Below are 139,666 nucleotides of genomic sequence, written 5' to 3'. Positions count from 1 at the left end.
GGTTGTGATCAAATTTCTCTTCTTTTTCCTTCTTTTCTGAAAATATGCATAGAGAGGTGGCCATTTGCCCAGTGCCATTTTTTGAAAACACTCTCTTTTCCCTACTGGTTTGCCAGTCAACCTGAGACATAAATCAAGTTCCTGCATGTGAAGGGGACTGTTTGGGGGCTCTTTATTCTAATTGGTTTGTGTGAGCTTCGAATTTATTGCTTCTCAGCTCCAAATCTATCCTTGATTGCTGGCTTGTAATATGGGAACATTCTCCCTTGTTAGCCAACATGAGGGCTTCCCTGGTAACTCAGCTGGTTACCAGAATCCGCCTGCAATGCAGGAGACCCTGGTTTGATTCCTGGGCCAGGAAGATCCCCTGGAGAAGGGATAGGCTACCCACTCCAGTATTCTTGGGCTTCCCTGGTGGCTCAGCAGTAAAGAAACTGCCTGCAATTAGGGGAACTTGGATTTGATCCCTGGGTTGGGAAGATCCCCTGGAGGAGGGCATGGCAACCAACTCCAGTATTCTGGCCTGGAAAATCCCCATGGACAGAGGAGCCTGGTGGGCTACAGTCCATGGGGTCGCAGAGAGTTGGATACGACTGAGCAACTAAGCACAGCACAGCTGACGTGATGTTAATCTTTATCAGTAGTGGGCGCAGGACAGACACAGGAGGGAGGAGAAAGGGGCTCCTTTTCCTGATTCTGATGTGCATTCCTTTTTCTTGCTCTGGTACCACTACCCTGGTGTGTGATGCCCACCAGTGGAGCTCACCCAGCAGGTATGTTCAGTGGAACCCCGCCTAGCCAGCTCCCAGAAGAGTTCCCAGGACAATCCAGCAGGCTGCTGCTTCCTGGTCGAGGTTTCCCAGTTAGTTCAATAGCACCCCCAGCAGGCAGCTGCCGGGAGCATCCCTCCCGCTCCCCCAGCCGGCCTCTGCCCTCGGACTGTGGACCAGCTCTGGTTTGGGAAAACTCAGCCAACCAACTTCTCTGCCAACCAATGGACTGCCACCACATCCTCTCTGATAAGTCTGAATCTTAACCTTGGAGAGGATTCACTCTCCAGCAAGTTTGTTCTTTCCTTGACTACTTACTCTCCCTCAGTCCTAGAGATTTCTTTTTTCCCTTTTTAGTTGTAAGTTTCATATTAAACCTGCCTGGCTCACATTGCTGAGTTTTTGTCTGTTGTATACTGTTGGTCTGTGAGTCTATCCTTTGCCAATATCACAATATTTTATTTACTTCAATTTATGCTAAATTGTAATAATTTGTAGAATAAGTTTTACTGCTTTCTTCCTTTTTTTAATGGCCACACTGCATGGCATGTGGGATCTTTGTTCCCTGAACAGAGATCAAACTGAAGTCCCCTGCTTTGGAAGGCAAATTCTTAACCACTGGACCACCAGAGATGTCCCGGTCTTGTTCTTATATTCTTCATTTAGGTTTTTGTTATTCTTGTCTCTTTGCTTTTCCAAATACATTTCTTCAATAGCTTCTGCAAGATACACACACATGTAAACAAACAAAGCAACAATAACCTATGGGAATTTTTATTCATGATGGTACTGAATCTATAAATATATCAGGGGAAAGTACATCTTTATGATATTCAGTTCAGTTCAGTTCAGTCGCTCAGTCGTGTCCGACTATTTGTGACCCCATGAATTGCAGCACACCAGGCCTCCCTGTCCATCACCAACTCCCAGAGTTTACTCAAACTCATGTCCGTCGAGTCGGTGATACCATCCAGCCATCTCATCCTCTGTTGTCCCCTTCTCCTCCTGCCCCCAATCCCTCCCAGCATCAGGGTCTTTTCCAGTGAGTCAACTCTTTGCATGAGATGGCCAAAGTACTGGAGTTTCAGCTTCAGCATCATTCCTTCCAAAAAACACCCAGGGATGATCTCCTTTAGAATGGACTGGTTGGATCTCCTTGCAGTCCAAGGGACTCTCAAGAGTCTTCTCAAACACCACAGTTCAAAAGCACCAATTCTTTGGTGCTCAGCTTTCTTCACAGTCCAACTCTCACATCCATACATGACCACAGGAAAAACCATAGCCTTGACTAGATGGACCTTTGTTGGCAAAGTAATGTCTCTGCTTTTGAATATGCTATCTAGGTTGGTCATAACTTTCCTTCCAAGGAGTAAGCGTCTTTTAATTTCATGGCTGCAATCACCATCTGCAGTGATTTTGGAGCCCCCCAAAAATAAAGTCTGACACTGTTTCCACTGTTTCCCCATCTATTTCCCATGAAGTGATGGGACCAGATGCCATAATCTTTGTTTCCTGAATGTTGAGCTTTAGGCCAACTTTTTCACTCTCCTCTTTCACTTTCATCAAGAGGCTCTTTAGTTCCTCTTCACTTTCTACCATAAGGGTGGTGTCATCTGCATATCTGAGGTTATTGGTATTTCTCCCAGCAATCTTGATTCCAGCTTGTGCTTCCTCCAGCCCAGAGTTTCTCATGATGTACTCTGCATATAAGTTAAATAAGCAGGGTGACAATATACAGCTTTGACATACTCCTTTTCCTATTTGGGACCAGTCTGTTGTTCCATGTCCAGTTCTAACTGTTGCTTCCTGACCTGCATATAGGTTTCTCAAGAGGCAGGTCAGGTGGTCTGGTATTCCCATCTCTTTCAGAATTTTCCAGTTTATTGTGATCCACACAGTCAAAGGCTTTGGCATAATCCTTAAGGTTTACAATTTATGAATATGGTATCTCTTTCTTTCTTTTTAGGTATTCTTTAATTACTCTTGAAAAATGTAATCGTTTTCTCCATAAAGATTTTGCACATCTTTTCTTAATCTTTGTTGATTTTTTATGTGACTGTAAAAAGTTCATCTTTAATTGTTTCTGGGATATAGAAATATAATTAGTTGTTTACTGCTGAGTGCTGATCTGCCAGAATCAGAGACCAACATCCATGCCCAGTACAGAACCATTCCCTGGGGTGATGGGCCAGCTACCTGGTGGCAGGTTGATTACATTGGGTCACTTGCATCATGGAAGGGACATCAGGGAATAGACACTCTGGATATGAATTTGCCTGCCCTGTATGCAATGTTCCCCTGTATGCAAAACTACCAGACATGTACTTACAGAATGCCTAATCCACCTTGCCTCACAATAACGCTCTGATCAAAGAACTCACTTCACAGCAAAAGAAGTATGGCAATGGGCCCATGCTCATGGAATTCAGCATCATTCTAAAACAACTGACTTTTTAGAACACTGAAACAGCCTTTTGAAGACTCAGCTGGAGTGCCAGCCAGATGACAATACCTTGCAGGGCTGGGGCAAAGTTCTCTCGAAGTCTGTCCATGCTCTCAATCAGTGTCCGATATATCTTGCTGTTTCTTCCATAATTAGGATTCATGGGTTCAGAAATCAAGAGGTAGAGATGGAGGGGCACCTCCCACTATGACCACTAGGGAGCCACTAGCAAACCTTACCTTTTCGACCCCTTGACTTTGTGTACTGTTGGCCTGGAGGTGTTGGTTCTGGAGGGAGGAACGTTTCCACTAGGTGACACAGCAGTGATCCCATTGAACTGAAAAAAGCAAAAATAAACATGGGACCTAATTAAAATTAAAAGCTTCTGCACAACAAAGGAAACTGTAAGCAAGGTGAAAAAACAGCCTTCAGAATGGGAGAAAATAATAGCAAATGAAGCAACTGACAAAGAACTAATCTCAAAAATATACAAGCAACTCCTACAGCTCAATTCCAGAAAAATAAACAACCCAATCAAAAAATGGGCCAAAGAACTAAACAGACATTTCTCCAAAGAAGACATACAGATGGCTAACAAACACATGAAAAGATGCTCAACATCACTCATTATCAGAGAAATGCAAATCAAAACCACAATGAGGTACCATTTCACGCCAGTCAGAATGGCTGCTATCCAAAAGTCTACAAGCAATAAATGCTGGAGAGGATGTGGAGAAAAGGGAAACCTCTTACACTGTTGGTGGGAATGCAAACTAGTACAGCCACTATGGAGAATAGTGTGGAGATTCCTTAAAAAACTGAAAATAGAACTGCCTTATGACCCAGCAATCCCACTACTGGGCATACACACCGAGGAAACCAGAATTGAGAGAGACACGTGTACCTGTGTTCATCACAGCACTGTTTATAATAGCCAGGACATGGAAGCAACCTAGATGTCCATCAGCAGATGAATGGATAAGAAAGCTGTGGTACATATACACAATGGAGTATTCAGTTCAGTTTAGTTCAGTCACTCAGTCGTGTCCGACTCTTTGCGACCCCATGAATTGCAGCACACCAGGCCTCCCTGTCCATCACCAACTCCCAGAGTTCACTCAGACCCACGTCCATCGAGTCAGTGATGCCATCCAGCCATCTCATCCTCTGTTATCCCCTTCTCCTCCTGCCCCCAATCCCTCCCAGCATCAGAGTCTTTTCCAATGAGTCAACTCTTCGCATGAGGTGGCCAAAGTACTGGAGTTTCAGCTTTAGCATTGTTCCTTCCAAAGAAATCCCAGGGCTGATCTCCTTCAGAATGGACTGGTTGGATCTCCTCAGCCATTAAAAAGAATACATTTGAATCAGTTCTAATGAGGTGGATGAAACTGGAGCCTATTATACAGAGTGAAGTAAGCCAGAAAGAAAAACACCAATACAGTACACTAACGCATATATATGGAATTTAGAAAGATGGTAACGATAACCCTGTATGCGAGACAGCAAAAGAAACACAAATGTATAGGACAGTCTTTTGGACTCTGTAGGAGAGGGAGAGGATGGGATGATTTGGGAGAATGGGAGTGAAACATGTATAATATCATATGTGAAACGAATCGCCAGTCCAGGTTCGATGCATGATACAGGAAGCTTGGGGCTGGTGCACTGGGATGACCCAGAGGGATGGTATGGGGAGGGAGGTGGGAGGGGGGTTCAGGATGGGGAACACGTGTACACCCGTGGCAGATTCATGTTGATGTATGGCAAAACCAATACAATATTGTAAAGTAATTAGCCTCCAATTAAAATAAATAAATTTATATTAAAAAATAAAGTTTCATTTTATACTGGAAAAAAAAAAAACAAAATAAAACTACCATCCGGGTGCAGCCAAAATAAATAAATAAAATAGGACTTCCCTGGTGGTGCAGTGGTTAAGAATCCCCCTGCCGGTGTAGGGGATATGGGTTTGATTCCCGGGCTGGGAGGATTCCACATGCTGCAGAGCAACTAAGCCCATGTACTGCAACTACTGAGTCCACACTCCAGAGCGTGAGATGCAGCTACTGGAGCCCCTGGCCCAGAGCCTGTGCTCCGCAACAAGAGAAGCCAGCGCAATGAGAAGCCCATGTACCGCAATGAAGAGTAGCCCCAGCTCGCTGCAACCAGGGAAAGGCCTGACAACAATGAAGACCCAGTGCAACCAAAAATTTAAAAAATAATAATAAATAAAATAAAACTACCATCTGACTACTTTGGGTTTCTCATGTCTCTAAAACAACAGGTAAAGAAGAGGGTTATGGTGTTGGCTGGAGTGGCTGGTCATGACTATCAGGGAAAATTGGACTACTGCTCCACATTAAAGGTGTGGAAGCATATGTCTGGAATACAGGAGATCCCATGGAGACTTGGTAGTAGTATATATTTCACTCTGCAATTAAGTCATTGATTTATGAAGACAAAGGGCTACAGAAGGACAGTGGAAGAAAGTACCTGTAAATACAGGCTCCAACGATGTGAACAGTTACAGGTGTGAGGCCTGTCATAGTCTTGACATTTCCTCCTTATTTCGCTATGAACCCATGTGTGCATATTTTCTTTCTTTTCTTTTTTTTGTCTCTTGTTACCTTATCATGTAACATAAGATGACTTGATGGTAGTATTTATGTATTGTTAATTTTAACATCAGAGTGTTTAAGTTACTGGATATGAAGGAGGAAAGTAAATATCACTCAAGGGCTTTACTTCCTCTTTTGGGAATGGAGTTAATGTGTTTTGGGTTCTATACAGGATAATTGTATCCTCTCTGGCAGGATTATGACCCTGTCATTATTTTACTTGAAGATTAAGTATGGTTTAAGGAGATCTGTTTGGATGCTCAGTCGACTTGTAATGGTTAATTTTATGTGTCGACTTGACTGGCCATGAATGCACAGGTTAAGTATTATTTCTAGGTGTGTCTGCGGGGTTGTATCCAGATGAGATTGGCATTTACATCTGTGCACTCAGTAAAGTGAATTGCTCTCCTCAGTGTGTGTGGGGCCTCATCCAAACTTTTGAGGGTCCAGTAGGACAAAAGGTGAAGGGAGGAGGAATTTATACCTTTTTCCTGCCTCTCTGCATGAGATGGGAGAAGGCAATGGCACCCCACTCCAGTACTCTTGCCTGGAAAATCCCATGGATGGAGGAGCCTGGTGGGCTGCAGCCCACGGGGTCGCTAAGAGTTGGACACGACTGAGTGACTTCACTTTCACTTTTCACTTTCATGCATTGGAGAAGGAAATGCATGGGGAGCATGGACAGGGGAGCCTGGTGGGCTGCCGTCTATGCGGTCGCACAGAGTCCGACACGACTGAGGTGACTTAGCAGCAGCAGCAGCTGCATGAGATGGGACATCTCACCTCTTTGTCTCCTGCCCTTGGAGTAAAATTTACACCATCAGCTCTTAGGTCTTCAGACCTAAACTGCATTATACCACTGATTTTCTTGGGTCTTCATTTTACAGATGGCAGATTATGGGACTTAGCCTCCATAACTGCATGAGCTAACTTGTCATAACAATAAATAAATACACACACACATATTGCTATAAAAAAAAATATATATATATATTTATTTATCTCCTATTGGTCCTACCTGTTCTATTTCTCTTAGGGTAGAATCCTAATGTTGTTTAGTTGTGCAGTCATGTCCAACTCTTTTGTGACCCCGTGAACTGTAACCTTCCAGGCTCCTTTCTCCAGGTGGATTCTTTACCACTGAGCCACCTGGGAAGCTAGAAGCCTAATACTCTATGTTAAAAATTACTATTAAACCCTGTGAAAGTTGTCAGTGTGAACTTAAAAACAAAAATTGGTACTGATGAATCTCTTTGCAGGACAGCAATGGAAACACAGGCATAAACAACAGACTTGTGGACACAGAGAGGGAAAGAGAAGGAGGGAGGAATTGAGAGAGTAACGTTGAAACCTATACATTCAGTTCAGTTCAGTCGCTCAGTCACGTCCGACTCTTTGCGACCCCATGAACCGCAGCATGCCAGGCCTCCCTGTCCATCACCAACTACCGGAGTCCACCCAAACTCATGTCCATTGAGTCGGTGATGCCATCCAACCATTTCATCCTCTGTTGTCCCCTTCTCCTCCTGCCCTCAATCTTTCCCAGCATCAGGGTCTTTTCCAATGAGTTGGTTCTTTGCATCAGGTGGCCAAAGTATTGGAGTTTCAGCTTCAGTATCAGTCCTTGCAGTGAACACCCAGGACTGATCTCGTTAAGAATGGACTGGTTGGATCTCCTTGCAGTCCAAGGGACTCTCAAGAGTCTTCTCCAACACCACAGTTCAAAAGCATCAGTTCTTCAGCACTCAGCTTTCTTCACAGTCCAACTCTCGCATCCATACATGACTACTGGAAAAACCATAGCCTTGACTAGACAAACGTTTGTTGACAAAGTAATGTCTCTGCTTTTTAATATGCTGTCTAGGTTGTTCATAACTTTCCTTCCAAGGAGTAAGTGTCTTTTACTTTCATGGTTGCAGCATCTTTTAATTTCACCATCTGCAGTGATTTTGGAGCCCCCCAAAATAAAGTTAGTCACTGTTTCCACTGTTTCCCCATCTATTTGCCATGAAGTGATGGGATCGAATGCCTATACATTACGAACTATGCCTATACATAACTAATATGTACAATTACTAGCTATGCCTATACATAACTAACCTGTACATTACTGTGTGTAAAATATATAGCCAGTGGGAATTTGCTGTATGAGGCAGGGAACTCAAACATGGTGGTCTGTGACAACCTAGAGGGGTGGGATGTGGTGGGAGGTTCACGAGGGAGGGGTAATAATATTTTGATATGTGGTATGGCTATCCTCCATTCTTGTACTTTTTAAAAAGTTCTTGGCTCTTCTGCAACCTTTATACTAATATGTGAACTGTAGGATAACTTTGCCAAGTTGTTTTTAAAGATCATATTGGGGTTTTTATTGCAGTTTTATTGAATTTGTAAATGCATTTTTAAAGAGTTGCAATCTTTACCTGATTGAGTCTTTCCAAACACAAACATTAATTCTCCATTTATTCAGTTCTTATTTTAGACCTTCAAATAAAATTCTTTTTTTTTCTTTTTAATCCATGATATTCTGACATAATTTGTAGATTTGTTCCTAGGATTATTGTAGAGTTTGCTTCTTGGGATTATTTATGTCTACTTTTATTATTTCTGACTGCTTTTGGGTAATGTGGAGAAATGCCATAGAATTTTGTATAAACTTTATACCCCACAATTCCAGTGAAATTAAACTTCATCCATTATATTGAAAGTCTTAAATTGTTATGTAGGAAATGATACTGTCTGCCAATAATAACAATAAGCTTCTCTCATCCTTACCCATTTTATTCCTTTATCTCATTGCATATTTTTGTATATCTCATACACTGTTGAAAAATAGTGGTGACTCATTCTATTTATGACTTTAATGACAATACCTCTGAAAATTCAACTTAATGTAGGTTTTGTTTCAAAGTTTTGTTTTTTCCTTTTTTTGGATTAATTTCTATCCTTTCCTTTTTTTTTTTTTAAATATTTTGACTGTGCCATGCAGCATGTGGGATCTTAGTTACTCGACCAGGGATTGAGCCTATGCCCCTTACACTGGAAGCTCAGTCTTAACCACTGGACCGCCAAGGGGAATCCCCATTTCCATTCTTAATTTTATTGAAGAATTCACATTTCAGTTTTAGGAGAGCTGTTTAAAACTTACTGAATTTTGTTAAGCATTTTGTTTAAGATGTTTCCATCTTTGTTCAGAGCAGACAAAATTGGCATATAATTATTTTTTCTTCTACAGGTCAGAGTATTTGGTTGTAGTATCAAATTTTTACTAACCTCAGCAAATTTGTCATTTATAACTACATAACAAATTGTCCCAAAACAGCATCTTAAAACCATTAACATCATCTCACAGTCTGAGAATTAAGGTTTATTGAAATCCTCATGTGTTTTCTTGAAAGCAATAGATAGAAGTCATGAATATATGCTGACATGGTTGAAATTAAGAAATCTTCATAGATAGCCAAGGAAAGTATGTGTAACCCTTCCCTAAAAGGTCATATAATTAAGGTACATCCATCCATTTTGTAAACCATAAATAATTAGTCTGTTTTGTAAACTATAAAAATCACATTTCTCAGATCATATTATCAAAAGAACAAGAAAGTCTGAATTCTTGTAATTCGTATTTTGATCAAGGATTATACAGTGGATTTTTGGAAGGCTTTATTTAGACTTTGTGTGTTTTAATAAATTAATGTTTTAATAAAACCGACTGGTTATGTGTAAGTGATGAAGTGTTATCCCACCACCAACATTAACATAAACCAGCACTGTCGTCTCCCACCTTGTTTAATGTTGTGGATAACCGATGATAACAATAAAACATTTAGTAACAGAAAAAAAAATCCAGGAACAGCTTGGCCGGATGGTTCTGATCTGGGGTCTCTCACAGGTTATAATCAAGATGTTTGCTGGGACAAGACTAGACGGAGACTGAAAAATCCACTTCCAAGTCGCTCACATGGTGGTGGACCTTGGTTCCACAGAGGCTGTTGACCAGAGACATTAGTTCTACTGGGGCCACTCCACAGATGGCTGAATGTCTTCACGGCGTGCCAGCTGAGTTCTGCCTGAGTAGATGACTGAGGAGAGCACAGCCTCCCCAAATGGAAACTAATCTCTTTTAATGATCTAATCTCATAAGGACAAAATGATCTATCACTCTGCAATGCTTTATTGGTCACACAGACCAACTGTGCAAAAATGTGGGAGGGGACCACATTAGGGTGTGAATACCAAGAGGTGAGGATCATTGGAAGTCAACTTGGAGGGTGGCTAAAATGAATAAAATGAAATATATGAAATTAACATGAAATGAATGACTCATAAAATATGAATTCAGTGCCTCTTCTCCTTTCCCCTCATCTCTGAAATGGTGAATTTAATACATGCAATTGTTGCTCTTAGCATATTGGTTCAAGTTGTATGGACTATTTTCTTCGACCTGTGACATTTTTCAGGAGAGGATTGAATTACAATTTTGTTTTGTCTTTTTAAAAAAATCATTATCTAATTAAGTTCTCTGTTTACTTTAGAATTCATAGAGCACAGAAAAATATGGAGCAAATTTCCTTACTTGGCCCTAGCTCTAGGAATTTCAGCTCTTATTACTTTCCGCTCCACTGAGTGGAGAACAATATCACCCTCCTGTGTTTCTGGCCAAGAACATATCCTCCAAGTGACCTACCGTGACAATATTCCTATTATTGGGAAAGGCAGTCTCAAGCATGCATCCCCCACTGCAGAAGAAGGGGTCTTCGACCTGAAATATGATACTTGCTTACCAAGAGATAGAGTCCACACAGCCTGTGCCAGACTTACTGCATGTGTAGAAGTACCTTCCCCTGGTTCAACCTCAACACATGCTCCTTCATTTTGTGTGTGTGTGCCCTTGGGCATCTGGTCAACGCCACAGCTGCATCTGTCCTCAGCAAGTAAAGAACGGGGTGGAGTCCCTTTACCATTACATGAGAGGAGGGCATGTAGGTAAATTGCCCAGCGTCAGCTGCCAGGAAAGACTCCCTGGCCATGGGAGATCAAAGCCCACTGTGGATGTATCTTATGGGGTTGAAGCATTGTTTCACCCAATGCTTGATTATGTTTTTGCTTTCCTTGGAGATTCTGATATCAATATATTGGGTTGGCAAAAAAAATTTGGGTTTTGTCTTGCAGGATGTTATGGAAAGATGCGAACAAAATGTTTTGGTCAACCCAATACAATGGACAGACAGAAGTGTTTGGAGTCCTCCCGCAGGACTGATAATCAGTTCATGTTGTTCTGCTCAACACTTATTTTAAGACAGAAGCAGCCGTGTCTTGGGAGAGAGAAGAAATGAAAGAGGCTCAAGATCACCGCAGAAGGCAAGTATCCACCATTTTTTGAGAGCCTGCAGTGGCCCCTTAACATTGCTATTCATTTTGCATTGCATATACCAGTGCTCCATACACAGTGAGAAACTGATTTTTATCACCACTTTGCAAGTTAAGAGATTAAGATGTTAGAGATAAAGTTGTTTGTCCCAAATCACAGAGCTGAGTCTTTTCAGAACTATGATGTGAACTATGATGTGACTAGCTCCTAAGCCTCTTTTGTCCGCTCCATATCTGTAGGAGGGAAGCCTCTTATCCAGATATTTCCTTATCACTACCCACCCACCTTATCCTCCCCAATGTATCACAGAAGCAGTATGTACAGAGAGAAACATGCTCATTTTTTTATTGATAAGTCAACAGGCATTTGTTGGCTTCTTCTGCAAAGAAGATATTGGTGTTAGAACCAAGTCTTGCCAAGGAGTGATCCAAGACTGGGCGTAGAAATGGAATTCCCACACCACACAGAGTAGGAATCCAGAGACTCTCCCAAATGGCAGCAATCAGGCTGGGAGAGAAAATGAGATCAGGGCTTCAATATCGGAACCACCCGAGTCATCTTCACATTCTCCCCTCCAAGAAATCCCTTGAGATAGAGAAAATAGCAAGATGCTGATAGATTGGAATGAGTCTTGGTGTCAGGAGGCTGAGTACAAGCCTCTATTTTACTAGAAAACTCTATAAATCAGAGCCTTGAGCTGGATTATCCTCAAAATCCACTGATCCCTTGGGCTTTGACCCTAAACAACATCCTGGAAATAACCTTAATAACACATACTGAACAGTACTTTTGACAATGCACTTTCAAGTTCATTATATCCATTTTACATATAAGGAAGCTGAGACTGAGAGTTACTTGCCCAGGACCCTTACTCAGAAGGGCTGGGATAGAATCAAAGCCATGAGCCATCCTATGGAAATTCTTGCCCTGAAGCCTGGGAGAGAGGGCTCTTGAAGACCACGGAGTCTGGCAGAAACTCTGCTTGGGGTTGGGATCAGGAGTCCCCTGTTCATATGCTGGGAACTTCAGAGGGGTGAGACAGAGAGAGTTGGAGGGAGGGAGGTCAGTCTGCCCCAGCCCCTCCTTACCTTTCACAGGGGAAATGCAGACTTTCCCACACAAAGCCTTGCAGCACTTTAATGTACCTACGCACTGGTTGTCTGTCTCACAGTGATTGAGGGGTTTAAGCATCAGACATTGGCCATGGACCAATGGACACGTCCCAGGCTTCTTCTTAACTGGAGAGAGTAGAGTCATGGGTTAGAAGGCTTAGGCCTTCCACATCACCCCCCCCCCACTTCTGGGCCGCAGCCCCTGCCCTAGCCTGAGCAGAGAGAATCCCCCTGTGTCCATGACCTCCACGTCCGTCCTGAGGCCAGGAAGTACCCCCTGAACACAGGATCTGTTTCTCCTCTGACATCAAACCCTCAGTCAACGCAGGAGGCCAGTTGTCCAGTGCTGAGTGGTGGGGTGGCTGCCTACTGCCTGGCTATCTGAATGACCAGATGACCATTACCTGCAAAACTGACCTTTTGGCAGACTAGCTGCTTTACCAGCCAAGTGAGTAACTTCCTGTCTGGGGCTGGATGACTTCCTGACAAACTTGGCTCAACAATTCTTGGCAAGGAGGAGGCCTGGCAGGACCCACCCCCGTCTCCCCAAGGCTGTGTCCTTCGTTCCACTCCTCCCCACCAGCTCTTCAACCTTCTCACCTGGGTTTGTGACATTGACAGGGTCCAGGCATTCGGTTCCGCAAGTGTCAAGGCAACATTTCTTCTTGTGTGGACACTGCCAGTCACTACTGCACTTGGGTTTCTCATCTCCAAAGCACTGGGTAGTTTTTCTAGGAGGGCAGGCCCCAGCTTTCAAAGCTTTTGAAGAGAAGTTCAAGAGTTTGGAGGGGGCTGGGTGTTGAGTAGGCCATCACAGCTCCTGGACAAAGCACTGCTCTCCAGCAGTGATCCTCGCCCAGGTGACTGTCCACAAAGTCCGAAGGGAAGCCCCGTCTGGACAAGCTTGATGAAATCACACACATGGTCAGGAGAAAGGCACAGGGCTCCCAGCCAAGGTTTCTGGCCTCAGACAAAAGCAAAGGCTACACATAGGGAGTAAGCAAGGCTGAGGATAATGGAGATGGAGGGAACTAAACAGAGATAAATGGAACTGACTGGGCAGGAGGAGAGCTAGAGCCTGAGGCAGGAAAACAGATTAATGGAAAGAATCAGCAAGAGTCAGACTGATGCCTGGAGTACCAGAGACTAGGAAATAAGGCAGGGAGAGAGAGGAATAAGAACAGCAATGGAGTGAGACCTGGGCTGACAAATGGCAGAGTAAAAGAAGAATTTTCAGATGCTCAGAAGCCCTCACAGAGACCCTGGAGCCCAGGTGGACATGAATACACTCCCAGGGACATCTCCTGAAGCTAAGCTCAGAGTTCACAGTCTAGAGAAGGGTACCTTCCCACACCACCTCTGACGTTGCAGCCAAGATGGTACCAAGGTATCTCCAACTCACCATTTTCAGCACCTTCCACAGCCCAAAGTGCCAGAGTTCCCAGGGCAAGAAGCATAAAGGGGAAGAGGCCACTGAGCTTCATGGTGAGGGCAGGGGTGATGCTGATGGCCAGACCTCCCAATTTATACCTTCACTAGTGGGTGTGGCCTCACCAGCATTTCTTTGGCCCCTCCCAGCTTCCATGGCATAAACAGGAAGTCAGAGACCAGGAAGCTTGATACTAGAGAGGCAGTGGCTCATTCCTATCCCGGGCAAGATGGCAAGGTCACTGAAATAACTGCCAGGGAAAAAACAGAGGAGAGGCTGGCCTGGGATATGTCTGCAGGCTTATGAGAAAACTATCTCAGGTGTCCATCTGAACCCTGAACATTGTGGGGGCGCCACGTCCCTTAGCCTTGTTAGTGGAGATGGGGTTAAAAGGTCAACTGCAAGGATGCTATTTAGTCCTGGATTCTTAGGTAAGATGTTGGGAAATGCACCGCTAGTTCTCCCACTCTTGGACTCCCAGGGAATTGTGAAACTCTCTACTGATTGCCTTCTCAAATTTCAGATAACAATGAGACAAGCTGGGATCTGGGAACTGGGACCCGTTTCTCAGGGCTTGCACCTGGACTAACGGCTCCTAGAGCAACAGAATACAAAGTATCCATAAGGTACTAAAAATAACTGTCCACATGAGCAGTTGGGGCAAATTATGAACAATAAGATACAAAAAGCCCAAAAACCCAACTGCCACTTCTGAGATGTGAAGTGGAGCAAAAACAGGGTACTACACATGTACTCTGCACACAGCAGGGCCAAGGAGGTGGGCAGATCACTCAAGCCACCCCTCCAGCCCCCTGGACTCATCCCCAACCTCACTCCACACAAAGGACCAGCTCACCAGTCCCCCAAGCAAGTGAGCAAGAAAAACCGTTACTTGTTTTCGCTCTCTGATGTCCCAATAAAGACTTGCCTGAATTAAGAAATCTTACCGGACCTCTTCTCGATTTCCATCAATTAAAAGATTCCAAGAAGCCAGGTGGGTCACAACAAATCCTTCAGCTAACAGATATTGATCTCTGCGCCCCTCCCCCTGCCCCAGTATTTATACCCTTATGTCTCCAGTGCCTATTCCATGTCTGGACATGGAAGGTGCTCATAAATAGTGGTCACATAAAAGATACAGAAGAAAGAGCTCTGCCTTCAACAAATCTCTTTGGAGCTCAGTTTTCCTGACTGAAATGGGACAATTCTAACAAATCAGGCTTCTCAGAGAGCTGTGAGGTTATGGGTGTGGAAGGACTCTGAAAAGAATAAATGAATTGTTTCCCTTATGACTGAACAGAACTGAATCTGAGCTAAAGAGGCAAAGCAGCTCACCAGTCACTATAATCAACATTTAGTTAAAGTGTGTAATTTGAGATGTTAGAGGAATGCTTCCTACCCCTACAAATTTCATGCCATAACAAAAAATGGGCTTTTCTCTAGTTGCAGCAAGTGCGTGCTACTGTCTGTGGTGGATGGGCTTCTCATTGCAGTGACTTCTCTTGCTGTGGAGCACCAGCTCTGGGGTGCACGGCCTTCGGTAGCTGAGGTACGTGGGCTCAGGAGTTTTGGCTGCTGGGCTCTAGAGCACAGGCTCAGTAGCTGCGGTGCATGGGCTTAGTTGCTCTATTGCATGTGGGAAAATCCCTGATCTGGGAAAATCCCTGATCATTGACATCATGGAACCCATCAGACATCAGACATCATTGAACCCATGTCTCCTGCATTGGTAGGTAGATTCTTTAGCACTGAGCCACCAAGGAAGCCCTGAATAGATGACTTCTAATTATCAAAGGAGTGATCATTCTCTCTAGAACCCAAGCCAAATTTGTCTCACTGCAAAATCCAAACTCTCGCCCCATTATCATGCAACTTCTTGATGCTTGGAAGTTCCCCATTCACTCTTCAAAGTAGAGGTTTATGGAAATTCAGAGACACAAGAGTCTTGCATTGCCAAGCTCCACATGAACTAATTTGTAAAATATCCTCCAGCTAGACAGGCAGTTGATCCCTGTATGCAGAAGTCACTCAATGATTTAAATTTTGGGGGACTTCCCTGGTAGTCCAGTGGTTAAGAATCCATCTTCCAATGCAGGGGATGAAGACCCAGTGCAGTTTAAAGAAAAATGGTGGGAAAAGAAAAAAGAAAATAAAAATGCCCCAGAGAACTACTATGTGGGGGCTTTCACTCCTAGCTGGCGCACTCAGTAGGGCAAGTGAGAGATAGAATGTCTGACTTCCATCAGTGGGTGATACCACAGTCGGGTCAAACAGCCTGGCTTAGGTTCAGGACTCTGGTTCTCACTTACACCACCCTGGGGACGATTTGATTCTTCTTACTCCGGGATAAGAATGACAGAATTGGCCAGACTTCCCACTCTCTGTTTCTTCCTATTTTCCTCAATGTCACACTCAAGAGAGTATCTGCCGTTTTCTAAATATTTGCCTCATAAAGCGTGAAAGAGAGGAACTTCCCTGGTGGTCCAGGGGTTAAGAAAATGAGCTGCTACTGCAACGGGCGAGGGTTCGATTCCTTATGAATTAAGACTCATAAGATGCACAGCATGGCCAAAAAGAAAGAGTGAAAGAGGAAATGCTCCAGCTCGAGTTCTCTATCTGTGATTGGTTATAAAAAGCCAACTCCATTCTCATCAGAAGAGCTCTGTGATCAATTAGCAACGTCTGCATGGACACTATATGAGGATTACGGCATTGTCTGATCATTTCTGTCCTTTGTACGTGTGGTTCTAAGTTTTAAAATCATAGAGTGTTGGGAATTCCCTGGTGGTTTGGTGGTTATGACTCTGTGCTCTTGCTGCAGGGACTGAGGGTTTGATTACGGTTTGCGGAAATAAGATTCTGGAAACCATACAGAATGGCATATATATATACATATATATATATATATATATATATATATATATATATATATATAATGGACTGTTAAGATTAAAAGGGATTCAAAGGTCAGGTCAGCAAGCTGTAGCCTAGAGACTCAATCCAGACAACTGCTTATTTTTCTCAATGAATTTTTGTTGGAACACAGACACACATTCATCTATGCATTGACTGAGGATACTTTCTCACTACAGTGGGAGGGTTGTATAGTTGTGGCAGAGACTCAAATTCGTCTTTAGACAAAGCCCATATTTACTCTCAGTCCTTCACAGAAGATGTTTGCTGCCTCCTGATCCGGACCCAACCTCCCACTGGGAGCAGGAGACTGAGGCCCTCAAGAGAAGGTACAAGCCTGGAGCTGCATAATGAGTGAATTACATGACACCAGATTGAGCATTTCTAAAACTGGTTACTCCCATACTGGTCCCCAGAACCTATTTGGTAATGATAATGGGTGGACACTCGTCCTTCCAAGCCTGATCTCAACCCAAGATTGATTCACTGAGCCTACCTCTCACACCCTCTATAGTCTTCTATAAATACTGTAGACTCATTCATTCATTCAGTTCATTCACACAAAAATCATTTAATGAATTCTTACTGTGTGCCAGGCTCTCAGGCTGCAATCAAGAAGATACACACAGTCGATACCATGTGGTTGCTAAGAACTTAAACTTCACGACATTATAAATCAATTATACTTCAAGAAAATAAATATTTAAAAGTATAAATCAACTATACTTCAATAGAATAAATAAATTAAAAAATTATAAATCAACTATACTTCAATAAAATATAAAATTTTAAAAAAAGAACCTTGGGACTTCCTTGGTGGTCTAGTGGTAAAGATGCCACTCTTCCAGTGCAGGGGGCACAGGTTCAATCCTTGGTTGGGGAACTAAGATCTGACATGCCACAGATTAAAAAAAAAATTAAGTTAAAAAAAAAAGAGCCTAAGCTTAAGGTCTGAGATATCTAGTTAGGAAGAAAATCATTGACCCTCTCTGAGGCTGTTTCCTCTGCTCTGAGATGGGAGTGTTTGTTTCTCCTGTCGTGTAATTGTGGTAAGGAATATTTGACAAGCACTCAGCACAGAGTCCAGTTCACTCAGCGTGGTGGACATTTTTCTTATGACATTCAGGTACACTGGATGTGAGGTCCTTGGGTCCTTCGGTCTTGGGTGCTTCTTGCTCAGCCCCATTAAATGCCTGACTGAGCCTTTGAAACAGAGTTGTTCTTAGGATGTGTGTGCAGGCGGGGGGTGCCCTCTATCTTTGTAAACAATTTGCTTTTTAAATATATTACAAAATTCACAGGCCCATGTGAGGTATCATGGTTTATCCACGAAGGTTTGAAATAATTGTAAAGAGGGAATTCCTTGGTGGCCAGTTGTTAAGACTCCATGCTTCCAATGTAAGGGGTGCAGGTTCGATCCCTGGTCAGGGAACTAAGATCCCACAAGCCATACAGTATGGCCTAAATAAATAAATAAAAATACTTAACAAAACAAAACAGAGGTTTCTTGAAGGAGAAGGATGAAATTTAGAAACGTAAGCCTGAAATTTAGAAACTCTGCCTGACTTTTCAACCTGCTGTCCTGCAGAATTCAAGCGCAAGAATGCAACATTCTTACCCAAAATTTCAGCCTGCCCTATGAATTTCATACTTAACAAAAGCCAGGAATGCAAGAGCCAATATTAAAAACAAAGATACTGTCTTGTTTTCTCTCACTCTTTAATCCTCTCACTGTTTATCCATCTATCTATGTATCTATCATATAGGTATCATGTATATATATGTGTATGAAAGTGAAAGTGTCAGTCGCTCAGTCGTGTCGGACCCTGTGACCCCATGGACTGTAGCCCCCCAGGCTCCTCTGTCCATGAAATTCTCCAGGCAAGAATACTGGAATGGGTAGCCATTTCCTTTTCCAGAGGATCTTCCTGATCCAGGGATAGAACCCAGGTCTCCTGTATTACAGGTGGACTTTTTACTGCCTGAGCCACCAGGGAAGCCCATATATATATATAGATATATATATATAGAAGCCCATATATAAATATAGATACCTGGTGGCTCAGATGGTAAAGAATCTACCTGCTATGTGGGAGACCTGGGTTCGATCCCTGAGTTTAGAAGATCGCCGGCAGGAGGGCATGACAACCCACCCCAGTATTCTTGCCTGGAGAATCCCCATGGACAGAGGAGCCTGGCAGGCTACAGTCCAAGGGGTCCCAAAGAGTCGGGCACGACTGAGCGACTAAGCACATCTCAGCACATGGGCATAGATACAGATATATAGATATATAGGTATCATATAGAAAGGTTCTCTTTCTCTCAAGAACCTTAATCAATATACCTTTCCATCCTCTGCAGTTCCCAATACTATTTATTTACTTATTGCCCATGAGGCTGTATCATCCACTACGCCAGCCCTCAATACGAGTGTCCAATGACTGTCTCAAAGGTGGTTCCTTTTTGATCACAAATGCAGCTGGCAGGAAGGTGGTCTGGCAGCTGGTGGCTACTGTCCATGCTGAATAGTGGGACGGGACCCAGAGCACCCATGGGACTCTGCACTCTCCCTGTGAGTATCCTCATGCCTATGGGAAGCAAAATCAAATGACAAGTTAAAAATATCAACGGAATTCCCTGGTGGTCCAGTGGTTAGGATTCCGTGCTTTCCCTGCTGGGACCCAGGGTTCAAACCCTGATTGGAGAACTACTATCCTGTAGAGCGCATAGTGTGGCCAAAAAAAAAAAAAAAACCCCAAAACCCAAACCTTGACAGATTGCAAAAGAAGGGGAAGAAGTTTGCTTGGGTTTTTGTTTTTTAGTATCTTTAACAGCACTTTTTTCCTGACTTTTCTTTTTTTTTTTTTGCCACATGGCACGTGGGATCTTAGTTCCTTGACCAGGGATCGAACATCACCCCTCAGTACTGGAAGCTCAGAGTCTTAACTCCTGAACCACCAGGGAAGTCTTACTTTTTTCCTGGTTTTGAAGAGAGGCCCCCACACTTCCACTTTGCCTGGAGCCCTCTAACACTGCGTGCCCTTGGGGTCAGGACACTGCAGCTCTGTGAGCCTCAGTCTCCCCAGCTGTATAATGAGAAGGTTGAACTAGGAGGTGAAGGACTTGTCTAGAATTGATGTTGCCATGACCCTACATCCTGGCACAGACTGAGGACACAGCTGGTGGGCTCTCCTGTTCTCAGAGGCACTCTTGGCCATGCTCACAGGCTGGCCTCTTAAGACCTAGGGTAGGAAGAGGGGCCAGGAGGGACCAGTGACTGTTCCTTCTTAAGACTGTGAGACTCACGGCCATACCTGTCTGACTATCTCTCCCTCTTTCTCTCTCAAACACCATCTGCCCTGCCATTCACTGGTGTTGGGGGAGAGGAGAGCAGCGGGTCTCTGACATCCTTTATGTTAGATGCTCTTCTCTGTGCCTCAGTTTACCTACCTCTTTGCCAATTGATTTGTTTGTCTCCACACTACACTATGTCTTCCCTGGTGGCTCAGCTGGTAAAGAATCTGCCTGCAATTTGGGAGTCCTGGGTTCAATCCCTGGGTTGGGAAGATCCCCTGGAGAAGGGAATGGCTACTCACTCCAGTATTCTTGCCTGGAGAATTCCATGGATAGAGCCTGGCAGGCTATAGTCCTTGGGGTCGCAAAGAGTCAGACATGACTGAGCGACTAACACACACTACACTATGGTTTCTTTGAGAGAGAAAAACGTGTCATTGAAAGATCACAGACTTTGGAATTACATGGACCTGGTTTCAAATCCTGACTCTCCCACTTAATAAATGCCCCTTTGCATAATTATAGTTAATCAGGACTGAGCATTTGCCATGTTCCAGACTCAGTGCTGAGCCCACTGCATGATTTATCACTTTTAAACATCATGACAATATGTGAAGTAGGTGTAACAATCATCCAATTTTCTAAATAGGCTCAGAGTCCGCCTTGAATACAAGGTACAGAAAGAGGGAGTACTCCAGGTGCAGCTGATCGGGGAATGCCTGACCCGATGCTACTTGCCCAGATCTGAAAGCACCCAAGTGGCACCCTGAGTCCAAAGCTGAGGTCAGAGGAGAGAACCCCTGTGAGGATCACCTCTATAGCTTGTGCAATTCGTGTGCCCAATGTACAGACGGTAAATGAGCCCCAGAGAGAAATATCAATTAGCACGAGCTCTGTTTGATGTCATCTTTTAAAAAGCATAGGGAAATCCCTGGCAGTCCAGTGGTTAGTACTCAGTGCTTTTTACAGCTGTGGCCCAGGTTCAATTCAGAACTAAAGTGCTAAGACCCTGCAATCCATGAATGCGACCAAAAAAAAAAAAAAAAAAAAATAAGGAAATAATATATATATTTTAATTTTGATGGAGTCAGTTTTACCCATCTCTGCCTCTATGGATTGTACCATTTATGTCAAATTCTCCTTACACAATCCCTTCCATTTTCTTTAAATCTTTTTATGAATTTTATCTTCCACATTTAAGTCATTAATTCATTTGGAATTTATTTTTCATGGAAAGTTTGAAGTAGGGATCTTGTTTCCGTTTTTTCCTAATATGGAATGCATATCATTGATCCCCTATTAATTTATAAACTACATCTATTTTGTCCCAAGTTTTCATATATAGATAGATATATTTCTGGGCTCTAGTTTTACTCAATTTGTCTATTATCAAATCCGTCTTCCTTAATGCTCTTTTAAAATATATATATATATTTTTGGCTGTGCCAAGTCTTACTTGCGGCATGCAGCATCTTTGATCTTCCTTGAGGGATGTAGGTTCTTTTTAGTTGCAGCACATGTGATCTAGTTCCCAGACCAGAGACCCAACCCAGGGCCCCTGCATTGGGAGTGCGAGTTTTAGCCACTGGACCACCAGGGAAGTCCCTGGTGCTCTGTTAATGAACATCTATGTTTTAAAAATCTTGGTGCTTTGTTTCCCACAGAAACACCTGTGTTTTCTGTTTTACTTACTCAGAATTGTTTTGGCTATTATTGCCTTTTTACTCTACCACATACATTTTAGGGTCAATTTCTCAAGATCTTAAAAAAATGGCATCACAGCTATATATTACTGAGAGGAGCCAAAATATTTACCATGTTATGTCTTTATATATATATATATATAAAATGAGCATCACTCTATTCAAGTCCTCTTCAAATCAATAAAGATTGTTTTTCATAAAACTCTTACAAACTTTTCCTTGATTTATTTTTAGTAATAAATTTCATGACTACTGTGAATAGGATTTTCCCTCTTTTTAATTCATTTGATAGTTTTTGGTATGTAAGCATGCAATTAGTCTTTTGTATATTGACTTTCGTCATTGCAAACTCAATATGTTTTCTCATGAATTTTAATAGTTTACCCATGACTCTCTAGGATTTCATCTGAAGACATTCATATCATCTGTAAGCACTGATCATTCTATCTTTTCCTTTCCCACTCCTGTACCTCTTTATTTTTATGTCCAATTCTACTGCATTGGCCTACAGTCAGTAGTTTGATATTGAATCAGAGTAGTGGTTGAGGGAAAGTGAGTGAAGGTGGCTTAGTCGTGCTTCACTCTGGCAACTCCAGGCCAGGATACTGGAGTGGGCAGCCTTTCCCTTCTCCAGGAGATCTTCCCAACCCGGGGGTTGAACCCAGGTCCAGATAGATAGAGGGAACCAGGGTTCGATCCCTGGGTTGGGAAGATTTTCTGAGAAGGGAATAGCAATCCACTCCAGTATTCTTGCCTGGAGAATCCCATGGACAGAGAAGCCTGGTGGGCTACAGTTCATGGGGTCGCAAAGAGTCGGACACGACTGAGCGACTAATACACACAGTGATAGAGGGAATCCTGGCCTTTACCGTCTTTAAGGGTGCTGCTTTTAGAGTTTCATCATTGAGTAAAATACTTGCTGTAAGTATTTGTAAATAATCTTTATCAGGTGAAGAATGTTCACTTTGGTTGCTAGTATACTGTGTGTCTTTTTTTATCATTAATGATCATAGAAAAATATGGAATAATTTTAATGAATCAATTTAAAGATTCATTTGGACTTTTTTCTGTAAACTTTTAATTTATTTAATCACATTGATAATTTCCTGTTCTTGAACTGACCTTAAACTCCTGGGATGTACCCTAATTATTTACAGTTTTAGCATACTGAGAAATTCTATACCCTAACATGTATTATACTTGTCACTTTGAAATAATGTCAGGTGTATAGAAAAAAATTGGGAGAATAATACAAAGAGCTGTCATTTTTCTTTCACCCAGATCCACTAAATGTTCACCTTTTGCCACATTTACCATTCTCTTTCTTCCATGTGTGAGAGAGATAATGCTTTATTCTGACCATTGAGAGTACGTTGTACACATCACGCTCCTTTATACACGAGTACTTCATTTATATTTCCTATAAATAGCTTGATTACATTTTTAGAGCAGCCTAATGGAACATTTAAATACTGGGGTACATACTATTCTGCTATAGATTTTACTTTACATAACATTTCTATAACTTTTCTATAACATTTCTATAACTATAGTTAGATGTGATGTTTTTGATTTCATATGTGTAGCAAAGTTATATTAGATATTAATTTCATTTCAGATTAGTAAAGGGGTTATAACAAAAGATTTGTTACAAAAAAAAACAAACAAACCGGACACCAGAATCTATAGGATTGAAAACCACTTATCCATATAATCGCCACAGGGCCTCTGACTGTGATGCAAGTTTGGACTTGACTTTAGGCAACAGTACATCCATTTCCAGCCCTCCCAGAGGTCCAGCAAACTGGGAGAATCCCAGCAAACCGTGTCAGAGATGGAGAGCAGAGGCTAGAGCAGAATCTATGGATTGACTCCCTCAACATCCATTTCACCCTTGTTCCTGTATCTCTCTTATTGCCACGAGGCCAGAAGTTTAAAAGGTATATTTCTTTTTTTTTAAGATTTTTTTGACGTGGACCATTTTAAAAGTTTTTATTGAATTTGTTACAATGTTGCTTCTGCTTTTTCCTGTTCTTGGTTTTATGTCCACTTGGCATGTGGGATCTTAATTCCCCAACAAGGGATCAAACCCACAATCTCTGAATTGGAAGGTGAAGTCAACCACTGGACCACCAGGGAAGTCCCAAAAGTTACACTTCTGAGCCCAACCCTCCACCCCCAAAGCTGGGGTTCTGGGTGTAATTTGAGTTTCACAATCTGATGCGCTCTCTAAAGTTTCCAACCAGAGCTTCGGAGGGAAGCAGGACACACGGCACAGATCATGGCAGAACTGCGGCCAAGGCAACGTGACTTGAGGGAGAAAATTCATCCAGAAACTCAGTGTATAGCCTCCTTCTCCAGACTGTCAAGGGCTTCCCTGGCGGCTCAGATGGCGAAGAGTCTGCTTGCAATGCGGGAGACGTGGGTTCGATCCCTGGGTGAGGAAGATCCCCTGGAGAAGGAAATGGGTACCCATTCCAGTATTCTTGCCTGGCGAATTCCATGAACAGCGGACCCTGGTGGGCTACAGTCCACGGGGTCACAAAGAGCTGGATGTGACTGAGCGACTAACATTTTCATTTTCACTTTTCTTTAACTAGAAGACCTTATCAGTGGGAGCAGAGTGGAGAGGGGACCCTGAGGTTAGGACATTGCTGGTCTCCTCCTATCTTACCATATATCAATGCACCATATTGGCTTAATTTGAAATGTTGCGGCACAGTTTCCTTGCACAAAATTGTTAAAATGATGGAAGAAAGTGTTGAAGTTGGAAATGCCAGGTAGATGTTCCCCCTAAGGGGTGAATGGGCAGGTGATCTCTTACCCATGGCCCAGGGCGCCAGAGGTTGTGTTCACAGTGGGTTTTGCATAAGTTCAGCCTCCTCTGATCGTCTGCAATGGGGTTATATGGGAAATGCACACCGTTGCAATTGTGTGGGAGTCTGAGCATCTCATACTGGCCTCCAGATACATCTAAGCTTTCATCAGAACAGGGAAGCACAGGCCATAGGTCATCTTCATCATTATGCTTCTCCCCAGCTACTCCTGGAGGTGCAGTTGAGCCCGAGGATTGCCTTCAGGGATGAGCAATCCAGCTGTTGGCCAGTATTGGATTTCCCCTGTCAATACAGCCTGTAACTTAGCTTCTGGTCTGTTGCTGTTGTTCAGTCGCTCAGTTGTGTCTGACTCTTTGCGACCCCATGGACTGCAGCACACCAGGCTTCCCTGTCCATCATCTCCCAGAGCTTGCTCAAAGTCACATCCATTGAGTCAGGATGCCATCCAGTCATCTCGTCCTCTGTCATCCCCTTCTCCTCCTGCCTTCAATCTTTCCCAACATCAGGGTCTTTTCTAACATTTCCAGTAAATGTGGTGCACTTGTAACCTTCTGGAAGGCAGCTGAATTGCCAGTGAAAGGGCTCCCCAGCACTCTTCCCAACCCTTCACCAATCCCTCTTTCCTCCAAGACCTCTGCCTTTGGGCAGCTGGTACTAGGTCAAGGGATAGCCTCCCACTTTCACCCCAAACTTTCTCCCCATTACTGATAGAGTGGAAAGAGCCCCCGACATAGACATGCTCCTGGAATGGTTTTGGGAACATCTCTTCCCATCTCTGGCCTCAGTTGCCTTATTTGTGAAATGGAACTGGTGATACCAGCCTCAGAGTGTTGCCACAGGAATTACATGGGGTTGTATAGGATAAAGAACCCATCATCATCCCTGGAACACATGACAGTCTCTGTACAGATGTGTGACCTTGGCTGTCTGAAATCCCACCATGAATGGCATTCCCTTTGGGTCAACCTTGCTCCCTTCCTTCCGGGCTTCTTTTGAAGTGCGGGTGGCTCTGGGAGGGGGACATAAAAGGCACTGGCCCCTCAAAGCATCAGAGGCTGTGCAGGTATTTCCTCCCTCACAGAACTCCAGTCCAACACTGGGAAAGGAGGGGTCTGGGCATGAGGGGTCCTGGCTGGCTGCCCAAACGCACCCACCTTCCCAAAATCATCTGCCATTTCCTCCCTAGCCCACTGAGCTCTTTCTCTGTTATCCTCGATGTTTGGCCAATCCTCCCTGGATCAAGGTGGCTCCGTGGTAAAGAATCCGCCAGCCAATGCAAGACACTTAAGAGATGGGGGTTCAATCCCTGGGCTGGGAAGGACTCCTGGAGAAAGAAATGGCAACCCACTCCATTATTCTTGCCTAGAGAACCCCATGGACAGAGGAGCCTGGTGGGTTACAGTCCACGGGGTCACAAAGAGTGGAACACAGCTGAGCGACTGAGCACGCATGCACGCACGTCCTTGATCAAGCAGGCAAAGGATCACACCTGCCGCAGTGTGGGACTGTGGATAAGGCCACTCTCTACCTATGGGGGTGGGGAGAGTTGGAGATGAGGTTATAAGGACTGGAAAATAGGTTCTAAGAAGCACGCTATTGTGTCTGTCTATGGAATGTAAAATAGCTGTAAATTGCCCAGATAACATCCACTAAAGGGTGCGGAAATGAAACATGAGACATACATAGAGTGGAACACAATGCAGCCCTTACAAAGAACGGACCAATACAGTATACTAACGCATATATATGGAATTTAGAAAGGTGGTAACAATAACCCTGTGTACGAGACAGCAAAAGAGACACTGATGTATAGAACAGTCTTATGGACTCTGTGAGAGAGGGAGAGGGTGGGAAGATTTGGGAGAATGGCATTGAAACATGTAAAATATCATGTATGAAACGAGTTGCCAGTCCAGGTTCGATGCACAATACTGGATGCTTGGGGCTGGTGCACTGGGACGACCCAGAGGGATGGAATGGGGAGGGAGGAGGGAGGAGGGTTCAGGATGGGGAACACGTATATACCTGTGGCGGATTCATTTTGATATTTGGCCAAACTAATACAATTATGTAAAGTTTAAAAATAAAATAAAATTTAAAAAATAATAAAATTAAAACAAACAAACAAACAAACAAAAACGGACCAGGGCATGCACAAAGGTCTTGGATGCAAGCAACAGATACACCAAGTCTGGATCACTAAGCCGGAAGGGCTTTATTGGAAGGATTTGGGGAAGACCTTTTCACAACGCTAGTGGGGGCACTATTTGCACTATGTTCCCTGTATATGCCTCCCTCCCACCAAGACTTGAAATTGTGCAACTTGGAGGCCTTGCCAGGATATCAGGTAGTTCACTGAAATGAAAATCAGAAATCAGGCTCCTCTGTCCCTGGAATTCTCCAGGCAAGGATACCGGAGAGGGTTGCCATTTCTTTCTCCAGGGGATCTTTCTGACCGGGTATCCAACCCTTGTCTCCTGCATTGGCAGGCAGGTTCTTTTCCACTGAGCCACCTGGAAGTCCAAGGGCTCTGGGACCCAACTCAGAATCAGAGCTCCAGGCACCATCTAGTGGCCACTGCAGAGACTGCATGAGAAATACAGGCGAGAAGGAAAAAACAACCCACAGAAGGCGGTCCTGGCCAGCGCCAAGGAGGGGGCTGAGGCTTTGCCTCATTGCCACCTCCATCCTTGACGTCTCCATTCCAATCAGGACACACAACCCCGCCGCCTAGGTTACTCCCTGGCTCAGCTGCGGTTCTCTCACTGTGATCTTGGGCAGACAGACAACTCAGCCTTCTAGGCCCAGATTCAGTTCAGTTCAGTCGCTCAGTCGTGTCCGACTCTATGCGACCCCATGGACTGTAGTAGGCCAGGCTTCCCTGTCCATCACCAACTCCCGGAGTTTACTCAAACTCATGTCTATTGCGTCGGTGATGCCATCCAGCCATCTCATCCTCTGTTGTCCCCTTCTCCTCCCACCTTCAATCTTTCCCAGCATCAGGGTCTTTTCCAATGAGTCAGTTCTTCTCATCAGGTGGCCCAAGTATTGGAGTTTCAGCTTCAGCATCAGTCCTTCCAATGAACACTCGGGACTGATTTCCTTCAGGATGGACTGGTTGGATTTCCTTGCAGTCCAAGGGACTCTCAAGAGTCTTCTCCAACACCACAGTTCAAAAGCATCAATTCTTTGGTGCTTAGCTTTCTTTATAGTCCAGCTCTCACATGCATACAGGACTACTGGAAAAACCACAGCTTTGACTAACGTACCTTTATTGGTAAAGTAATGTCTCTGCTTTTTAATATGCTTCTAGGTTGGTCATAGCTTTTCTTCCAAGGAGCAAGCGTCTTTTAATTTCATGGCTGCAGTCACCATCTGCAGTGATTTTGGAGTCCAAAAAAATAAAGTCTCACTGTTTCCACTGTTTCCCCACCTATTTGTTGAGAAGTGATGGGACCAGATGCCATGACTTAGTTTTCTGCATGTTGAGCTTTAAGCCAACTTTTTCACTCTCCTCTTTCACTTTCCTCAAGAGGCTCTTTAGTTCCTTTTTGCTTTCTGCCATAAGGGTGGTGTCATTTGTGTATCTGAGGTTATTGATATTTCTCCCGGCATTCTTGATTGCAGCTTGTGCTTCATCCAGCCTGGCATTTCGCATGATGTATTCTGCATGTAACTTAAATAAGCAGGGTGACAATATACAGCCTTGACATACTCCTTTCCTGATTTGGAACCAGTCTGTTGTTCCATGTCCAGTTCTAACTGTTGCTTCTTGACCTTCATACAGATTTCTCAGGAGGCAGGTCAGGAGGTCTAGTATTCCCATCTCTTGAAGAATTTTCCACAGTTTGTTGTGATCCACACAGTCAAAGGCTTTGGGATAGTCAATAAAGCAGAAGTGCATGTTTTTCTGGAACTCTTGTTTTTTTGATGATCCAGTGGATGTTGGCGACTTGATCTCTGGTTCCTCTGCCTTTTCTAAATCCAGCTTGAACATCTGGAAGTTCACAGTTCATGTACTGTTGAAGCCTGGCTTGGAGAATTTTGAGCATTACTTTACTAGCATGTGAGATGAGTGCAATTGCGCGGTAGTTTGAGCATTCTTTGGCATTGCCTTTCTTTGGGATTGGAATGAAAGCTGACCTTTTCCAGTCCTGTAGCCACTGCTGAGTCTTCCAAATTTGCTGGCATATTGAGTGCAGCACTTTCACAGCATCATCTTTCAGGATTTGAAATAACTCAACTAGAATTCCATCACCTCCACTAGCTTTGTTTGTAGTAATGCTTCCTAAGGCCCACTTGACTTTGCACTCCAGGATGTCTGGCTCTAGGTGAGTGATCAATCATACCATTGTGGTTATCTGGGTCATGAAGATCTTTTTTGTATAGTTCTGTGTATTCTTGCCATCTCTTCTTAATATCTTCTGCTTCTGTTAGGTCCCTACCATTTCTGTCCCTTATTGTGCTAATCTTTGCATGAAATGTTCCCTTGGTATCTCTGATTTTCTTGAAGAGATCTCTAGTCTTTCCCAATCTATTGTTTCCCTCTAGTTCTTTGCACTGATTGCTGACGAAGGCTTTCTTATCTCCCCTTGCTATTCTTTGGAATTCTGCATTCAAATGGGTATATCTTTCCTTTTCTCCTTTGTCTTTAGCTTCTCTTCTTTTCTCAGCTATTTGTAAGGCCTCCTCAGACAGCCATTTTGCCTTTTTACATTTCTTTTTCTTGGGGATGGTCTTGATCACTGCCTCCTGTACAATGTCATGAACCTTCGTCCATAGTTCTTTAGGCACTCTGTCTATCAGATCTAATCCCTTGAATCTATTTGTCACTTCCACTGTATAATCATAAGGGATTTGATTTAGGTCATACCTGAATGGTCTAGTGGTTTTCCCTACTTTCTTTAATTTAAGTCTGAATTTGGCAATAAGGAGTTCATGATCTGAGCCACAGTCAGCTCCCAGTCTTGTTTTTGCTGACTGTATAGAGCTTCTCCATCTTTTGCTGCAAAGAATATAATCAATCTGATTTCAGTATTGACCATCTGGTGATGTCTATGTGTAGAGTCTTCTCTTGTGTTGTTGGAAGAGGGTGTTTGCTATGACCAGTGCTTTCTCTTGGCAAAACTCTGTTAGCCTTTGACCTGCTTTGTTTTGTACTCCAAGGCCAAATTTGCCTGTTACTCCAGGTGTTTCTTGACTTCCTAGTTTTGCATGCGAGTCCCCTGTAATGAAGAAGACATCTTTTTTGGATGTTAGTTCTAGAAGGTATTGTAGGTCTTCATAGAACCGTTCAACTTCAGCTTCTTCAGCATTACTGGTTGGGGCATAGACTTGGATTACTGTGATATTGAATGGTTTGCCTTGGAAACGAACAGAGATCATTGTGTTGTTTTTGAGATTGCATCCAAGTACTGCATTTCGGACTCTTTTGTTGACTATGATGGCTACTCCATTTCTTCTAAGGGATTCTTGTCCATAGTAGTAGATATAATGGCCATCTGAATTAAATTCACCCATTCCAGTCCATTTTAGTTCACTGATTCCTAAAATGTCAATGTTCACTCTTGCCATCTCCTGTTTGACCACTTATCCTGCCATAAAACAAAGAGGTTGGGCAGGGCACAGGCTAGGCACTGTATTTAGCACTTTTGCTCATTTGACCCTTATGACCAGGTAAGATCTCAATCATCTTGTCGCCCCTCACTCAGTTACTGCTGACCACCCCTATCTGTGGCTTCATTCACCTGTGAGATCCCCATGGACACCTGTAGAAATTTCAACTGTAGGTCAGGGCTTAGCAGAAAGACACCTCCTCCAGGATTTCTCCCTGCTTACCTGCCCTTTGCTCCATCCCTCACCTGAAGGGTCCTCTTTCTGCCACAGGTATAGTCAGGTGGACCTCACCCACTCCAGCCTGAGGCTCCCCCAACCCAGGGGCTTTTCTCAGTCATCTTTCTCCTCCTCACCAGGCCTAGTGAGGGGCCAGGCATAGGTGTGATTCACAATGCCTGCTCTGAATTTGGTCCTCCTGACTTCAAGCCTTGTGTGGTAGACAGAATAATGCCCCCCCACCCAAAGATATCCACATCCTAATTTCTGGAACCTGAGAATATGTTACCTTACATGGAAAAGAGAGTTTGCAGGGACTTCCCTGGGGGTCCAGTGGCTAAGACTCCGTGCTTCCAATGCAGGGGACCCGGGTTCGATTCTGGTCAGGGAACTAGATCCCACATGCTGCAACTAAAACTGGGAGCAGCCAAATGAATAATTTTTAAAAAAATTTTTAGGAAGAGAGTTTGCAGATGATAAAGAACTTCAGATGGGAGGTTATCACGGATTATCTGGGTCATCACAAGTGTCCTTATACAGTGGAAGCAGGAAGGTCAAAGTTAGAGAAGGGGGTATGATGCCAGAAGCAGAGATTGAGGTGATGAAGGAATTCAGGTAGCTTCTAGAAGCTGGAAAGGGCAAGGAACCAAGTCTCCAGCCCTGCCAGGCCATTTGAGACTTCTGACCCCAAGAACGTTTGTGATGATGAAGCCAATGGACTTGTGATGATGCTACGGCAGCCACAGGAAATGAAAATACACTGGCTCAGCTTCTTACTCAGTTACGTGACTCTGGGAGACTTAACCTCTCTTTGACTCAGTTTTCTCGTGATAATGATAAAGGCAAAAACGCCTACCTCACAAGGTTGTTGTGATGATAAAATGAAAATACCTGCAAGTCGCTTTGAATAATGCCAGAGACTCAGCATGTTAGCTATTCATAGCTTCCATTAAGTGAGAGCCTAATAGGTACCAGGCACAAGGTCAGATGCCTTGAAATAATTTCCTCCATTCTCACCACCACCCTTGGGAGTGACTATTTCAATCCCCATTTTACACATAAGGAAACAAACCCAGAGTAATTTGCCTGTCATCACTCTAGGACTGGAAGCATATTCATCCTCGCAGTTTCTCACATGCACTTGGGAGACTGTACCGGTTTGCGCTCTTGACCTACAGAGGATTAGTTTTTATTTTGTTTTTGTTTTTTTGGAGGAGAGCAGAGGGTGAAGCAGAGGCTGTGCAGGCCACTTTGGGCCAGACGTCCTGGCAGCCCCCTCCCAAAAAACCCCCACACACCTCTTCCTACCTGGTGCAGGGAGCTAAAATCCGAGTGAAACTCACCAACGCGCCCCCCTCCCCCCACCCCACAACCCGTCCCTTCAGGAGGTCCGATTACTGCCTCCTGCTTCCTCATCACTCACCCCCCAACTCCGCCCAGTTCTAACAGCCCTTAAGCCAGACTCGGGGTTGGGGGTGGGGGGGGGGGGAACACCAGGAGATGGGCACAGCCAGAGAGCCAGGTGCCTGACCGCTGAGAGATGGAGGGCAGACTTGCCCAGACCCCAAGGGTACCCGTGGAGCCCCCTTCCCACCGCCTGCATAAGGATCCATCTGTTCTCGGCTGAATAAACCAGCGGGGGGAAGCAGCTCGCAGTCCCCTGCCCCCCGGCCCGACCCCCGCACAATGCGCCTTTCTCCGAGGAGACGCCGCCTGGGCGCCGCCGGAGAGCGCTCCGTCTGGCCTCCCCTCCCCGTGGCGGCACAGCAAGACACACACACCGACCCCGTGGAAACCAAACTTTTTTTTTTTTTTTTTTTAAGAAAAAGAAAACAAAAAAAGAAATCCTACAAAGAACTGAGCGCAGCACGCGTCTTCCACATCCCCTCCCCCGATCCCTCCCCGCAGTCCGACTTCTGGTCCAGGCGAGCCCAGCTCTAGCGCAACGCTGGGAGCCCGCCAGCGCCTCCCCCGCGACAGCCCAAGCCCAGGGGGACCCAGGTTCTGTCCGGGACCGGCGCCCAGACGGCGCCCCTGGAGCGGGAGTAGAGGGCTGGGGCCGTCCGCGGGGCCGCTTTCCTTGCCCGGGTCCGGGCCACCCGCGGCCCTCACTTCTGGGTGGCCAGCTGGTTCTCCAGATCCTTCAGGCGTGCGGTCAGCTGGACCAGTGGGAGGTTAAGGAAGCCTCCGGGGCTCTCGGGGGTCCCTTCGTCTCCCCTCCGGCCCGCACCCACAGACCCAAAGGATATGCTTCTGCGACAGACTCTCTAGCGCCCCCAGCGTGCGGCCCTGGAACTCCACGAGGTTTTCGCATTCGCAGGGGCTCCGAAGCTCTGTCCCCGCGCCGATGCCCTCCTCTGCCAGAGGGGCACAGACAGTCGGGGGAGTGAGAAGCTGTAGGAGGACCAGTCGGCCCTGGCCGAGGCCCCCCGATATCCCTCCACCCCGCCTGCGGCTGAGTGCACCGGTTTGAGATTCAGACAGACCTGGGATGAGTCCCAGCTCGATAGCTGTGAGATACTGGAAAACCCATTCAAACTTCCTAAGCCGTGGATTCATTGTCTATAAAAACGGATACAATGAGAAAACCTATTCGTTGGGAGGTGCTGAAGACTCTATGATTTTCATGTATGTCTTATGTGGGTACCCATCTCAGAAGGTTTACTCAAACCTTGGTGCTCATTGGACTCACTAGGAGATCTTGTTAAAATATAGATTCTTGGACTACCCTGGTGGTACAGTGGATAAGAATCTGCCTGCCCGATGCAGGGGACACGGGTCCAATCCCTGGTCCAGGAAGATTCCACATGCCTCAGAGCAACTAAGCCTGTGAACCACCACTAACTCGAGTCTCTATGCAACAACTACTGAAGCTGGTGCACCTAGAGCCAGCAAATTGCAACTATTGAGACCACGTGCTGCAAGAACTACAAAACCTGAGTGCCTTAGAGCCTGTGCTCTACAAGAGAAACCACTGCAATGAGAAGCCTGGGCAACTGGAGAGTAGCCTCTGCTTTCCACAACTAGAGAAAGATTGGATGCAGGAGGAAAAAAAAAAACACAGCACAGCCAAAAAACAAAATATAGATAGATAAAGAGATATAGATAGATAGATGATAGATAGATAGATTCTTATTCTTAACGGGGAAGGAGCAGAGTTGCTGTATTTCTAGTAAGCTCCCAAGCGGTACTGATGCTTTTGGTCCATGGACCACACTTTGAGTAGCAAGAGTAGACAGAAAAACGGTCCAAATGAAACTTTATGTGGTGATGGTAGCATCTGTTAGTGTGGTAGCACACAGATGGCTATTTAACACTTGAAATGTGGTTAGTGTGATTGAGGAAGTGAATTATTTAAAGTTAAATGGGCATATGTTGCTAGTGGCTAGTTTATTGGAGGGTGAAATGTTAGAACTGATACAAGTAAACACTTTATAGTGGATTTCAATGGTTCCCTAGGTCCATGAGTCAAGGTAAATTGGAAGTGGCCAAACAGGAGATGGCAAGAGTGAACATCAACATCTTAGGGATCATTTGTTCTCAAGTGTGGTCCCTGGACCAGCAGCAGCAGCATCACCTAGGGAGTTATTAGAAATGCAAATGATCTGATTCTACTCCAGACCTACTGCATCAGAAACTCTGGGGTTGGAGACAACAGTTTGTCTTTTAACAAGCCCTCCAGGTGCGTCTGATGCACACTAATGTTTAAGAACCACTGATTCAAGTCTATTTCCTCACACATTTCAACATCTCTGAAATCAAAATACATGCCTTACAGTTAAATCCAGCATCTTTATTTTTTTTTTTCTTAGCAGTATAGAAAATAATAGTGATTCTTACAATGGATGGTATCCTAGATTCACTAAATTCTGTAAATGTGTGCCATTTTGAATACCACAGCACAATGCCTGGCACTTGGCTTTCAATACAGAGTTGCTATGATTTAAAAATTATATCTTAGTCTTGTATGTACCCTCAGCAAACTGCTGTATGTTGTGTCATCAGTGGTATTGATAACAGCCCCAGAATGGCTCCTAACTTTGCAGGCGGGGAAACCAAGGTCCAGAGAGACAGGAGGATCTACCCAAGGTGTCCTTCATGGGTTGGTGAAGATACTCAATCACAGAGGCCAGATTTCGGTTAGAATTCTAGAACTAGAGGCAACCTGGGGCAGCCAATACCCTGCCTTATCACAGAAGAGGAAAGGTAAGGGAGAGGTGGGGGTTAAGTGACTTGTCCAAAGTCACACTTCATGGGACATAAGAGTTAGGGACTTCCCTGGTGGTCCAGTGGCTAAGGCTCCGTGCTCCCAATGCAGGGGACCTGGGTTTGATCCCTGGTCAGGGAATTAGATCCCACATGCCACAACTAAGAGTTCCCATGCTGCAATTAAAGATCCTGCGTGCCGCAACTAAGACCCAGCACAGCCAAATAAATAAATTAGTAAAAGGACAGGAGGGGCCCTGAAGGAGAAGTTAATCCATTGTCTCCAGAATATCCTCGCTAATTATTAGAATTAGCCTGGAGAGAGGGAAAGGAAGAAAGGTGTGTGTGTGTGTGTGTGTGTGTGTGTGTGTGTGTGTATATATGTATAGGCATATACATACATATATATGTATATATACATATATACAGAGATATTTTAAACTTAGATTGTCCAGGCCCAGCATAGCCCTACTGAACCTAGCTCTGGAATGGGGCCTGATTATCTAAAAGAAAAGTCACATTGTAGGCCTGGGTTACAGTCTAAAGACTCTATGGTAAAAAAAAGTCACCCCCTGAGAAATTCCCTATATTACCTATAAAGGTACTTGTACACAAAGTTCAAGCCCATCCTCCCTCCACAAATAGAGTTGGTCCCCTTTTCCTTAGCTGAGCATCATATGAAGCAGATGGATTGAATTTATGGGATATATACATTTAATATGCCTCCCAGATGGTGCTAGTGGTAAAGAATCCGCCTGCCGATGCAAGAGACAGCAAGAGATGTGGGTTCCATCCCTGGGCCGGGAAGATCCCCTGGAGGAGGAAATGGCAACCTACTCGAGTATTCTTGCCTGGAGAATCGCATGGACATAAGAGCCTGGCAGGTTATAGTCCATAGGGTCACAAAGAGTCGGACAAGATTGAGCGACTAAGCACACGTATATTTAATACACATCTTTGTGTACTTGAAACACGCCCAGTCCTGCCCCTTTCCCAGGTCTTTCCCTGCCCCTTCCCAGGTGAAGCTGAATTCCAGCAAGACAAACGGACTTATGATGTGGCTCCCCTTACCAATACTGAATTGGGCGTACCTTTGAAAAAAATCCACTCCCCAAATTATTCTAAATTCCCGCTAATAGGGCAACAGATCGCTTTGAATTGTGCTTCTTAAACTTAGTACTAATTCCCTGAGGGTCTTGTCAAAGTGCAGCATTGTATTCAGTAGGTCTTGAGAGCGCTGAAAACGCTGCAGTTTTAACAAATTGCCAGGTGACAGCCCTGCCGACGGTCCAGGGACCACACTTTGAGTAAGGAGGCTCTGACCAGCGAGCCCATCCCCCTGCTGTCACTCTGCGAAGGGGGCGGGAGCGAATAGGACCGGGAGGTCTCGGAGGATGAGCTGCGAGAGAAGGGGCGGGGTCCCGAGACGGCTGCGCTTACCCGGGCAGATGCTGCCTTTGAGGTTCTCCAGCAGGTGCGTCATGGTGCTGAAGTCCGGGGAGTAGGACACGTGCAGCTCGGCTGGCTCCGAGGCGATCTCTCGCAGTTCTTCCTCCACGGCTTTGCCCACGCCCACGGCGTACATGACTATGCCTAAGGGGTCGGGGAAACAGAAGGGGCGCCCTGGGCTTCAGGAAATCTGCCTCCCCGCGTCCAGCTCAGCCTCAGGTCAGCCCGGCCCTCGCCAAGCCCACCTTCTTCCTTGGCGCGCGCCGCCCACACGGAGATGTTATCCTGGGAGCGGCCGTCGGTGAAGACCAAGCCCACGCGGGGCACGTTGAGCGCCCGGGGCCGCGCGCCCTGCGCCTCGGAGAAGCTGTGCTCCACCATGTGGCGCAGGGCCAGCCCGGTCATGGTGCCGCGCTCCATGTACTCCACGGCCAGGACCGCCTGCTTCACCTCGGCCGCGGTGCCGTAGCGGCCCAGCGGGAACTCGGTGCGCACGCGGCTGGAGAACTGCACCAGCCCCACGCGCGTCCCCTCGGGGGACACGTCCAGGAAGTCCACGATCTGGTTCACGAAGCGTTTCACCAGCTCGAAGTTCTGCGGGCGGACGCTCTTGGAGCCATCAACGAGCAGAACCAGGTCCACGTGGCCTTCCCTGCACCCTATACCTCACCGGAGGAGAAGAGCTGGGAGTGAGGGCGGGCAGCAGCCATTTGCTCATTCATTCATTCATTCGCAAACGTTTATTATATAACAGATACTATGTGTGAACTCCTTCCTATGCCAGGCACTAAATAAAAACTAATCACCACATCATCATCATTGGCATCCTTATCATCTTTGCCATTTATTAAGTGCTTAGCACAGGGCTTCCCTAGTGGCTCAGTGGTAAAGAATCTGCCTCCAATGCTGGAGCCGCAAAAGACTCGGGTTTGATCCCTGGGTGGGGAAGATCCCCTGGAGGAGGGCATGGCAACCCACTCCAGTATTCTTGTCTGGAAATCCCACTCCAATATTCTTGCTGGGAAATCCCATGGACAGAGGAGGCTGGTGGGCTACAGTCCACGGGGTCACAAAGAGTGGGACACGACTGAAGCGACTTAGCAAGCAAGTGCTTAGCACAGGCCAGGCAACCTGCTAAAGGCATCTTTTTCATCATCATCATCATCACAGTAGCTACTGTTTACGATCATCTACTATGTTAACCAACAGAATTCTGAGCACTTTGCCTCCCCTGTTCTCAGCCAGAGACCTTGCTAGGCCCCAAGGGAGGTTCGACAATAAATGAAACATAATCCTGATCCATAAGGAAACAGGGATGAAGCACAGCAGTCACATATGCCATTAGTGACCATCAAGGGAAGTGTTTGAATAGAGGGGCATGCAGGGAGCAAGGTAGGATTCTTCCTGGAGTTGGTGAGGAAGGCTGCATGGAGGTGGTGACAAGTGATTTGGTCTTCAGGGATGAGTAGGAGTTCTCCAAGGCAGGAAGGGACATTCTAGATGGTGGAGGCAATGTGTGTAGAGGCATGGAAGCCAGGAGCCCTCAACACGTTTGGGAATGGGCGGGCCAGTACGGATCAAATATTTAAGTCTGGCAGGAGACAGGATGATGGGGTTGGCTGAAGCAATATTTTAATGACCTAAGGCAGTGGTTTAAAAAATTTGACCACAACTCACAGTAAAATAATAATAATGCATTATGATGCAGTTATGTGCCATGCCATGCCATGCTAAGTTGCTTCAGTTGTGTCCGACTCTTTTCGACCCTATCAACTGTAGCCCGCCAGGCTTCTCTGTCCATGGGGATTCTCCAGGCAAAAATACTGGAGTGGGTTGCCATTCCCTTCCCCAGGGGATCTTCTCGACCCAGGGATTGAACCTGTGTTCCTTACATCCTCTGCATTGGCAGGCGCATTATCACTAGCGCCACCTGATGAGCCCATGATGCCCTTATACTCACGTACAATTAAAACTGAGTTTCATGAAACAATACTTATTCTTTCTACATACATGTAGTAAACTCTATTTTCTCTTTTTTAAAAAGAATTCTGACTTATAACCCATTAACTTGCTTTTGTTATCCACTATGGTTACACCCACCACTTGTGTAATCCACTATGGTTACACCCACCATTTGAAAAACTCAGGGGTAAAGGCATTTGATCTTTATTTTGTAAGCACTGGTGAGCCACAGAAGGCTTTCGAGCAAGGGAGAAATGTGATCAAATAGTGTTTTTGAAATTAACTTTGGCAGCAGGGTAGAAGAAGGCAAAGAGGTAGAGGCGGGGCATGGCAGAGCCTCCAACTCCACCACCACCAACACACACACGTTTACACCACACTCATGGGTCACAGCAAGGAAAGAGTTAAGGATGCTCAGAATGGGGCAGGGGGGCAGAGGCAGGCAGAATTAGCCCCCTTCCACCCATAACTCACGGCTGCAGCTCTTGCCGTCTGCCTGGAGCTGCTGCCCCTCAGGACACACGCAGCGGTAGGAGAAGCCCTCACTCACACACTGGAACTCACATCCATGGTCCACGCCATTGCAAAGATCCCGAGCTGAAAGGAGAGACAAGTCAGGATGAGTCAGGGTAGACTCCACCAGCTGAGATCCCTCGCCGCTCTGCACAAATGGAGAAGACCCCTCCTCACCCTGACAGCTCCTCCCGTCGGGCAGCAAGTCATAGCCCTCTCTGCAGCGGCACTGTGGCCCACCAAAAGCACTAACACAGTCATGCTGGCAGCTGTGGTTCCCGAAGCTGCAGTGGTCAATGGCTGGTGGGAAGGAAGAGACAAAGAAAGACATACATTGGTTCTGACTGGAGTCATCAGAGACCTCAGCATAGGGTACCAGCTTGGGGGCTGGCTCATCCCTGCAGCTCGTCTGTTCCTGCTGGAGTACAAAGCCAGCTTGGCACCGACAGAAATAGGAGCCAGGGATGCTGATGCAGTGATGCTCACAGCCATGGTCCCCTTCAGTGCAGAGGTCGAGGGCTGAGGAAATGGTGAGGTGAGGTCAGCCTGGGCCCGGGTGCTGCACTTCTCAGCCCTCACAGCACAACTGCCTGGGAGCTTTTTACAAACACCTATGCCTGGGACTTCCCTGGTTGCCCAGTGGTTAGGACTCCACACTCCCAATGCAGGGGGCATGGGTTCAATCCCTGGTTGAGGATTTAAGATCCCACACGATGTGGGGCATGGCCAAAAAACACAAATAAATAAAAATACTTATGCCTGGACTCCAACCCCCAAAGATCCTGACTCAGTTAGTCTGGGGTAGTACCCAGGCATCTGTGATTCTCCAAGTAGAGGCCTCCTTCCTACTGAGCCAAGCAGCCCTCCCAGCTCAAGCCCCAGCATGCCCACTACTAAGCCAGGAATAAGAATGGGACTCCACAGCTGTAAGAAACAGGGCTTCTGCCCTCAAGATGCTCATTAATTCACAGGGGAGGACCAGGCTCTGCCATTGAACCTATCTGAGCCTCCATTTCCCCTCTGCAAAATGGGAATACAATCAATGGAAGAGCGCGTGTGCATGCTAAGTCACTCTGTTTCCAACTCTTTGCAACTCTATGGACTTTAGCCTGTCAGATTCCTCTGTTCATGGGATTCTCCAGGCCAGAATACTGGAGTGGGTTGTCATGCCCTCCTCCAGGGGATCTTCACAACCCAGAGATCGAACCCACATCTCTTACATCTCCTGCACTGGCAGGCAGATTCTTTACCACTAGCACCACCCGGGAAGCCCTAACGGAAGAGAACAATTGCTATTTACACCCACCTTCTAAGGAGGGTGAACTACTGCACTGCTGAGCATCTTGATGATTTCAACGTATAGATATGGCCTAGAGCTGAACTGGGGACTAAGGACTAGAGAAAGATGGGCTGCTCTGTATAAAAGTGTGAGAATGTGGCGTTCCTAGAAAAGAGATGGTGAGTGGAGAGAGGGAAAAAAAGAACAAAAGAGATGGTGTGGAGATGAGTAACATGGATTGATCCCTATATAAATTCCCTATAGTGTGGTGACTAAGCACTTTCAGAATCGAGGGTGCCTAATATTCATTTATAAATAAAGGATGTTTCATTTTCTGTGTGTATGTTTGACTTCACTTAGATGTAAGTCACATCTCTGTCCACCCCCATTATTTAGTAAAATAGACATATGCACAACTTACACATACACACACGCCCTTGTGTGCACAAGTGTGTAAACCAGTGAAGAGGCTGATTTACATGCATAGCATGCATGGACTGAGAAATTGAGAGAGGACCTATAAATCAAATGAATTCAGTAGAAGCTCAGAGCGAGAGGGGACCACAGAATGTAAGCACTTGGAATTCCCAGAGATCTTGAGGAAGGTTTTGAATGTTCACAGGTCTTCAAATAGGGTTTCAAGCCAGCCTTTTCTAAGCCCCCAAAACAAGAAGATCCCAGCTGACATCTCAATTATTGGAAACACAGAACTTCTTTTTTCCAAAATGTTGTGAGGTTGAGAGATGATATATGTAACAGTCTTAGTTAAATATCTGATGCTCACTTGGCATTCAGTAAATGGTTCAATTCAGTTCAGTTGCTCAGTCATGTCCGACTCTTTGCGACCCCATGAACAGCAGCACACTAGGCTTCCCTGTCATTACCAACTCCCAGAGCTTGCTCAAACTCATGTCCATTGAGTTGGTGATGCCATCCAACCATCTCATTCTCTGTCATCCCCTTCTGCTCCTGCCTTCAATCTTTCCCAGCATCAGGGTCTTTTCAAATGAGTCAGTTCTTCGAATCAGATAGCCAAAGTATTGGAGCTTCAGCATCAGTCCTTCCAACAAATATTCAGGACTGATTTCCTTTAGGAGTGACTGGTTGGATTTCCTTGCTGTCCAAGGGACTCTCAAGAGCCTTCTCCAGCACCCCAGTTCAAAAGCATTAATTCTTTGGCACTCAGCTTTCTTTATGGTTCAACTCTCACATCAATACATGACTACTGGGATAACCATAGCTTTGACTAAGTGGACCTTTGTTGGCAAAGTAATGTCTCTGCTTTTTAATATGCTGTCTAGGTTTGTCATAGGTTTTCTTCCAAGGAGCAAGCATCTTGTAATTTCATGGCTGTAGTCACCATCTGCAGTGATTTTGGAGCCCAAGGAAAATAAAGTCTGTCACTAATCCATTCCAGTAAATGGTAGCTGCCATTATGATCACAGGGCTGAACACACATATATTCCGTACACGGAGGGGAGGGGATTCCAACTGCATAAGCAAGGTATTGCTTTTCAGAAGGCAAAAATGAAGAACCAGGCTTTGAGAGATTGCAGGTGCAGAGAGGCGAGGCAAGAGCAGCCCAGGTGAGCAGCTGGGAAAGAATTGAGATGCAGAAGCAGAAAGGAGCAGCATGGGTGGGGAATATAGGGGATATATGTATGGAAATTCCAACAGTGTCTAAATAACAGAAACAGTAAAGATGTGCCTCTGAAAAGGCTTGGGAGGTGTTTTGGAGCCAACCAAGAGATGTGCCTGAAAGAGGGAGGAGAGAAGATTGCAGAAAGTCCACTTAACCGTGGGGTCAAGACTTCTAGCCCTTGTCTCACCAAGGACTTGTGTGACCGCAAGCGATACTTTTTCTTTCCTAGACCTGAAAAGTGAGGGAGCTGGACTTTGACTTCCAAAGGCCCTGCCAGATTCACTGGACTGATGCTGGGTCAATAGGAAGCTGCAGAAGGTTCAGGAGCAGGGAGAGTGCAGGATGGGGGTAGTTCTCACCCATACAGCTCTTGTTATCTGCTGCTAGCTGGTAGCCGGGGTTGCAGGCACAGTGGAAGGTGCCCAGGGCGCTGACACACTGGTGCTGGCAGCCGTGTCCCCCCTGAGCACACAGGTCCTTTCCTGAGGACACACAAGGGTAGACTCATCAGGGAACAGAGGGGGAGAACACTCCAGCAAGAGAGAGCTGGAAGGGGTCAGAGGCAGGCCCTGTGCTCCAGGATGTCTTTAGATGAAATATGACTCGTTTGAGAGGGGCCGATCCAGGGGAGGGCTTAGGGAAAATATATGGCCTGAGTAGCCCCTGTGAGTAGGCTCTGAAAACCTGGGCACCTAGCCAGATGGGTCAGGGGGATAAGGAAGGACTCCGGGGAGTTTAGTAGAGGAAGTCGAGAGATAAGTGAAACTGAAAGTCGTATCCAACTCTTTGCGACCCCATGGACTGGGTCCATGGAATTCTCCAGGTCAGAATACCGGAGTGGGTAGCCTTTCCCTTCTCCAGGGGATCTTCCCAACTCAGGGATCAAACCCAGGTCTCCCGCATTACAGGCGGATTCTTCACCACCTGAGCTACAAGGATGGCAGCAAAAGACAACGACAAGAACACATCTGGCAGCATTGTGGGAGGAGCCAGAACAAGAGTGGGTGGGTCCTGTCCAGGTGGACGGGGCTTGGCTCTTTTAGGAAGGCGATGGGGCTCAGTCGTTAGGGGTGGTGCTTCTTGCGTAAAGGGGCGGTTTTGGTGTTAGACATTAAACCCGTGGAAAGCACCATGGTTCTTCAAGGTGGGTGGGCACGATAAACGTCGCTCCTTGTTGCTGGGAAGCCTTAAGCAAAACTGGGCAGAGCTGGAATTTGACACAGCCCGCAGTGGGCCACTGACTCGTTGGAAAAGTCCCTGATGCTGGGAAAGATTGAAAGGCCGGAGGAGAAGGGGACGACAAAGGATGAGATGGTTGGATGGCATCACCGACTCGATGGACATGGGTTTGAGTAAACTCCGGGAGTTGGTGATGGACGGGGAGACCTGGCGTGTTGCAGTCCATGGGGTCGCAAAGAATCAGACACAACTGAGTGACTGAACAGAACCGCAGTTGCCAGGGCAACGCCGGGGCCTGATGGGCGGGGCTAAACGTGATGGGCGGAGCCACCGGGGGTGGGGGGGGGGTGGGGGAACGGGATTTCACTGCGGTGGGAACAGGAATCCGAGCGCTGGGAGAGTTGGAGACTCTGTCCAGCGCTCCCCTCACTCACTACACAGCCGGCCCTGGAATTGCCGGCCGAACTCCTGGATAAGGTCGAAGGACTCGACGAGGAAGACGTGCTCGTTCAGCGGGGGGGACGCCATGGCGCGCAGGGAGCCCACGTCGGCGCGCTGCACCCCCACGGCATAGATCTCGATGCCGCGGGCGCGTGCCTGAGCGGCCACTTCTGCCACGCGATCCTGGGGCCGCCCGTCGGTCACGATGACGGCCACGCGAGGCACGTGCGCCTCCGGCGGGCGCGCGCCCTCGGCCACACTGAAGGCCACATTCATGGCGTACTGGATCGCCAGCCCGGTCATGGTGCCCTGCGCCAGCGGCACTAGAGCGCGGATGGCGCGCTCCATATCCTCGCGGCGCGAGAAGGCTCGGAGCGGGAAGACGCTCTGCACTTGACTCGAATACTGGATCACGCCGACGCGAGTGGCGTTGGGCCCCACGTCCAAGCTGCGGAGAAGGCCCACCAGGAACTGCCGCATAGTCTCGAACTCGAAGGGGCGCACGCTGCGCGAGCTGTCAATCACAAACACCAAATCCAGGGGCCCAGTACTGCACCTGGGACCTGAGAAGAGATCAGGAAAGGCTCTCTTAGGTTAGCAAAGCCTCGCGTCCCGGGAGAACCCCCAGGGAAACCCAGAGCCGAACAATGGTCTCCCGGCGTAACTGCGCCCAGCTCAGAATTAACCTTGCAAATGCAGGTTAGATCCATCACTCGCCCAGCATTTGCTGAGGGCCTGGGGAAGGAGACTGCACCGAATCTCTATCCTACAGCTCTGAGGGCTACTCTGAGGAGGTATTATCCATTCGGAGGGTGGACAAAGGGATTTAGCAAACTCAAATGCCTCTAGGAGCCAGGCAGGCAACGTAAATAAAGGAGGGAATGTATTGGGGTTAGGACGGTGGACATCCAGAGAGCCCATATGGTTCCTGAAGTGGGCAGCCCAACTAAATGTTGCCTTCCAGCCCTGAGGACCCCATGTTAGCAGATCTTTAGTCTTTTCATGAGAAGCCCCAAATCGTTTTTTTTTTTTTTTTAATGTGAAATCGCATACATTTTTTTTTTTCAATTAACTTATAAAAATGAAATGCCAACTGGGCAGTTCTGCATGAGCCCAAATTAGCTGCCTCCAAGCCACATCATACAGACTGGGGAAACTGAGGCCCACAGAAGCGAAGCTGTAAACTTGAACCCAACCCCTTAGAGTTCCAAAGCTCTTCCTTTTCTCTCCCTGGTGTGCAGTTGGCTGCAGATGGAGAACCCGCTTTTGTTCCCTTCCGCACCTGCTGGTGAGGGTGGGCCCTGGCTCACCTGCCAACTGCAGTTGGGTTTCCCAAGGCTGGAGGAGCAGCAACAGGGGCAGCAGCGAATATAGAAGCCCCCTCATGGCACTCAGCCAACAGAGAACAGAGGTGTTGGAGCCTGAAGAGGAAGGAGAATTATCAGAGCAATAGTGTTTACAGAGCTCTTATTCTAGGTGATGGGCATTTGGAGGGGGAGGAGGGTCATGGGTTTATTTTACTAATCTCTCTAGTTTCGTGCATGGTGAAAATTTTCATTATAAAAAAAATTCATCACAGTGAGTTTGCTGCAAACACAAGGAATTCTGCTTCTCAGAACTGCAGAATAGTAAATAAATAGAAAGTAGATTTAAAAATATACAAAATTTCAAAAGGAAAGGCCTTTCCTCAGTGCCAGGAACGATGATAAATGCTTTTCATGCACTGTGGCATTTATTGAGTCCTCTCAACAATTCTGAGTCCAAGGCTGTCGCTGTCCCCAGAGTATAGATCAGGAAAGAGGCTCAGAAACTTCACTGCGTGTACCCAAAGTCGCGTGGCAAGAAAGTGACTCCTCCAGGATATAATCCTACGCCTATGGGGTTCCAAGGAGCAGCCGCGTGACTCTTTGCAGAGGGAAGCCATTCCCCAGCTCGCCCCCTCCCCTTTGCACACAAGGCAGCTCTGTGTGGCTGTGCTCCCACCCACCACCACCCCACCCCTCGACTCAAACAGGCAGGGCCCCAATGCAGGCCTGCTGTCGCCTTGGCCGAAACCCACCACGCGGATAAACTTGTGACTTGGTACCGCCCCTTCCCGCCTGCTCTCAGGAAAGGTCTCCAGGGGGCGCCCTCTTGAGTCTAGCTGTGTTGGCTAGGTGGCCGTGGGAAGCCCACATCTGCCCGGCAGGTGCTCCTGCCCAAAGCAAACAGGGAGCCAGGAGCCCCAGGGCCTTGGAGATAAGGGTGGGGTAGAATATATCCGGCGCTAGAGCAGAGGAGCAGAAGTGCGCACGGAGGGTTCCGGGGACAGTGGCATTGGACGCCCCCGGACTCGGCCATGGACTCCGTGGGGGCAGGTGAGCGCTCACTCTCTCTTGGCCCTTGGCGACGCCCGTTGAGAATCACGAAGGACTCCCATTGTACAGATGCGAAAAGTGAGGCCCAAGAAGGTGGCCCGCCGAGCTGCAAAGGAACCTAGGACTCCTGGCTCCCGTTCTTCCTTCAGAGCGACCTGGCAAGCTGGTCCTTAGGCGTCACCTCTTTTTCTTCCATTCCCTTCCTGGGGTCCCTACTCCACCCCTATCCCCTCGCCCCTTGCTGAAGCTGTGCTAGCCATTTTTCTGTTTCTGTTTCTTGGCAGAGGGGGCCAACTGCCCCTAATCCAACCGCAGCCCCTCCCCCTCCCCAATTCCGTGAATGGTTCTATTCTGAGAAAGGCCGGGTGCCTGTCGCTCCCTCTAGGCTTCCTCCCCGTTGCGGATCCTCACCTCCTTTGCCTTTCAGCGTCGGTAGAGGAACAAATACCCCTCTGGCAGAACCTGTCGTGAGAGGGTGACTAAGCCAGACGTGCCAGCCGCTCCTGGAGGTGGGCGGGTGTGGAATGCCTCCTCCAGCGTGGGCCACAGCCCAGCAGGGGAGCACCCCTGGGGAGCACGAGGGTACAGGCACAAGGCACCTTGGCCCCCTCCCATCTGTTCCTGTCTGCAGAAGCTCCTGGGCCCCTAAATCTTAAGTTTCCCCTTCTCCTGCTCTTGGCCTGATCCAACATCTCGCTTGGCACCCCACCTCCACCCAATCCTAGAAAGTCAAAATAGGGCTTGCGTCCAAGTTCATCACCCTTCCAACTCCTCATTCTAGAGAGGAAGGAGCCAGGACCAGAGAGGGTAATGTCTTGCCCAGGTCACACAGCAGCGTGGCAAGGTGACAGGACTGACTCCAGAACCCGGAGCTCCTTGAGGGGGTTAATCCTTGCTTTAAGAAATGCCCTTAGGATGAGAAAGTGGATTCTCGAGGGAGGAGAGGTTTGTGAATAATTCAAGAGTTGGCTGAAGAACAAACACTTCGAGGACGTTCCGGGGAACGGGTTGAGGCGGGGCGGGGGTGGGGTGGGGGCGGTGCCGGGGGTTCCTAGAGGGAGGAGATTGGGGATAAGGTCCCCCTTCTCCGTTTTGGCGGCCGTGCTCTTGGGGACTCTATTTGGAGAGGGCCCTGCAGAGGTGGGGAAGGGCACTGCAGGTCAGACGGGGCACCATAGGCGATGCAGCCGCGGCTAAATACGGGCGCCTGGTCTGGCTGGATGCCTGCTCCCCGCAGACCCCTCGGCACCCCCGGGCCCTTTGACTCACCTGAGCCTGCCGGACAGCTCAGAGGCGCGGCCGCAGAGCGGAGCCGACGGGCGGAGCCTCCCCGGCAGTTGGACCAGGTACCGGCGCGGGCAGTGTGCCCGAGGTGGGGACGGCCAGGCAGCTGGAGCGGGTGGAGGCGGCGGCCGCATTTAACCCGGGGGCCGGAGGGTGGGGAGGGGGAACGCGGGCCGCGACCCCTCCCACTTGCAGGGAGCGACCCCCCCCTCCCTCTGAGGGCTGGGGCGGAGCCAGCGCGACGCCCCCTGCTCCCGCCACCCCTGAAGCCACAGACGCGAGCTGCGGGGCGGGAATCGAGCTCCCGCGGGAGGCTGGGCGGCTACGCTCTCCGCAGCCGGAATGCGTTGGAAGCCTCCGAGGCCCTTCCCCGGGGAGAGCCCCAAGGGGCGGAGCGGGGCCTGGCTCGGCCGCCGGCTGCTTGGCCCCGCTTCCGAGGGCGCGGCCGGGCTCTTGACCCCGCCGCCCCTTCCAGGGGTGGAGAGAGGCCCCGGACTCTGGTTCTGGTCCTGCAAGGAGGGATAAGGGGTTCAGAAGGGCAGCCTGAGGCTTCATGGCTCTCCCCAGGCCCCACCTCGTGGTGCCTCGGATCCTGCCCTCACGGACGCCTTTCCACGTTCTCTGCAATTACTGAGGTCCTGGGCCCAGCCATCCTCGCCCATCAAAACACCCTGGCGGAGAAGACCCCAGGCCCCTAGGCCCTGACTGGCCCCCTCCACAGCCGATGAAGGCCCTGTGTTCAGGGGAAGGAAAGCTGAGACAGCAATAGACGCCTACTCTTGGGACATAGGGGGTTGGGAGTGTTGCTTTAACCCGAAAAATACGAAAATATTCCAAGATCCTGGGCACACAGTTTGGGGTGCCCGTCCATTTTTTTCAGGCATCTGCAGACCGGCCAGAGTCCGGGGTCCAGCAACCACTCTCCCCTCCTCTCTCTCCTCGCCCCCACCCCCAAACCGCATCAGGACTGCCCCGGGGTGGGTCCCCTAAGGGTGCTGGGAAGCCATACGCCCTTACAAACTCAGCCTCCACCTCAAGGCCGGCACAAGTGAGGGCTTTATGCCGCTGGGGCCTCACCCCAGGGCTCCAGGCTGCAGTGGGCGTGGTGCCAGGCCTGCGGAGTGGCGCCTGGGTGGTCCCGGTGGTCGCCATGAAGACCTCACTGAGCACCATACCACCCAAATATTTAGCCCACAGCTTACACTCAAGTCGCCTCTCTTGTCTAAGGCTTCTTCTCTGCCGAGGGGGCAGAACTAGGAGGGTCCCTTCCTCCCATTCATTTACTCAATCTGCCCACTTGGGTCTCTAAGCTCCCTGCTGCGGGTGCCCGCCCGCCCCCACCCAGTCCCAGGTCTTCTTCGGAGCCCAGTGCGGTCCTGAGGGAAGGCGTGCGCCGCTGCCTGCAGCAGCAGTGCGAGCAGACGGTTCGGATCCTGCACGCCAAGGTGGCCCAGAAATCATACGGAAATGAGAAGAGGTAGGTCCTTTGGTGGCCCTCCAAGGTCCCCAGGACCCGCCTTTAGCCCTGTGGTCCCCCTCCCTGTTTAGAGTCTTTTCGCTTCCCAGGTGGTGCAGGTGGTAAAGAGTCCACCTGTTAAGGCAGGAGACACAAGAGACATGGGTTCGACCCCTGGGTCGGGAAGATCCCCTGGAGAAGGAAATGGCAGCTCACTCCAGTATTTTTTTGCCTGGAAAATTCCATGGACAGAGGAGCCTACAGTCTATGGGGTCGCAAAGAGTCAGACATGACTGAGCACGCATATGCACGCTCACCACGCACAGAACCCGGAGAGGACGCAGGGCTCTGCTCTTAGCCAATCAGCGGCCTTTTTCCCTCAGTCACCATGAGCCCCGACTTTGACCTGTAGCAGAACCACCCTGTGAATCTACAGTCCCCATTCACTCATTCACCCATTCATTCATTCCACAACTCTCTACTGAGTGCTTATCATGCGTCAGGCTCTCTGGCACTGCTGGGCACCCAGCACACAGTTGGACAAGACAGATAGGATGACTGCCCTTGTGGCATCTTTGCTCTAGTGTGAGAGAGACAGACAATAAACACCTCACAAATCAGTGAAGAAGATGCTCCCAGATGAGGATGAGAGCTAGAAGGGAAACAGAATAGGGCAAGGTGATAGAAACTGAGGGGCAGGGGTGTATTTAGCTAGCAAGGTCAAGGTGGTAGGAAGGCCTTTTGAGGAGTTGACATCTGAACTAAGACTTGAATGTGAAAATGGAGCCAGACATGAGGAAATCTGGGAGTAGCATGTTTTAATTAGAAGCAATGAAAAAGGCAAAGACCTTGACTCCCTTGGTACTAACTTGGCCTGTTCGAGGCCAAAAGAAGTCAGAGTGGCTGGAATTAGAGAAGGAGAGGGGTCATCATAGGAAGTGAAGTTGGAGAAGTAAGCAGGGGCCAGATCATGTAAGTACTTTGCATTTAAACCACTGGAGGATTTTAAGATAAGCAACATACCCTAAAAACAGGAAAACAAAATTTAAAAAAGCAAACCCTCATTTGGCTGTTGTGTGAAAAACAGGTCGAAGGGGGGTAGCAGTGGAAGCAGAGAGACCAATGGGAGGCTGATACAGTGGTCCAGGCAAACTGATGGCAGCTGGGACAAAGATGGAGGTGGTCAGAAGTCAATGGATTCTGAATATGTTTTAAGGTGGTGGATAGGACTTTCTGATGGATTGAGTGAGGAATGTGAAAAAAAAAAGAAAAGAAAGATTCGGGTATTAATAGGGTTCACAGTCGCGGAGAAACTTGGAGAGATGGAGGAGGAATCAAGGATTCCGTTGGCTTTCTGCTATCTTTGAGACGCCTCAAAGGCAGGACACTAAAGTGGAGATGGATATACGAGTCTGGCGTTTACATGTCTCCGCAGGTTCTTCTGCCCGCCGCCCTGTGTCTACCTCGCAGGTCCCGGCTGGAGGGTGAAGCCAGTGCCGGGCCAAGGTGAGGGCGGACTCTAGGGCGGCCGGGCGGCTCAGTTTATAAAGGGACCAGCCACTCTGTAGGGCCCGGGAGCGGGGCGGTTCTCAGGCGCAGTCTCGCCGCGCCCTCTGGCGGCGAGAACTAAGGTTGCCTGGCTGACACCTGAGTGCTTCCAGAGCCGGCTCGCATCCCTTTGCAGCCCACCAAGCAGGGGAGACTGGGCCCCTGGTCTGCGGTTACATGGGACTAGACGGCGCGTCCGGCAGCGCCGCCGAGACGCAGAAGTTGAATTTCGAAGAGCAGCCCGACTCCAGGGTGAGAGCGCATGGCAGGAGGGGGGCGGTGGGGGTGAGTGGGCTGCGATTCCTTCTCCCATCCTCACCTCTCCCTTGGAGGGGACCGGAGAGGGGAGGGGGCTCCTTCACTCCCCCTGCAGGAGCCAAAAGATAGGTGGGGATGCGGAGAGACCAGGTTTCTGCCTTGAGGATGAGCCCAAGAGCTTGGACATGTCATGTCACGTCCGACGGAGCGGGCGTCAGATAACTGGGAGAGGTGGGCTCATCCCGGGATTTTGGGCTGCGATGAGACGACCCTGTCCCCGCGAACCCGGTAGGAATTCAGTTGCGCCAAGACTCTGTACATCTCGGACGCAGACAAGAGGAAGCACTTCCGACTGGTGTTGCGGCTCATGCTCCGAGGCGGCCGGGAGCTGGGCACCTTCCACAGCCGCCTCATCAAGGTCATCTCCAAGCCCTCGCAGAAGAAACAGTCGCTGAAAAACACCGACCGTGAGCGGGGGCGGGGCCTGGCCGCGGGGCGGGCTTGGGGAGGTGCCCCAGGTCTGCAAGCGGCTTGATTTGGGAAGGGGGAGGGGGAGAGGCCTGGGAGTCTGAGCCGAAAGCGGGGCCGGGTCTGGATGAATGGGTGTGGCTTAGGTACCCAATTTGAGGTTGGGGGTCCCCAAAATAGCTAGCATGTGCTGAACCGAAGACAAAATATAATAAAAAGGCAGAGGAAATTCAGTTAAAAATATTTATTCAGTGCCTGATGTGCATTGCAAGTGTCTGTTCTGGAGGAACAGCCTAGCCTAGCAGGGGAGAGACACACATAGCTGATCAAAGAGACAGTTGGAGATAAGCACTGCCCTGGATACCAAGTGATAAACTCCGGGGCTAATGGGTTTGAAAATACAGGGGGGAAAAGCCTGAATGACAATAACACCATCACCCTCCCTGGAAAATGGAAGGGAGAAGCTGGGGAAAGGGGGCTTTTCTTGGCAGGCATATACATTCATCACCCTGTTTGATGCTCATCCTTGTAAGGTGAATGGTAGGTGAGGAAAATGAGACGCGGAACATCCATCCATTCGTTTAAGAAATGTTCCGGCCTTGAACTTCCCTGGCAGTCCAGTGGTTAAGACTCTGTGGTTCCACTGAAGGGGACTCAGGCTTAATCCCTGGTTGGTGAACCCTAAGATCCTGTATGCCACTCAGTGGGACCAGAAAAAAGGAAAAGAAAAAAAGAAATATTGGGGCCCATCACCTTCCAAATGACTTGCTTAGGTTTGCCCACCTAGAAAAGTGGTCCAGCCAGCATTTGAACTTGAGTGGATGTGACTCAAGCCCACTTCCACCCCGCACCTTGTTTGCTTTCTGTTAAAAACGCTGAAGGATGTCTCAGATTCAGGCAGCTGGCTGGCCGCTGGTGTGAGGACAGGGCCAGGGAATGCTTAGGGGGTATAGTGAGACGGTTTTAAGTGCAGATTCTGGAGCGAGGTGGCCTGGGTTTGAATCCTGGCTCTGCCGCTGGCTAGCTGTGTGGTCTTGAGGGAGTTGTTCTCTTGAGTAAAGATAGTATTATCTACTGCAGAGGGCTGTTGAGAAGCAAAAGAGCTAACTCATGTTCAGCATTTAAAACAGTACCTGAAAAACAATGAACGTTAGCTATCATCATTATGATAATGGATGGGAACGTGGGTGAAATATACATTGAGCACCCACTGTATGCCTGGCACTGTGAGGGAAGAGTGGGTGATGGCCCAGTGCTTTCTCCCTGGGTGCTCAAAATCCAGAAAGCAGAATGGTGGCTCTGAATCTGTGCTAAAGGACGAAAGAGATCAATATTAAACCGTAGAAATATACTGCTATTTCACCACATGCCGTTTGCTTATAGTCTCCTGAGCAACTCCTACCTACCTCGTCCTCCCCAGCTAAGAGTATAACCTCCAGGAAGCCTTCTGGAACCCAGCCAGCCCTTACTACATCCTACTGAAAGTTTCTATTTATTCCCAGTCCCCACTCTGAGACTGTGAACTCCTCCAGAGCAAAACTATGTCTAATTCACCCTTTGGTGCCCGGCACACAGTGTAGGGCATTTAGTAACTACTTGTTTTTCCTGCCCAGGCGGCAAAAAGGACCAGACTGAGGTACAGAAGCAGGATTATAGCAGGTGCTGTATCCAGCCATGAGACAATGAATTCCCAGGCTAGTGTGTCTGGGAATTTGAGCCAGATTGGCTCAGGGGACAGAGGGTGAGAACTTCACTGGCAATTCCAAGGGGCCAAGCCAGGCCCGGGCACTGACTCCACCTCCCCTCACAGTGTGCATATCCTCGGGCTCGAAGGTCTCCCTCTTCAACCGCCTGCGCTCCCAGACGGTCTCCACGCGCTACCTCTCCGTGGAGGACGGGGACTTTGTGGCCAGTGCACGCCAGTGGGCTGCCTTCACTCTCCACCTGGGTAATCCCACCAGCAGGCCCGGGGCTGGGCACTTCACATGCATTCACTTATTTCATCTTCACCACAACTCATCCCGGGAAGTAAATGTTGCCCCATGGAACCAAGGCTTACAGACACCAAAAAACTTGTCAAAAGTCCTAGTGAGTCGGTAACTGAACCCAGCTACTCTGACTCGGGCATCCAGCCCCTTCCCCCAGCTCAGCCCCTGCCCCTAGAGCACAGGCATTCTAAGGATGGGCTACAAGGGGTTTCTCCAGGCTGAGAAATTTCAGCCTGAGCCACCTCTCTGTGTGCCAACCCTGCCCATAAGACCCATGTGTGACGTGAGGTGGAGCCAGAGGCAAAAGGATTTGGGACAGAAGCTTAGGACCCCTGAAGCCCTCCTGCCTTCTGTTTATTTCTCAGCTGATGAACACTGTTCCCAGGGGGACTTCCCGCCTCGAGAGGGCTACGTCCGCTACGGCTCCCTGGTGCAGCTCGTCTGCACGGTCACGGGCATCACCCTACCTCCGATGGTATGGGAAGGGAGGGCACGGCTGGACGGGTCACCCCAGATCCATCCACAAGGGAAGGGCTGAGGGTGAGCACCCAAAGCATGATGACCCCTATCCTCACTGGGGACACTCAGCATTTGTGGGACTGTGTGGAGGTCAAGAGCTGTCATGGTGAGGGGGCGGATATGCCAGCAATATTCCAGCATTCTGTATGGCTATTGGGGTAGCAGAGAGCTGGCTGGGAGGGCAGCCTGTGGGCACCCAGGCACCCTGCTGCCACACCTCCCCCACACTTCTGCCGTAGATCATCCGCAAAGTAGCCAAACAGTGTGCCCTCCTCGACGTGGATGAGCCCATCTCCCAACTCCACAAGTGTGCATTCCAGTTTCCCGGTGGCCCTCCAGGAGGAGGTGGCACCTACTTATGTCTCGCTACAGAGAAGGTGGTGCAGTTTCAGGTGAGAAGCAGAGATTCTCAGCACCAAGCATCCCAGAAAATCAGAACTGCAAAGAACAGTAGGATGTAAGATCACCATTATCAGCACCATCGTGGTTGCTACTCACTGAGCAACACTGCCTCCTATGGAATGTTAGACATGAAGACTATCAGGATAGAATCAGAGAATGTAGAAAAAAATAGTAATAGTAGCATTGAGCAATGCTCCTTCCCAAAGGCCATTAAAGTCATAGAATGTTGTGATATAAAATTGTAGGGGAATTCCCTGGTGGTCCAGTGGTTATGACTCTGCATGTGCACCGCAGGGGGCTGGGGTTCCATCCCTGGTCTGAGAACTAAGATCCCACAAGCCCAGAGGCACAGGGCCAAGAAAAAAAAAATTGTAGAATGCAAATAAAAATCAGTAATAAATAGTACTTTTGGCTGGTGGCTCAGAGGTTAAAGCATCTGCCTGCAATGCGGGAGACCTGGGTTCGATCCCTGGGTCGGTAAGATCCCCTGGAGAAGGAAATTGCAGTCCACTCCAGTATTCTTGCCTGGAGAATCCCACGGATGGAAGAGCCTGATGGGCTACAGTCCACACGGGGTCGAAAAGAGTCGGACACAACTGAGCAACTTAACTAACTTTTGAGTATTACTGAGCAAAGATGAATTATGGACTGTTAAGACATAAGATTGTCAAATATGAAAAACTGCTATTATTATTAAGCAATACAAAGAACATTATCATGGAATGTTGAGATAAAATCATAATACGTAGAAAATCACATTATTATTGAGCAATGCTGCTGCTGCTGCTGCTAAGTCGCTTCAGTCTTGTCCGACTCTGTGCGACCCCATAGATGGCAGCCCATCAGGCTCCCTGTCCCGGGGATTCTCCAGGCAAGAATACTGGAGTGGGTAGCCACTTCCTTCTCCAATGCATGAAAGTGAAAGTGAAGTCGCTCAGTCGTGCCCACTCTTAGCAACCCCATGGACTGCAGCCTAGCCTACCAGGCTCCTCCATCCATGGGATTTTCCAGGCAAGAGTACTGGAGTGGGTTGCCATTGCCTTCTCCATTATTGAGCAATAATCCTTCCAAAAGCCTTTTAAAGTGTTGGAATGTTTAGGGCACAGGATTGCACAATGTTTTTCTTTTTTTTTTAAATGGAATTCTAAAATTCTAAGAACATGGATCTTTAGAAACCAGCTAGTCCAGCGAGCTGAGGTAACTCTAAATAGAGAAATTAAAGGTTTGGTCCGAGTTCGCAGGGCAGGTAAACCGCAGAGCCCAGGACTGGAACGTTAGGAATGCGGAAGCCCCGGCATTGCGCCGGCTGGATGCGCTGAAGGCCGCCCATGGCCGCAGTTCCATCTCCATCCCCTGGGGTCTCCCCTCAGGCCTCCCCCTGCCCCAAGGAGGCCAACAGAGCGCTGCTCAACGACAACTCTTGCTGGACCATCATCGGCACCGAGTCGGTGGAATTCTCCTTCAGCACCAGCCTGGCGTGCACCCGGGAGCCGGTCACTCCCGTGCCGCTCATCAGCACCCTCGAGGTGAATCCGGGCGCTGCGGGGCGCTGGCGGGCGTGGATCCTGACTGCTCTGGGCGGGGCGGGAGTGCAGGTGAAGGAGGGCTGCGAGCTCTCAGCTTCCCCCCCCCCCCGCCCCCCACTTCTCCCACACCCCTTGGTCTCACCTTCCCCCAGCTGAGTGGCGGGGGCGACGTGGCCACCCTGGAGCTCCACGGTGAGAACTTCCACGCGGGGCTCAAGGTGTGGTTCGGGGACGTGGAAGCCGAAACCATGTACAGGTATGGGGGTGGGGGGTTCCCTGTCTCCCAGAGAACGGAGCTGGTGGGGAGTGGGGTGCACGCCATCAGCATCGCTGCTTCCCTGACCTCGATGCCCCACCCCCAGGAGCCCGCGGTCCCTGGTATGTGTGGTACCCGACGTAGCCGTCTTCGGCAGCGACTGGCGCTGGCTGCGCACACCCATCACAGTGCCCGTGAGCCTCGTGCGCACCGACGGCCTTTTCTACCCCAGCGCCTTCTCCTTCACCTACACGCCAGAGTACAGCGCGCGGCCGGGGGCCCCGGGCGCCCCGGCGGCTCCCGCCGCTGACGCCGACGCGCTCCTGGAGAGCATCCATCACGAGTTCACGCGCACCAACTTCCACCTCTTCATCCAGACGTAGGAGGAGCGGCCTGGACGCTGAGACCTGGCCGGGGGCGGGTTTTCTGGGTCCTGAGCCCTGCCCTCCGCCTCGGTGCTGCGCAAGTGAAAGCTGAAGACCGACTTGCAGAAAGCTCTCGCCCTAGAAACCTGGCCCTGCGGGTCTTTCACCGATTACTCCCTCATCTTTTCCGTCTAGGAAGACCCCGCCTGAGTGATGCTCCCTTTGTATCCGGTCAGGAGTGTGGTTTTCTCTGTCATTGTCTTTTTCACTCTCACACTCTCTCTCCCAGAGTAACTATAGTTTTTTTGTTTTTTGTTTTTGGCCATGTCACGTGGCCTGTGGGATCTTAATTCCCAGACCAGGAGTGGAACCCGTCCTATATGCGATGGAAGTGCAGAGTCTTAGTCCCTGGACCACCAGGGAGTTTCCTGTAGATCTCACTTCTTTGTGCATCCCTGTCCCTGCATCTTTGTTTCTCTCCATCTCTCTGGGTCTGGCATACAGTTTCACACATTGTAAAAAGCCTAGAGCAGTGACCCTCCAGGCAGCTGTATTTCCTGAAGGAAGAAACGGGTGATATTTCACATGGGGCATGGGCTCATGCTTGCCCTGCTGGCCCCAAAGCACCAGGTCCTGCCTGGAGCTTTGGGTCCCACTCCAAGCACCAAGTCCCTTCTGGAGCATGGGGAACCTGTCCTGGAGTGCTGGCTTCCACCCTGCAGTACAAAGCCCAGTCCTTTCCTTAGTCTTTTTCTGGCTGGAGCCAGGCACAGTACCCATGCAGATGTTTGCCCTCTGGTCCACAACTTTGGTGGCTGGGCAGGTCCCTGGTGTAGTGGTCAGGTCTTGCCATCTTAATTGCCTACCCAGGCATTTCTTTCGCAGGCCTGGTAAGATGCAGTCAGTCCTAAGGGTCGGAGATTGCTCTGCTGTGTTGGCATCAACTCCCAGCCAGGGCAGGGTCTGATCTGTATGACCCACCTCCTCCCAGAGGGAGGTGGCCCAGTGTGCTTCCCCCCACATACACACAGAGTAGAGGACCACATGTGTGGTGGAGCAGATAGCTCACTTGTGATACTTCCTGGAGGAGCAATGGGAGTTCAGAGGTAGCCAGCATCCCTGAGCCCCTGTCCCTGCTCTGGGGACCACCTGCTGCCTCTGGGCAGGCCCAGGGGCAACCACAAGACCCAAAACAAAACTTTCCCAGGACAACTCTAGGCAGAACTCATGGGATCTGCTGGGCAATAATCAAGAAAGAGTAGCTTCTTTGGATGGAGCCTAGGGATAAAATTGCAATTTGTCACTGCCCAGACTCTCCACCCTCTGCCAAATGTGTGCCCCACAGGGAGGAACCTGTGTCATGGAGGGTCCTGACTTGGGCTGTGGAAACCATGACACAGATATTGTAGGTGCCAACTACTTGTACCAGCCCCTGGGGGTGCTGAAAGGGGAGAACTGGTCTGAAATGTGGGTCAAGGGCTCTCACCCTTCTGGGCCTTTCTTTATGCTGCAAGTTCATTTCCTGAGATGCTTTCCCCAGAACATGGAAACCCCCGTGAAAAAGAAGAAGCTGATATTTCCCAAGGGGGGCAAAATGGGCTTTGCTCTTAGAGTCCTCAAACTCTTGGCTAAGTTCCGTTCTCTGCCATCAGCAGACTGAAACCCACAATGATGGGAAAGAGAAGCTTGTTCAGAGTCTGCCATGGCCCCTGGGAGTGGATCCTGGCTGAGGAACCCAGGGAATAAATGGATGGAAAATGTCCTCCACGTGAGTGCCCGTCCCAGGAGAGTTTGAGCTCACTGCCCTGTGAGATTGAAGCTGGAAGCCACTTGTAAAGACGCTAAAAGGTCTCGTAGCATATCACACAGGGAGTTGGGGCTCAAGGGCCTTTCCAGTTCTGCCCTCAAGAACTTCCTCCACCACTCCACCAGGCAGGAGTCCCGGAAGCCAAGGACCTAGCTTGGCCTGAAAGCCCAGTCATGCAGCTCTATTTTTTGCACTCTCTGCAGGACACTCCCAGACCCTTGGTCCCACCTACGAAAGTCTGTGCCCTCAGAGCTCCAACCCTGGCCTGTCTTCTGAGTTTCAGCTGCTGGACTGTCCTGGGAGGTCTTCTCTCCCCCAAGCCTGAATCTGTCTAACATCAAACTCCCCTCCCTCTCCATCTCCCTTGCTAGAAGAGGCTTCCTCCTCCACTCCACTACTGCTCTGTTCTCCAAACTCATCTCAGACAGTGCCTTCGAGATTTCCCTAATTTGGGACTTCCCTGGTGGTCCAGTGGGTAAGAATCCATCTGCCAACACAGAGAACAGGGGTTTGATCCGTGGTCCAGGAAGATCCCACATGCCACAGGGCAACTAAACCTGTGTGCCACAACTACTGAGCCTGGGCTCTAGAGCCATTGCTCCACAATGAGAGAAGCCACCTCAGTGAGAAGCCCACACACCACAACTAGAGAAAGCCAGCGTGCAGCAGCAATGAAGACCCAGCACAGCCAAAAAAAAAAAAAAAAAATCCCTAATTAGACTTAATACGGTGATCGTTTGACACTATATTCAAATATCGCATCATTATGTTGTACACAGAAACTAATATAATGTTATATGTAAAAAAAAAAAAAAATGTCCCCAAGGCAAGACTACATAATTTGCAGGCCCAGGACAAAATGAAAATATATAACCCCTTGTTCAAAAATTATACAGACTTTCAAGACAGAGATAGCAGAGCGTGAAATCAAGGCAGGGCCCTGCCAAGCACAGGGTCTTGTGTGCCTGTCAAGGTCACAAGCCCACGAAGCTAGCTCCGGCCCCAGGCTTTCCATCTTGTTTTCCCATAGAATCCCACTAGAACCATGTACTGCCCACCTTGGATCAAAGGGCTTTATGTACACGTCAATTGTCCGCTCTAGACTGTGAGCTTCATGTGGGAAGGAGCTTATCCTGGTGTGGCCTAGGAGGTGCATTGCAACGCTTGAACACTGAATAAGTGCCCAATGAATAAGAGCATGGGATTGTATTGAAAGGGAAAGGGAAGTCGCTCAGTCGTGTCCTACTCTTCGCGACCCCATGGACTGCAGCCTACCAGGCTTCTCCATCCGTGGGATTTTCCAGGCAAGAGTACTGGAGTGGGATGCCATCGCCTTCTCTGATTGGAATTGTATTGGCAGGTATTAAATTTGGATTTTGCAAGTGTAGTGTGAAACCAGCAGGTGGCACTGCTGTCCTCCAAGCATTGAGTCTTTATTTATTCATAGTTAAACAGTTCGTGTCCTTAAAGATAATCTTCACTTTTTCATGTTCTCAGGATCAGAACAGAGTTGAGAGTCATTGCTGTCCTCCATATTTCATCCTCATTTTACAGATGGGGAAACCGAGGCTCTGAGAGAGAAGACCCAGGAAACAGAGCAGGTTGATGGCAGCGTCTGATTTGAATCCTATACTTTTGATGCAAAGTCTGGGGCTCTAAGATTCTTTTAATTTTCTACTTCATAGTCTTTAACACTCTTAATTCCCTGCTATGTGTAGGTAGCATATGTGTGTGTTACAAAGGGAGGGATTGGGGGTAGGGAGTGGATGGGGTACATAGTGTATTCTTGCTGTGAATAAGGTAAAAATCTCCATTCCCCAAATCTCCCAGTTTACCAGCTCTCATGCTGCCTGAGAGCCCACTGGGGGGTAAAAAAAACGCAAGTCTTTTGGTTTAAGTCTTCTGGGAACATTGAACTTTGAGCTTCTCTCTCTCTTCTGTTTCTTTGAAGTTGAGTTTCTTTAATTAGAAAGTCATCATGACCACAGTGTGGGTAATATTCTCAGACACCTTCCTCCCTGGGGAGGATGCTGATGGCTGTGGGCACAGACCATGAAGATGGCAGAGGAGAGAGGAAGTGGTTTTAAGGGGAACGAAACCAGCAGGGCGACATCTCCTGAGTTTTGCAACAGCCCTGACCATATTCACCCAAAAAGGTTCAGACCTGGCTCTGTTCCAGACCCCAAGGGACAAAGGCAGGTTGGACAGCCATGCCACAACAATGATTTCAGTGGTAAATTGGTGAACACCTGTTACAACTGGTTGCTCGCTCCCTGGGGTGGGGAAGGAGCAAGTAAAGTTCAGGGGTGAGGGTGGGGGCTAAGGCAGAGCCTTGGGACCAAGTTCTTTATGGACTCACTGGTGCTAGAATCTTAAAGTGGGACCCACTCTGCCAAGTTCATCCCAAGCCCCTGTCAGGTTCTAAGCATCCCCTCCCCACCCCGGCTGGTGTCTGTAAATACACACCCCTAACACCTCATCCTGGGTGGGAGTATCCTGGACTCAGCTGGTTTTGTGGTCGCTGACTTACCATGGTTCCAATTATGATTGTTTTCACTTTACCTGGTGAGAAAGCAATACACATTCAGTAGAAACCGTACTTTAAACTCTGATCTTTTTCTGGGCTGGCGATAGGTAGTCTGGTCTTCTCTCCTGATGCTAGGGCCATGGCAATGAGCCTCGGTTTTTGGTCTACCAGGTGACTGTGAGGGTAAGCAGCTGATAAACTGAAACTGTTCTGTTTTTCACTTTCAATACAGTATTAATAAATTACATGAGAAATTCAACACTTTATTATTAAATAGGCCTTGTGTTAGATGATTTTGCCGAACTCTAGGCCAATGTAAGTGTTCTGAGTACATTTAAGGTGGGCTAGAATAGCATCAGGGCTTCTCAACTGGCACTAGTAAAGAATCCACCTACCAACGCAGGAGACATAAGAGATGCAGGTTCGAGCCCCGGAGGAGGAAGTGGCAACCCACTCCAGTGTTCTTGCCTGGAGAATCCCACGGACAGAGGAGCCTGGTGGCCTACAGTCTGTAGGGTCGCAGAGTCGGACACGACTGAAGCAACTTCGCATGCATGCACACAGGATAGCATCACCAACTCAATGGACAGGAATTTGAGCAAACTCCAGGGGACAGTGGAGGACAGAGGAGCCTGGTATGCTTTAGTCCATGAGGTCGCAAAGAGTCGGACGTGACTTAGTAACTGAACAACAAAGGCTAAGCTAGGCTGTTTCCCTTGTGGCTCAGCTGATAAAGAATCCACCTGCAATGCGGGAGACCTGGATTCCATCCCTGGGTTGGAAAAATCCCCTGGAGAAGGAAAAGGCTACCCACTCCAGTATTCTTGCCTGGAGAATTCCATGGACTATATAGTCCATGGGGTTGCAAAGAGTCAGACAAGACTGAGTGACTTTCACTTGGTAGGTTAGGTGAATTAAATAAATTTTCAACTTTAATTATTTTCAACCTATGGATTTATTGGGACATAGCCCGATTGTAGGTCAAGAAAGATGTGTATGTACAATCACTATGTGTATATGCACACCTTCCCTTCTCCTCACACTAATTATGCGTATGTATTTTCAAAAGGGTCACCTTAAAATGAAGGAATGCAGAGCTGACAGCGACTTTTCAGACAATGGCCAAGCAGTATGAACACTAGTTATGTGACTTGTGTGACTTTGTCTAGTTCAAGACACTTAACCTCTTTGTGCTTCAGCTTCCTCTTCTGTAAATGGGGAAAATAGGATTGGTTTCATAACATGTCATGCTGCTGCTGCTAAGTTGCGTCAGTCATGTCCGACTCTGTGTGACCCCATAGATGGCAGACTACCAGGCTCCCTTGTCGCTGGGATTCTCCAGGCAAGAACACTGGAGTGGGTTGCCATTTCCTTCTCCAATGCATGAAAGTGAAAAGTGAAACTGAAGTTGCTCAGTCGTGTCCGACTCTTAGCAACCCCATGGACTGCAGCCCACCAGGCTCCTCCATCCATGGGATTTTCCAGGCAAGAGTACTGGAGTGGGGTGCCATTGCCTTCTCCGAAGATGTCATGAGAAATAAGATAACATGGAACACACTTTCAGCAATGGCCCAAAGTGAACCAGTTTATATGGACTAGTTGTTGCTATTGTTATTCCAGAAGCACATTTAAAAATTTTTTAATATTTATTTTTGTCTGTATAGGCTCTTATTTGCAGTATGCCGGAATTTTTGTTGCAGCATGTGGGATCTAGTTTCTGGACCAGGAATCGAAACTGGGCTCCCTGCCTTGGGAACATGGAGTTTTAGCCCCTGGACCTCCAGGGAATTCCCCAGAAGCACTTTTAGAGACGATCCAAACACCGCAGGCCTCTTCCAATGTACAGATGAGGAATTTGATGGTCCAGAGGAGGTAAGGGAGAGGGACTTCCCTGGTGGCTCAGAGAGTAAAGAATCTTCCTACAGTGCAGGAGATCCGGGTTCGATCCTCAGGTTGGGAAGATCCCTGGAGAAGAGAATGGCTACCCACTCCAGTGTTCTAGCCTGGATAACGGAGGAGGTAAGCGAACTTCCTGTATTTGTTTTCTCTGTTACATAACTAATTACCACAAACATAGCAGGCTGTAACCACATGTCCCACGGTTTCCATGGGTCAGGAGTCCAAGCACAGCTTGGCTGGGTCATCTACTGAAGGGCTCCCAAGGCTGTCATCAAGGTGTCAGTCAGGGCTGCAGTCTCTCGGAGGCACATGGTTGCTGGAAAAACTCATGTCCTTGAAGCTGTAGAACTCACGGCAGCTTGCTTGTTCAGGGCCAACAAGAGAGCACCACTCTCTTCAGGAAGGTTCCAGACCCTCTTTTACATATCTTCGACTGTTTTCCTTTAGCCACGGGCTTTATTGTCTGAATATTTGCAACGATTATTCTATACAAAAATTTAATTTCTTGAAAAGCTCTGTATTGCACATTGGTAGGTCACTTCGCTCTGCATTTTATGCCACGTTTCCATCAAGAAGTTTTTCCCCAAATCACAGTCTGCCTGATTGTGGTTGTTCAGTTGCTACGTTGTGTCCGGCTCTTTGTGATGCCGTGAACTGTAGCCTGCCAGGCTCCTCTGTCCATGAGATTTCCCAGGCAAGAATACTGGAATGGGTTGCCATTTCCTTTCCCAGGGTAATCTCCCTTTTTACTAACTCAAAAACTAATTTTGAACCTTTATTACATCTGCAGAACCCCTTCACCTGTGCTGCCCAATGTGACCTTCCCACCCATCATTTTTGGAGATCATGCCCACACTCAAGGGGAAGGAACAGACAGGTCATATTCACTAGGGAGGTAGAAATATTGGGGGCCATCTTGGGATCCTGACCATCTCACTCTCCCAAACCATATAACAGATTATTGGCAAGGAGAAATCTGTTTGGCCTGAAGGCCTCCCCACACCCCAGAAAGGAACTTCCCCGTTTCCATCAAGAAGTATTTCCCCAAATCACAATGTGCCTGGGAAGATTGGCAGGATCATGAACAAAACTGGCCCAATGTTGTCCAACACAGCTTTGAATCCCCAGCCCAATTCTCAGAAATAATATACCAGTGTCCACTTGGGGTTAGCATTCCAGGTAAATTAACCCCTGTGGAGCTGACCAGCCGTGGGACTGTAAGAACCAGCCTTTCAGATGGTGTCTGAGTGGTCTTGCCTCCTGGCATTCCTACCCTCCTGCAGTCCCCTCACAGTGAACAGGGCGGACTCCTGTGACCAATGAGATTTAGTAGAAATGACAGTGAGCTTCTGCCTGGCTCTCTTAGATGACTCTCTGGGAAAAGCCACCTGCTCTGACATGGGGATGCTCAAATCAGCCCTCTGGGGGTCATCATGGCAAGGGACTCTTATCAACAGCCAATACCAACTTGCCAGACATGCATGTGCACCATCTTGGAAATGGATCCTCCAGCCCAGTCAAGCTTTCAGAAGACCGCCACTCTGGCCAACAATTTGACTACAATCCCACGAGACCCCAGAGCCACCTAGCTCACTCCTGATCCACGGGAACTACTTTTTGTTGTTTACTCACTCAGTTGTGTCCAGCTCTTTGTGACCCCGTGGACTGTAGCCTGCCAGGCTCCTCTGTCCATGGGATTTTTCAGGCAAGCATACTGGAGTGGGCTTCCATTTCCTTCTCCAGGGGCTCTTTCCCACCCAGGGCTGGGCTCCACATCTCCTACATTGGCAGGCGGATTCTTTAGCCCTGAGCCACCAGAGAAGCCCAACGTGGGAACTTTGTGAGATATTTAGGTTGCCATAAACTCTAAGTTTGGGGTAATTTAACACAGTGATAAAAGATACAGGGTCTCTGAAACCCATACCTAACCCAAAAGAAGTGCCCGTGATGAGAATACAGTACCACTTAGGGAGTGCTTCCTAGGGACCAGGTTCTGACTTACCACCCTGGAGGATGCTGGAGACCAAGGCAATGACTGCTGCTGCTGCTACTGCTAAGTCCCTTCGGTCGTGTCCGACTCTGTGCAACTCCAGAGACAGCAGCCCACCAGGCTCCCCCGTCCCTGGGATTCTCCAGGCAAGAACACTGGAGTGGGTTGCCATTTCCTTCTCCAATGCATGGAAGTGAAAAGCGAAAGTGAAGTTGCTCAGTTGTGTCCGGCTCCTAGCGACCCCATGGACTGCAGCCTACCAGGCTCCTCCGTCCATGGGATTTTCCAGGCAAGAGTACTGGAGTGGGGTGCCATTGTCTTCTCCAAGGCAATGGCTAATGAAGCTTCTGAAATCCAAATCCCGGGGTTCTGCCCCAATCTCACACTGTCCAGCCTAGCCCTGCCACACTCGACATGTTCCATATCTACTCTATCTGATAGAGTAGCCACCAGCCACATGTGGCTCTTGAGCACTTGAAATGTGGCTGGTGCCACCGAGGAACTGAATTTTAATTAATTTTAACTTAAATAGTCGCATGTGACAAACGACCACTGGATTGGATAATGCAGATAAAACAGATGGGAGAGCCTTCTGCAAGATTCCAGTGGTTACGAGTCTGAGCTTCCACTGCAGGAGGCATGGATTTGATCCCTGGTCAGGGAAGGTCAGCATACCATGCAGTGCAGCAAAAAACAAATAACAGATTCCAGTTGCAAGTGCAGAGACCCACTCAAGCTTAAAGGGCCTCAGGAGGGATCTGAAACCAGGCTCCCTACTTCAAAGGGAGTGCGACCTGAAGGGGCCCTGGGTAGCATAAACTCTCAGACGGGCAGTGATGAGAAACTCCAGATCTTGACCGCAAGGGTTCAAATCCCGCCTCTACTGTTGGTAAGCTGTGTCTCTTTGGGCAAGTTATTTAACTTCTTAGCTGCAGTTTCCCCGTCTATAAGATGGGACTACTAATAGTACCTACTTTGTTGAATTATTGTGATGATTCAACGGGTACAGGGTAAAGGACAGAATGGGTTCCTGGCATGCATGTTTGTGATGTGAGGGTTTGCTTCTACTACCAATTCTTCTTTGCATCCTTTCCTTGACCCCAACGAACCAGTGGGCCACGAAGCACCAAAGGAAGACCACCGAAGTTCAAGCATGACATGGACTTGGACTCGAAGTCAAGCCCCGGCATGAAGGTTTAGCTCTGCACAGACAAGCAAAGTTTGGGTTGCCCTCTCGGTAAAAAGGATCTTACCCACCTCAAAAGGGGCCTCCCTGGTGACTCAGATGGTAAAGAATCTGCCTGCAATGCAGGAGACCTGCGTTCGATCCCTGGGTTGGGAAGATCCCCTGGAGAAGGGGACGGTAACCCACTCCAGTACTCTTGACTGGGATTCCATGGGCAGAGGAGCCTGGCAGGCTACAGTCCATGGGGTCACAAAGAGTAGGACACAACTTAGTGACTAACACTGGAACTGTCACCCACCTCAGGGGGTTGTTATGAGGAACGAGAGGTGTCAATGCTATCTGTCCAGAGACCACCAGCTATGATGCCCAGAGGCCAAAGAGGTGACGTGAGTAAAGCAGATGGACAGACTGGCAAAGGAGAGAGCCTGCATTTAAGTGGGGACCCACCCATATGCAACTCCCTATGGTTACCTGAGTTGCCAATTCTTGATTTCTTCCCCTCTCCCCCCAAAAGAAAAACAGGGAATCTGGATTTTTATGTGAAACATCCTCACTTCCATAGTTGGCAAGGAATCCAAGGATTTCTGTGTTTGTTTTTTAAACACGGGGCCGCCTAAACAAATCTCCGAGGTAGGCAGACTATGGCCGCAGGCCACGGTGTGCACGTTCTGACTTTCTTCCCTCCTTTCCGGGCCCTTTCTTGGCTTCTTATGTATCTCTGCCTTCCGGTGTCTGGCAGCAATTATCTCAGGATCTGCTGAGATCAAGGGAAAGGATGACGTCTGATGAGCTTTGAAATGATGAAGGCAGGCAATCTAGAAAGTACCAGGTTTTATTATCTTTTTATCAAAAAATCAGTAACAGACAACAATGTGAGGTGCTCACTCCCAACATGGCCAGAGGAAAAGGGACATGGGGGGAGGAAGAGGACCCAGCCAGCTGGGACCCTGGGGTCACAGAAGGGGAGGGAAGCAAGGGTAACTCCCCCCAGTCCCCCCATGGGGTCAGGAGATGTGGTCTGGCCAGCCTGAGCCACTAGGCCTTTCCTCTCTGCATAGGATAAGCCCCAGAGCCAGGCCCTGATCAGCCCTCCCAGTCCCCCTTTGTCTAGAGGGACAAAGGTCATCCTAACCAGGCTGAGCCTGTGACTCATTAAACCAGTTTAGTTTTTGAGCTGTGCTGTCAACAGATGCCAGTGGGCTCTACTGGTCTGTCTGGTACACCAGTCACGGGCCCATGTGGCCGCTGAGCACTTGAAATGTGGATTAGTATAATTGAGGAATGAACTTTAACTTCCTGTCATTTTAATTGATTTCAGAGTAGCCGGCACTTGCCATGTTAGATAGCACAGCTCTCCGATCTTCTCTTAAATTTGGAGATCGCAAATGAAGGTACCCCAGCTGGGCTCAAAGCAGAAGCTAGAGAGAAGGTTTCTAGCCCCGTCGGAAGAAGGCACCAAGAAACAGGACCAGAAAAAGAGGCAAAAATCCACTCAGCCCCACAAACATTCACTCACTCAACCACCCAGCCAACTTCACACAGGAATATATCACACTATTTGCTGAAAAAATATATTTATCTATTTTTCTAGAACCAAGGAAGAATAATAATATATTACATGAAAGAGACACAAATATCCCACCATCCCCTACGTTATAGTTTGGGAGCTGCTAAAAAAAAAAAACAACCCTATATTTCAGCAGAAGCTTCTTAGAGGAAGCAGCTTCAGAAAGGGCCAAGGTCATGAGCAGGGAAGTAGGAAGAATTAAAAAAACAAAAGCATGGGGGAAAAAAAAAGAAAAAAGGCAAAAGAGGGAAAGAAAGGCCCTATCTGAAGCTATAAATAGTAGTAAAAAAAATTAATAAAAATTATATCTCCAAGTCTTCTCTCATTTTCGAGTAACAAAACAAAAACACCATTAAATACAAACTTAGCAGGTACTGTGGAAAGGTGCAGGAGGGCAGAGAAAGCCTTGGTTTCTGTGTACTCTTGCCCAAAGAGAGAGGCTCTGTACAAAGGAATGAACCATTAAAAAAAAAATACCCCACTAAAAATAGACTTAAGAATATTCTACAAGTCTGATTCAGGATGAACTTTCAGCTCCTCTCCCCAAATAAAAAAAGTTGACTTCCAAAAGTCACTTGGAAGAGCCTAGAATGGCCCAAGGTGTACCACAGACTTCCACAGTGTGGCTGCAGGTGCCTCTGATGGACACATCTCAAGGTGCAGACAGATGGTTCTGGTTCCTTCTCCCAGCTCCTGGCCAGGGCCCAGGCTGTGGAAGCGGGGCAGGGGGGAAGGCCGGCAGGTGGGGGGCTGACCTCCAGCAGGACTCGTACAATGGCTTAGAAAGACTCTGGATCAGACCTGTTCATACAGGCTCTAAGCTGGGCCTAGATTCTAAATGGGAAGATGAAGAAACAGATCGAACCCCAGACTTGCCTTGAGAAAGGCCAAGTTTAACCCCGTTTTTCTGCTGGGACAGTGGAGGCCCAGAGAATCAAGAGGCAAGCAGGAACAGTAGAAGGTGATGTCTCTTCTGACACTGAAACTGTAATCGGAGCGGGAGATGCTGATAGATCAGGACTGGGTTGCCCTCCCCCTCCCCGAACATCCACCCTTCAAAATCCTTCAGCGTCCCTTCCCCCTAAGTCCAAGTAGGTGCTCCAGGGGAAGCTTCAGGCGTAGAACTCATTGGTGGGGGCTTTTTTGTAGATGGGTTTCTTGCCCAGGTCATAGCTGCCCTCATCCTTCTTCTTCATGCGGTACACCAGCAGCAGCACGAGGAAGACGGCGAACAGGATGCCCACGACACCGCCCACGACCAGAGCTGGAGAGGAGAGAGGGGGCAGCGAGGTGAGAGCTGGCCGCCCGTCGGGACCTCGGGGCGCACGGGCCGCTTCTGCTCGGTCGGTTCTCTGGCCCCCGGACACCCTCACCATCACGCCCAGGGGCATACTCTGCTGATGCCTTACTGAATTTGATCCTCACCACCTCATTCATGAGAAGGGAGACACTCTATAGGACTAAAAAAACCACAGAACCAGAGTGACAAAGGCATCCTTCCAACCCACATTGCTGGAGTCCAAAGCCAGGTTCTTTCCCAGCACGAGGCCAACTCCCCAGCAACAGCTCAGCCCTGAGCCAGGAAGCAGAAAAATCGCAGGCTGTGGAAATCCCCCTTAGACCTACTTACCCCACAGTCCTTAGCACAGGGAGCTCTCTAGTTGACCTTGTGTGCACACATCCCTATGCAGACCTACACTTATACCCGATCGGGTGTACACACTCTGTACACACGCGGGTATATGCTACTATACACAGTTACAACATGTGCGTGTGTCCACACTCCTATGTTATAAAGAATTACACATGTGGTTTGGGACTTTCTGGTGGTCCTGTGGTTAAGACTCCGTGCTTCCAATGCAAGGGGTACAGGTTTGATCCCTGGTCAGGGAACTAAGATCCCACATGCCAGCTGGTTGGGCAAAAAAAACAACAAATTATATACGTGATATATGTCCGCACATATGAAGCTCAGTGCTTAAGGCTTACATTCTATTCCTGTCTCTGCCACTTACTGGCAATGGAATCTAAATAATCAAGTTTCTTCATCTCTCTCATTGTAAAATGGAAACAACAGTACCTTTCTTATAGGTTTGTCCTTAGGTTGAAATAAATCAATCCCCTTAAGAGAGCTCAGAATAATGCATAGCATATACTCAATATTCATTAATTGTGACTTTTTGTGGTTTGTATCTGTGTCCCCGCCACCCTGAATTGTTTTGGCACAACAGTGGGTGCTTAATAAATGATTCCATTGGGCTCAGAGAGGCGCAATGGCCAAGAGCAGACGCGGGTTTCTCACATCGGGTAAACGTATGTTCTCTGTATGACCCCAGGCACCCTGGAGGGCTCACTCCTGTTTGTTGAGGGGGCAGGGATGTCTCCTAGAATCCTTCCTGTGACAGACTGAGTTCCCTAATTCGGTCTTAGTCTAAGAATATTAATTTTCCGCCCCTGCACACACTCCAAATCGACGCACAGAATGGGGACGGAGTGGCAGGGGAGCCAAGGAAGGTTCTCTCTTGGCTAAAACGACGAAAAAGCAGCAACACAGTGCCCCCAAGAAATACCAGAGAAAAGACACGGACCATCAGGTATCAACCCCCTTCCCATTTCTATTGCCTCTCCCTCTGATGTCTGTTCTGTTAAACCCTTGGTCTGTGCTGGGAGTCCCCAGAAGATCAAGGCCCAAGGACATTCTCAGAAGTGACTGTGGTCCTGGGTTCCAATGCCAGGTTCACCACTTGTCTGGTCTTGTGCCTTTGGATAAGAGATAAGGCTTCTTGGAGGCTCATTTTCCTTATTTTTAAGAGTATAGATAACCATACGTGTCAGATTGGGGTGTTGTGGAGACTCAGTGAGGGGGCGTGTGAATCATATGGCACATGGCAAGCACTTGATAAACTCCCAGGGTCCAGGGTGGTTTTTTTTTTGGCTGTGCTGTGCAGCTTATAGATCTTAGATCTCCCACCAAGGATAGCACCCATAACCCCTACAGGGGAAGTGCTGAGTCTTAACCGCTGGACCACCAGGGAATTCCATGCTCCCGGCGCCCCCAGGTACTGTTTAAAAGCTATCTAAATTGAGGATCTCACCCCAGCCTATCTCAACAATGTAACTTTTCACATCAAGATCTTGCACATGTGTCATTCTCTATTGGAAGTATTAAGAGATGACTGGTTCTCACTTGTTATGTGACCTAAAGCAAGAGGCTTGCTTTCTCTAGGCCTGAGTCTCCCATGTTATAAGAAACAGTTACTTGGACTAGATCAGTGGTTTTTACATTTTTCTTTAAAAGCAGTAGAACCATTGTTTGGTGAAAGCAAAACCTTATGCTAATCCCACATCCACCAACTAAAAGTGAAACTCTGTGGGTGAAGAAAGATGGGCTGGGTTTTACCTCGAAAAGACTTCCACCAAATAATTTGAAATTTATAAGACTAAAAAGTCTCCAAGGGCCCTCTAGTTTCCCCACCCCACCCACATCACACAGAAAGTTCAAAGAACACTGACTCCGGGACCTGGAAGCCAGAGTCAGGGCTGAGCTGGGCCTACTGGGGGTTATACCCCGCAAGATGCAGGCAAGATCCTTTATCTGTCCCGGAGGGAGGCAGGACCCAGGGCTCTTTCCTTGCACTTCCAGCCTCCTCAGAGCTGCTGGCCCAGCTGGTTGCCAGGAGACAGGAGTAAGCCAGCCTGGACCCATGGTGCCCTCCTCACTAGGCTGGTTCATCCAGACTGGCCCTTGGCCTGTAAAAACCTGGCTAGAGAGGGAGTCCCCTCTGAGAAAGTCCCCAACCCAGTTTTGGAGACCCCCAAAGCTGCTGGGGAAGAAGAGAAAGAGCCAGTTACCACCCCAGCCAAAGGCCCCATAGTCAGGCTAGACAGAGCCATCCTTGAAGTCTCACCCTGGGACACGTCTTTCTCCACATAGAAAATTAGTCAGGAAGCCTGTGGCTCCCACTTGAGGCCAAACGTACTCTCTCTAAGTGTTAGTTTCTTAATCTGGCACAGGAAGTTTCCCTGCAGGCCACCTACTACTTGCTATGCTATGCTATGCCATATACTATACTATACTATACGATATACTATGGGGCTTCCCTGATGGCTCAGTTGTTAAAGAATCTGCCTGCAATTCAGGAGACCCCAGTTTGATTCCTGGGTCAAGCAGATTCGCTGGAGAAGGGATAGGCTACCCGCTCCAGTATTCTTGGGCTTCCTTTGTGGCTCAACTGGTAAAGAATCCGCTTGCAATGCAGAAGACCCGGATTCGATCCCTGGGTGAGGGAGGTCCCCTGGAGAAAGGAATGGCTACCCACTCCAGTATTCTGGCCTGAGAAAGCCCATGAACAGAGGAGACTGGCTGGTTACGGTCCATGAGGTTGCAAAGGGTTGGACACGACTGAAGGGCTAACACACACACCATCTACCACTGGGAACCGTGCAAACAAACATGTTACAGTCCGCCAAGTTATTTTAGATTCTATTTTTCACAAAGTTATTACACCAACCCAAGGAGGTAGCATGGTGGCCATCTGCTGACATGAAAACTGAGGCTGGAAAGCGTCTCAGACAAGGTCACCAGGCTGGAGGTGACAGCAGGGGGAGGGGAAGCCAGCCCAACTCAAAGGAGCCTCTGGGCTTAAAGGGGAAGTTTTCACGGGAAGTTTAACTTTTAATAATTAACATCCCAGGTGCCAAACCCAGGCTGGGAAAGTGCTTTGTAAATAGAAAAGGATTTACAGCAAGTGAACGACGCAACATCTATTATTTTTTTAGCCTCTGATATGCAATTCTTGCTCTCGGTCTGCCAGGCTACACACATTGCCAGAGCCACCTCTAAGGGGAAGGGTCATCCTTCAAGGCCCCAGGACACCTAGTGGCTGCAAGGAGGGGGTACCAAATCGCCCAACGGGCTAGAGCAGGGGTTCCCAACCCCTGGGTTGTTACTGGTCAGTGGCCTACTAGGAACCCAGCTGCAGAGCAGGAGGCGAGCAGCAGATGAGCAAGCGAAGTTTCATCTGCCCCCATCACTCACATTACCATCTGAACCATCGTCACCCCTACCTCATCCCGTCTATGGAGAAACTGTCTTCCATGAAACTGGTCCCTGGTGCCAAAAAGGTCGGGGGCCACCGGGCCAGAGGCATCCTTGCCTGCAGCCCTATCCCTGCCCAAGCCCTCTCCCCTTCCGAGGTATCTTGTGGGAAGCCCGGGACCTTACCTGCCAGCACCTCTGTCCTCTCAAAGATGTTGCTGCCCTGGGCTGTGCTAGACATGGACACCTTGTTGGACACATCCTCGTCCCCATCAAAAGGGGACGACCTCTTGGGGATAACTTCATTCTCCTCCAGTTCCTTGGGTTCAGTGGGAACTCCGCTCCCTGTCTTCTCAGGGATGTGGTTATCTATGGGGACCTGGATGGTGGAAAGGAGAAGAGACCAACACTCAGCGTGGTTTGTGGGGAGGGGGATCCAAGGCAGGGAGTAGGGACATTCAGCCGGGCGGGGAACGGTTCTGCCTCTTGCCAGCCAAACCACGTGGTCCCAGAGCAGCTGTGAGCAACCACCCCTCAACAATCACGCTGTCAAATCCTTACCCTCAACTTTTCTTATGTGTGTTAGTTGCTCAGTTGTGTCCGACTGTTTGCGACTCCATGGACTGCAGCCCACCAGGCTCTTCTGTCCATGGAATTCTCCAGGCAAGAATACTGGAGTGGGTTGCCATTCCCTTCTCCAGGGGATCTTCCCAACCCAGGGATTGAACCTAGGTTTCCTGCATTGCAGGCAGATGCTTTACAATCTGAATCACCAGGGAAGCCCAACGTTTCCAGTAAATCTATCCCAGTGGGGAATGAATAATGTGACCAAGGGCACAGGGAAGCAGGTGTTCTGGGGTAATATCCTGGAGGGTGGTTTGGCAAAACGGTAGAAACAGTTTGCCCTTCAACGCAGCAGTTTGCCTCTGGGACTCTGTCCTAAGGAGCTAATCAGAGATCTGTGTAAAAGATGCTTGTTAGACTGTTGTTATAGGATGTCGAAAAAATCATAAACCACTTTCCCATAGGTAAGGGCAACTGGGTGAACTCTGATTATGAAGGTTATAAAAATGAATAGGAAAAACAGTGAGTTACATGGGGAAATACTCATGATCACTGTAAGTGAAAAATGCAGTACACAGAACGGTATGTGTAATGATATTAATGTTGGGAAATACCTAGAAATGCACACAAAAATGAGGCTGGAAGGGCTTCCTTGGGGGTCCAGTGGTTAAGCTTCCGAGCTCCCAAGGCAGGGGGCCCCGAGTGTGATCCCTGGTCAGGGAGCTAGATCCTACCTACTGCAACTAAAGATCCCGCTGGATCCCGGTTGTGGCACTTGGGCTTCAGATAAATAAATGAAATAACAAGTAAAAAAGCAAAAGAGACTGGAAACACATGCAAGTGTTTATCACTTAGTGATTATCCCTACAGAGAGGAAGGTCTACCTGTGACCCTTAGCTGTGCCTGTCCCAAGAGTTCAGGGCCATAGATAAAAAGCCTTTTTGCAGAATGAGGTCAGACTCGAATTTATTCTGCTTGTCTCAACAGGTGCTGAGAAAAGGAGAGGCCAAAGTGAGGAGCTACTTACCAAGGGGTGCATCACTTCTGGGAAGATCCGGATGTCCTCTGAGTCATCTGTAAGGTCAGAAAGGCCGTGTGACTGTAAAGTCGGTCACCCCCAGGTTGATGACCCCTACAGCCATGGCTAGTGGGAGTTCTAATTCACAATTGGCCCCCAAGTGCTCAACAGGTAACAAGCATATGTCCGGCAGGTGATCATTCCCACCCCAGCCTCAGTCATCTCCTCTGTAAAATGGAGCTCCTGAGACCTGCCTCCCTGGTTCTTTCATGTGAATGTTGAGCTGGTCACTGGGCAGGTGCTCTGTCAGCTCTAAACCCTTGCTCCATATAGATCCCAGGACCAAGAACATCACCCAGGAGGGGTTAGAAATGTAGAATTTCAGGGGCCACTAAATCAAAATCTGGATTTTAACAAGATTCCCAGGAGATTCATTTGAGAAGACTCTAGATTGCAACAGTAAATGTTAGAAATTCCAATATGAATGTATTTACTGAGAACGCAGTAAGTGCCCAGGGCTTTTAACTCAGTCTAATCACCGCAACACGTACAGTCGCTTCTATTCCCATGTTACAGATTAGGACACCGAGGCTCAGAGGTCACAGAGCGGCAGTCTGAACTCAGGATTATGTGACTCCAGAACTCAAACTTCAAATCGTTACACCACCCCACACAGAGGAGGGAGGCTTTTCAGTAGCTCTGTCTAGCCTGGCAGCCAGGGCCAGGAAGTGACCAAGAAAGAAGAGGGCCCCTGGCCCTGCCCCAGAAGGCCCCTTCACGATTCCCAATCCCAACCTTGCAGAAGCAGGGGTTGGTTCTCGGTTCCCACCCACAGCTCTCCCCACCCTGCCCCCAGGCTCCTGAGAGCTCTCTTTGCTTTTCAAAAGAAGGAAAACAGCCCACAGTTCAGATCTCTTCCCAACGCCCACTCCCACCCAATCCTGTCCAAAGGCGGACAGGTTCGGACTGGTTTTCTACTACAAATGGACTCGGAGCAACAAACAGCTCGCCTGGAAAGGGTCTCAGGGGTGGGTTGATCCGGTTACTTTTGTTTCCCCCATCTTTTTTTAACGGGGAGGGACACAATAGGAAAATTCAAACCCCAAAGTGGGGTCACCCTTGTAAAAGACAAGTTCTCTGCAGCCTTGAACCCCAGGCCGGCCCCCTACTTCCTCTGTACCTAGATCTCCAGAACCAGACAGCTCAAAGTCATCGGATTCCTGCCCGGGCCCCCCGACGTCTTCGTCATCTGGTAAGTCTCCGGAAAAGTATCGGCTTTCTAGGAGGTCTTGAGGGTCGATGACCTCAGTTTCTCGGATCTAGGGTGAAAACAGGAGAGACATCAACCAGTAGTTCCCCCGCCAATGCTCTTTAGCAGCCCCCGAACCCTGCAAGGCAGTGAAGTGAGTGTTTAGGAACAGGAGTTGGGGTGCTGGAAGGGCATCAAGCTAGTGCCAAACTTGCTGTGTGGCCTTAGACAAAACCCTTTCCCATTCTGGGCTAATAAAAATAATGAAGGTAGCATCATCAGAATATAAATATGCTAGGTACCCTATACTGAGCACTTGCTATAGGCCAGGACCTGCTCTTAATAACTCTAAAGAGGACCTGCTCTTAATAACTCTAAAGGCCAGTCTTCACCTCTGTTTTACAACCGAGGAAACTGGGCCCTGAAGACATTAAGTCATTTTCTTTGGGTGACTCGTGGGAGCAGACGGAGTGAAGACTGACTTCAGAGCCAGCGTTCCCAGTCCACGCTCCGGGGTGCTCTGATGCTGTCACTGATGATTCACCCACGGCAGGGAGAGGGCTGCTGGCTCTGGTTTTGCCCTGACCCGGACATCTCTCCCAGCTGAGTCAGACCAGGCTGGGACAGGCAGGGCTGGCTCACTCACGTCCCAGGACAGCCTCGGGTCAGGGCGCTGCCCGGAACCTGGTGAGTAACGTGTACGTGAGCACACTCGTGTCTTCAGCCTTCCAAACATCTCCCACGGAGCCATGCTGCAGCCGTGTGGTGTGGAGCCCAGTCCCTGCTCTCACATACTATCCACTCCAGCACCCCTAAGTACCCCTCTGCTGCCACGTATGGGGGCCCTAGCCATCCCCAGCTAGAATCTCAGGTCCACCACCACTGAGAAGCTTTCACAAGGAAAGTATGAACGATCCAGGAAGGCAGAGAGCTGGCCCCAGGACCTGCAGAACATCAGCCACCAAGCTCCTAGAGAGTCAGAAATACTTGGGATTCACACCACCCTCCCAGCTAGCTTCTGGGCTGAGGCTTTTTCTGCCCGCAAGAACAGCAGCCCCGGGGCAAAGTTCATTCTTTCTCTAATGAACTCAAATATTCAAGTGCCTACCATTTCCCAGAAGAGTCAGGGTGGCAAATAAGGTCAATACAAACCCTCTGCCCCAAACATTCTTCTTCCCCCCAACCCCCTAACTGCAGGAGGTGTGGAGGGGGGCGGGGTCTGCTCAGAACCACGGAACACCAGCTGGAGGCCAGGGAGGTCCTGCCCTCCCATTTCACAGAAAGGGAAAGAATCTAAGCCCTCCTACAGCGACTTGCCTAAGGTCACATCGTGAGTCAGCTACACACTCAGAGCAAAGAGGCCAGGCTCTGTTTCTGACTGCCCCACGCTGTCCTCCACCCAGCGGAGACCTGCCAGTGACACAGAGCCGGCCTGGAAAGGCCGTCCCTAAGATAAGGTTACCCTCTGTGGGAGAGGCCCAGGCTTCCGGGGAGAGGTAGGTGGAAGTAGACTTTTGGGTCTCCTTCCACCCTGTCTGTCTGTCTGTGTGGGGCAGCTGGATTCCCGGGAGGGAGGTCAGGCTGGGAGCGAGATTTCTCCCCTCCCACCACGGAAGGGAGAATCTCCGCTGAACGCCTGGTACACATGGGGGTGGGGAGCGAGAAAGGGTTAAGCCCTGGTGAGGGATGACTTCATGACTCGGGAATCAGGAGCTGGGGAGCTGCTGGCGCTGGAATTCCAGCCCCCACACAGCCCCGTGCCTGTGGCTTTAGTTTGGCAGCTCCAGAAAATGGCTCCTCTGTGGTTGCGCAAGCTGCCTGCACCTAGGGCGGGGTCCCTGGGTTCCCATCCGCACCTCCTGCTGCAAATTCCCCCAGGGGAGGCGGGAGGGGTGGGGGGCAGAATCGGAAACATCAGGATCTAGGCAGCTTACCAAACTAAGCATTTAGCTTGAAGCAGGTCCTCATAGCTCTTATTTGCTGAAACACTGGGCAGGGAGAGGGTGGAGGGGATGCTCAGAAAATTGAAGTCACTCGCTCAAGATCACCCAGGCAGAAAGTGGCCACTCTGGACCGGAACCCAGGCATAGGTCACCTGAGCCTTTAGCCACATATATATCAACACACCCATAAACACACGGGCACACGGAGTGTCCACCTACCTCCGCCAGGACGGAGCCTTGTCAGGTGGCGGTCAAACTCAGCCCAGGAGGGAAAGAAGGTGGTTTGGCCACTTGCATATGGAGCCTGGACACCAGTCAGAGCTCTAAGTACTCAAGACGGGGGCTGGGGTCCCGACACTGGGCTGTTTTAGGCTGGGCCCTTCCCCTACCTCTGCATCCCCAAGAGCCACGGCTGTTTATTTATGGATCCTGCCTTTCTCTTAGTGGGTGAAAGTACTGAGGAGTGTTTCAAAACCACCCCTGGGATTAGCACGTTGATTGGCTGTGATTGGTAGTGGCTATCTCTGTTTTACATCAGGAAATAAAGACCAAGTCAGAACAAAACTCGGACTGAAACCTAGATCGATTCCCAGTTCAGCCACCTTGAGGATCACTGGGTCATCCCGAACTCTTCATTATTTTAAATCTATTTTTTAATCGGGGGAAAATTACTTCACAATGTTGTGCTGGTTTCTGCCATCCAACAATGCGAATCAGCCATAATTATACATATATCTTCTCCCTCTGAGTCTCCCTCCCCTCCCCAATTACAACCCTTCATTTTTATACCAGGTTCCTGGAGAGCATAAATGACTTTACTTAAGGTCATGCCAAGAATGGTTCAGATCCCGTCAGATCTAATCACACAAGGATTATATCCCATCGGGTACCCATCCTGGCTCTAAAAGCACAGGGCTTGGGACCTCCCTGGTGGACAAGTGCTTCCACTGCAGGGGGCAGCGGTTTGATCCTTGGTCAGGAAGAAAGATCCTGCATGCCTCGCGGCTCGCTAATAAATAAAATCAATCCTTTTCCAACTCCAGAAGTGGTCCTACTCTGCCCAAGACCCCTGACAAGAGAGAAATTCCCTAGAGTGCAGGAGCCCTAAGACTACGCCAGCAAGGTGAAACCATGCTCCCTGGATTGTGGGCAAGCGTCCCTTGACATGTGTGTGGGTGGAGGCTATGTACCAACAGCCCTCCCTTCCCCCACCGTCTTTTCAGACTAGGCCCATTCAGTCTGGGGTGACTTTGAAGAACCAGGCCACCCAGCAGCCAGGCCCCACCCTGACCAGAGAGGGACCCCACCCTGCTCTTGGCTCACCCCATCGTTACCTGGGGAGCGGGTGTCCACACGTGTATGCATGCACAGGCACCCTCTCTGGGCCCTCAGGTCTCTCTGTATCTTTGTCTTACTCGTGCACACACAACAGCAATCAAGAACTGAATAAGCAGACCCTGGCGGGCACCTGGACGCTTCCTTAGACTCTCCATAGAAAAGAAGGGTAGGGATTTCCCTGGTGGTCCAGTGGCTAAGACTCCACACTCCCAATGCAGGGGGCTCAGGTTCAACCCCTGGTCAGGGAACTTTATGTCACAACTCAGAGCTGGCATGCCACAACTAAAGATCCCACAGGACACAGCAAAGATTGAAGATCCCACATGCCACAACTAAGAGCAGATGCAGCCAAATAAACAAACAAAAAAAGGGTAGGTGTATTTTGTGCTATTGAGACTAACGCCTACCAACAGAAGGTAGCTGAGGCCCTAGCCCAACCTAGCCCAACCCAAGCAAACAGATGAAAAGATAAGCACCCTTGCCAAGGTCACTGAAGCAGAACTGGACTTAGAACCTAGGTCTCTTAAAAACAACAACATTAAAAGAACCTAGGTCTCTGGGCTCCTAGGCTAGACTTGTCTTCCTTTCCCACTTCTAGGTCTTCTCTAGAAGTCCTACTCATAGACACACAACAGAAATCAACATCTGAACAAGCAGGCCCTGGTGGGCACCTGGGGTTGGGCCTGGATGCTTTCCCATAGAGGTTTCAGGGCATGGCAAACCACTCCAGTATTCTTGCCTGGAGAATCCCATGGACAGAGGAGCCTGGTGGGCTATAGTCCATGGGGTTGCAAAGAGTCTGACACAACTGAAGTGACTGATCACGCGTGCAGAGGTCTCAACAAATCCACGGGCAGCTGCGGCCACTCCAGTTGTAACCCCCATCCAGTCCTGAGGTGATGGGCATGAAGCTAGGAAAGTCACCAACCCTACTGCAAAGTCTTACAGCTTCAGTCACCCAGGAGAAGCACGGGGGCTGGGGTCCTCGACACGCTGGGCATCATGCTGGGTGTCCTCCATCCGAGCTCATTTGACTGGCACAACAGCCCCGTGAGGTGCTCTACCCGTGTGGCCGGAAACTGACTTTCCCTTGAGTCGCTTGTGTGAGGTCACTCAGCTAGAAAGCAACAGACCCGGGATTCAAACTGGATCTTTCTCGAGACTGAGTCTTCGCCAGAGCCAGACTTCTCACTGCCACCCACGCTACCCCTCTCCACCCCATCGCCACCATCCACAGCACCCGCTGCCAGGCCAGGGCTCCAGGGCACCCCTTCCCTTGGCCAGGGAGTCAACAGAGGTAAAAGTGATATTGCTCAAACAAAAGAGAAACATTGGCTGGGGCACTGGGGAGAAGTTCAGGGTCAGAGCTTGCTTAACTGTGAACTGGTGGGAGGCAAAGAGAGGGGAGTCTCCCCTGCCTGTCTCTTTCCCAGGGGAGGAAGTGACCCCCAGGGGTCAGGGACACGCTTCTTCTGGGGCAGGGGGTGAGATGAGAAGGACAACTGGGCAAGTTAAATTCTGGAAGAAGTAGGAATGCTGAGGACCCTAGGCCCTAACTGCTGAACGCAGCAGAGGAGTCCTGGCAGGAAATCTCCAGAAGGGGCCACTGATAAGGCACGGTGGTCCTCCCCCACCCTCCTTCAGAAAGGTTTGATGTCCCCCAGAATGAGCAAAACCTGGCTGCCTCAATCTGGACTCAGCATCCTGGCAGAAATGGAAAGATCTACCACCAGCCTGGGGACCTGTAAAAGCAGCTCCAACAGCAAACCACAGCCCTGCTGCTCCCTCACGATACGAGCCTGGGCGTTTATTTCACATCTTGAAGCCTCAGTTTCCTCTTTTTGTCACCAAGGCTAGTAAGTACCACCTTGCAGGAGGATGAGATGAAGTGAAATGCATTAGGGGTATGCAAGGGACACAGCACATGGCCTGGTACACAGCAGGTGCTCAATGAGTAGCAGCTATTATTAACCCCCATCTGCGTTCCTTCCAGCTGAGGGGATTCGTGCTCAAAGGGTCAGAGACTTGAGAAAAGTCATACAAGTAGTCGCATTGCTAGAAAGAGGGTGGTGCGTGGACGGGGAGGTGCTTTGCAAACTGTGAAGGGTCATGCCCTATAAAACGTATTTCTTGTGCTTCTGAGACCAGAGACTTAATCAACAGCCAATCAGGCCCCTTGAGAATGTGGAAGAGAGAAAGGTCCAGAGATGAGCAGAGATCTGTGCAAGCTCCCACAGCTTAGAGCACCTGTTCTAAGCAGAGAGAGGCAGAGGAGAAACCACTGTACTTTTCCAAAAGAGAAAATGGCAGTGACCAGAGACACTTGAAACTCAACTGAGCCCCTGAGTCCCCAGAGTATTTCCTGACCTGCCTTGAGGATGAACAAAGTATCTAGGAGACCAGAAGATACCACCCACCACCAATACAGGATCTGGTGTGCTGGTCCAGGAAGGGTTAAGCCAGGTCTGGGGATGGGAGTTGGGGTGGGGCGGGGTTCAAATGTCCGCCCTGCCCACTCCAAGGTCGGGTTACTCCAAACACAATAGCTCAGGAGAGAAGCCAGGCCTGGCACTGCCAGTGGCTTTTTCACCAATCCCCCCTCCCCCAACCCAGGGCAGCCCATTCCCAGAGCCAGGGCTCCAGGACGGAGGGACGCCAGCTGCTGGTGGGAAGGGTAAGGGTCAGGGAAACTTCTAGAGCCTCTGGACATCTCCCTGCCAGAGGCTGATGCCGTGGCATCCTTGTCACTAACAGCCTGATGATCTTGGGAGATTCCTTCTCGGGGCCTCGGTTTCCCCACCTATACAAGACGGTTCTCAAACAGACAAGCCTTCCTCTGTCTGCAGGCCTGGTAACCAAGCTGGGCACTGTTCCGATTACCGGTGGAGACGGCCGGGGAGGGGGCTGGCTCCCTCAGGGGCCGAAGAGACAGAGGTGCATTGAAGCCTGGCTTGTAATCTAGCAGCGGATCCCAGGTTCCCGCTGGATCTGAGGGCGGCCAGTAAACAAGCCTCCCGTGTTCTCTAGAGCCAAGCCGATATCTCCTGTCTCGGCCAATTAGGTCCGCCCTGGGTGCTGGCTTCCTGCCCCTTCCCAGCCTCTCCACCGCCTCTCAGGGAAGCCACTGCTCCCGATCGGGTCAGCCTGTCCCACAGACATCTCCTGGCCAGGCTTCCCCAGGGCCAGGAGTGTCCCAGCCGTTGGTCACCCCTGCCCCCACGCCCCGAGGTGGACTAGTACAGCCAGTCCCCACAGGCCGGGCCCCACCGAGTCACTCTTTCCACACATACCAGCCGATCCCTGCCTCCCCTTTCCATTACCCCAGGTGTCACCTGACTAGCAGCCCCTGCCACTGTGCCAGACAAAACTGGGGCAGCCGAGCTCGGGGCCCGAAGGAGGGGGAGGGGAGGCGCAGAGTAAGACAGCGGGGAGGGGGCGCTGACTCCCAGGGCCTGACCCAGGGCGGGCCCACGGAAGGCTGAAGCTGGAAAGAGCTGATCAGATCGCAGATGATCTTCTGGGGACGCCTGGAGCCCTAGGAGAGGCAGGAAAAGTTCTGAACCCTAAGAACCACAACCACTGGTTCTTATTTTTCAACCTGCACTCAGACACTGCCTCCTCAAGCCACCCAGGTTAAGAACTCTTGTCTAGCCGCTAATAATAAACTAAACTTAAGCCAGACCTTTACACAGAAGTTTGCCAAACGCCCGTGATGGCCCGGGAGTGACACACATGTTTGCTAGAGGACGCTGGGGCTCACACCGGCCCAGTGACTTATTAACTAACTTGTGTGTCCCAGACTGAGCCGCAGAGCTGGGTTTCTCTGACTGAAACGTACCCATTTTCCAGTCATCTCGCCTCCCAGGGACAGGGCCCGGAGGGGATGTGCCCAAAGGTCACCCATGAGTTAATAACAAACCCGACCAAGAAGTCAGGTTTATTGAACTCAGGGTTAAATTAGGCTCCAACTGTTGACACATGCCTTCCCCAAGCTCCCTAGGCATCAGGAGGTGAAAACATCTGAAAACTGGCTTTCCAGAACACTGTATCTTTTCTATCCACCATCGCACCCCCTCCCCCGCCAAACCCTGGGGTTTTTTTTTTTTTGCAATTCCCTTGGCCTCCGGACTGGAAACAACTCCAGCCCTCCTCTTACAGGACAACGCTTAGCCAGGACCGAGCACGTCCCAAGAGGTTCCCAGCCCCCTGTCCCTTCTCCCTCCTGGCTGAAAATTGCTCAACAGGGGGGTTCCCACTGATCCCTGCAGGAGGGGTGGGGCAGTCAGGAACTGGTTCTTGTTTAAATATCAACCCATCCAGTAATTAGCAAAGGGCCCACTTCTAAGACAAACAAATAGGAGATTTGGGCTCCATCAGCCAGCCCCACCCTAGACTCCTCCCCACCCACCTTGCAGCTGTTGGGGGGAAGGGAGAGAGCTTTCCAAGGGGCCTCTGGGGGTGGGATCCCCAAAAGGAAAGGACCATCTGGCATCAAGGCGGCCTGGGCAAAGCTGGGAACCTTGGCTAAGAACGCCTCCCATTTACCAGGCCAGATTCTAAGAGCTTCAGTTGCAGCCTTTTTATCTCCAACAAGGCTCTCTACAATCCCGTTCTTACAGACCAGAGAGCTAAGGTCCCAAGCCATGGAGCTAGTAAGAGGGGGCCTTCACAGCTCTGGAGTCAGGTCTACTTAACTCCAAATCAGTGTTACAAAGCCCTCCGGCCAACAGCCAATCCCAAGAAGAGGGCGTCAGAGAATTCTGGGGTCAAGTCAAGTCTGGACTATACTATGCTCCGTAAACTCAGACCAATTGCAACCTCAGTTTTGCTTTAAGGCTAGGGGGCAGAGCACTACACTCTCTGCAGAGGTCTCTCTCTCTCTATATATATTGTTTTAAGTAACTTTTTAAAAATTGAAGTATAGTTGATTTACAATGTGTTAATTTCTGTACAGAAAAGTGATTCAGTTAAACATATATATATATATTTTAATATTCTTTTCCATTATGATTTATCACAGGATGTTGAATATAGTTCCCTGTGCTATACAGGAGGCTCTTATCGGTTATCCATTCTATGTATGATAGTTTGCACCTGCTAACCCCAAATTCCCAATCCATCCCTTCCCCCGCTCCCTCTTCCCACCTTGGCAACCACAAGTCTTGCAGAGGACAATTTGGAGAACTGGCTGAACTCTACCCTGTCAGAGTCCACAGCTGGGCAAGGGCCTGTGAGGGTCTGGGGCCTAGGGCTCGTATTTTCTGTGTGTCTCTTCAAGGCCCTGGACACTGGCTTGACTATCCTTAACAGCCCCTAAAGGGGGTGCCAATTCCAACATCCCCAGGAGGCCGAAAGGAAATGGGGGTGACTCAGGCAGGCCAGCTATGGCTCTCCTCCAGTGACTCACAGAGCCCTGTCCAGCCCCTTCCCCCAATTTTAAGTAGTCACTTGAAAATCATACCCACCAGTCTGGGAGGCCTCGGAGAGCTAGGAGCCAACTCCTCCCTAGAAGGAACTGGGGCGCGAAGCCCAGCCTGGCTCCCCCAGTCCCTCATTTAGGCCGGGTCAGCACTCCAAGTCCTTGGAAAAGCCTTCTGTTTCCAGGAGCTGGCGATGGCAGGAGCTGAATGTCTCCACCACCCACCTCCCCAACATCGCTTCTCCCGTAGGCTCTTTACCAAGGAGGCTGAGAAAGCGCTCCCTGTTCCCCACTAGAAAGGACCTACAAGAGGGTTTTGGAGGCTTCCAGACTTGGGGACACTGAGACCCAGAGGGCATGGGTGCTCAAGGTCAACCAGCGATTCAGAAGGAGGGACCCAAGGCATCTGCCTTCAAAGCCAGCCAACTTCCTCATGTGCAATGTTCTCTGAGGACCTGCAAATCAGACAGCCTGTGTGACCTGTCAGACCTGGTTCAGACCTTGGCAGGCCCCTCCATTCCTCTGAGCATCACTTTCCTGTAAAAGTGAAGCTAGTAATACCTACGATACCTACCTCACAGTATCACGGGAGGCATCCGTATCAGTAATAAACAACCTCAGTGCGCCTTTTAGCGTGAAGTTACAAGAACACATTTATTTGTTCATTCATACAGACATTTCCGGGCCAGGTATTTCACTGAAAATCCACAGAGCAGAGTTCCTGTGTGCATGGGTGGAAGGGGGGTAGGGGATGAGGGCTCAGAATTTGATGGAAGATGTTAATGCTCCTTGTGAATCATAAGCCTCTTCAAGGGAGTGAATGCCTGAGATGTCTTTATGGTTCCCACTGCCCTTTCAAAGAATAGGTACTTAATTATTAATAGACTATCCAAGCTGGAAAGGGCTGTCTATTCAGTTCAAATTCCATTTTACAGATGGGGAATGTCAACCCAGAGACAGAAAGAGACCCAATCTCACACCCTCCAAAGTAAAGCTCAAATATTTTCCTATCATAGCTCTCTGAGCTTCTAAGAATTCCAAAGGGCTCTCTTTGGCCACTTAAGGGTCCTAGACCCCCCTGGGCTTCCGCTCCTAACCCTACTTCTGTGCAATCAAGGAGAAACCTCTCAAGAAGACCAGAAAGGTCTCTTAGCTGAAGTACACGGGGTGGTGGGGGACACTTCCAGAAGTGACTGGGCCAGGTGCCATGTCCATGCCCCTGGGCAGCAACACCGCTGGAGGGGGCGGGTGGTGGGGGTCCTGTGGCAGCTCCCAAAACAAGGCTGTCTTTAATTGGCCAAGGAGGAAGTGGCAGGAAGGTAGATCAGGGGAATGCTTCCAGCTGGACAGGAAGAACTGGTTTAGGCCCGCAAGCCCCGCCAAACACAGAAGAGGCTGTGGCTCAGGCTGGGTTCCCTTCCCAAAACCTGTGGTACCGAGGGGGATATGGTGGGTGGCAGGAGGCAGACCCAAAATTTGCAAAGTGCTCCCAACAGCACTATTGGAGGGGGACGACAGGACAGAGATTCTGATGGCCTGGGAGCTCTCTGCTACCCAAAGATGGTACCACTTTACCACTTGTAAAGTGGGCATAATATAATCCCCACATGCTAGGCCTTTCATGAGACTAAAACACACCAGGACTTGGTCTACGGAGAGCACTCCGTAAATGACAGCTGTTATCAGCCCCACCCTTCTCCCTGGGCCTCAGTTTTCTCTGCAAAAAAAGGAAAGGGCTGACCACCAGATCATCTCTGTGGTCTAATCCAACCGTGACTAGGTCTGATTTTTCCATCTACAGCCCTGGGAGGAAAGGCACTGAAAGGGGAGATAAAAGGGGAAGCCCTGTGACCCAGTTCGAGGTGGAAGACCTTGTAACATTAGCCAGGAAGGGAGTGCTGAGGTCAGGGTGGGAGAGACGGACACCTCTCTCAGGAAGCAGCTGCCCAGGGCTCACTTCTCCTGCAGCTCAGGGGTCACCACCTGCCCTCCCCTAAACCACATCCTTCTGACAGCCCCCGGGGCACAGCTGCCTGCCTCTCTCGCCACACACCATCCCCCGCCCCCCCACCACCTGCAGGCTCGGCAACCCCTGAGCCAAGACTGACATGTGATTGTCCATGCAGTGACCTTTCAACCTCCAGGGTCTTTTCCCTTTTCCCCAGTCCACCCAGGCTGGTGGGACGCGCCACGCTGTTCCTTTGGAAACCTCCACCACTGTGACACCAACACATCCTTCAGGGCCTAGTTTAGAGCGCTGCCTGGGGGAGCAGCAGGCTTGGGTTCGAGTCCTGATTCAGCCACTCATCTTTTGACAAGCTTGCGCCTCTTAGTTTGGGGAGGTCATCACCTTACTTGGGGCCTCGGTTTCCTTCTCCCTCGAATTCTCGGTGGCTGGCCGGCCCCAAATCTTTATCTACTCTTTATCTACTCCAAACTAGTTTTGAGGATGGCACACAACTGCAGCCACTCAGAGTGGCATCAGACTACACGTCAGGATAGGAGCAAAAGATTAAAAAAGGGATGTGGAGGCCTGGCTGCCTCATTTGCATCTGACTCAGCCCCTTATCAGATGTGTGACCTTGGGCAGGTTGGTTAACCTCTCTAGCCTCAGGACGAGTTTAAAACGGTAAACACAAGGGCTGAACTAAACTAGTTGATAGAGCCATTACAACAGCTATGAGAAAGCTATTAGAACAGCTCCTTAAGCACTGAAGGCTTGCTGTCATCACTCAGGGCTGCAACTGTTATCTGGGGGGTGGCGAGGAAGGGGGTCCTGGGGAGGGGAGGGGGCGTATAGCTCAGGGTCTCAAATGAAGCCTGCCAGGCAGAAAGGACTTATTCTAAGTCATCCCAGAGAAATGGGAGCCCCACTGAGAACTGATATTAAGATTAAATGCCACTTGCTCTTCCCAAAACAGAGGTTTAAGGGTACCAAAGAGGCCAGGCTTGTCGGGGGGCAGGGTCAGACAGCCTCTCTCAGAAATTTCTGTGGCCCAGTTTCCCAGAGGAGATGGCCTCCCTCCTTCCCAACTGACCGCTGGGATGAATGGAGCTTCTGGTGGGCCCAGGGCTTTGGACACTATGACAGGGACCTGTTAAGTGGGGAGACCAGTAAAGGACCAGTAAGGAGGTTATTCAAGGCTCACAGAGACCTTCTCTTCCCCCAGTCCCCCTTCACCCCACCCAAAGGTGAGTGCTTTGGGTTTTCCCAGCAGTCAGATCAGTGGAAATAAACGCTCTTCTGGCAGAAAGCAGAGGCTCAACTCTGGCGAAGTTCTGAGCCTACACAGTCCCTCCAGTCTGCCCCGGAAAGATCAGAGTCCCAACTTTGTACCGACCCTATAGAAGCACTGCTCACCTCCCACCCCAGTCCCCCAGACTCTTTGGGACTCAGAAGAGGGCAGGGCCTTGCCCAAAGTCATAGGCCAGTGGCAGGGCTGCGGCCAAACCTGAGGTCAGGGCTCAGTCCTCTACCCCGGTGCGTGAAACAAGGCCCCTCAGAACCCTGCACCCCTCCCCCTTCCGAGTACACGCAGCCCCCTCTTCATGTCGAGGCCATCTCGGATTCTGGAGGGCGCGGAGGGGATCAGGGCGCGAGCCTGCCCTGGGATCACCGGGGAAGGGGCGAGACGGTGAGGGGAGGCGAGGTGACACCAGCTTAGTCACGTCCGAGCCTGGAGCCCGCGGCGGGGCTGAGGCCAGGGGGAGGCGAGAAGCGCAACAGGCTGGGGGCGCACCGTGCGCGGAGGGGTCACCCCACTCCTCGTCCCGGAGCCTCCCTGGGACCCCAGGGCAAAGTTTCCAACAAAGTTTCCCTGGTCTAGTTGGGGACGGCACACTCCCCCGATTGCCCGCCCCTGGACCGCTCCGTAGGATCCCAGAACAAAGACGATACCGGTCCGCCACCCCGCCCCCCGGCCCCCACTCGGGGATCTCCAAGCACCTACCGACTCGGCGGCGGCGGCGGGGACGCCCACGAGGAGCAGCAGCAGCGCGAGCAGGCGGGCGGGGGCCATGGTACCTCGGTCCGCAGAGGGCGCGCAGGCGGGTGGCCAGGGCTGGCGCGCGTCCCTTCTTATAGGCGGTGATAGGCCCCCGCCCCCGGCCCCGCCCCGGCCCGCCCCCGCTGCCCGCACCCCGCCCGGAATTCCCCCGCGAAAGCTGAGCCTCCGGGGTGCTGCTCCTACCCGCCCCGTTGGAGACCCGAGGGACCCGCCCGGTGGGCGCCTGCCGCTCAGTCCATCCAGTCTCTGGCCTCCAGCAGCCCGGATCCCCGACCCCCTGCTAGGCAGGTGATCCGAGAATGCTGTGCACAAACCCATTTTATAGTTGGGGAAACTGAGGCCCATAGACCGGAAGGACTTGCCCAGAGCCGTGAATTTAGATCAGCGCCCTTCCAGATGGGTACATTCTCTGAAAATGGGCAACAATCGCCGGCTGTTTTCAGACTGGAGTCAGAAGGCACTTTTCTGTAAAGAGCTAAATGTTTTAGGCCTGGATGGTCTCTGTCACAATTACTCAAACTCTAGCTTTGCAGCACGAAGGCAACCTTAAATACTTAAAGGAAAGAGAGTGGACTCTGAAATTTGAATTTCATATAATTTTCACGTGTCATGAGATAGGATTCTTTTGATTTTTTCCCTTTCCTTTAAATATGTAAAAGCATTCTTTAAAAAAAAAATAAAGGTTCATTTTTATTTATTTATTTGCACACGCTGGGTCTTGGTTGAAGCTCACAGGATCTTTAGTTGTGGCAAGCAAACTCTTGGCCTGCACCATGTGGGATCTAGTTCTCTCACCAGGGATGGAACCCAGGCCCCCTGCATTGGGAGTTCAGAGTCTTAGCGGCTGGACCATCAGGCAGGTCCCTGTAAAAGCATTCTTAGTGGGCTGAGCATAAACAAGCTAGGGGTGGGCTTGTTGGTCTTAGGGTGGCTGACCTCTGTTTTAAGGGATTTGTTTTCTTGATATTGAACTTCTAAAAAGTTTGATCTCTTTGAGAGCTGTTTGGCAAGTTCATCTTTTTAAAAAAATATTTATTCGCTTGGCTGTGCAAGGTCTTAGTTGTAGCATGCAAAATCTTTAGTTGTGGCATGTGAGCTCTTGTGTGTTACCTGCTCAGTTGTGTCCGACTCTTCAGGACGCTATGGCCTTCATTGAGGTGTATGGGATCTAGTTCCTGACAAGGGATCAAATCCAGCATCCCTGCATTGGGAGCTTGGAGTCTTAGCCACTGGACCACCAGGAAAGTCTCTGGCAAGTTTATCTTAATTCTCAGATCCCACCTTTTGTATAAGACAGTATCATGTTCACATTACCCTCTGCATATCCTCCTTACTTTCTGTGTGTGTGTGTGTGTGTGTGTGTGTGTGTGTATGTGTGAGGAAGGGTTTGGTAAAATCCTCTGAGGTCCCAAGTACAAGTACTATTGGAATTATTAGGGGGAAGTATCATATGATAATCAAAGTGCCAAGGATGATGTATACATACATACATATTTGTATACATACACACACACACACACACACACACACACACATATATATATATAGCATATGGGACTTCCCAGGTGGCGCTAGTGGTAAAGAACCTACCTACCAATGCAGGAGACATAAGAGACATGGGTTGGATCCCTGGGTGGGGAAGAGCCCCTGGAGGAGGGCATGGCAACCCATTCCATTATTCTTGCCTGGAGAATCCCACAGGGTTGCAAAGAGAAGGACACGAATAAAGCAACTTGGCACGCACACCAATGGCATATATTTATATCTTTACAGCATATATGTATATATCCCATAAAGATATACGTACATATAAATCTATCTTTCCAAGACTGAAGCATGGCTTCAGAAGCAGAGTATTTGGCCCCTGTTGGCATATAATGAATTGATATACTTTGTGGAGAGTTGGGAATAACTTCCTCTTTTCCATCCTTTGCTGCTGCTGCTGCTGCTAAGTTGCTTCAGTCGTGTCCGACTCTGTGTGACCCCATAGACGGCAGCCCACCAGGCTCCCCCGTCCCTGGGATTCTCCAGGCAAGAACACTGGAGTGGGTTGCCATTTCCTTCTCCAATGCATGAAAGTGAAAAATGAAAGTGAAGTCGCTCAGTGGTGTCCGACTCTTCGTGACCCCATAGACTACAGCCTACCAGGCTCCTCCATCCATGGGATTTTCCAGGCAAGCGTACCGGAGTGGGGTGCCATTGCCTTCTCCATCCCTTAATTATTATCAAAGGATGAAAAATCTTTTTGAAGCAGAGTCTTGACAGTAAAGTAAGCTTCCAACGCAGACCATGTTTTTCTCTACAGATTTAAAGTCCAGCAATTATTTTCAGCTCTTCTCAATATTCTTCCTTAGGATTTGGAAATAAACCAGGAAAATAAGTGACTTTTATGTCAGAATAAGAAATCCTTTTGCAAGTCAGATGGGTTTTGCAATCCTTGATTTCCACAGAATGGAAGGATAAGGTCTAATCTAGTTGTCAGTAGCTAGATCATTAAAAATAATTTTTTCACTATGCAATTTCAGTTACCTGTCATCACATCGCTCTAACAACACTCCTTTTGTTCCCACCATCTTCATTAAGTTGAAGGTTTCTCAGCACTGGCTGCCAGCCCTGTGCTGGTAAACGTGTAACAATACGTCGGGGGAGGTGGGAAGCGCTAACTTGCACCATTTGCCAATTTCTATGGTGTAAATACTACTACTCCTGGGCTGATTTCAAGCAACCAAGGTGATATCACTGAGTTGGTGACAGATAAGCAGTATTTCCACCACACAAATACAATAGAGGCAGATAATATCAAGAGTGTAGATAACAGTAAAATGTAGGGAAATAATTAGTAAGTGATGAGTGTGCTGAGTACTTATTTCCTTTGTCTTTAACACAGATAATTTAATTGCAAGTTCATATAATTTAGTTTTCCGGAGTCATTTTGTGAAACAATTACTCACAAATTCCCCCAAACTGAATTAGTACAAGCTGGCTTCAGTACACCACTTTGATAAAAAAAAAAAACCAACCAAACACGGGAATAAAATTATTGCAAAAAATCTACCTCATTCTAGCGCAAGCAACATTCATCCAGGAAAATGTGACTCATTGGTGGGGGTGGGGGGAAGCTTCCTTTTTTATTTTTTCTGTTAAATAATTATTTATCTAAGTTTGTAGGAGTGGTTTCATGAGTGTATACATGTGTCAAAATGTATGTTTTAAATATGTCATTTATTTTATGTCAATTATAGCACAATTAAGGGTTAAAATTTTCTCCTCTGACTTTTAAAAATGGAAATATGTGTACTTTTTTATTTCTTTTTTTTGCCTGTGCCAGGTGGCATGTGGGATCTTAGTTCCCTGTGTGTGTATACTCAGTCACTTCAGTTGTGTCTGACCCTATGGATTGGAGCCCACCAGGCTCCTCTGCCCATGGGATTCTCCAGGCAAAAATACTGGAGCAGGTTGCCATGCCACCTCCAGGGGATCTTCCCAACCCAGGGATCAAACCCATATCTGGCTGCATCTTCTGCATTGCAGGTGGATTTCTTTACCCTCTGGGCCACCTGGGAAGCCCTTAGTTCCCTATCCAGAGATCAAACCCATGTCCCCAGCACCAAGTGTTAACCACTGGACTACCAGTGAAGTCTTTATATTGTTTTGATCAATTACATTTATATGATAATTGTAATAATAGAAAATTAGTGCCTAGTGTTAAAGTCACAGAAAGTAAACCATGATCTAATTTACATATAAGTAAATAAATATGTGCAGAGAATTATGATAAAATTATCCATATGTCATTAAACATAAAAAATACACTGTTGTAAAATACTGTGGGGGAACATGGAATAGAAATTTGAGTTCAAGTAGAAAAAGGAATTATGTAAAATTGCACTGTTAAAGAAGCTTGTTCAATTTTTTTTTTTTTTTTTAATTTGCCTGTGCTGTGTCTTAGTTGTGGCACTCCGGATCTTAGATCTTTGTTGTGGCATGCAGGATTTTTAGTTGCATCACGTGGGATCTAGTTCCTTGACCAGGGATCAAACCAAGACCCCCTGCATTGGGAGCATGGAGTCTTGGCCACTGGACCACCTGGGAAGTCCCCACATATATATATATATATATATATATATATATATATTTTTTTTTTTTTTTAATAGATAGTTGTAGCTATCAAATTGCTAGGGTACTTAACTCAGCTGGATACATACATTTAAGAATGATATAACCATTTCAAGGTATGAATTTACAACATGTTGGAAATTACAACCTTTTAACTATGCAAACTTTTGATGAACAAGGTTAGCTGTCAACTGAAAAATATGCCAGGAAGTACATAGCTTTTCCATTAGAAAGTAACTAGCAGAAGAGACTGAGGCATGCTAAGCTGAGACAATTAATGGAAGCTCTGCTATAAATCTATCCTAACCTTCTGAAATTAAGAAATTAATCTCTGCTTGCCGAAGTTCTGAGAATCTCTCTGAAGGCATCCAACATGTGTGAATGTAGTAATTTGTGAATTTTAAAACAGGATTTTAACTTGTGTTTCTTGGATTGGGGCTAAAAGTTCATGGATGGTCCCTACTTCTGTTGAGTATGTGTCTCCGTGTGAAGTTTTCTGGGGCATGTAATTTCAGAGTTTCTCTTCAGATCCACAAAGAAGTCCTGACCCTCAAAGAGTTAAAAGCAACTTGTTCTGAGCCCCTTTAAAAAGCTCTAACAGGTTTTTTTTCCCCTTGGCTCCTATAAAACCAAATGCAGTAGTTTAAAGTTTATAGAACCAAAGTTCCCGATTCCCTCCTCTAGACTGAGACATCAAGCCCAAGAAACTGCAACCAATCCGATCCTTAATGGCCCACCTCAAATGCCTTCTCCTCCAGGAAGCCTTCTCAGATCCCTCACTCTTTTCCTTCTAGCTCTCATCTCTCTTTCCCCTAAGACATCTTGTTCCATGTCTGTCTCTCTCCTTGAGCAGTCATCCTTTTCTTGCTCATGTTATAGTTAGAAATTAAGAGTCCAGGCTTCAGGCTCATAAAGATCTGGGCTATAATCCTGGCTGTGTGACCTGGGGCGGGGCCTTTTACCTCTCTGTGTCCCAGTTTCCTCATTTGTAACCTGGGAGTCCTTACGGTTCTTATATCATGAGTGTTGAGAGTATAGTTCTTAGCACATACCCTACACAGAGATGTTACCTGTTATTATTATCACAGAGGTCTCCCTCTGAGAATCTCGAGTTGGAAAGTTCCCTCCCCAACAGCTCTTCACACACAGTAAATAACAGGGAGTCATGTCACTATTTTCAGACCATCTGAGAGAGTGAGCCCTGGGGCCTTCACTCTCCCAGAATGGCACCAACCTTCCCTGGTCCTCTTTGCTCCATGCAAATCTCTCTTTAGCTCCAGATAATGACAGCCTGGGGTTTCCAGAGGCTGTATGGAATGTCCAGCCACTGCCTTGCATAACCACAGAAACTGGGAACACTGGGTTCAGAAGGACCCTCCCAGTCCGTTCTATCCAACAGCATCCCCACTGTGAGACAGGTGAACCAGGGCTGGAACAGTGAGTCAGCATCCACAGGTATTTTAAAGACTTCTCAAAACAGCCCTCCCCTCTTTCAGTCCCTCTTTCTCCTTGCCTTCCTTTATTTTTTGTCATAATACTTCCCTTACCGGACATCATACATTGATCCTTTTTCTTGTTTATCATCCACTTCAACACCAGACATAACCTCTACAAGAGCAGGGAAGTTGTCTTGTCCACAGAGAGACCCTGAGCCCCTGTGTGGATAAAATGATGAATGCCATTTGGCTGTTTCTCCGTAGGGGCTCAGGCATAGAAATTCATTCATTTGGTCATTTATCCAATAAACATCTTCTACGTGAAAGGCCTTTTGAAAAATCAAGAGATCCCATCCCTCCTCTTAAGCAGCTCCCTGATTAATGAACAGTAGCCACCAGGTGCTAAGAACCTATTGTATGCCAAGTTCAAGGCTGGCAACTTTATATGCACCTTCTCCCAAGGCTGGCAACTTTATATGCACCTTCTCCATGTTAGCACAATGCTTCTAAGTGCAAAGCGCAATGCTTTACTCAGGACTCCTTAAGAAAAAAAAGGGCTTGGGGGTTGTCCGAAGGATATAGGTGGGTTAAAGACTAAAACTGAAAGGAAGATATCAATAGCTGAGATGACTCCAAGAGCTGGCAGACTTATCTCCAGCTCTTGAAACCCGCCCAGTATTTATTTGAGGGTATCTCTTCTTCCTGGAGGTATGCCACTGTCTCTTTTACAGACTTACTGGCTCTGTCTTCTGCGCTGCATTTGGGGGACAGCCAGTCTGATTGGCTTGGCCAGTAGCTTTCATTGTCTCCTTCAGGTCAGACCACTTCTTGGATTACTAACTGGCCTAGAGGGTGAACACCATCTAGTGTCTATCATATCCTAAGCAAAGGGTATGTTTAGTTAAAAGGGAGGGTGGAACATCATCCTCACTCTGACTCTGTAAAGTAATATTACTTCTATTTTACAGAAAACAGGCCTAGAGAGGAGAAATGACAACAAAGCTGTAGCAAAGCTGCCCTGGTTGACCTACAAATCCAGCATTGAGAAATACACGGTATCGTGGATAGCCCCTGAGATTTGGTGGTTGTTTGTTATGCAGTAACAGCTAACTAATACAGGATTGAAGTCAGGTTTCTTTGATTCTGTCTCAGTGTGTTGTCCCATTGACTTTTCAGCACTCATTTCTGTTCTCCCCACAAAATCATCTTTGAAGTATCTTGTCCTCAAAGGAGCAGAGGGGAAGACACTGGGAAAGAGATTGGTCCCTGAGAACTTCCTGCATAATCAATTTGTGCTTTCCTTGCAGTTTCCCACTCTGACGGCTGAAGAAAAGGACAGATATTAACCATTCCAACATTCACAGAAAGCTGTGTAGTTCTTCAATGAGGTCTATGGGCTTCCCTGGTAGCTCAGCTGGTAAAGAATTTACCTACAATGCAGGAGACCCTGGTTGGGAATTTCTCCTGGAGAAGGGATAGGTTACCGACTCAGCATTCTTGGGCTTCCCTGGTGGCTCAGATGATAAAGAATCCACCTGCAATGCAGGAGACCTGCGCTCGATCCCTGGGTTGGAAAGATTCCCCAGAGGAGGGCATGGCAACCCATTCCAGTATTCTTGCCTGGAGAATTCCATGGACAGAGGACCCTGGTGGGCTACAGTCCATGGGGTCGAAAAGAGTCAGACACGGCTGAGCAGGCAAGCACAGCACAGGACAGCACAATGCATCTATAGGCTTTCCCTGGTGGCTTGGACAGTAGAGAATCTGCCTGCATTGCAGGAGACATGGGTTCAATCCCTGGGTGGGGAAGATCTACTGGAGAAAGAAATGGCAACACACTCTAGTATTCTTGCCTGAAAAACTCCATGGACAGAGGAGCCTGGTGGGCTACAGTCCATGGAGTCTCAAAGAGTCGGACACAACTGACAGCATCTGTAGACCCCAAACAGTCCTAGAGGGTACCCATGGCTGGTGTTATTACAATCATTTAAAATAAGAACAAAAACTCAAAGAGATGATGAGTTGCCTAGGTTGAAGAGCTTCATCTAAACCCAGATCCTTTGGTTTCTAGCCCTGGGCTCTTTTCCATCACATCCTATTGCTTCTGAGTCCTTGGTAGAGAGCATCCTCTGGGCACTTAGATGTAGTCGGCACAGTGCCATGTGATTCACACCCCACAGCGCCAAGGGCTGGAGTGCAGTGGAGCAGGGCGCTTCCAACCTTTAGCCCATCACTTCCCTTCATTCAGCTCAGGAGCAGGGCGCTTCCAACCTTTAGCCCATCACTTCCCTTCACCTATCATTCAGCTCAGCTTGTTCAGCTTTCCTTGTTCCCATGCGGTCCTTTTCCCCGGCCTCTAGCCTCATCTGGTCAAGGCAGAGATAGCACAATTATTTCCTAGAGGCCACAGCAGTCAGAATCTGCTCTTTGCAAACAGCCAAAGCTGTTGGTACGACAGAAGGTAACAGGGCAGTGAGGTAAAGAACCTCCGGTTGAAACCTGGCTTGGCCATTTGATTTATTACATGGGCGATTTTTACAGCCCGGGTCTCGGGTCTCAGGTCCGCTCTCTCCGGTGAATGAGAGTGAACGTGTGATGACACAGGGCTTGTAATCAATGTGCTGGTGCATCCTCGTCCTGGCTGGCGCCACTCATACTTCAGGGCCCCTCCTTTCATGCTACTTCCTCAAACAGACATTCCCCCGAGGCCAAATTATGTAGCTGTCCAAATTCTTTAAGTGGCTTCCTGCATTACATTCACTGCAGTTTATATTTATTCAATTATATCTTTTTAAAAATAATTTTATTTATGGCTGTTCTGGGTCTTGGTTGCTGTGTGGGCCTCTCTCTAGTTTCAGAGAGCAGGGGGCCTACTCTCTGATTGTTCAGTTCAGTTCAGATGCTCAGTCGTGTCCGACTCTCTGCAACTCCACAGACTGCAGCACGCCAGGCCTCCCTGTCCATCACCAACTCCCGGAGCCTACTCAGATTCATGTCCATCAAGTCGGTGATGCCAACTCTCTACTTGTGCTGCGTGTGCTTCTCATTGCCGCGGCTTCTCTTGTTGCGGAGAATGGGCTCTAGAGCACTTGGACTTCAGTAGCTGTGGCTCCCAGGCTCTAGAACACAGACTCAATAATTGTGGCACACAGGTTTGGTTTGCTCCATGGCATGTGGGATCTTCCTTGATCAGGGATGGAACCCTGTTCTCCTGCACTGGCAGGCAGATTCTTTACCAATGAGCCACCAGGGAAGCCCTATTCAATTATTTCTTGATTTTCCTGCTTCATTGTGTATCTCTCCTGCTAGAAGCTCCCTGAAGAGAGGGACTGTCTGTTTTAACCACTTGACCACCAGGGAAGACCCAGCTATGTCTGTTTTAAATACCTAGATACTGGGACTTCCTTGGTGGTCCAGTGGTCAAGAATTTGCACTTCCACAGCAGAAGGATGCAAGTTTAATCCCCGATTGGGGAACTAAGATCCCACATGCCACAGCCAAAAAAAAAAAACAAAACAAAAACCCAGAGGCTAGCACAGTGCCTGAAACGTAGCAAGCACTCAATATTTGTGAATCTGCCCCCTGTCCCCCTTCTTCCCACCTACCTCCACCAAGCAAACCTGTTCGTCTCCTGGGGGGTTGTAAAGTGAAAATAAACTGTAAGCCGGCAATCCTTGGGTGAGGCTGATGGTGTCACCTCCGTCCCTCCCTTTGTCCACTCCAATCCTGCTACACTGATTTCTCTGCTCTCCTGTGAATATGCCAGTCTCATTCCTGCTTCAGTGCTTTGTGCTTGAGTTCCCTCTATCTGGAATATTCTCCCCAGTTGGCTTCCTCCTTTGCTTCCATCAGATCTCTGCTTAAACGCCACCTCTTTGGAGCTGGCAGGAGCCTGGTGTGCACCACGCCAGTCGAGTTCAGCAACAGGTTCAAGAGTTCCTCTGTGACCAGAAGAACAGTGATCAAGACAACCTGCCAGAAAAACTTGCAGCCTTTAAAGAGAAGTACATGGAGCCTGACCTCAACAATGAGGGCGAGACCGACCATCTGATGTCTTTAAAGAGGATGGAAGCTTGGGGTGGACCCAAGATCCACCTGGAAATGAAGACTATGATCTCAGAGGTGACAGGCAGGGTCGGCCACACCATCTCTTGCTGATACTTCGTGAACATGAGACTGTCATGATGTTTGAAGGAAAAGCCAATGAGAGAAGCCCCAAGCCCGCTGGCCCCTCCAGAGAGAGACACTGCCAGTCTGCCTTGAGGACCCGCCTGGACCTGCCTCCCCCTCCTTCCTCCCCTCCCCATCTCACTGCCGTTCTTGACTCATTGTGATGTCTTATTCAATTTTTTTTTATTTTAAAAATAAATGCCACCTCTTCCAGTAGGGCTTTGCTGACGGCTATTTCTGAAGTGATTGTTCTCACCCTCCATCCTCGACTATCTGTCCCCTGACCCCTGTTTTTCTACAAAGTGCTTCTCACTGCTTGATGTTAAATTTTATATTGCTGGTTGATTTGCTTATTGTCTGTCTCCTCCATGAGAAAATAAATTCTGGGAGATCACAGATCTTCTCTCTTTTTTTAAACGAGTAATTTAATGATTTATTTTCACCTGTGCTGGGACTTTGTTGCTGGGTGGGCTTTTTGCAGTGCTTGGGAGCTACTCTTCAATTGCCGTGCAAGGGCTTCTCACTGTGGTGGCTTCTCTTGTGGAGCACGTGCTCTAGGACACACGGGCTGCGGGAGTTGCAGCATGTGGGCTCAATGGTTGTGGCTCCTGTGCTCTACAGCACAAGCTCAATAGCTGTGGTGCTCGGGTTTAGTCTTTCCGCAGCACGTGGGATCTTCCCGGATCAGGGATCGAACCTATGTCTCCTGCATTGGGAGGAGGATTCTTTACCACTGGGCCACCCGGAAGCCCCCAGATCTTCTCCTTACTCATTTTGATCATTTCTATCTATATACTCAGAGGTTTTTTTTTTGTTTTTCTTTTTTTTTTGCACATAGTAAATGCTGAATGAAATTTTATTCAATAAAAACATCTTCCCTCCCTAAAGCCCTGAATCCTTCAAGGTCAGAGCAAGGAGCAATTTCTAGGGAGGGGAAGGGAGTATAGTACAGGGTGGGGTCAGAAAACCTGAAGGGCTGGGGTGACTGTTTCAGAAAATTTCAATTCTCTGCAGGGTGTCTTTGACCTGGGTAATCAATCCCTGGAAAAGAGTTCTTTAAAAAAAAATTATTGATGGATTGATTTTTGGCTGTACTGGGTCTTCATTGTTGCACAGGCTTTTCTCTAGTTGTAGTGAGCGTGGGCTACTCTCTAGTTTCTCTGTACGCAGTAGCTTCTCATTGTGGTAGCTTCTCTTGTTACGGCTCTAGGGCACAGTAATGGCAGCATATGGACTTAGTTGCTCTGTGGCGTGTGGGATCTTCCTGGACCAAGGATGGAAACCACGTCTCCCGCATCAGCAGGCTGATTCTTTAACACTGAGCCACCCGGGAAAGCCCTGGAGAAGAGTTCTTGATTCAAGAGAAACAACACCTTCTCTGCTTGGAGGCCCAGCTGGAATGCTTGACATGGTCCATCCTTCACAGAGATGTGATCTGTACAAAGCACTGATCGCGGAGCACAAAACACAGAAAACCAGCTCCTTGACTGCCTCTGAAGTAAAGAAGTGGGAGGCTGGAGAGGAAAGATGAGCACTCCAGAGGGTTCTTTACTCTGATCATTCCAACTGACAAGACCGACCACCTCCCAGCTGTGCATAGAGTTGTGTCACTTCCTTCTCCGAGCCTTGGTTTCCTCATCTGTAAAACGGAGAAAATGTGTATACCTACCTCCCCATGACTGTTGGGATATTGAGATCAAGTAAGTGAAAGCTCTATTGGTCCAGTAGTTAAGACTCATGGTCTTTAGTGGTAAAGACTACGCACTTCCAGTGCAGGGGGCCCAGGTTCGATCCCTGGTCAGGGAACTAAGATCCCACATGCTGTGTGGTGCGGCCATAAATACATAAATAAAAATGAAAGCTCTGTGTAAACTGCAACGTTCAGTGCACTTTCTATCGTGCACTGGGAACAGGTGTGCGTGGAGTCAGGCTGGCTGGGTTGGGGTTCATGCTCTACTGTCACTGGCAGTGTGGTCTTGGGTAAACAGGGTCCTTTTTCTCAGCCTCAGGCTCTTCATCTGTTAAGCGGGACTATTCATTGTCTTTACAGTTCACAGGTCAGTTTTGGAAATCAAATAAAGATTAAATGAGATAATATAAGTGTCTGGCACACAGTAGGTGCTCAGCAAACATCCTTCCCCAGCAACAGAGGAACACGCAGCCCTTAAAACCCTGGAAGTAACAAGGGGTTCTCAATCCAGAAGAAAAAACAAGCAGGTGGTGAACGAGCCCCCTCCGGTTTCTCTTTTAAGAGAGTGACTCACTGGCCAGAGTCCAGGTTGATCACCGAGGCAGAGGACAGACAGCCAAACACTAGCCTCCCACATGGAGTTTCCAAAATATGCAAGCGCAGAGTTGCATAACCTGAGACACTTGTCTCGCTGAAGTGTTTTCCCGCAAATCTTCCCTGAAAAAGATCACGTGCTTGGGGGGCTGTAGAGCAACCTGGGGGAGGAGGAAGGGAGAAAGGGAGGAGCTTGGAGACCTCTGGGGTGGGGTGGGATTAGAAAGAGAAGGTATCAACATTTACTGAGCTCCTGCTGTATACCAGGCACTGGGGCTCCCTCAGGGCTCACTCTGTTATCTACTTAGATCTTTGCCATAAATCTGGGAGAACAGCTTTTACCACTCACACATTCCAAGGGAAGAAATAATAACAATAATTAATATCGCTGATGTTTACATAACACTGACTACGTATCCGGCAGTGGGACACTGCCTGGCACACATCTGATTCTCAAGACAGCCCAGCACGTGAGTGCTATTCAGACTCCCATTTCACAGAGGAGGACGCTGAGACTCAGAGAGATAAAGTAACTTCCCCAAGGTCACCCAGCTAGACAGCAGGAGACCTAGTATTCAAAGACTACCAGCGTTCCAAGGTCCACAGACCTCTAGGAGGGCATTTCCCAAAGGACTGACAGAGGTGGAGCTGGAAAGTGGATCCCAGCAGGAGTTGTCCTTGGGTGCCCACAGTGGGAGCCCAGTGTGGGAGTGACATCAATGACCAAGTGACCAGAGGCTCTCTCTTCCTCTGGGCGCAGAGGACAGTTTGTTCCAGCGTGGCTATTTGTCATTCTGCCTCTGACCTAAAAGTTTAACATTTCATTCATAAGTTTGGAAACTACAAACTTGGCAGTGTGGGAAAGGTCCTTGGAGATGAGCTATTTTAGTCCATATTACAGACTCAGGGGAGGGAGGGGGGGACAAAACCTCCCCCGCTGAGGCCCAAAGGGAGCCATGGATAAGGTAAGGTCACAGAGTAATTTTCTACTAGCAGGAGAATTAGTTTGAGGTCAATGACAGATCATCTCATTGTGTAATGATCGAATGTGGGTGTACCTCTGAATCATCTGGGGAGCTCTTAGAGGTTTCTACACTCCTTCTGGAGATTCAGACTTCAGTTGGCAACAAGGCTTGGGGATCTGACTGTATGTGTCCCTCAGGTGACTCAAATGGCACAGGGCCATTGGCTGTGTTTGGAAGTTGGAGTCCAATGCCCCCCTTTGATTGGACAGTCTGGGATACTAAGACTCAACATGGGACTTGCCCAACGTCACGTGGCAAGTGAGTGGGGCCTTTGCACAGGCTTTACGGTCTGAACCCAAAGCTCATTCTCCTTTTCCAAGCCACCTATAGTCAAATTCTCAAAATGGGCCAGGAAGCCTGGCCAAGAGTATGACTGTGGTTTTCCCCAGCACTTGGTTTCCTTCTCATACCCAAATTATGACTTGGAATGGTGCCCGTTTCCGGGGCCTGGAGAGGGAGGGATTCAAGAGCTGAGATTCTACAGGGAAAAGAAAACTGCAAGAGGCTGTTCAGCAGGTCCACGGGGGTTTCCCAGTGGCGAGCTCCAGGATCCAAAGATGACTCAGACACCAGCTTCATTTTCCATTTCAGGAGAAAGGGGAGGGAACGCCTTCCCTCCAAGGGAGGAGACAGAGTGGAGAAGGGCCAGTCATCAGTTGAAGGGGCCCGACTCAGGAAGAGCCACACCATCCAGCACTCGGAAGAAAGAGGAAGCTGCCTACCAAAACCAAGTTGAATCTCTCAAGCATTTTTCTGGAAACTCTGCCTCAATCTCTTCTTAACCCCACACCCCCAGAACCACTTAAGCCTAGGGATTCACTGCTCCTTTTCCCCCTTCCCACCATCCCATCACATATTTCACTGTCTCCTTTCTTCCTCTCTTTTTATCTATTTATTTGTTTGGTTTTATTTTTGTTTGCACTGGGTCTTTGGTGCTGTGCATGGGCTTTCTCTACTTGCAGTGAGTGCGGGTTACTCTTCGTTGAGGTGCGCAAGCTTTTTATGGTGGCTTCTCTTGTGAAGGCTCTAGGGCTAGCAGGCTTCAGTCTTGCAGCACACAGGCTCACTAGTTGTGGCCAGTAGTTGTGGTTCACAGGCTTAGATGCTCTGAGACACCGGGAATCTTCCCTGACCAGGTATCAAACCCGGGTCCCCTGCATTAGCAGGCAGTTCTTATCCACTGTGCCAATAAAAAGGAAGTCCCTTTTCTTTCTCTTTTTTAAAAGTCTGGAATGGTATCTTGATATTTGGAGTCTGATGTCCTGGATTTGAATCCCAGCTCAACCTCTTATGAGCTCTGACCTGGGTAGAGTCATGCCCCATCTTGGAACCTCAGTTTCCTCACCTTTAAAGTGGGGGATAATATTACCTTCTCTGATTACATTATTATTGTTATTATTATTCTGGCCATTGTGGGATCTGAGTTCCCCAACTGGGATTGAACTCAGGCCCTTGGCAGTCAAAGTACAGAGTCCTAACCATTGGACGGCCAGGGAATTCCCATATCTTCTCTAATTATGAGGATGAAACAAGATCACATAGATACTTAATAAACAGAAGATATTTTCTCAGAAGCACTAGATCATGTGAGTCATTAAAAGACCAGAGAGATTTGTTGAGCTGAAACAAGGTGCTTAAAAGAACTGTTGAGCTGGAAAGCACCTCAGAAATCTTTGAGCCTTAATGACTTCCAAACCAGAGTCCAAGGGAACTGTTTACAATATTTCCCAATGATAAGGGAAGTCACACATCTATTTTTGATAGAGTCTCAAGTTTCTTTACCTTTGTCTGGAATTGGATCAACTCAAGGTGATAACATGGTTATCACATGCTGTTCAGAAGTTCTGGTTGGCAAGTTATATGGGTCTTTGAAAAGTTTTTTTTTTTTTTTAATGTGAAAATAATTAGCAGAGGGTAGATTAAATGATGGAAAACATTAATCTTGTCCAACTCCTCATTTCATAAACAGGGAAGCTGAGGTTTAAAGAAGGAAGTGACTTGCTAGTCACCCAGCTAGTATGGCAAGCTGTCAAAAACTTGAATTCTTTTCCTGGAACCAGTTACTTCCCTTCTTTCCATTCCAGAGGAGAACCTACGATCAAGAAAATCAAGGGGGTTTGGTTGGCTGAGGCAGGAGTAAAATGACTCATCAACTTGCTGTTGCCCTTTCTCTATTCTTGACTTATTCAGCAAATATTTACTGAACGTCCACACTGTTTGAACTCATAAGAGGTTAGAGAGGAAAGAGTTATGGCGGCAGACAGCGTCAGGATCTGCTTCCAGGTATGACTTCAGAACCTGGGCCTCCCCGATACCCTCACCCATTATAAATATAAATGGATATACAGCTATAACTGAATATCTACATTATAAAACACCCACTACTGTGTCTTCTAATATAGCTAAGTTGTGTCAGAGGACAAGGACAGTCTTATTTTAACATGTACAAATCTTCCTGACACTCATTAGGGCATAAAATCAGTGCTGCGGTATTGGAAGCACCTGAATTTTAAAACAGGTTTTTTTGTTTGTTTGTTTGTTTTATTTTGGCCGTTTCATGTTGCATATGGGATCTTAGCTTCTGGACCAGTGATAGAACTCCTGCCCCCTGTATTGGAGGCCGGGAGTTTTAACCACTGGATGACCAGGGAAATCCCCACCTGAATTCTGTCACTAACTCTATATTTTTGAGACAGTGATGTTGCTTTCCTTCTCTGGCCCTTAGTTTTAATTATCTATAAACCAGAAACAGTGTGGTGTGGACTTGCTGGCTGGTTCATTTCAAGCTATCCTAGCCTATAACTAGGAGAAAGAAGATGTTGGGAGTTTAGGCTGAAAACGGAATGGACGTTATCATTTCGTTAACTCCCAAACATCTTTCCCTCGCCCTTTGCCACTCGTCAACCGTCTGCTCTCGCCGCACCTTTTTTTTTTCCTCAACATTCTCCCCTAGAGGGCAAGCAAGCTCTACGTTCTGTTGCCATACTTCCGTTCGCCTTCATTTTTTTCTTGTGCGCACGTGCACATCTCATTTCCGGGCTGCCCTACTTTGTTTGGCACCACGCCTGCGCACTATCAGCCCCGCCCCCTCCACCCCGGAAACGCTTCCTTCCTACGCAGCCGCTACACCCGCTGCAACCGGTGGACCTTTGCCTCTCTAGGCCAGTAGGGCCTCTCCTCCATGGTCCTGACTGTCAGCACCGTTTCGGTAGCCAGTCGGTGCGGCTGGGCCGCGCTCGGACGCTTCGGATCCTCGAGACCGTAACCGGTGAGTGAACCGCACAGGAGCTCGAGGACGAGCGGGGCCCGAGCAAGCTGGAAAGGGCAGGGTTTCCCCTCACGCTGGGAATGGGTCTGTCCGCCTCGTCCTCCCTCCCTCTCCCGGAATGGGCTTGCCGCCTCCCTCCCAGTCCCTCCTCCCGGGCGGGGCGACGTTGTCATGGTGACGGCGGGCTGTCTGAGGGCAGGCGTGTGTCCTCGCAGGTGCAGGGGCGGCCCCGGGCCCATGGCGCGGCGGCGGCGCTGACCCGGGCCCGGGCGGCGGCCGGGCCCCGGGGGCCGGCATGGCGGGCCAGTTCCGCAGCTACGTGTGGGACCCGTTGCTGATCCTGTCTCAGATCGTCCTCATGCAGACCGTCTATTACGGCTCGCTGGGCCTGTGGCTGGCGCTGGTGGACGGGCTGGTGCACAGCAGCCCCTCGCTGGACCAGGTGTTCGACGCCGAGGTAGGATCCCGGGCTGGCGCGGGCGGCGTTTCGGCCTCACCTGGTGGTCTGACACTACCAGGCTCCAGACCTGGCTGGACCACCTGACACTGAGGACGTGACTTCACTTCTCTAAGCCCCAGGATCTCGGGTGCCAAATTGCGGCGGGGGGAATGGGTAAAAGAGCGTTCCTGGAGGTATAGTGAGAACTGCCTAGACTTTGGAGTCAGGCCTCTCAGGCCTCTGTTTAAGTTATACGTACTAGCTGTGTAACCTGGGGCAAGTGTTGTCCTCTCTCTGAACCATCATTTTTCCTGTCTGCAAAATCTTGAGACTGCTAGCACGGAGGCCGTGGACTGCAGTACACAGAGCCTGGCTTTGGATTCAGAATGCTTAGTGTCCAGCCCAGGCTGAAACATACCAGCTGTGGGACTTTGGGCAAGTTGCTTCATCTTTCTGAGCCTGTTTCCTCTTCCGGAATAAAATAATCGTCAGCAAATGTTATGAGACCCAGAGGGGCCTGGGAATAAGAAAGTGCTTTGTAAAAGTGTAATGGAGGGCGGAGAAGTGTTAGCTTCACAGAAGCAGATGTGGTATGTAGTAATAACAACAGTTCTTGGAGCCAGGAGATTTGGGATGGAATCTTTTCTCCTGCTTATCTTCTGTGCAGCCATTGGGCAAGTTACTATCCCAAAAGAGATAATAGTAAGCAAATGATTATCCAAAAAACGTAACAACACTAAAAATAATTTTATGAGGTTATTGTGAGGATACTATGGAGTAATGAATGTTAGTGTTGCATGCTGAAAGAGTGTAGATGTTCTGTATTTGATAGTACTGTAACAATAGTGATGGAAGCTGCATACCTACCAGGTGCCTAGTAGTATCCTTTTAGGAGGCTCTGTCCTCCTGAGAAGGACATTCGGACATCTGAGGGTTTGTTGAAGAGCTATCTCATGCACACCACCTGAATTCTAGACCAGTAGTTGACAGACCTTTTTGTAAAGGGCAAGATTTTAGGTCACAGCTACTCAATTCTGCCATCATAGCACAAAAGCAGCCATGGACAATACTAAGTGAATAGGTGTGACTGTGTTTCAATAAAACTTTATTTACAAAAATAAGTGCCTGGTCCCTGGGGCCATAGTTTGCTGAACACTGTTCCAACTTTTATGCTGCTTACTTACTGTATCACTTTGGGCAAGTTACTTAACTTCTTTGGGTTCTTATTCCTTCTTTGTAAAATGAGGATAGTGATCCTTTCCTGGCTACTGTGAGGGGTCGGGTGAGATACAGTGATGGATGTCTGTAAAACCAGCTTAGAAATAGGCTAAGAAATAGGCCGCCATACAGACCAAGGGGCGTATTGGCTTCTTGTGGTTCCAGCAGGATGTTTGTTTCTTGGAGGGGGGTCCTGGAGCCTACGGGCTCTGCCAGTTTTCTCCTCCAGCGTATTTCCATTTGTGATTTCCCCCTCAGATCCTGGGCTTTTCCACCCCTCCAGGCCGGCTCTCCACGATGTCCTTCGTCCTCAACGCCCTCACCTGGTGAGTATCACCAGTTTTCCTGTCCAGCTTTTGAGGTCTTAGCGCTGGAACTAACTTTCTGATTTGGACCTGACACAGGCTGGCACTTGTTCCTGGGTAGAGGTGGACTAACATGGGTGGCAGAGACCAGTTCTGGGACTGGCTCCATCATAGGATTTCTTCCACCACTGTTTTGACTTGGCTGGAAAGCTCTTATGTCACTCTGAACATGCTGCCCGGGGACCGCTTCCCTCTCAGATCACTTCCCTGATGTGGAATGAGGTGAGGGAAAGATTGGACTGGGAGTCAGGAGAACTGGATTCTATTCTTGGCCCATGTGCCATCAGCCAAGTTCCTTCCCTTCTCTCTGGGCGTCAGGTCCTCACTTGTACGCTGAGGACTTGGACTGAGGGGCGGTTTAAGTGAAGTGATTAAGAGCTTAGGCTCTAGAGGCTGACTCACTTGGCTTTGACTCTCAGCTCTACCACTAGTCTAGTGACTGTGGACAAGTTAATCTGTCTAAGCTCCAGTTTCTTCACCAGTAAAATGAGGCTAATAATATTACCCACCTCATAATGGTAAGGGTTTCACGAGTTCATTCACAGGAGGTACTTTGAACAGTGCCTTGCACGTTGCTATTCTTGACCTTTCACTGGAGTTTGAACATTGGTGGGGTGACTGTAACCTGGATTTGGCTCCCAGATATGTTCTGTTTGACTTACCCAGTTGTCAACCCATGCAGGGGGTTCAAGATTTTTTTTTTCCCACTTAATTGAAAATCAGGATATTTTATATTAAAAACCTAGATTTCTGCCGTCTCTTAAGAAAATGGGATGATCAACCGATTCCAGGCCAGCCTTCTAGCCTGGTGGTTTGTCTCGCTTTAGGCCCCACTTTAAATGGAACATGTCTGCTTCGTGGTGCCACAGTCCTCCCCAGTCTCTCGGAGCCCCTTGAGTGGCAGCTGCCCTGATCGTCATGCTCATACTTTGTCCTCCTTCCCTGCCTGACTTACTCTCAGCACTACCCGCCGGGCTCCTCTGGGCATCTGACATTAACCCCTGCCCCCCACTTGTCTCGCTTGCTTCTGACCCCTGTGCTGTCATCCTGTGTCCCCACACCCCCAGATACGCTAATCGAAGGCCAGGACAAGCCAGTGACAGCCCACTGCCGTCCTCTCCCCACAGTGCCCTGGGCTTGCTGCACTTCATCCGGCGAGGGAAGCAGTGCCTGGACTTCACGGTCACTGTCCATTTCTTTCACCTCCTGGGCTGCTGGCTCTACAGCTCCCGTTTCCCCTCGGCGCTGACCTGGTGGCTGGTCCAGGCCGTGTGCATTGCACTCATGGCTGTCATCGGGGAGTACCTATGCATGCGGTCGGAGCTCAAGGAGATCCCCCTCAACTCAGCCCCGAAGTCCAGTGTGTAGTGTTGGGTCCTTTGGACACCCTGCTGGGCACTTGACCACCCCTCCAACCCCTTGGGCTGCTCGGACCGCCAGATGAGGTCCAGCCCAGGCCTGAGAGGAACCCGGGAAATGTGAAGTCTTGGTTGGTGTCGGGGAGAGAGTGAGGTCCCCGTCAAGAAGGTGGGTAGCGGGGCAGGATCAGAGCTGCAAGAACCACCTCTGTCCGCGGAAGCCTTGGTGTCTGGGAGGTCGGCGTGGGCACCTCTTTCAGAGTCATAGCAGAATTGGAACCATGTCACTCTTGAGCCACCATACCTGTCACCAGCCTGTTATTTTAAAAAGGAAAAAAAAAAAAAAAAATCAAAGATACCTGATCGGAGCGAACCACTCTTCTAGCCATCTGTCTTACCTTCTGGGACAGCAGTTACATACTGTTTCCACGTTGCCCTGACTATGGCTGTTCAGTTGGAACAATCCTTGGTTTCTGGATCCAAAGCCACAGAAAGAGATCTAGGTGCCCAGTAAGTAGCAGGCTGCTGTCAGGCAGAGAATGGCAGGTGGAGGCATCAAGCAAAAAAAAGAAAACCCAAAAAACGCACAACCTGTGTTCTGCTGCACGCATGCGCGCACACACCCCTGAACCCCGTGACTGTCTTCCGGTTCTCTCTACTGGGTCCCCACCCTGCTGCCAGCTTTCCACATAGCGGGCCAGAGGACCCAGAGAAGAATCCCAGCATTGCTGCCCATCTCGTGTTTGACCTGGAGTCACGACTTGTTCTCTAGGAATGACCAGGCACTCCAGCTCCCACAGGACCTCCGTTCTGGTGGTAGTTCCCTTTTCCTGCCTTATTTGGAATCCCACAGTGGGAGGGAACTGTGAGCGCCCCAGACCCAGGGAGCCCAGCCTTCCAGCTTGAGGTGTACTTGGTTGTACTGAAGGAGATAGGAAATTGCTACCAAGGTTTTTCTTTGAGGTGGAGTGTCCTCTGTGAGGGGGCTTGCAGTTGCCCTTACTGTGTACATAAATACAGTATTTTCCACGGTTCTGCCTGCGCTTTATTTTATAATGCCATGCTTGGGACTGGGAGGGGTCAGCACAGTCAGACATTCATTAGAGCCAGGAGATATAAAGAATTATTAGGCCACCTTTTTTTTTTTTTTTTCCCCTTCTTGAGCCCAGGTGTTCCTCCAGTTGGTTAAAACATGGAGTGCAGGGAACTCCTGTGTCCCACCCTGACCTGCAGCCTTCTCCGCTTTGCCTTGGGCGAACTGCCATGACTCAGGATGCCTTTCCCACTTGCCAGTGATTTCTGACTCTGCCAGTGAAACACACTGGTCTAGACCCACTTCCTCATAGAAACCACTGCTGCTCCCCATGGGCCCTCCGAAGCCTCCCTGAGCGAGCTGATGGAGTTCCTCTTGCAGAGTTAGGGCTACACAGATGGGAACTTGTGCCATCTCCCCCAGAAGCCTTTCAGCCTCCTGGCTCCCAGCCCCGCAGGATAGGTAGTGGAGGCTGACAGGATGAAAGCTGAAGAGTGAACATGCCCGGGCAGAAGCTGGGAAAAGGCTCGGGTGAGGCGCCTCAGAAACAGGGCACCCTGGCCAAGCAGGGAGGGAGCGGGTTGTTTATGGGCCGCTAATCCTGGCTGCAGAGTCCAGGAGGTAAGACTGGGCTGAGATGGCCTCCCCTGTGTCAGTGGGTTTCCTCCAGACACCAGAGACTCCACAGGCAGGTGACTCCCTTTATTCTGAGGAAAGCCTCAGAGCCCTCCCGTCACGTGGCCAGCTGCGGTGGCGCCACCTCTTTGGGACTTTCCCACAAGGGCTCGTGACACCCCGCTGCGTGTCTTCTCTGATGACGGGCCTCTGCCCCCAGAGTGTCAGTTGGATCTTTTTTGGAAACTGCCAAAAGTCAGGGGAGCCAACGTGTTTTTTTTTTTTTTTTTTTAATAATAAATGACTAAGCTGCTACTTTACTGAGATGTTGATGAATTCTAAAGTGACAAAGCAGTGTCTAGAGGCAAATTCCAGAGGAAGAAATAGCATCCACTGAGTACACGAGATGTCCAACAGTAGACTAAGTGCTGTACGTCTCCTTGCTCACTTAATCTTCCCAACAACCTTCACAAGTAGGAAGTATTGGGACTTTCCCTGGTGGTCCAGTGGTTAAGACTCCGCAGTCTCAGTGCAGAGGGCACAGGTTTGATCCCTGGTTGGGGAACTAGGGTCCCATATATTGCTTGGTGTGACTGAAAAAAAGAAGTAGGAAAACCATCTGTGTCTTACAGGTGAGGAAACTGTAAGGAACTTGCCCAAGGTTACGTTAGGAGCTGGCAGACCAGGATTTGGGTTTCAGTAATGAAATTAGTAAACTCATTTTGAAGACATTAATAGTCAAGAATGGTTATATTCTTATTGGTTAAACAATCTGTACTTTGTAATCGTACTTTCTCATCCTACTGTATTGTAAATACTAAGGATGTAAAAAGCATTGTAACTATTACTTGTTTTCCAAGAAAAACTAATAGGCAGTACATTAAACATGGCCACAGATTTTCAAGTGAACATGAGGATGTCTGCAATGATTTTATTCCAAAGAAGAATACCGAGATCAGAAAGTTACCTCCACCCCTGCACTGAGTTGGTGTAGCTCTTGACTTTGTAGGGGTGTGATGGCTAGACACCCTGTTCTTCCCGTTCACTACTCAACTCCAGCTATTTGGAGAGAGAAGTGGGAACTAGGACATAGCTGGTACTCAGACTAGTTTATGACCTGAAGGGAGGATGGTAAGGGAGAAAGGGATGTCTAACTCAGAGGATGCCTCTAACCCCTAATTCTAGGCGGGCCTGTCCAGATCAGAGCCAAACGGGGGCCAGAATGGCACTGGGGGTGGGGGTGGTGGGAAGCTCCAGGTCCCCTTGAGTCTCATGGGAGGGACAATTAAAGCAGGTTAACTTCCCCTGGAAGGTGAGTCTTAACACTCTCTTCAGTGACTCCCCAGATCAGGGTAGCTTCCTCCTGGCATTCCCAGAGGGCAGTCAGCACTTAGACCAGGGACCACAGAGCCTTAGGGGCCTATTCTGGGCCCACAAGAGAGCGGCCTTGTGGAGGGGGAATTAAACGCTGCTGCCTTGGAGGACTTCCCTGGTGGTTCAGTGGCTAAGACTCCATGCTCCAAAGGCAGGGGGCGCAGGTTTGGTCCTTGGTGGAGGAACTAGATCCCACATGCTGTAATGTAACAGACCTGGCTCAGCCAAATTAAAAGCACATGTGTATTTTTTTTTAAAAAAAGCTGCTGTCTTGTTTGAGGTTTTCTGTAGGAAAGTAGCAAAGGGTGATGAAACAGTACTGAGACAAGGGGTAGAGAGAGCTGAGAGCTTTAGTCCTCATCCTGCCTACGTGGCCAAGCCAGGGAGAATTCTACGGGGCCTGATGTTAGAAGGCTCTAGAGAGCGGCCGTGGAGTGCCCGGTTAAGTCCTGGAGTCCCATTGCTAGCTGTGAGACCTTGGACAAGCTACTTAACCTTCCCTGGGTTGAACTTCCCTGGCTTCTTGTGAGGGTTCAGTGAGATGTCATATGTAAAGCACTGTGCCTGATATGTAAGAAGTGATTCATGAATCTAAGCAGTTAGGATTAAGACACCACGACCCCATCCCCATTTTACAGAGGAGACCCCTTTCTTTGGAGCCTTGGCTGTTAGATGGGGGACAGGCTTGTGCCCATAACGTAAGTACAGCAACAAAGTATTGAGCTCCTATGTGCCACGTGCTGTAAAGTAACGCGTTTCTAACTTAATCCAGTGACGTCGGCACCATTGTTTTCCCCATTATGCAGACAATGAAACTGAGGTTTAGGAATAAATAGCTTTCCTCAGCATCAAACAGCTGATAAGAAGCCAGGCCTGTCTGCCTCAGCAACCTCGTCCCCATTTCATATTCCAATCATGTTTAAATAGTTCATGGCCCACACTGGGAGAGGGGCAGCCTCCAGGATCCAGATGCTATTTTAGCAAAAGGTTGTGAACTTGAACATAACGTTGGCTTTTTAAACAAGCAGCTGGTTCCCTAAACGTGGGCAGTTAGCCAACTGCCCATAAGTGAGAAACAGGGCCAGTACTGGCCTTGGGGCTTTATTATGGCAAGGAGGCATGGAAAAAAGGCCAAATGTTCAACATCCTGCAAGCTAATTTCAGCTACATCAAGCCTGATTTGCTCAGAGCCCTCTGGAATGGCTCTTAGTATCCCTCTTTTTATAAACAGATGAAATAGGCTCTGAGAGATCATGTGACTTGTTAAAAATTCAAACACTTAACATTTTTCCCTAGTTAACTGTTGGTTGGCCATTTCTCCTATAGTCAGTTTCTTTATCTCCGAGATCATCTGCAGCATCCTGCCCAAATCAGGATCTAACTGAACCCTGAAGAAGAGTCTCAGGTTGAGGTCGTTAAACAAAGGGAGAGTGGTAGTGGAGAGACCCTGGTTCTGGGATCATAGGAGGCGGGTTGCCTGAGCCTAAATACCAGCAGGTGGAAGGGATAAGGCTCCAAGGAGTGAACTGCTGGGAGTTATTCACATGCACGAGCCCTGCATCCTGTCTCCCCCCCTGTAGCACGCTGGCCATGCTGGGTCCCAACCAGCCTAGGCACACAGGCTCCTGTCTGCTCACTTGATGGCCTCCCCATGGGCCGCTCAGGCCCAGCTCTGGTTCCCAGTTGGGCAAAGCAGAAGTTGCCAATCTCCCCTAGGCTCAGGGCTTTTCATCCCCTACTTGGGGCTCCCTGGGGGAAGGTTCGAATGAAGATTAGTGCATCCCCCCTTGCTCCCGGGGTTGGTTGTATGATTTGGGAGTGAGTTGCCCTGATTGCTCGCTGATAGCTCACTGGACAGAAGGTTACTTGAAGTTTGACAGAATGAAGGCACTTGGGAGGAAAGGTTGAGTAGAAGGTTGATGGGATTGATGTTCTGGGCAAGGGAGTCGAAATGGGGAGTACCCAGGAGTCAGGCTGGAGCGGGCATGTAGCTTGAGGTGGGGGTTGCAGGAATGGAAGTTGTGTGGAGGGATAGGGGCGGGATGCCCGGGACGGGAACTCTGCACCTGGTTACCACAGGTGGGGAACAGCGAGGTACAGAGTGGTCCCATGCCAGGCTGTCTGCGGCAGCCTGGTTTCTGCTGATGCCGACCCCAGGGATACTCAGTCACAGTGCTGGGCCCCAGTGGGGAGGAGGGACGTGAACCTGTGGATTCAGCGGGAGCCTCTCCTGTCCTTCCCCCTCCCTCCCAATCTGAGGGTCTCCATCACTGCCCTGACTCCCTGGGGGTGGGGTTGGAGGCTCGGCGCCCCTCCGTGGCCCTGCTGCTTCCCAGAGGGCGCCTGCTTGCATCCAGGGGAAGATAGAGGATGACAGTCTTCGTTCAGAGAAAGCCTGGGCCCCCTTGGTTTTCCTCTCCCTAACGGCACATTCAGGGCCCTGTGGCTCCTACCAACAGCGGGGGTGACCCGACCGGATGTGGGGTTGGAGGATGGACGTTCTGTGTCTGTCACATGTGAGCAGTGAGACAAAAAAACAATTCCCGGCCTGACTGGTGCTTCCCATGACCCAGGAGGGGCACGGTTCACATTTCCAGCTGACATCTACTGACATCAGGCGCCATGATAATAAGGGCGCAACGCGCGTGTTTGACGGGCTGGGTGCGGTGTTGCACCTTTTTCCCCTTCGGGAGGTGGAATGAGGAGCAGCCAGGAGACCTGGTTTAGAGCTCTTACCGTGCCACTTCCCAGGACCATCCCATCTCGGAGCCGCAGTGGTTTCCTCTCCTAGCCTCACAGGGCCATTGTGAGGCACCCGGCAGCCAGGAAGCACACAACAAACGTTCCCCTTCTGTGACTTCATGGAGTGTCCCGCTCAGGAGGCCAGCTTGCAGAGTGGGGGAGGGGAACATCCCACTGCTTCTTTGTTCCGGGTTCTACACTGACGTCAGGGACCTGGGGACAGACTGAAATGACCCTGAAGTAGTGATTCACGGCCCCACCCCCAGTCCTTACCTTGTCGGAGAGACTCTTTCCTCCATCCTGTCCAGCCCCAGAAAGACAGGCAGAGCCAGTGGCATATGGGAGATTTTATTTGTAGACTTAGGAATTCTCCCGCCCTTCCCTCCCGGTCCATGATTGTGCCATCTCCCGCGCGCTCTCTGCACACCTCGGGCTCCGTCACACCTGCGAACGGAGACCTCAGCATCAGTCGGCAGTTAAGACCACCCCCAGGGGGCGCTGCAGGCCAGGGAGAGGGCTCGGGGACCCGGGGCGCTGCGACGCCCGGCCCATTGGAGACGCCTGCTTTGCTGATGGGGCAGCCTCCTTTCAGCTGGACCCCCAGGCTCCTCACCCTCTTCCTTCCTTGGAAACTCAGCAAAGGGGCTGAACTATTTCTTTTGTTAAGGAACTTTTTGTTCAGAGTAAATCCTATTTGTGGTTGGTGGTGGTGCTGGTGGTAATTTAGTCCCTACGTGGTGTCTGACTCTTTACGACCTCATGGACCATAGCCCACCAGGCTCCTCTGTCTATGTGTGTTTCCCAGGCAAGAATACTGGAGTGGGTTGCCATTTCCTCCTTCAGGGGATCCTCCTGACCCAGGGATCGAACCCAGGTCTCCTGCATTGGCAGGGGATTCTTGACTGTCGAGCCACCAGGGAAGTCCAAGTCTTATTCAAGGCATGAGTAAATAAAATAGAGTGTAGATCGAAGAGGGGATAGGATTCAGCAGAGCCCTACTTGACCTCTCCCTCTTCCCCCGACATTTGGAAATCCCTGGACTCATTTCCCAATGAGATTCTGAACCGCAGCAGTTTGGTCCCTCCTAGGCCTCTAGGCAATGGATGCCCTGCCTCAGGACCACGTTTCTCAGTGTCCTCCTTCCCCAGAGCCCCTACTTGGGTCCTGAGAGGTCCACTGACCTGCTGCATGGCCTTGGTCAATGGCTTCTGCCTCTCTGGGCTTCCCTCTCTGGGTGGAAGGTCGGGCCTCCCAGCACCGCCAGCCATAGCCCCCAAGACTCTGGACCCTATGCCCCCGGCTCTGGGCCCAGCTTGGGGCCAGTGTTTCACCCTGGCCTGGCGGTGGTGGTGTCACACCTTGTACAGATGGACCATCGGCATCTCCAGTGACGCCGAGCAGAAGCGGGTGCAGCAGCGCCTGACCCAGCGCAAGGCGGAGGATCTGCACATCACCCGGGGCCCTGGGAGGTGGACTCGTGTGGGCAGCCCCTCAAACCAGACCCGCTGGTTCACTCTTTCCGGCTGCTTCACATCCTTCACGGGAGTTCTGTCCTGGTGGGTCTTCCGGAAGATGACTCGGGGGTCCCCAGTGGGTGGCTCCTGTGCCTGGGCTCTGGGACTGGTGGTCAGGCTGTGACCCCTCGATGTCATCGGGGCCTCAGGCTCCATCTGCTCCTCTTTCTGTGGCATAGCCTCCTGTGCCCTGGGCCTCGACTCCTCACACTCCTCAGGCTCCACTGTGGGCTTTAATTTCTCAGAGTCCAGTTTCTGGTAGGAACACCCAGCCTCCTCCTGGAGCTCTTTGTTATTTTGTTCCACTTCATCCCAGACGTTATCGTACCTGGCAGGGAGAGGAACAGTGGTCAGCAGCATAGGACCGAGGCTCCGGTCCTCCACTAGTCCTGAGACAGCTGTGCTGCCGCTGGCTCAGGGGGCCTGTCAGGAAAGCCACAGAGAGCCCAGAAAGAAGCTTCTCCACCACTCAGAGACCTTGCGCCTGGGGGCAGGGTATGCGGTGACAAGAACTGGCAGAAGGGATGTGAGAGGCTAGAAAAGCCTATAGCAATGGCTAGTAGTTAGGACACTAGAAACGTGTATTACCTGCATCGGCCACTGGGTTAGGGCTCTGTCTCTCTGGATTTCAGTTGACAGAGTGGACTGGTCCAGTTTTTTTTTTTTTTAATTTTTTTCTTGTTCCAAGACATCTTAGAAAGTAGCTCCAATGACCGCCCCCCCTACCCTGATCCCACCTCACTTCTGAAGGGGCAGCATAGCTTCCTCTTAACAACACAGTTGGGGCTTGGGGCCAGTTAGGGCTGGCTGCTTTAAAAAGGGTTGGAAAACTCTGGGACTAGATGGTCCTGACCCTTTGGGCTCAGTGTTTCCTGATCTCCTGTATCGAGGAGGTCAACTTAGAGGGAGGGAACCTGAGGGGTGGAGTTTGCCAGAGGTGTTAGACTTTCCAAAAGAGTATCTGTCACAGACTGAAGTCCCCTGCAACGTGGCCGCCCCGTCCTAGCTGAGCACGTGTGGGGAGGGAGAGGCCTCACGCTCAGGGTTAGACAACACTGAGGACAGTCACGGCTCCTGCTGGCTGGGGGCCACCAGGTGTCAGGCCCAGGACCCTCAGCACAGTTCCGCAAGGCCAAAGGCGGCTTGGAGAACACAGGCTTTGGGGAGACACTGTGGTTCAGGCTTGCTTCTGCCTCTTAACATCTGAGTCATTTGGGGCAAGAAAGGTGTCAGAGCCTTAGTTCCCTCGTCTGAAAACCGAGATAATTCTGTCTACCTAATAGGGTTTTTATGGAGAAGATTAGGTGGGAAAATGCTCGGCAGGGTACCTGGCCCTTGAAGAGTGAAAGGGAAAGTCGCTCAGTCGTGTCCGACTCTTTGTGACCCCATGGTCTGTTCAGTCCATGAAATTCTCCAGACAAGAATACTGGAGTGAGTAGCCTTTCCCTTCTCCAAGGGATCTTCCCAACCCAGGGATTGAACCCAGGTCTCCTGCCTTGCAGGCAGATTCTTTACCAACTGAGCTATCAGGGAAGCCCTTAGCAGGTGCCTTATAAATGTCAGCTTTCTTAGCATTGCTGTGAAGTGGGAGGGAGCTTGGCCTCAGCAGGATGACTAGTCTGTGGGTGAATCTGTGGGTGGTGATGAATTGGGAGGGGCGGGAAGGGGGCCCGCTTGCTCAGAGCCCCAGATGGTAGTTAGTCCCATGACTGGATGATTATGACCATGCTTATGACAGCAGCTCTGATTTCAGCTGGGAACAGCTTCAAATCCTAGCTCTGCCACTTAGCAGTTCAGTTAATGGAACAAGTTACAGCATATCTTGATCCCCAACTCTCCATCACTAAAATAGGGCTACTAAATGGCTCCCTTTCTCCCAGAGCCTTGTCAAAATGCGGGTTTCTAAACTTTTTAGCACAGTGCCTGTTCCTAGTAAAGACAGCTATTGGGCCCATGATGGTGGCCATGGGTGGGCCAAGCTCACCCAGAGGAGATCCCCAGGATCTTTGGGATCCTGAGCAGTGAATTCCAACACCTTCTGGCCAAGTTATGCAGTTCTTGGATCCGAGGGTTTGAGCTTTTGAGCAGCTTCAAGAGTGACAAGTGTTTTAATACCTGCCAGGGATGAAGAGACAGGAAAAAAAAAAAAAAAAAGGAAGCTTCAGCTTTCTTGGGATAGCCTCCCAACTCCCACCTGGAGTCTGGCTCAGCTCAGCTCATGGTGAGGCTAGTTGACTCCGTCCGGGTCACCCGTGGCAGCCCCGAGCAGCACAGTGTGGGGGCTTAGGCTCTCTTTAGTGGGCACCCAAATGTGGCATCTCACCATTTTAAGTCGGTTCCGCACGATTACTTTGCTGACAGGCTGATGTATCTTGTCCTCTGGTTCCTTAGCTTGCATCTGACAGAGAGAGGGAAGGAGCGGGGTGGGGGGAAATGCTAACACAGGATGAGCCCCCTGAACACCCGGTAATGCCTCTCCACTGGGCTTGGGTTGATAAACCCTAGACTGTGATTTTTGTCACCTTGGTTTGGGGGCGGAAATGGGGAGTCTGTTCTAACTCTCTTGACCCCCCTTCACCTCTCCCCCTCCCCCTAGATGGAAAGAACCCCACCCTGGGCGTGGTTGGATGCTTTGTTGAGACCTCCACTAGATCCAGTCCCAAGTCCAACCTTGGAAACCACCTTATTCTTGGGCCTCTTCTTTGTCGGTGGACTCATGCTGGAGCTGTGGCACATATTGGACAGATGGCGCAAGACTGGTGCCTGGCCCTGCCTGCGCCCTGTCCGCCCCCACACTCAGGCTGGGCATCAGGACGCTTGTGCTGGTGCTCCCAGGGAGGGGGGCTGTGACATCACTGAAATGTGTGACAGTGGCAGGTCTCCAAGGAGCGTGTGTGCAGCAGGGGTGGAGGCTGAGAAGCTGACTCCTGTCCGTGCAGGCACCTAGGAGGCGCCAGGCAGAGACGTACACTGTCACTATTTCCCTGCAAGGTAGGAAGATTCCCCACACACACATTTTTTTTAATGAAAAAATCAGGGTTCAAATAAATTAAATAATTTACTCAAGGCCAACACAGCTGGAGAATGGTAGAGCTGGAAACATAAGGCCTGACAATCAGCCCATGAAACCTGGTTCCCAACTGTGCTCATCTGTTCATTCATGTCATATATGTTCATTCGTGTGCATCTGCTGTGTGTCCGGTGTGTTCTAGGTGCTGGAATAAAAAAAAAAATTCTGCCATCAAGGAACTTACATTCTAGTGGAGAAGAGACAGTATGTGTTCTTGTAAAGATTCAATAATGGGCTGTCTGAAACAAAGTATGTATATGTGTGTGTGAATGTGTGTTTATCATGAATTTTACTGAAAGAAATCTAAAATAATAAAATTCTACAAATACTCTGTTGTGAATCCTGTAGGGCCGGTTTGCTCTTGCAGTATACTTTTCTCAAATTTTGCCTAACTCTTGCATCCATAGTCAACCTATGGTTGTAACTGATGAACAGGTGTCATTCCAACATGAGTGTTGATGTTTTCATTCATATTAAAGAGTAAGAAGAAAGTGAAAAAGTGGAGGAACAAAGATGTTGGAATTCATTTCTCAATGATCTAATTGACTTACTGCAATAAAGTGAATTACCAGAGTCTTTTGGTTTCCCAGTGTATATAAAAGTTACACTATACTGTAGTCTATTAAATGTGCAATATTGGCATTATGTCTAAAAATGTGCATACCTTAATTTAAAAATACTTAATTGATAAAAAAGCCTTATCATCTGAGCCTTCAGTGAGCTGTAAGAGTAACATCAAAGACCACAAGTCACCATAACAAGTAGAGTAGTGAAAAGGTTTGGAATATTGCGAAAATTACCAAAATGAGACACAGAGACATGAAGTGAGCAAATGCTGTTGGAAAAATGGCGCTGACAGACTTGCTGGACACAGTCTCCACAAACCTTCAGTTTGTAAAAAGCTCACTCTCTGTGAAGTGCAGTAAAGTGAAATAACATGAGATCTGTCTGTAACAGCTATAGACAGCACACATTTACATTATTAACATTTCCTCCCTGTGCTTTGGCCACCTGATGCACAAAGTCAACTCATTGGAAATGACCCTGATGCTGGGAAAAGATTGAAGGCAGGAGGAGAAGGAGGTGACAGAGGAAGAGATGGTTGGGTGGCATCACCAACTCAGTGGACATGAGTTTGAGCAAACTCAGGGAGATAGCGAAGGACAGGGAAGCCTGGCGTGCTGCAGTCCATGGGGTCGCAAAGAGTCAGACATGACTTCGTGACTGAACGCCACCAATGAACATTTCCTCCCTGGTGTTGTTAAGGCTAGACCAGAGGTTGGCAATTTCTTCTTTAAGAAGCAAGATAGTGAATACATTAAATTTTGCAGGCCATGTAGTTGCAACTGCTCAACTGCTCTTGGAATGTGAAAGCAGCCACAGATAAGGAAAAGAGTGGGCCTGACTGTGTTGCAGTAAAATTTATTTACAACAATAGCGGGCCGGATTTGGTCCAGGACCATCCCCTGGCCTAGACAATCAACAGGACAATAAACCAAAGCCTGACTTGTCACACTTACTTATTTCTGTGGTGTAAATACTTCAGCCTGCCAGCGTGATGTCACTGAATGCAGGTTTGAACAGAAAGGCAGTCACCTCTGTTATATATTACATATTTCTACTGTATTTCTACAGTTGTAAAGATTCCCAAGATCATAGATAGTAGCAAAAGGTAGTAAGAAATTAGGAAGTGTTGAGTTTGAGCACTTTCCATCTTTGTTTTTAATATCATTAACTCAATGAAGTTGGTATGATTTAAGTTTTAATGATCGTGTTGCATAATGAACAGCCAGTTGAGTTCCTAAAAATGTCATATGCCTCTGTTAACAGCATGCTCCTGTTAACGTTAGATGGAAAGAAGTGTGTGGAGAGAAGTAAACAAGGTGGATGGGAAATGGAGAACAAAGGTGGAAAGTTTGCTGTATTAAAAGGGATGGGGCTTCGCTGGTGGCTCAGTGGTGAAGAATCTGCCAGCCAATGCAGGCGACGTGGGTTCGATCCCTGACCTGGGAAGATCCCACATGCCTCAGAGTATTTAAGCCCATGCAGCGTAACTGCTTTACCTGTGCTCTAGAGCCTGTGAGCCATGACTACTGAAGCCTGTGTGCCCTGGAGCCCATGCTTCCCAAGAGAAGCCACTGCAGCGAGAAGCTTGTGCACCGCAAGTAGAAAACTCACCGCCACTAGAGAAATGCCGGTGCAGCAACGAAGACCCAACGCAGCCGAAAGGATGAACACTGCTATATTTGAAATGGATGACCAACAGGGTCCTACTGCACAGCCCAGGGAACTCTGCTCAGTGTTCCGTGGCAGCCTGGATGGGAGGAAGTTCGGAGGAGAATGGGTACATGTGTATGTGTGGCTGAGTCCCTTCGCTGTCCACCTGAAACTATCACAGCATTGTTAATCGTCTATACTGCAATACAAAATAAAAAGCCTTTTAAAGAAGAATGGAATAGGACCCTTTCACTGACAAGATGAGATGTGAGGAGAGACCCGGAGGAGGTGAGGGAAGTGGGGAGAGGTAGTGGCAGAAGGTGAGGACAGAGAAAGTCCTGGTGAGGGGCTGGGCCAGATCGTGGGAGATTGGAACAACTCAGGCTGCTCTGAGTGATCTGCCCACCTGGCCGCGTCTGAATAATCGGAAAAGCTTGTGACGTACAGCTTCTCCCTCACCACCCACTCAGTCGGCCAGTTTGATACCCAGCAAGTGTGGGAACCAAATCCACACCACACCTAGATGGAGGGGTGTGCATTCATTTGGGGTGCTCACCTCTGCCTTTTAGGGGAGGTGGATCAAGACCAGACTACTGCACAGCTTCTTTTTTTTTTTTTTTTTGGTTGTCAAATAATCCTTTCTTTTTCTTTTTCTTTGCAGTTCTTAACTAGCTGGGCACTCCACAGCACCACTGTTGATGCCATCTATGATGTCATGAGGGTGGCGGCCATCAACATTGCAGCCCACAGGCTGGGTGATCTCTTTAATGGTTCCAGAGAGTTCTCTAGCTAGAGACTGATGCTGCATCTGCTGGGCAGTGTTGACGATCTCATCAAAAGTGATGGTTCCACTGTGCTTAATGTTTTGCTGCTTCTTTCTGTCTCTTGGTGGTTCCTTGAGGGCTTTGATGATCGGACAGAAGCAGAAGGTACCACCTTAATCTGGGCCTGTCTGTTCTGAATGGTCAGTTTCACTGTAATACTCGGACCCTTCCAATCACCAGTTGCCTTGGTGATGTCATCACCAACCGTTTTTGGAGACAGACCCAGGGAGCCAATCTTGGGGGCCAGGGCAGACATGGCACTGACTTCCCCACTGGTGCACCAGTGCAAAAGGTACACGACTTTGATCTCGTTGAGGTCAAACTTTGGTGGCATGGTGAAGGCAGCTGGTGAACCCGGATTTGGGATGATTGAAGAAAGTTGCACCTTTGCCTCCTCTGAGCTGAAAGCTGCACAGCTTCTTATATGTCCATGCCCTTTCTTATTAGGGCAGAGATGAGTGGGTGGTAAAAACAAAAAAAGATGCTGTGGGCCAGAAAAGACACAAGGAGGTGACTTTGGAGGGAAGGCAAGGCGAACACCCCACCTCTCCCTCTGTCTGCCTCAGTCCTCTCCCGGCTCCTCTGCCTGCTCGGGCTTTCCTCTCCCTGTCAGCATGATCTCAGCTCTTCCTGGACTCTGCTGGGCTCTGCTGGGCTGCATCAGGATCATCTGCACCTGCCACCTCGGCACAACAGCTGGGGCCCTGCTGTGCGCTGTCCTGTGAGCCCCGGGTGTGGTCCCTCCAGAACATGGGCTCCTCAAGGGTAGGGATTTGGGGCTGTTCTCTTTATTGCTAACCCCCCAGAGCCTTAGAAGAGTGCCTGGCTGACAAGAGGTACCCACTAAGTATTTTGTGAAAAAATGAAAATAAACGGCATTCTCTATGATAAGGGTAATGGTGAGCAGACTGCTGGAACCCTAAGGAGCAGCGTGGGGAGGGCAGGGAAGTCTTCGTAGAGATGGTGACAGATAACAAAGGAAGAACAGGGTTGCCAGGCAAAAGGCTGGGGCTCCTGGATTCTCAAATTACAGGTGTGGGAGAGAACTATGGAGTGGGCTATGTGCTGGAATAGAAGGTAGGAACCCAGAGTGATGGTGGCCAAACCCGGGGGAGTGAGCCAGACAGGCTCCATCACAGGCTGAGAGGCTTGGAGCTGGTCCTGAGGGTCAGGGCCTTGGGAGTGTTCCCAGGCGACGGGGCTTGAGTGGGCCCTGGCGGCTGGCCCGGCCGCCTCTGCATTCTGTTCCAGCCGGTTCTTTTCACACCGTCCCTCCCTTTCCTCCCTTCAGAAGCTTGGATGCATCCCCAGGAGGGCAGGACTTTTTCTCTGTGACCAGACGTCGTACCCCAACAACGGCTCCTAAAGCAGCACCCCCCTATTCAGTCTTGTTCATCTCTTCCATTAGCACGGTAAAAACCATTTATGGGCAGAGCGATACCCAAGGACACGCAGCTGGTCAGCCTTCTGGATCACATCCAAGGCACTTCAGTGAGAAACCACCACTCTCTTTTTTTCTCTTAGTTGTGGTAAAATACATATAACATTGACCATTAATCATTTTAAGTGGGCAGTTGAGTAGTGTCCCGTACTTTCACATTATTATGCAACATCACCACCATCCGTCTCCCAAACTCTTTTCATCCCCCAAAATGGAAACTCAATACCCGTTAAACGACAGCTCCCCATTCCCCAGCCCCCTCAACCCCAGCAACCACCATTCTACTTTCTGTCTCTGTGAACTTGACTACTCCAGGTACCTCATGTGAATGGAATCACACACTCTGTGTCTTGCTGTGATGATTTATTTCATTCAGCACAATGTCCTCAAGGTTCAGCTTGTGCCAGAATTCCCTTTTTAGGGCTGGATACTGTCGTCTTGTAAGTATCGACCATATTTTATCTGCTTATCCATTGGTGGGCACTTGGGTTGTGTCCACCTTCTCGGCTTCCGTGAATAATGCTGCTATGAACGAGTATAAGCTCACAAGTAGAATTGATGGGCCATATGGTAATTCTAATTTTAATTTCTTGAGGCCCCACCATAGCGTTTTCTATCATGGCTGCACTATTTTACATTCCCACCGACATTTCAGTTTCACCACATCCTCACCCACAGTTGTTATTTTTCACTCTTCCTTCCTTTTCTTCCTTCCTCCCTCCGTCCCTTTTCTTCTCTCCTCCTTTCTTTCTACAATAGCCGTACCAGTCGTTGTGGATCTCCTCTCTCTCGTGGTGGTTTTGTTTCACAGTGTGTGTGAGTCACTCAGTTCTATCCGACTCTTTGCGACCTCACGGACTGTAACCTGCCAGGCTCCTCTCCATGGAATCCTCCAGGCAAGAATACTGGAGTGGGTAGCCATTCCCTTCTCCAGGGAATCTTCCCCACCCAGGGATCAAACCCAGATCTCCTGCATTGCAGGCAAATTCTTTACTGTCTGAGACACCAGGGAAGTACCTATATATGGTGAAATGCACCCTTTTTAGTGTGCAGTTCTATGGTAAGTGCATGTTATTGTACAAACACCACAGTCAACGTGTAGAATGGTTTCATAACCTCCCTGAGTTCTCTCGTGTGATCTATTTGTAGTTAACTCCTTGTCCCACCCACAACCCTGGATGCAGCGGATGTATTTTCAGTCCCTATAGCTTTACCTTTTCCAGAACATTATATAAACGCACTCCTATAGCTTATAGACTTTTGAGTAGAATTCATTCACTTAACGCATTTGCGATTTACACATGTTGGGTATATCAGTGCACTATCACAGCCAGGAAATTGATGTAAATACAGTAGACAGACCTCACTCAGGCGTGGTCAGCTCCACCTGCGCTCATTTGTGTTTGTGTGTTCCATCACCATGCTCATTTCTCTTGTGTTATCTGCCCCTCTCCCCACAGTCCCATCCCTAATCCCTGGAAAATCACGGATCATTCTCCACTTCTGCAATTTTATTGTTTCAAGAATGTTATGTGAGTAAGGACCCCACAGTATGTAACCTTTCGAGATGGACTTCTTTTCATTCAGGATAATGCTGTGGAGATCCATCCAAGTTGTTGCAGGTGTAACAGTTCCTTTTATAAATTAAAAATCATTACAGATTCACAGAAAATTCAAAAAAAATATAATAGAGGTCCTGTATCTTGTTCTCTCAGTCCCCGCCCCCGAAGGGTAACATCTTGCATAACTATATTCCAATGTCAGAACCGCTTGTAGATCCATGTAACCACGATCAAGATACAGAAGTGTTCCATCATCCCAGGCTCGCGAATGCTGTTTATAGCCATGCCCACACCCTCTTTCCTCTGACCCCTAACCCCTGGCAACCCATCTCCATTTCTATATTTTTGTTATTTCAACAGTGTTATACTGTATAAATGTAATCATACAATATGTACCATTTCAAACCTGATGCTTCCCCCCACCCACTCAAAAGAATGCTCTTGATACCCATCCAGTTGTTGTGGGTATCAATAATTTGTTCCTTTTTGGCTGAGTATTATTCCATGGTATGGATGTGCCGTGATTTGTTTAACCATTCACCCACTGAAGAACATTTGGGTTGTTTCTCATGTAGGGCTGTTACAAATAAAGCTGGCAGGCACACTCATGTACAGGTTTTACAGGGACATAGTTTAATGTCTCTGTAATAAATGTCAAGGAGGATGATTGCTAGATCATATGGTAAGTACATGTTTAGTTTTTCTAAGGAACCGCCAATCTATTTTCCAGAGGGACTATATCATTTTACATTCCCATCAGCAAGGTTTGAACGGTCTCGCTTCTCTGCATCCTGACCTGCTTTTAGTATGGTCACTAACTTTTAATTAACTGGCATAAAATGGATGCACAGTGCTTTTAATTTACATTTCCCTACTGGCTATTGATGTGGAGCATATTTTAATGTGTTTATTTGCCATCTCTGTATGCTCTGTGGTGAAATGTATGTTCAAATCTTTTGCTCATTTTCAACTGGATTGTTTGTTTTTTCACTGTTGAGTTTTGAGCGTTCTTATACAGACTAGATGAGTCCCTTTGTAAGATGTGTGATTTGCAGGTATTTTCTTCCCACATCTGTTTACCTTAAAAAAAAAAAACAAACAAACCTGTTTTCCCCTTGTGATGAGAACTCTTAAGATTGATCTGCTTTCTTGTATTTGTTTGACTGTGCCGGCTCTCCATTGAGGCACGGGGGTCTTTTATTGGCAGCATGCAGGGTAAAGTGGAAGGCAGAAAATGCACTTAATGAGCTGGGATCTGGCTAGGGATATTTCCAAATCATGTGTTAAAGGTGCAACTTGGTGTCTTCTTGCTGTTTAAACACAAGAGGTGGTAGGGAAATGGCAGCAGTTCTCAAGTGAGCAGCCTCCTGGAGAGACCTTTGCCAATGTCTGGAGACATTTCTGGTTGTCAGACCTGGAGAGGTTGCCACTGGCATCTAGTTAGTAGGGGCTGGGGAGGCTGCTGAATGGAGCTGTAATGGAAAAACCTCTCAACACCACCTCCTCCCTCCTGGGACTTCCCTGGTGGTACAAGGGACAAGAATGCACCACCAATGCAGGGGACATGAGTTCCATCCCTGGTCTGGGAAGATTCCGCATGAAGCAGCTAAGCCCATGGACCACAACTACTGAGCCCAAGTTCTAGAGCCAGGAAGCCGCAGCTACTGAGCCAGTGTGCTGCAGCTACCGAAGCCCACATGTCTAGAGTTCATGCTCCAAAACAAGAGAAGCCATGGCAAGGAGAAGCTCGTGCACTGTAACTAGAGAGTATCCCCTACTCACTGCAATTAGAGAAAGCCTGCATGAAGCAATGAAGACCCCACGCAACCAATAAATAAATAAAAAGAATTATCCTGCTTGAGATGTCAATAGTGCTGAAGTTGAGAAATCCTGAGCTAAAAGGGAGAACTGTTAAATATGAAGGAGCCAGGACTTTGTGGTTGAAAATTCTCAGCCCCTCTACCTGGCAAATGATAGTAAAGTTAAAAAGTGGTTTCCCAGCAAAGCTCAAATCTAGAGCAGCACCAGAAAAACATGGTCCAAAGGAAAGTGAGAATGTAACTATCAAATCTTTTGTGTGCATCTTGAGAAGATTTCAGACAATGCAGCAGAGTAGTCTTCAGTCAGATAAAAGACCTCAAAAGAAATGATGGGTGTTCCTCACAGATCCTCTGAATCAAGCAAGAGGAATCCTAGAAAGCTCAAGGGTGTTGACTGTTAGCCGATTCAGCAGAAGCCTAAGAGAAAGGCTTCAGTTCAGTTCAGTTCAGTCGCTCAGTCGTGTCCGACTCTTTGCGACCCCATGAATTGCACACCAGGCCTCCCTGTCCATCACCAACTCCCGGGAGTTCACTCAAACTCATGTCCATCCAGTCGGTGATGCCATCTCATCCTCTGTCGTCCCCTTCTCCTCCTGCCCCCAATCCCTCCCAGCATCAGGGTCAGTGCATCAACTCTTCGCATGAGGTGGCCAAAGTACTGGAGTTTCAGCTTTAGGCATCATTCCTTCCAAAGAACACCCAGGACCGATCTCCTTTAGAATGGACTGGTTGGATCTCCTTGCAGTCCAAGGGACTCTCAAGAGTCTTTTCCAACACCACAGTTCAAAAGCATCAATTCTTCGGTGCTCAGCTTTCTTCACGGTCCAACTCTCACATCCATACATAACTACTGGAAAAACCATAGCCTTGACTAGATGGACCTTTGTTGGCAAAGTAATGTTTCTGCTTTTCAATATGCTATCTAGGTTGGTCATAACTTTCCTTCCAAGGAGTAAGTGTCTTTTAATTTCATGGCTGCAGTCACCATCTGCAGTGATTTTGGAGCCCCCCAAAATAAAGTCTGACACTGTTTCCAGTGTTTCCCCATCTATTTGCCATGAAGTGATGGGACCAGATGCCATGATCTTCGTTTTCTGAATGTTGAGCTTTAAGCCAACTTTTTCACTCTCTTCTCTGACTTTCATCAAGAGACTCTTTAGTTCCTCTTCACTTTCTGACATAAGGGTGGTGTCATCTGCATATCTGAGGTTATTGATATTTCTCCTGGCAATAGCTTTTGTCTAATAGCGTGGACCTGAATAAGACTCAGAGTGACCCACAAGATCTTAAAAGGATTCTATATCCAGAAGTATTCCCACTTGGACTCACAGGGTTAAAGAGAACATAAAATAAGGATTTCTGGTTCTGAACAAGATGGAGTAGATGCATTCCTCTCTACCCCATCCCCTCATTGAGTGTGTGCATGCTGTCGTGAAACCCCATGGACTGTAGCCTGCCAGGCTCCTGTGTCCTTGGATTCTCCAGGCAAGCATCCAGGAGTGGGTTGCCATTTCCTACTCCAGGGGATCTTCCTGACCCAGGGATGGAACCCAGGTCTCCTGCATTTGCAGGTGGATTCTTTACCACTGAGCCACTAAGGAAGCCCCACCTCTCTTACTAAATGCAGTTTAAAATGCTGGGCAGGCTATATGTGAGACAGCAAAAGAGACACAGATGTAAAGAACAGTCTTTTGGACTCTGTGGGAGAAGGCAAGGGTGGGATGATTTGACAGAATAGCATTGAAACGTGTATTATCATATCTGAAACAGATCGCCAGTCCAGGTTCGATGCATGAGACAGGGTGATCAAGGCTGGTGCACTGGGATGACCCTGAGGGATGGGGTGGGGAGGGAGGTAGGAGGGGGGTTCAGGATGGGGGACACATGTACACCCATGGCTGATTCACGTCAACATATGGCAAAAACCACGACAATGTTGTAAAGAAATTAGCCTCCAATTAAAATAAATTAATTAAAAAAAATGCTGGGCAGGGACTTCCCTGATGGTCCAGTGGGTAAGACTTCGCCCTCCCAGTGCAGGAGGTCCAGGTTCGAGGCTTCTATTCGCAGCTTTTTCAAAGCATTTGGAGCTTTCGGTACACTTCCCAGTCTAGGTCAGTCCACTGCCACTCCCACACTTCAGAGTGCTGTTACAGCTGCACCCTACCCAATACTCAAATCCCTACACGTGCTAATTTAGCAGTTTAAAACAAGAAATATTTATCATCTCAAAGGTTCTGGCATCAGGAATCCAGGACTGTTCCAGCTGGGTGGTTCTGCCTCAGTCACTGCTGAAGCTGCAGCCAAGCTACTGGCCAAGGTTCCAGTCATCTTAAGGCTCTACTGGGGCCAGTAAGTCAGTTTCCATGATCACTTATGGGATTGCTGGCTGGCCTCTGTCGTTCATTGGCTGTTGGCTGGAACTTCAGTTCCTTGTCATGTGGGTCTCTCTATAGGGCTGTTGAAAACATAATAGTTGGCTTCCCCGAGTGAGTGATCCAAACAACAGGGAGAATACACACCCGTGATGGAAGTTGTGGTCTTATAAAATTTTTATGGACATGATGTACCATCTGCCATGTTTTATTGGTCACACAGAATAACTCTGATAGAGTGCAGAAGAAAACTATACGAAAGTATGAATAACAGAAGGAAAGGAACAGTGGGAGCTTTTTTGGTGGCTGGTTGCAACATTTCAGTTTTATTCAATCAAGATATTTTTCTAATTTCCTTTTGGACTTTATCTTTGACTCGTGGGTTATTTGGAAGTCTTGTGTTTTATTTCAATTATTGGGGTGTTTCCCAGATCTCTTTCTGTTGTTATTTATATTTTCATTCTTTTATAGTCACAAAATATGTTTTTTATGATTTAAATTCTTTTAAATTTGTTGAGGTTTGTTTTATGGCCCAGAAGATGATGTATCTTGGTGAATGTTTTTGCGCAGTTGAAAAGAATGTTTACTCTGCTGGTAAAGTGCTATAAAAATGTCAATCAGAACAGCTAGTTAATAGTGTTCTGGATTTCTGTATTCTTACTTTTTCTTTCTGTCTACTTGTTTCATTGATTACTGAGAGAGAAGCTTTGAATCCTCTAACAGTATTATGGATTTGCCTTTTTTATTTTAGGTCTATTTTTAGCTCATGTTTTTGAAGCTCTGTTACTAGATGTACACATACACATTTATGATTGCCAAGTCTTCTTGCTGAAATGAACAACCTTTTATCATTAGGTAATGTTCCTCTTCATCCCTGGTGACAATCCTTCTTTTGAAGTCTACTTTTAAGAATTGTTATTTATTTATGTACTATTTTGGGCTGTGCTGGGTTTTAGTTGCTGCAAGCGGGCTTTCCCTAGTTGCAGTGTGCAGGCTTCTCATTGCAGCGGTTTCTCTTGCTTCGGAGCACAGGCTCTAGGCACGTGGGCTTCAGTAGTTGCAACACGTGGCTCAGCAGTTCTGGCACATGGACTTAGGTGCTCTGCAGCATGCACAATCTTCCCAGACCAGGGATCGACACTTTTAGTGTCCCCTGCGTTAGCAGGTGGATTCCTACCCACTGCGCCACCAGGGAAGTCCTAGCCACTGGTATTTAATATTTTTTTGGATTCTGTACATTTCTTGACTCTGTGGTCCTTTCATTATTTTTGGAAAATTATTGACCATTATTTCTACTAATAGTGTGTGTGTGTGTACCTCTATCTCCGAGTCAAATTATGCAGATGTTAGCTTTGGATCTTCTAGGCTTTTAAAAATGTTTATTTGCCTGCACCAGTCTTACTTGTGGCACTCAGGATCTTTGATCTTCACTGTGGCACGCGAGATCTTTAGTTGCAGCATTCAAACTCTTAGTTGCAGCAATTGGGATCTAGTTCCCAGACCAGGCACTGGATCCAGGCCCCCTACATTGGGAGTGCAGGGCCTTAGCCACTGGGCCACCTGGGACGTCCCTCTTTTGGGTTTCTTTGTTTGGTTTCACTTTTTTCTGTTTCCGTTTGGGTAGTCTCCCTTGACCGATCGTGAAGTGTACTGATTCTTTCCTCAGCTGTGTTGATTTTACTGATAAGGCCGCCAAGGCATTCTTCGTCTCTGTTATATGTTTTAAAAATTTCTAGACTTTTCCATATGACTCCTTTTTATAGTCCTCTTCTCTCTGCTAACAGTCCCTTTCTGTTTTTTGTAGGCTGTCCATATTTTTCAACACAGTCTTTCACATACTGTTACGGTTGTTTTAAATGTTCTGGCAGATAACTGCAGAGAGTTATCAAGTCTGGAGTCTGGTTCTGTTGATTGCTTTGTCTCTTGACAAATAGGTTTTTTTTGTTGTTTTTGTTATGTTCCTTTTTATGTGTGTGTTGTAACTTTTTAAATTTCTGGACATAATGTGTAGAACAGTAGAGACTGAGCTCAGTATTATTTTTGCTTGGAAATCTTTATATCTCTTCTTCTTAGGCTGTTAGTGTAGAGAATTGAGTCAATCTTGTCAGGAGTTGAACAAACTTTGGTTTTGGTTCTGATTACTTTTAGTGTCTGTGACTCCCACGGATTCTATCCTCTCATATCCTCTCATAGCCGCTCCGGGCCTTTAGCAATAAAACTTGTAGCTGAACTCTTCTTACCTGTTTGCATGGAGACATTGCCTTTCTCCAACTTCATGGGTGTGCCAGTGCCTATATCCTGCTTCTTGGAGGCGACTGCCCTTCTTTGGAATGCAGGTTAATCAGTTGCTCGGCAACCTCAGCTCACTGATGGGGTCAACAAAATCAACAATTTTACAAATTACCTAACAATTAAAAAAATTGTTTTTAGTGTGATAGGATGCTCTTCCCAGCTTTCAGCATCCTAGATGGAAGCCAGAAGTCTAAGCCATCTACTCTCTCACTGCTCCTTTCAACTCCTGCTGTCCCCCCTTAGGTCTGCTGCCTGGGCCTTCCTCTCAACTGACACCCTTTCAGCTTCAGTTCAGTTCAGTCGCTCAGTCGTGTCTGCCTCTTTGCAACCCCATGAACTGCAGCATGCCAGGCCTCCTTGTCCATCACCAACTCCCAGAGTTTACTCAAACTCATGTCCACTGAGCCGGTGATGCCATCCAACCATCTCATCCTCTGTTGTCCCCTTCTCCTCCCACCTTCAATCTTTCCCAGCATCAGGGTCTTTTCAAATGAGTCAGTTCTTCACATCAGGTGGCCAAAGTATTGGAGTTTCAGCTTCAGCATCAGTCCTTCCAATGAATATTCAGGACTGATTTCCTTTGGGATGGACTGGTTGGATCTCCTTGCAGTCCAATGGACTCTCAAGAGTCTTCTCCAACACCACAGTTCAAAAGCATCAATTCTTCGGTGCTCAGCTTTCTTTATAGTCCAACTCTCACATCCATACATGACTACTGGAAAAACATAGCTTTGACTAGTCGGACCTGACGGACCTTTGTTGGCAAAGGCCATTCCAGCTTAGCTCCTGAATTATTTCTAACCTGGATGTTCCCACCCCCCACCCCACCCTTTTATGTGGCAAATACCTGACAAAGAGAAGTGACAGAGAGGTTCCTGATCTGTTACCATGCTGGGGACAGCTCAAAATAATCCGTGCATTCCTGTTCCCAAGGATAGGCCTGAAAAGGGGGAGCTGAGCTCTTAGCCACTGTGCTTTAGATTGGCCTCATTCCTCTGTGCTCGAAACTGGGACCAAGTATCTACTCCATCCATTAATGAGGAATAAGAATGAAACTGACCAAAATATTTCTAGGAAGATGAAAACTGAAACAGGATAAAAGGGGAACAGACTGGGAGTCGTGGTTTTAAGCACAGGCTATGGAGCCCTGTGCTGTGCTCAGTCGTGTCTGACTCGTTGTGACCCCTTGTACTGTACCAGGCTCCTCTGTCCATGGGATTTCCCAGGCAAGGATACCGGAGCAGGTGACCATTTCCTGCTCCATGGGATCTTCCCCCAGGGATTTAGAACTCATGTCTCTTGGGTCTCCTTCACTGCAGACGGATTCTTTACTGCTGAGCCACCCTGGCTTTAAATTCTTGCTCCATCACATAGTTGGACAAGTCTCTTCACCTTTCTATGTCTCAGTTTCTGTACCTGTAAAATGGATGTGAAAACGGCATTTCCTCACAGGATTATTTCGAGGATTAAAGGAGTTAATACATGCAAAGCACTTAGAACAGTGACAGGCACATAATAAGCTCTATGGAAGATTAGAGCGTACTTCCTATAATTTTAGAAATTTGTGGAAGAAAGCAGTTGCCTCTGTTTCTCAGGAGCGATTACAATCTAAACAGCTAATGTTTACTGAGCATCTCCAGAGTGCCTGAGCCCTGCACTTAGCATTTTTTATGAATTATCTCACAGGAGGTAGGGATTAATTATTCCTACCTAATAGGCAAAGAAAGCAAGGATCAGAGAAATTGTTTACACAGCTGGCTAGACACCAGAGCTAGGTTTACAACCCAAGAGGGCCTGGTTCCCAGGCCTGTGCTCCTAACTACTGCACTTGTTGCTGGCCACAAACTAGTTTCCTTGCTTGTAAAATAATGGGAAAGTTGCCTGCTGTACTTATTTCCCAGGATGGTTTGGATATCTCAGTACAATAGGAGAGGCAGAACTTCATATATTTGTACAGAGTGCTGGTCCCCTGACAGAGAAGCCTGAATGGGTCACAACTCTTCACAAACCCCACCACCCCCACTGCCCCGCTTCTGCCTCCTATATGCCCTTCCCCCTCTTCTCCGCCTGTTGAACTCATTTAAGACTCAGCTCAGATACCAGCACCTGCATTTCTAACAGTTCTAACAAAGGAGGGATTTAAGCTTAGATATCAGCACCGGGATTTCATTCTAACAAAGGGTGGCACAGCAGACCTGTGTGTTTCTTAAACATTTATTTATTTTAAACTGAAGGATAATTGCTTTACAATATTGTGTTGGTTTCCGTCAAACACTTTAACATGATCAGCCATAGGTATACATGTATCCCCTCCCGCTTGACTACCCGCCCTCTTCCCTCCCCATTCCACCCCTCTCAGACCTGCGTGTTGAAATGACCATGTGGGTCATAGGTTAGCGCTCTGGACTCTATAGTGATGACTGACTGGTGTGGGGGATGGAGCGTAGCAGGACCAGAGTACCAGAAAACCAGAGAGAATGGAGCCTAGCGAGGGTCGGTGGTGGAAACGGAGACGAACGGTGGATTGCAAAGATTATTTGGGAGAGAGAATCGACAGTTAATGGAGATGTATTTTAATGTGGGCAGCGAAGGACAGGGAGAAGGCAGGGATGATTCCTAGTTTCTGGTCTGCTCGTGGATGTTTGTTGAATGAAGGATCGAGTAACCCCACGGCAGAAGCATCTCTGACCGACGCCCTCCCCCGCCCCGAACAGGGAGGTTTCTGGATCTACATGCGGGCGCCGGGTGGAAGGGAGTGGGAGAATGAGAATGAACACAGAGCCTCAGTCCAGGAGGAGCTTCTGGCCCTGGTGTGAGCCACGAGGCACCGCGAGAGGGGCAAGCCTCTCCCTTCTGGGCCCACGGTTTCCGCCTCACTCCTCCACCCTCGCCGGGCTGGACGCGCAGCGCCCCTCTCGGCACTCTGGAGGACTTGGCTCCCCGCCGGCGTCTGGGGGCGCGGCGCAGCGGCCCACCCCTCCACCCCCGACCCGCCCTGTCCCGGCGCCCACCCCGCCCAGTGCTCTGGAAAGCTGGGCGGCGGCTCTGATCGTCCCGGAGCCAGGAACCGTGGGCTGCAGGGGTGAGTCCCAGGGGCAGGGAGCTCCCGCCGCTGTGCACCTGCCTTGATGCGCGGCCGCGGGTCCCCAGACCCTCTTCCCGCGCGAGCGCCTTCTCGAGGAGTGCGCGCCTCAAAGTGCGGAGCGTGGCCGAGGGTGCCGGGGAGTCAGTCCGGGTGCCGGCGCGCGGAGGTTGCGTCGGGGACTCCCGGGGGAGTCGGGGAGCAGGGGGGTGTGGGGGGCCGTGTCCCCGCGGGCCGGCGGGTGCAGCAAGTGTCCGGGATCGCGCGGAGTCGGGCGGAGCATCCAGGGGGTCCGGCGGGTGGCGGGGCGGCGGGACGCGTGCAGGGAACTTTTTGTCCGCGCTGGAACTACGAGCGCCCGCGCCCGCGGGGGTTCCCGGCGGCCGCCCGGCGCCCAGCAAGGAGCGCGTGTGCCCGCCGCCGCCCTTCCCCCACTTCCGCCCGCCGGCGCTTCCTCGTTCCCGGCTCCCGGGGCTCGTCCGTCCCGGGAGAGACCCGGCGGCGCAGCCCCACCCCGGCCGGCGCGGCCCGCTCCCACGCCCCCGCCGCCGCGCCGGAGCGGACAGCCTGAGTCAGCGGGGGCGCCGGGCGCAGCAGGTAGGGGCTCCGCGGGGCTGGCGCAGGTGCCGCGAGAGGCCAGGGGGCCGGGTAGGGGGAGGCGAGCGCGAGTGCAACCCCCGGGGCCCCCCTCCGTCTTCCCCGCTTGCTCCAGGGTCGCGGCGTGTCCCCTTTTAGGGAATTCTTTCGCTCGCACTGACTCCACTGCGGGTGGGGCAGGACCGAGAAGGGAGCTCTCTGCACCACGGGCCGGGCCCCTGGCCGCCTCCGACCCCCGCCCAAACCTTTTCAGCTCCCTCCACCCCTCTTCCCTGCACCTTCAGTTACATAAACAACCCCCTTCCCTTCTCCGGCGCTTAGCTCAGCTGCGCCCCGGGCGGGCAGCCCCTGCCAGTCTCCGGAGATTGAGGGGGCTAGGGGGAAACAGAGGGGGCGTCCCGGAGCCTGTGGTCCCCTCCAGCTCCCCAACCCTCTTGCTCGCCCTTCCCCGCCCCCGCCGCCCCCCACCCCCCACCCCCCACCTCCCACCTCGCCGGAGCAGACAGCCCCAGGGGCCCTGGGTATTTTTAGCGTTGTGACCTGGGCGGCAGCACTAAGAGCCTTTCCCAGGAATCAGCGTCAGCGTCTCCCTCCTCCGCTGCCAGCTCTGGCCACAAGGTCTCCCCACACTTCCTTGGCCCTGCCTGGCCCCTCTGGGGATTAGGATCGCTAGTGGCCCACCCTCAGCGCCCGGTGGACTGGCCAGGGCCTCGGATATGCCGAGTCCAGATGAGGCGGGGAAGGCAATCTGCGGAGGATGACGATCTGGTCCTCCAGCTAGATACTGCCTTGCCTCCGGTGATGGGCTCAGGAAGGGATGCGGAGCGAATCGGAGTGAAGGGGGTTCTGGAAAGCTCTCAGCACGGGGGGCCAGAGGGCCTGGGCTGAATCGCACCCTTCCAGTTGCTACTTGCTGACTAGTGGGGAGATCGGCCAGTGATATGTGTCAGAGGAGAGGAGCTCAAATAAAGAGCTGTGGGAGGCAGAGAAGAGATGATGTCCTCTAAATAGCTCGGGGACCGCAGCCTTCCTTTTTTACAGAACACCCTCAGGAGCTGTGCCTTGTGTTTAGAGGCAGGTAGGAGGACGATGCCATTTTCAGATGCGGAGACTGAGGCTAGAAAGATGTCTTCCTTAGGGACAGAGCCAAGTCTAGAAGTCAAGTCTGTGACTTAAGAGCAGGGTTTGGAGGGGATACCGGTGATAGTGTGTGTGTGTATAGAGAGAGAGTAGGAGAGGGGTGCTTTAGCTTTTGTCTGGGTTTTAAAGGATGGCGGGTGTGTGGGGGGGGCGGGCACCGGAGTTGCAGCAGTGGAGGAAGGGACCTTCCTCTCTGAGATCTCTATTCTGTCCTCTTCCCCCGCCTTTGGAGGAGAGGCTGGGTCCATTAAGTAGAAAAAATACCTCCCCCATTTGAGCTGAGCCAGTCCCTCCAGCCCCTCTCCGAAGGGCATGATCCTGAGACGTGGCCATTGGCTGTGTTCCCTGAATACAGAGGAGCCTCTTTTGCTGTGCCTGGAACTAACATCCCCTTTGTGGAGCTAGGGTCAGCCTTGCCTCTGCGTGAGACTTGAACTTTGTGGTAGTGGGACTTTGTTTCAGGGAAGGGAAAGAGGGAGTTGAGTCCAGGAGTGTCGAGGCTGCAGCCAGAGGCCCCACTGCTGGGATCCTGGCTGCAGGGGGGCTCCCCAAGCCCAGGTCCCCAACGGAGTCCCCTCTCCGATTCACAGCTCTCCTTGCTCTTCCAGGAGCTGACATGGACCCAAATCCTCGGGCAGCTTTGGAGCGCCAGCAGCTCCGGCTTCGGGAGCGGCAGAAATTCTTCGAGGACATTTTACAGCCTGAGACGGAGTTTGTCTTCCCCCTGTCCCACCTGCATCTTGAGTCGCACAGACGTGAGTTCTGAGTCCTGGGAAGAGGCACTGGGGTAGGGCAGGGAGGAAGTCCCATAGTCCTGGACCTTGGTCCCTCCCCGCTGGTTTTCTTGGCCCTTTAAACATCTATCTCCGTACCTGACAGATGTCTCTGACCATCCAATCAGTGTTGGCCTGGCTCCTCCCAACTTGCCCCCTTCTTGATATGCAGCCCCCATAGGTAGTATCTCATCCATGGAGGTGAATGTGGACACACTTGAGCAAGTGGAGCTTATTGACCTGGGGGATCAAGATGGAGCGGATGTGTTCTTGCCTTGTGAAGACCCTCCACCAACTCCCCAGACGTCTGGTATGCCCCTCTGCTTTGGGCCCATGGGCACTGGTCGGTCAGAGCTGAATGTCAAAGCTGGGCTGGGGAAGTCTGCATGGAGGGGCTGGGCATGAGCTTTTCCACCCACGAAGCACCTGCTTGTTCTGATTTTAGGGAAGTTGACCTTGGGGAAAGCTGGGCTACAGATTCCTAATCCAAATCTCTCAGAAGGCCCAACTGCCTTAGTCTTCAATTTTTTATTTTTGAAATCAATGTAATTAGTTAACATAATAAATAATGTAAAAATATGATCTTTAGATTAGACAACTGAAGCAGTTTTAGTCATTTAATATTTATTTAGCACTTTATTAGGTTTCTAATACCATGCTTAAGAAATCTACATGTATTATCTCAATCCTTACTATGTCCTATTAGGGCAGTTGGGGTTATTCCCATCTTATAAAGAAAGACATTAGAGGGACTTCCCCTGGTGATCCAGTGGTTAAGATTCTGTGTGTTCCACTGCAGGGGGAATGGGTTCGAACCCTGGTTGGGGAACTAAGATCTCGTATGTCATGCTATATATATATATATATATATATATATATAAATAGTCACAAAGCTGAAAAGTGGAAAAGCTGGATTCAAACCATGGCTGTCTTGACTCCAAAGCCCACATGCTTAACCTATCAGATATTAATGGATACTGCTGCTGCTAAGTCGCTTCAGTCGTGTCCGACTCTGTGCGACCCCATAGATGACAGCCCACCAGGCTCCCCGTCCCTGGGATTCTCCAGGCAAGAACACTGGAGTGGGTTGCCATTTCCTTCTCCAATGCATGAAAGTGAGAAGTGAAAGTGAAGTCGCTCAGTCGTGTCCGACTCCTAGCGACCCCATGGACTGCAGCCCACCAGGCTCCTCCGTCCATGGGATTTTCCAGGCAAGAGGACTAGAGTGGGGTGCCATTGCCTTCTCCGATGAATGGATACTATCTTACTTTAAAAGTGCCGCTATTATTGATGGCATATTATGTGCCAGACATTTTATAAACATTCTCAGATTTTGTCTTGAGAACCCCTCTGGAATGTCAGTACCCCCTTTTTACAGAAGAGGAGCAGAGTCCTTGAGAGGGGAAGTGACTTGCCCAAAGCTCCTCAGTAGCAAGGAAGTGAAGTGATGTAGCTAGAACTTGGCAACTTGATTGATTCGACTCTAGAGCTTAGTGAAGTGAGGGGTACTGGGAGCCAGGAGACTGGCAGGGTGACTGGCCAAGTCCCTGGGCCTCAGTGTCTCCCAGCCACATCCTCTCCAAGAGTCCTCTGAACCCCTGTTTGTGGCCATGACTGGCTCTTCTCTCTGGGCAGGGGTGGATGACCGTCCCGAGGAGCCGAGCCTGCCAGTGCCCACGCCAGACAGAACGACATCTCGTACTTCCTCCTCGTCCTCCGACTCCTCCACCAACCCCCACAGCGCCGATGCCAGTGACGGCGGAGCAGACACGCCCCTGGCACAGTCTGACGAGGAGGAGGATGGAGGCCATGACGGCGGGGCAGAGCCCGGAGCCTGCAGCTAGCAGTGGGCCCCCACCTACAGACTGTGTGAGCTGCGTCGTCTCCACTGGAGACCCCAGGCCTGGCCAGAGCCCTTCGGAGAAGACCAGACTCTTTAGTGCAGTAGGCACCAGGGGGAGGAAAGGAGGATGGGATGGTGTGCCTTCCTGGGAATTAACCCGCTCCTGCTTTACTGCTAACCTTCCCCTGCTGCATCCTTCTGCTATTCGTTAGAATATTTGGAATTAGCTGGGCATTTGGAATATAGTTTTGAACAAGATAGGCGCCCTGCTTTCAAGGGGGAGAAAAAATCAAGAAAATACCATGGTTTTGGCTTACTGCTGAAGTAGGGCCCACAAGTGAGGAGATGGAAGATGAGCTAGGACGAGACGCCACTGCTTTTCTTAGTGCTCTTCCCTCCTCCAGACTTCCTGAGTCTCCTAAACCAGTGTCTCTAGGCGGCCGTGAACTCCTTAACCCTCCCAGGGAGATGGCCCTGCAGCCATCCTGCTTCCTTCCGTCCTTTCTGGAACAGGGCACGGCGTGAATAATAAACAGATAACAACATACCAACCATTCCCATTCATCTTTCACATCGGACAGATACCAAACCAATATATTTCTTTAGCTCTCTGGTAGTGGTGTAGTCGCTAAGTCTTGTCTGACTCTTTGCGACCCCATGGACTGTAGCCCAGCAGGCTCCCCTGTCCATGGGACTTTCCAGGCCAGAATACAGGAGCGGGTTGCCATTCCCTTCTCCAGCGGACCTTCCCGACCCAGGGATTGAACCAGGTCCCCTGCACTGGCAGGCAGATTCTTTACAGACTGAGCCACCAGGGAAGCCCATATTCCCATCATTCACTTGCTTTGTTTATTCCAGAAGGAGTTATTTGAAATTAGCTGGACATTTGGAATAGTTTCGAACATGATAGGCTTCCTGCCTTCAGGGAGGAGAAAATCAAGAAAATACCACAGTTCTGAGCGTAATGAGTAGCATGATGAGGAGCTCTTCTGTTACCAGAAAAGAGGGGCATCTTTGTCTAGCTCATGTGGTCACTGGAGAGCTGGTTTTCAGGCTGGGATCCAAAGGATAAGAAGAAGTTAGCTGGAGGGGGTGTGTGTGGTGCAGGGGGCGCTGTACTCCAGGCAGAAAGAGCAGCTTGGAAGAACTTTAAATGGAGAGAAATAGTCTTGAGGAACTGAAAACCATTCAGCATAGCTGAATTGTTGAATTTGAGCAGGAGATTAGGGAGGATTAAGATCGACAAAGGTCAGATGAGGAAATACTTTAAAGCCTGTATCAAGCTTCAGTTTAATTGCTAGTAAAATATCAGTGACTTAAGATATAAATTTTGTTTCCTCACATAAACGAAGTCCAAAGTTTTATAGTTATTGGACACCAAGGTCCTTTTTGGCTCTTTTTACTCAGCCATCTAAGGCACATGGCTGGAATTCTCATTGATACCTCATGTCTAGAATGGCTGTTGAGTCTCCGGTCCTTGAAACTGGTGGAGAGCAGGAGAAGGAATTAGGGATGGGCAAAAGAGGCACGGGTCGCTGTCTGTTCCCACTTTGAGAACCTTTTTTGGAAGTTCTAACCAGTAGCGTCCATTTTCATCTCATTGGCAGAACTTGGTAACATGAGTAATATTTCATTTACAGGTATTTTATAGGGACACAGCATTAGAAGAAAGGAAATCCTGGCCTTCAGAAAGATAATAACCCTTCAAGTTTTAATTACCAACGTGTCTGATTTCTGTACTTCCTGTCAAACCTCTCAGAAGCCCCCTTTAGTAAGGCCCCCTGCTGTCTTGATAAAATCAGGGTTATGTTACTAAGAAACAAGAGGACTGTAGTCATTGGGTAGATAACTAGTAGTTTACACGTTACAAATTTGAACTTTACTGGGAGTAATGAAGGATTACAAGTGATTGACATTTCTTGTTAAAAAGATAATTCTGGCTGCAGTGTAGAAAACAAACTGGAAGAGGGCGTGCTCCAGACAGACAGACAGACAGACATAACACAATAATCCATGCAAGCGATAACAGTGGCCCAAAAGATAGCGGTGATGATTAGTTTAACTGGGTTGAGGCTGAGTATAAACAAATGACATTCATTCAATAAGTATTAAATGTCTGCATTTAACATGTGTAAGACACAGAGTTTGGTCTTGGGGGTGTGGTAGTACCACACACAGACACACACACAAAAGACCCAGTCTTGCCCTTAGGGAGTTCAGGCTCTCCTGGGGCCCAAAGGTTAGACTGCAACTAGGACTTGAGGAAGGAGTTAATATCCTGTTAAGAAAGGTCACGAGGTATTTGCCTGGAGGAAGTGGTTCTGAGCTGAGATCTGAAGGCGGAGTAGGAATAGTTTAGGGGAAGAATGGCTGGAAGGACTCCTTGTAGAGATGTACTGATTGGAGGGGACCGGAGTGGATGTCTGGAAACCAGGAGATGGTTGCAACTATCCAGATAAAAATGGGATAGGGTGGAGGTGCGGGATGTAGAAAAGTGGAAGGAATAAAGAGATGTTGGGGAGGCAAAATTCAAAATATTTATAGATAGGTGGGTGTGAGAGAAGACTGGTGCAGCAGGATGATTCAGAGGGTTCTTCATCCACATGGAGAATTTAGGAGAGGGCCAGATTTGGGAAGTCGGTCATAAATTGGGTTTTGGACATGCTGAGTTTGAGGTGCTTTGGAGACCAAGAGGACATTT

At 48.9% G+C, this 139,666-nt stretch overlaps 7 protein-coding genes and 1 long non-coding RNA gene across 15 annotated transcripts; 4 read left to right on the top strand and 4 right to left on the bottom strand.

Moving 5' to 3' along the window:
• Positions 1-11,521: 11,521 nt before the first annotated feature.
• On the bottom strand, positions 11,522-13,874 carry LOC102401606 (antileukoproteinase). The gene is made up of 4 exons (XM_006077626.3): positions 13,717-13,874; positions 12,915-13,073; positions 12,291-12,440; positions 11,522-11,709 (listed from the first exon to the last, which is right to left on the bottom strand). The coding sequence occupies exons 1-4, from the start codon at positions 13,796-13,798 to the stop codon at positions 11,705-11,707; spliced, it is 396 nt and encodes a 131-aa protein (XP_006077688.1). The 5' UTR covers positions 13,799-13,874; the 3' UTR covers positions 11,522-11,704.
• An 18,275-nt stretch (positions 13,875-32,149) lies between these two features.
• Positions 32,150-47,089, bottom strand: MATN4 (matrilin 4). 2 transcript variants are annotated; one of them, XM_044927603.2, is made up of 11 exons: positions 46,620-47,089; positions 44,304-44,414; positions 42,987-43,556; positions 41,733-41,855; positions 38,851-38,971; positions 38,630-38,754; positions 38,414-38,536; positions 36,223-36,636; positions 35,969-36,121; positions 32,572-32,679; positions 32,150-32,489 (listed from the first exon to the last, which is right to left on the bottom strand). In XM_044927603.2, exons 2-11 carry the CDS (start codon positions 44,377-44,379, stop codon positions 32,431-32,433), a joined length of 1,872 nt encoding a protein of 623 aa, XP_044783538.2. In that variant the 5' UTR covers positions 44,380-44,414; positions 46,620-47,089; the 3' UTR covers positions 32,150-32,430. The 2 variants fall into 2 exon arrangements, with proteins under 2 accessions (XP_044783538.2, XP_006077690.3); XM_006077628.4 differs by lacking the exon at positions 38,851-38,971 and having other exon boundaries at positions 32,152-32,489; positions 38,630-38,752; positions 46,620-47,081.
• Positions 45,332-55,701, top strand: RBPJL (recombination signal binding protein for immunoglobulin kappa J region like). The gene is made up of 12 exons (XM_045162587.1): positions 45,332-45,350; positions 46,561-46,696; positions 47,980-48,111; positions 49,526-49,596; positions 49,775-49,890; positions 50,189-50,363; positions 52,175-52,312; positions 52,718-52,827; positions 53,111-53,263; positions 54,644-54,799; positions 54,952-55,055; positions 55,162-55,701. Exons 1-12 carry the CDS (start codon positions 45,332-45,334, stop codon positions 55,436-55,438), a joined length of 1,587 nt encoding a protein of 528 aa, XP_045018522.1. The 3' UTR covers positions 55,439-55,701.
• A 9,944-nt stretch (positions 55,702-65,645) lies between these two features.
• SDC4 (syndecan 4) lies at positions 65,646-87,069 on the bottom strand. Its single transcript, XM_006077630.4, has 5 exons — positions 86,916-87,069; positions 74,197-74,335; positions 73,026-73,072; positions 71,621-71,813; positions 65,646-67,660 (listed from the first exon to the last, which is right to left on the bottom strand). The coding sequence occupies exons 1-5, from the start codon at positions 86,982-86,984 to the stop codon at positions 67,509-67,511; spliced, it is 600 nt and encodes a 199-aa protein (XP_006077692.1). The 5' UTR covers positions 86,985-87,069; the 3' UTR covers positions 65,646-67,508.
• A 6,422-nt stretch (positions 87,070-93,491) lies between these two features.
• LOC123329148 lies at positions 93,492-96,908 on the top strand. The gene is made up of 2 exons (XR_006544349.2): positions 93,492-93,579; positions 96,377-96,908. It is a non-coding gene; the product is annotated as an uncharacterized LOC123329148 (long non-coding RNA).
• Positions 96,909-103,078: 6,170 nt separating this feature from the next.
• On the top strand, positions 103,079-135,089 carry SYS1 (SYS1 golgi trafficking protein). 7 transcript variants are annotated; one of them, XR_003103004.3, is made up of 5 exons: positions 103,089-103,271; positions 103,487-103,728; positions 105,187-105,254; positions 119,074-119,351; positions 119,878-120,931. XR_003103004.3 is itself a non-coding variant. In XM_025263388.3 (4 exons), the coding sequence occupies exons 2-4, from the start codon at positions 103,567-103,569 to the stop codon at positions 119,002-119,004; spliced, it is 405 nt and encodes a 134-aa protein (XP_025119173.2). In that variant the 5' UTR covers positions 103,079-103,271; positions 103,487-103,566; the 3' UTR covers positions 119,005-119,067. The 7 variants fall into 7 exon arrangements, 6 of the variants coding, with proteins under 6 accessions (XP_025119173.2, XP_025119174.1, XP_025119177.1 ...); XM_025263388.3 differs by lacking the exons at positions 119,074-119,351; positions 119,878-120,931 and adding an exon at positions 118,830-119,067 and having other exon boundaries at positions 103,079-103,271; XM_025263389.3 differs by lacking the exons at positions 119,074-119,351; positions 119,878-120,931 and adding an exon at positions 134,958-135,089.
• Positions 112,771-116,338, bottom strand: TP53TG5 (TP53 target 5). The gene is made up of 4 exons (XM_025263386.3): positions 116,253-116,338; positions 115,914-116,044; positions 113,774-114,257; positions 112,771-112,859 (listed from the first exon to the last, which is right to left on the bottom strand). The coding sequence occupies exons 1-4, from the start codon at positions 116,325-116,327 to the stop codon at positions 112,854-112,856; spliced, it is 696 nt and encodes a 231-aa protein (XP_025119171.2). The 5' UTR covers positions 116,328-116,338; the 3' UTR covers positions 112,771-112,853.
• DBNDD2 (dysbindin domain containing 2) lies at positions 134,966-137,512 on the top strand. Its single transcript, XM_006077632.4, has 3 exons — positions 134,966-135,104; positions 135,295-135,432; positions 136,758-137,512. Exons 1-3 carry the CDS (start codon positions 134,966-134,968, stop codon positions 136,964-136,966), a joined length of 486 nt encoding a protein of 161 aa, XP_006077694.2. The 3' UTR covers positions 136,967-137,512.
• The last annotated feature ends 2,154 nt before the right edge of the window (positions 137,513-139,666 follow it).

This window comes from Bubalus bubalis, chromosome 14 (genome assembly GCF_019923935.1).
Source record: "Bubalus bubalis isolate 160015118507 breed Murrah chromosome 14, NDDB_SH_1, whole genome shotgun sequence".
Classification (NCBI taxonomy): Eukaryota; Metazoa; Chordata; class Mammalia; order Artiodactyla; family Bovidae; genus Bubalus; species Bubalus bubalis.
The sequence above is the reverse complement of the archived record's forward strand: the minus strand, read 5'-3'. Positions and strand labels throughout refer to the sequence as shown.

Excerpts from the sequence above, each read along its gene's own strand:
- RBPJL (XM_045162587.1), top strand. Across the intron at positions 49,597-49,774 it reads GAAGCCAGTGCCGGGCCAAG|CCCACCAAGCAGGGGAGACT; the intron begins GTGAGGGCGGAC and ends ATCCCTTTGCAG. Across the intron at positions 55,056-55,161 it reads GAAGCCGAAACCATGTACAG|GAGCCCGCGGTCCCTGGTAT; the intron begins GTATGGGGGTGG and ends CCCCACCCCCAG.
- MATN4 (XM_044927603.2), bottom strand. The coding sequence starts at position 44,379 with ATGAGGGGGCTTCTATATTCGCTGCTGCCCCTGTTGCTGCTCCTCCAG. Across the intron at positions 38,972-41,732 it reads AGATAACAAGAGCTGTATGG|CCCTCGACCTCTGCACTGAA; the intron begins GTGAGAACTACC and ends CCATTTCCTCAG. Across the intron at positions 36,637-38,413 it reads AGACGGCAAGAGCTGCAGCC|GGTGCAGGGAAGGCCACGTG; the intron begins GTGAGTTATGGG and ends GGTGAGGTATAG.
- SDC4 (XM_006077630.4), bottom strand. The coding sequence starts at position 86,984 with ATGGCCCCCGCCCGCCTGCTCGCGCTGCTGCTGCTCCTCGTGGGCGTC. Across the intron at positions 71,814-73,025 it reads CAGAAGTGATGCACCCCTTG|GTCCCCATAGATAACCACAT; the intron begins GTAAGTAGCTCC and ends TCCACCATCCAG. Across the intron at positions 67,661-71,620 it reads GAGGACAGAGGTGCTGGCAG|CTCTGGTCGTGGGCGGTGTC; the intron begins GTAAGGTCCCGG and ends TCTCCTCTCCAG.
- DBNDD2 (XM_006077632.4), top strand. The coding sequence starts at position 134,966 with ATGGACCCAAATCCTCGGGCAGCTTTGGAGCGCCAGCAGCTCCGGCTT. Across the intron at positions 135,105-135,294 it reads GCATCTTGAGTCGCACAGAC|CCCCCATAGGTAGTATCTCA; the intron begins GTGAGTTCTGAG and ends CTTGATATGCAG. Across the intron at positions 135,433-136,757 it reads ACCAACTCCCCAGACGTCTG|GGGTGGATGACCGTCCCGAG; the intron begins GTATGCCCCTCT and ends CTCTCTGGGCAG.
- SYS1 (XM_006077687.4), top strand. The coding sequence starts at position 103,567 with ATGGCGGGCCAGTTCCGCAGCTACGTGTGGGACCCGTTGCTGATCCTG. Across the intron at positions 103,729-105,186 it reads ACCAGGTGTTCGACGCCGAG|ATCCTGGGCTTTTCCACCCC; the intron begins GTAGGATCCCGG and ends TTTCCCCCTCAG. Across the intron at positions 105,255-106,420 it reads GTCCTCAACGCCCTCACCTG|TGCCCTGGGCTTGCTGCACT; the intron begins GTGAGTATCACC and ends CTCTCCCCACAG.
- LOC102401606 (XM_006077626.3), bottom strand. The coding sequence starts at position 13,798 with ATGAAGCTCAGTGGCCTCTTCCCCTTTATGCTTCTTGCCCTGGGAACT. Across the intron at positions 13,074-13,716 it reads TGTGGAAGGTGCTGAAAATG|CTTTGAAAGCTGGGGCCTGC; the intron begins GTGAGTTGGAGA and ends TCTCTTCAAAAG. Across the intron at positions 12,441-12,914 it reads TGTCAATGTCACAAACCCAG|TTAAGAAGAAGCCTGGGACG; the intron begins GTGAGAAGGTTG and ends TACTCTCTCCAG.
- TP53TG5 (XM_025263386.3), bottom strand. The coding sequence starts at position 116,327 with ATGCAAGCTAAGGAACCAGAGGACAAGATACATCAGCCTGTCAGCAAA. Across the intron at positions 116,045-116,252 it reads TGCGGAACCGACTTAAAATG|GTATTAAAACACTTGTCACT; the intron begins GTGAGATGCCAC and ends CATCCCTGGCAG. Across the intron at positions 114,258-115,913 it reads ATCCTGGGGATCTCCTCTGG|GTACGATAACGTCTGGGATG; the intron begins GTGAGCTTGGCC and ends TCTCCCTGCCAG.